Source organism: Gymnogyps californianus, chromosome 2 (assembly GCF_018139145.2).
Source record: "Gymnogyps californianus isolate 813 chromosome 2, ASM1813914v2, whole genome shotgun sequence".
NCBI classification, from domain to species: Eukaryota; Metazoa; Chordata; class Aves; order Accipitriformes; family Cathartidae; genus Gymnogyps; species Gymnogyps californianus.
This window is the reverse complement of record NC_059472.1, coordinates 10,889,511-11,031,333: the sequence shown is the minus strand read 5'-3', so window position 1 is coordinate 11,031,333 and position 141,823 is coordinate 10,889,511. Positions and strand designations below refer to the sequence as shown.

Here is a 141,823-nt window from a genome sequence, read left to right as displayed (position 1 = left end):
CTCCTCGGGGGGGACATGGTCAACCAGAGCTTCATCTGCGACCCGGACGACGAGTCCTTCGTCAAGTCCATCATCATCCAGGACTGCATGTGGAGCGGCTTCTCCGCCGCCGCCAAGTTGGAGAAGGTGGTCTCCGAGAAGCTGGCCTCCTACCAGGCGGCCCGCCGGGAGGGGGCCCCGCCGCCCGCCCCGGCCCGCCGCCCGCCGGGCCGCCGCCGCCCGGCCTCGCCGCCTCCCCCGCCGCCTCGGCCGGCCTCTACCTGCACGACCTGGGCGCCGCCGCCGCCGACTGCATCGACCCCTCGGTGGTCTTCCCCTACCCGCTCAGCGAGCGGGCCCCGCGGGCCGGGCCGCCCGGCGCCAGCCCCGCGTCCCTGCTGGGCGACGACACGCCGCCCACGACCAGCAGCGACTCGGGTGAGTGGGGCCCACGCGTGCTCCGGGGGGGGGGGGAGGACGTGGAAACCCGCGCCGCGCCAAGTGCGCCCAGGGGCTCCGCCGGGGGAGCGGGGCGACAGCCCCCCCCCCCCCGCCTCCCTCCTCACCCCCCTCTCGCCCCCTCCCCGCGTGGGCTTTTTTTTAAATGCCACGTTAGCGAGGCACGGAGAGACTCCCAACGAATTTATTTCCTGGAAAACCAGCCCAGTGTTCCCTCCAGGGGTGGAGGGAGGAAAGAGGGGGGGGAAAGGAGGGAGGAGGGAGGGAGAAACTTGCATAACGGGGTCAGAGTCGGTCTCCAACGCGGTGTCCCGGTGAAGCTGGCTCCCGGTGCCACCCGTGGGCCGGGAAGGAGTTAACTCCCGCCCGAGAGCCGCGGGGGGAATGTGCAGTCAGGGAGGTGCTAGTGAAAGTGACTGCAGAGGAGTGAATGGGGCTGGGAAAGTTTTAGAAATGCTTCCTTAGGTATTTGACAGCGTGTTCCGCTCCCTCATAAATTTGGTTTAAAAGTGAGTTTCTACTCAAAGCGCTACAGCCTCCCCTTCCCCCCCCCCCTTCGATTTTCCACAAATTAGCAGATCAAGAGAGATTCAGAAAATGTCTCTGAATACACATGTGTGTTAAGTAAGCTTTCTTTTGAGGCGTGGCCAAAGCCTTGTAAATCCTTAATTAAGGGCAGCTTGAGTCTGGGAGCTTTATTGCGCTGTACTGCTGACAACCGAGGTTAAACTTCCCTGCTATCTTTCGTGCGCTCCTCGGAATTACGCAAGATCTCTCCAACTTTTGAAATCAGGGATTTGGAGCACGGTCCGTGTGTCATATTGCACTGGAAGCGTTGCTTCCTTAAAGGAAAGGCTCTTGGGGAAAGCGGAGTCCAGCAGCATCAAACGGGTTTAAGAAGGGTTTGTCAATGGGTTCTTCGCTGTGCAGCTCAGAGTAACCTTCCCTTATAAATACAGCAGTCTTGAGAGTATTTGCACAGATCCGCTTATGAACCTTTTTTTTTTTTTTCCTTTCCCCTTGCAGAAGAAGAACAAGAGGAAGATGAGGAAATTGATGTTGTTACATTAGCTGAAGCGAATGAATCCGAATCCAGCACAGAGTCCAGCACAGACACATCAGAAGAGCACAGTAAGCCCCACCACAGCCCGCTGGTTCTCAAACGGTGTCACGTCAATATCCATCAGCACAATTATGCCGCTCCTCCCTCCACCAAGGTTGAATACCCAGCTGCAAAAAGGCTAAAGTTGGACAGTGGCAGAGTTCTCAAACAGATCAGCAACAACCGAAAATGCTCGAGTCCCCGCACGTCAGATTCGGAAGAGAACGACAAGAGGCGAACGCACAATGTCTTGGAGCGCCAGAGGAGAAACGAGCTGAAGCTGAGTTTCTTTGCCTTGCGTGACCAGATACCCGAGGTGGCCAACAATGAAAAGGCGCCCAAGGTTGTCATCCTGAAAAAAGCAACGGAGTACGTTCTTTCCATCCAGTCGGACGAACACAGACTGATCGCAGAGAAAGAGCAGTTGAGGCGGAGGAGAGAACAGTTGAAACACAAACTCGAGCAGCTAAGGAACTCTTGTGCATAGGAACTCTTGGACATCGCTTAGAATAACCCAAACCAGACTGAAACTATGATAAAATATTAATGTTTCTAATATCGCTCATGAACTACACCAGTCCATCGAGTATGGAACTATTGCAACTGCATGCTGTGCGATTTAACTTGAGACTACACAACCTTGGCTGAATCTCCCAAGGGTTTGGCCAGAACCTCAAAACTGCCTCATAATTGATACTTTGGGCATAAGGGATGATGGGACATTCTTCATGCGTGGGGATGAACTGTTCAACTTTTTTTCTTTTAAAATTTTGTATTTAAGGCATTTTTTCATATGAGAATCCCAAAAAAAAGTTGTCCCCAGATTGCTGTATATATTTACACATCTTATTGCCATGTAAATACCTTTAATAAAGCCTTTATAGAAAAATGTGCAACATTAATACACAACAGTTGTGGCAACTGGATTTATACTTGTCTTGAACTTCTGTGCCATAACATTTCACAATTTTGTTTTTTATTTAAATACATTTTTTCTTTAAAAATGATTTTTATTTTGTTTTTAGATAAATAAATATTTGCCCAAAATATAATTAGCTAAATCCTGTGTAAAGACTTTGCTTTGTCTCCCACTGTTGTCATTAGATGCTTATTTCCATGACATCCCCTCTCCCTGTCATCATGGCAGAGGCCTGACGGAAGTCAAAGGGGAGTTAGGTGAGAGGAAACGATGACAGTTTTGCAGCTTAGCAGGGAGTTGAGTTGCTTCCTTCTCCGCCTTCTATTAATTCAAGTAGGTAAAGTTGTTGGTCTAGTGTGCTTTGTCAGTTCAACCAGTGTTGCTACCAGTGCCTCCATGAAGGTGGTAGTAGCAATGTCCGTCTTGGCCATGGTCATCTGCCGGCTGAAAGTAAAGTTGAGGTGGTGTATTTTCACACCCGTCACTGCAGCGTATGGGCTCTGCATTCCTTCCAAATACATGTGATTACATTTTCGGGGCATGACTTTTGTTCTGCGCTAGGGACCCAGCTACGTATTTTGAGGGCTGCTTTGTAGTAGGCTCACCTTAATTGCTTCCTGTTTGATTTTGAACAGAAGTTAAATGGCATAAGAAAATAAACTGAGATGGTGAGTGTTGAAGTGGTTAAAACAACAGAGCGGTTTCCCTTTTTAAGTGCTGAAATCAGCAGAGCCGATCTTCCTGGTCAAACACCTTAACACTTTATTAACGTGAATAGTTACTTGGGATTTCAAGGAATACAAAGTTCAAGGACACACAAAAGGGAACAAAGGAAAAGAAGAGCTATTTCTCACTTGGGGAATATGCTCGGACAGATTCCTAACATTTGCCAGACATATTAAATCATATTTACATTCAGGAATTGTCTCATGATCAACTCTGGATGGGCCATAAAGTACTTGCTTGACACAGCTTCTAAGATTAGATTTGTTCCTTTTCTCCCCTCCTTTCACCCACTTAGCTCCACTTCAGTCAGAACTTCAGCAAGAAATCAATGAGCCCTTTGATGTGGGGGAAGAAGGTGCTTTTCAAAAAGTTGAACCTTGTACTTTTTGATTTTCATAATTCCTGTTAAATACATATTTGCTTGCCTTCTAACGATTTGAGGAGCAGTGCTGCCAGATAACACCAGTGCCAGCAACCGAACCGGGACTGAGGGTTCAGGTTTTCTATGGCTTTTGAGTTCGAAGCGGGAAGAAGGGTTGAGTGTGGGTGTATATGGGATGGGGGGAGGTAGCATTTTATAGACAGGGTAGATGCCAAAGGTCTCTGCCCTGCCAAGCTTAGGGTAACCATCCCAACAATTTTGCACATGGGGCTTCCAAAAGAAGGTAAGTGTCTAAGTCCTATTTGATGAAGTGCTTTAGGTGCTGGGCTGAAGGTTTCTCAGGGAAAAAATCATTCTGTTAGAAAAACAGGAGAAAGCAAGGCTTTTTTCTGCAATTTGTCTGCACCACCTGCGTGTAACTGGATTTATAGAAGTGGTCTGCAGTTGCTTTTTTCAGCGTATGATTCAGATATTCACTTATGAGGAAAAAGAATGATGTGAAATGAAACCGTTAATTGTATCTGAACTGTACATCAGGACATCTTCCAGCTCTGAATAACAGACCTTTTATTAGACAGGATAACTTATTTTAAAAGAACATGAATTTCACTTGCCTTTTGGCATCCACCCTATTTTAGATACTGCTTCAGAACAGAAGCAAGCTGTTGTTCAAGAATTTCTAACTACATCCCTATCCTCTGAAACAAACTGAGAGGTGTAGATCCATCCACGAACTATGAAAAATGTCTGTCACCTTTGGGTCCCAGTTTCATGCGTTAGCAAAACCCCCTCACTTCTTCCCGTTAAATGAGGTTAGACCACAGTGATTAATAAACCTCTCCTTATTTGTCGGCTTCTTAAATCATTTGGAGAATAGTTTTGGTTTTTTCTTTTATCTGCAGAAGGTCCTCAGTCTTTTGATGAATAGGATACTTGCAGTTATTTAATTTCTTACTCTCATCTTTTAATTGAGCATCAGTTCTGCTTGCCACTTTCCTACTGGAAGAGCACACCAGATCATGAACATGATCCCAAATTGCCACTCTAAAAGAGTATTTTATGGGATGACACTTCATATTTACAACATTTCTTACTTTGTTGATAGGCTGCAAAGTACCTAAATAATGTAGTAAAAAATAAATAAATTTAAAACAGGCTATGGGTGCAGGGGTAGGAAACCTCTCCTGGTCATTAAACTGCTGCTACAAAAAGAAGAAGGTGGCTTCCACTTTCCAACTCAGCACGAGAGGTTAGGACGTTCGGAAGACACAGACATCCCACCAGAGTTTCCGGGCTGGATTCAGTTAGTAACGCATTGTATATGGATAGGAATGTGTTGGGTTTTGCTGCTGTTTTGGAGCAGTAGAGGAGATAAGCTTATAAAAGAAGCCTCTGAGCCTTGAAATAAAATGCAGTAAGTATTTACAATGCTTGCCAAACAGCTGTACCAAAACACTACTTGAAATACAAGGAGCATTTTTAACTTCATCTCTCTGTTCCTTTACTTTCATAGGAGATTTCAAGCTACTTCTCTTCCAGAAAAACATTAGACAAAATACGGCATCAAAGGAAACTAGAAACAAACCATCATGGTGAAAATAGAATTGCCTTTATCCTATACCCACATTGTTTCATTTAATAATACTGATTTTTAGGGCTCCAGCTTAATTTTTTTTTCTTGTGTATAAGTTCTGTCTTTCCAACCAACTAATAATCTAAATGACTTTAATGTATCAATACAGAATATGCTGGGGGAGCATTGGGATGTATAAAAGCACCCGTGTCTGCTTAATTCAGCTCCCATTGGAGCCTCTGGAAATTCCACGTTTCTTCCAGGGAAACAGATTTGTGCCAGTGCAGAATGCTCTTGAAAATTTTATCATTGCCTATAAAGAAATCACTTTACTTGCCCCTGTCATAACCACTCTTGCTCCTGTAGCACTTTGCAACCATTGCAGGCAGTTGAGAGATGACAAACATTTAATCAGAGTTGTATTAAAAGGAGAATTTCAGGTAAAAGTGGAATAGAATTACTGTAAACAGGAAATAAGCCAGGCCACTTCAGTTAAAATCTGAATCTATTCAAAACGGAAGGTAGAGGTGGTTGTTTCATCTACAGAGATGAACCATCTTCTAATACGCTGGATTTTTTTTTTTTGATTGATCTGTGTTAGAGTCATCTGCCAATGAATTATCAGAAAAATAAAACTGAACAATAGGGGATCCTAACACAATCAGGCAGCTTGGGAAGAGACTCAGGATTTACTTCCCAGCTTATGGGTTTGCTATTTCCTCATTTTAAAAGGACATCTATGGCAGCTTCTGAAAAAAGGCTCTGCTGACTGAAAACTAACCCCTGGTTTCCCCTTGAGGTTTCCACGCAGACGAGGCCTGAACCTACCTAGAAAAAAAAAAAAAATCATCAAGAAATGAGATAGATGAGCCACAGAAGACAGATTTCATTTCCAGTACAAAACGTTTGACGTTCAGCAGGTTTTACCTACCTTCGTGCCATTTACTCATCTCAGGCATAGCTGTAGAGTCAGTGGGGACAGGCAACGGCAAGAACGTTATCCAAGATTCAAAATAACAGCGAGGAAGTCAAAGGGGTTTTTTTCCTAATTCTGCCATTCACCTTCTACAGAGATCTTGAGTGAAGGGAGGGTGCAAGTGTTTGGAGCATCTTGCTGATGGCAGTGGACTCAGCGGCATGAGTAATGCACATCATGGAAGAGTTGCAGTTACCGTGCATCCAGGTGGGAACAGGGTTGGGTGAGACACTGGCCAGGCAGTGACAATACCACCTCTTAATCGGTTCTTGACTATATGACAGGGTATTTTTTCACATCTCTACACGAGCAAAGCAGCTTGTCTCTAAGTGCGTCCAGACTCCATCTTCCTTGGAAATGAGATAAGTTAGTATTTCTGATAATAAAGAGTATGACTTTTGGTGCTGAAAATTAGTGCATATGAAAAAGTTCTATTTGCCACTTGCCAAAACTATTTAGTATTTGTAGTTACTGAGCAAACCTTGCTTCAAGTTGCCACCAATGCATGGGAGCCCGAGCTAGGAGGCACATCTGCATGGTTGTGCTTGAAGCTCTGAGACACGAGGGAGAAGTCGTTGGCTGAGAGTGGAGCTGCACGACTCTGGCTGACTTTGATGGCGAAGTATCTTATTCCCACAAGCACTGTTTCCAGTTTCCAGCTTGATATATGAATTGTGGAGCTATTCCTTGTTCTACACAAGTCTGGGAGAAAGCAGCTAGGTAGGTTAGTTCCTGACATTATGTATGATGGTGATTACATTTTCTTGCTAAATTCACCCTTCATGTGTGTCTCTCTACAGATCTTGCCATGGCTACTGTTCTGTTGAATACATTTCCATTCAAGGCAAAACCTTTCTTGCAACCATGTGTAATTTCCATTGCAGGCTTCTATGTCCCAATTATGTGGAGTTATGTTTTCCCTATAGGATCAAAAAGAAAAAAAAAAGAAATAAAGGATTAGGTGCTATGAATGACGAGGTTTTAAAATATCAGCTGCAAAAATGGAGCAGTCTGACTGGGTAACAAAGAGTTCCAAGCAGAGAATTTAACACTGCTTGGAAGTAATTAGCCCCATCAGCTTCCTTCATGCTAATTTATCCACGATGAAAGAGGTCAGAAATAGCAGGAGGAAAAAAAAAAAATTCAGGAATTGTACATACAACTACTAGGAGTAGGCAAACCCCCCAAAATTCTGCAGGCTAAAGTGTGAGCATGCATGATCAAATGCAAAGCCTTGCTCCCACAGCCACGTCCCTTCGGACATCCCCCTGGATCGCTGCAGGTTGCAGTTGCACAGCAGCGCTCCTGTTTCCCAGCACATTTTTCTTCAGGCGCCACGCGTGTGCAAGGGGCTGCTCGTAGGGATGCAGCTGCCGGAGCAAGAGCTTCTTTCCACTCCTTTTTCTCCCATTAATCTGCTCCGTGATGACAGCAGAACCAAACAAAGCCTCTCGGTGCAGGTAGTTCCTGTGTTCTAGCGCCTGGCTGAGTGTCTGACAAAGCCCTTTTTGGCTTGTGACCAAGGCTGTGCTGTGCTGTGGATGAATTAGGGGAAGAGGGATCAACTCTGCAACTGTGTAGACACAGCAAAAGTGAGCTAAAGGTTCGCACGCTTCCCCACGGTACAACAATATCGCCGCTCTCCCTCCCCTGCAGAAAAGTGGTGTCTGCAATACCAGGTGGGCTCCTAGCCCAGCGCTGGACAGACCCCACATTGCTCAGCTTCCAGATTTGTTCTGTCTGATTTATGTAGTTTATTTAGGTTTATTCAGGCTGATATGGGCAATGCTGTTTCCTACAATTCTTTGGGTTTTCATTTGACTGCACTACAATCACTCCTTAAATAATTTGGTTTTATTCATGTCATAGGTCTCCCAAGAAAGAAAACCTGCTCTGTAATTACTGCTACCAGAACAAGGCTTTCCAACAAGAGTGCTTTTGGGAAGCTGGTGTTGAAGTGTCTAAAAACAGGTAAAAATGTAGAAAATATAGTGAGGATACTGGATCAGACAGCAAAGAGGACCTCTCCACCCCCAGTTTCTATCAGGGTTTTTTCACTATTCCACACTTTACTAATTTACTTTTAGGTTACATGTTAAAATCAGGAATAGATTTGTAACCTAAATCTAAATTAAAAGGATGTAACAAGGTATATTGCAAGCATTATGCTATAATCCATGTTCCATGCACATACAAGTTTCAGAGAGAAATCAAATATGATCCATTAGTTTCTGAGGAACCTGAACAAAGATACTGCTGCCTTGGACTGGGCTGGGTTTTCAACAGTAAACACCATCGCTCTATAACAGCTGCAACATAGCTTTCAAATATTAGGCTTTTTATATTGTATAAATGTGATGGACAGGAGAGGAAAAGGGAGGTTTGGGTTTTTTTTTTTACTTTTATCAACAAAGTATTTTTCATAGACAGAGATTTTACAAAAAAAATCCATCAGACTAATAGCTCACCATGTATTGGCTGCAGACATTGTGATTCGCAATGGATTCAGAGAAGAAAAGCCATATTATTTTGATAAATTGTACTGTTTTATAATATTAATTTGATCTGCAAAATTCCTCTCATCTGGGGTAAAGCAGATTTTTCTTTGGGCACATGTAAAATCTTATTATGTGTTCTCATTATCGTTCATCATTACGGTGAAGAGTAAGATAATATTGTATTGTGCCTAGATTTCCACACTTTGAAGGAATGTAAAAGGCTATATGAATATCTTATGAAGTGATTGCAAAATATAATTGACATCAAAGTGATTCAACTATGTAACATATTATTCCCTCCCTGTAAAATTGGATTCTTACTGAAAAACGCTTTCCTCCTTTTGCATTTGTGAAAGAGAAAAAATGATGAGTCTCCTGCCCTTATGGAACAATACAGCATTTTCCCATGTTTTACAAGGGCAAAAGTATGCATCAGCATCTGTACTTTTATTCAAAATTTAATTTTTGATGCTTGATTAAAATGAATCCACCCCTTCCCCATTCATTTCAGCATGCCCCCCTAAAACTGAGACCTGAGTGTGATACCCAAAACAGTGAACACAAACTGCGAAAGCATTAATGGGGCTCCAGGGGCCAAAATAATCACCAGGTATTTATGACCTGCTTAGCAGCTGGAGCAAAATATCTGGGCAGCGAGGTGACTGCCGTGGAGGTCTGTGCAGTCGCACCGTGTTGCCTGGCCATGGGGGTTCCCCATCCCTCTAACTCCTTTTCAAACTCCTTTTTCTTGAAATCGGTGGCCAAATTCCCATTAATGTCATGCACTCCTGTTCGGGAATGCTACATGCCAGAAGATTTTAAGCTCAGTTGATGTTTCCATGAGGTTCCTCTGTAAATGTGCCTGTGGCTGGCCCTTGGGGAGCTTGCTTAGAGGAACAGTAAATCCCACCGAAGAGTGCCGGCTCCTGGAACAGACACACTGCGTCCACACAATGCAAAGTGCCGATCCGGTATGAACTCACTTTGCCCGTTCAAACCTGTTTAAAATGCTTTGAATGGAAAGCTTTGTCCTGCCAGACGTTATGGCAAATCTAGTATCCTACCACAGCCGCTCTAAAGTCATCATGAACACCCCATAGTGTGCAGATCAGTGATGACATTGATACAAATCATATTTATCCTGCTGGATAGTCCAGCCATGCACGGTTTTGATTTTGTGACTATGAGGCCACCACAACTTATTTATTCCCTAATTTAGTTGGCTTTATGTAAATTAGCTTCCAATTCATACCTTCCTTTGTCTTGGTATGCATTAGGAGCAAAATCTCGGCCTCTTCACGAAGCACCACACAAACCACAAAACACTTATTGACTCCAGCAGGGGTAGGATTACAACCTTAATTTTGCAATCTTTCTTTAATCTTCTCTTAATTAATTTAATTCTGATATCATTATCTAGGTTGCCCCATTCATTTAGCATCACAGCATCTATCTCTTCATTCTCACTGGAAGCCTTTGGTAACTTTGCAAACATTGCAGCTCTATCTCCCATTCCTACCTTTTGATCTTTACTAACAACCTTCCTTTAATGTCTGCTGAGCTCAGCCTTTTATCAGGCAAAGCACTCCACCCTCCCTGGTAGAAGGGGCGCTGCTCTGATCAACGTAGGCATGAGGAGCTGAATTTCTACCGTGTACCTCTCGAGGTGATCCTGCTGGCCCGTCCTGGCTCTCCAGCCAGTTTTAAAACCGGTTCAGCCAAATCCAATTTAAAACTGAAGGGCAGACAGGATTTCATAAAGTTTTACAGCCCATTCCAATTTTAACTGATTTCAGGACCTGCATTGCCTCTGCTGGGGGTTTTCTTCTGGTAACCACCACGGGTGGACAATTCTGGTGTGGGTGGGAAAACGCAGTAACCCACAGCTTGCAGTGGGCAGTTCAGGCTGAAAAGTATATAATCCATACTGTGCTGTTGTGCCATTTACTTTGGTTTATGAAATGAGCTCAGTTGATGCCTTATTTTTTTTGCCCAGCCACACAAAAATACCATGCTGCTGCCATACGTACAGTTAATCTTAATGGCACCACCTAAGTGTAGACAAGCTGCCCCTCTTCTCCTTGGCCTCAGTGTGACTGGGGCTCAGCTAGTGTGAAGCAGGGACCCAGCGAAGAGGACAGGCATTGCAGCCGGGTCAGGGTGAGAGAAGCGCAGGGGTCAGGGTGCAGACTGGCAGGACTCGCACCAGGACCCCCCACTGGCCCCCAATCCATCCTGTACCACTGCAATAAAAATGCTTATTCTGGTATAATCTCTTCCTAGGTGGAAAAAATTTATATTAGCATGACTATGCCCATACCACATGGCTGTAACTCACTGGAGTTTTTAAAATGTATAAATCTTGGGATAACAAGCTCACAAAAATGCCGAGGCAAGTTAGGCTGTGGAGTTACACAGTAATTTCCACTGTGCCACGCACAATCCAGCCCTTTGGTCCCCGCAGTAAGCGCTTGGTGATTTATCTCTATATTGAGCTACCTCCTACTGACAGTGGACCATGATGAAATAGCTGGCATGCTGGATATCCTCATGCCCTTCATCACAGACTCATGGATGGGTTGATGTTGGAAGGGACCTCTGGAGGTCATCTTGTCCACCCCTTCTGCTCAAGCAGGGCCACCTTGAGCAGGCTGCCCAGGACCATGACCTTTTGACTATGACCATGGCTTCTGAATATCTCCAAGGATGGAGACTCCACAACCTCCCTGAGCAACCTGTGCCAGTGCTCAGTGATCAACATCCTGGTCAGGACTGCTTTGCAGGGTGGGTCTTGTTGTTACACATGATTTAACACAGAGTATGTAAATTTTCAGAGTTGCTGAGTAGGTCCCACTGTCTCCAGCCACAGTTGGGGATGCTCATTGCTTTTAAAGATCAGGGAAAAAAACTGCTGCGGTTTTCCTCTCCTGAAGCAGTAATGATTTCTGGATGAAAAGATAGCAGAGAAAGGATAAATCTGGGGTACAGACAGATACAAGTGCACTGCCTGCCCTCTGCCATTTTTTTCTGGGTAACTTTAAACTCTGGTGCACTCTGGCTCTCAGGCGAGGCACATTTTCAGAAGCTCTCAGATGTCAGTGGATGCAAAGCTCAGCTGAAACTGAGCACAAATGGAAAATCCTGTCCTTCAGTCTCTCCTGGCACGTCAAGGAATTGCTTTGACCTCTTTAAAACTTACCTCCTCTGCCCTCATTTTCTCACTTCCATTCACTTGTACCTACCGGGATCATTTGGCTATAAGACAAACTATCCAAACAGATTGGCATGGCTTCACTGTCATGAGCTGAGAAAAAAAAATAACATCCCTAAATCCTGAGAGCAGAGACTGCACACTGGCAGGAAGGCAAATAACAGCACGCAGAATCTGTGTGGTGCTGGTTTTCTGGAGCGATAGTCTATTTATGTGATGTTTTTCATACAACACATGCTTTCTCTACCCATCATCACCGAGGTGAAGCTATGCAGCATGACAACAAAATAAGCTGCTCTGCCTAGTAGTGGAAAGGTCCTTTCCCAGCTCATACTACAGTTTGCTTAGATGGGTGGCTAAAAATGGTGTGTTGATTTTAACAAAGATTGATAGTCAACATGAACATGCCGCCTGCCTCGCTTCTCTGCTGGACGCTCAGCAGAGAGCCTGGCAAACCTTAAACAATGGGATCGCCTGTTGATTTGGGGATTAAAAGCTGTCTGTGGAAGAGCACACTGAGAAAATGTGCTGAGAGCTTCTGCTGAAGGGGCTAATTCATAGTCTAGTCAAGTAGCTTCATAACCATGTCTATCATGAAAATTTGTTATCAGCATACTGTTTGAATCACAGATCAATGCACACTGATTTTGGCAAATCTAATTAGATTTGATGGGGAAGAACATGTTTGCATTTTTTAGGCTCTGTAGTTCCCATCTCTTTACGTGTAATTTCATTTATAATTTGTTTAACAGCGATTGAGTGTTGTGAATCATGATACTGCGGAGATGTCAGCCATGGTTATCCCACTCCCTAAGCCGACCCCGTTGGTCACCCCATGCTGAGAACGGGAGACTGGGAGTCAGGACTCCAGTGCCTCCCAGTTACACCAGCCAGAAGTCAATGTGCGCTCCCTGTATGGCCACAGGCAAGATATTTTACATATCTGCACCTCAGTTTACATATCTGTGAACTTGGATATAGCATACATATGCATCTTAGGGGCATTATAAGACTTCATTGATCACTACTGCTTCTAAACTCTTTCCATTTCTTTTCCTTCCATGGCACAACACAAAATTAATTAGCATCATTTGAGATGTGGAAGGGGCACAGCCTGGTGATTATCTACCTTTGTGAGTACTGTGGCTGCTCTGATCCCAATTTTTGCCTGTAATATGCAATTGCTTAAATCTCTTCTTGGCACAGCGAGGATACCAGCTACACGGGTGTCCCTCACCAGGTTAGGGCTTAAATGGGACACTCTTTGGGACTAAACCAGTGAGCTAGTGAGCAGCTTACAACAGATGTCCACACCAGATACTTCTCCCTCCCTCCTTAGGTCTTTTTTCCAGTGTCTGTGGAGTTTATTTCGTGGCTGTTAACCAGTTTGCCTATACTCATATTCCCATCCCAGGCGGAATCCTGTGCCCTGTAGTGTAGGAGGAGCAGCATCGTGGCTATGAAACGGGCTTCCAACTCCCAGGACAGTGTCCTGCTCCAGTGCACGCCTTTACCTCTGACACAGGAGGTGGGAAGAAAGGGGCCAGCACAGGCCAAAGGCATTGCACCCGGGGTGCAGCCACTCTCCGGGCGGCAAAGAGATGCAAAGGAGGGTGTTGAACCAGGTCTCCCACTTCTTAGGGAGGTGCTGGATCGTTATATGAAATGTGGACAGTGGTGCCACCGTCACCAGCTGTGCTAAAAAGAGCACAAGTCTCCCAGCTGCCTCCGAGGAAGATCCCAGCCCTGCAGCCACAAACCAGCCTGCCCAAGCCCCCAGAGGACCCAGCCCCAACGCCTGCCCCACGGCTGCGCCCGTGCAGGGAGTGTGGGGCACATCCATAAACAAGTACTTTGGGAAGGTTAAACTTTAAACGTGAGAGTGTAGACAGCAACTGGGCTTGAGAGGAGAGGGACACCAGGTCCAGCATGGGTTTCACACACTGTCCCTGACTCCTGCTCCCATCCTGCTGCTGGAGGAGCACTGTGCATCGCCCCCGAGCACAAACTGTGGCTTGGCTTTGTCAACACGCCTGTCGTGACACTTCATGGGCTGCCAGTGTCACTCTCCCTTGAAAATCGCTTACATGGATGTTGTATATTTGTTATAGATGGAGAGATTACTGTAAAGGCTAAAAAAAGAAAGTAAACAGAAAGGGAAGGACCCTGGGGATACCGCGGTGGTGTATGCCAGCTTGGCTGGTCCAACCTGTTTATAATGTCTAAAACACAGTCACAGGTGCCAAAGAATAACTGACAAGTTAAACAGTTTCCTCTTTGCGATTTAGCAACAGGATCGTTGTGTGAGGAGGGCAGGGCCCCTGCTGTTTTCCCAGGAGCCGAATCCTTCAGAAGCAGAGAAGCAGACATGAGGCTCTTCTCCAGAGGCTGGTGGTGTTTTGCCTGCTTTCTGTATCTTCTGCTGCTCTTGAGACATACAGTCCTCACGTGGGCACTGCCGGGTGCACAGGGCTCTCCTGGTCTCCTCCTCTCTTCATAGGGCCCAAGGAACCCAAATCAATGTGCCCTGGACCTCCGCATGCCCATCACTGGGTACCTCCAGTCACTTCTCAAGCTGAGCATCTCCTGGCAGATGACCCCTCAGTGTGCCACGCTCAGTGTGGGACATCTCCCTAATGCCGTAGCATCGGCTTCGGTGGGCTTGCGCTGTCTCCTGCGACCAGACCTACGACTCTTACCTCTCATCTGACGATGTCTTCACATCCTGGGTTTTCTATCCCTGCTGACCGCACCACTTTCCACTTCCTCTCCCAGGCTTGCAACTTCTGTCGTGATCTTTCACCCTTCACACAAACCAAACAAACTTGACTTCTTCCCCCCAAGGACTCAGTCAGTCCCTTTCTCAGGGGCTTCCTTGGGAAATCTGGCTGGGACTCGAATGCTGCCGCCTCTCTCTCTCTTGAATTCTCTCTTCTTTCACTCACAACATTTTTTTTTTTCACCACTGATGCTAAACCTCTGGATCACAGTTTTGTTAACTCTCCCCCAAACTCAAGCATGCTCATCTCTGGATCTACTTTCCATCCTGTCAGTCGAACACAAATTTAGTAATGCAGACATTTGGTTTCACTTTATTCCACTGCTTTCTTGTTTCTTAAATCACATTCAAGCTAGTCATCTTAAATGCTCTCCATAATCTCAAATGGAGTTTTTGCAGCTCTCGGCCCTACTAGTTCAGTCTTGCTGCACACTCAGAAGGGCATCACTTTAAAATGTCATATTTCTTTTTTTTTTTTAAATTCCACAAACTTGGGGAATATATGGAGCATCTGAGTCACATGCTCCCGTAGCTGGGGCATCAGTGACAAGCCCGTTATTTCTTTGCTTCATATTAACCCTGCATATCCTCTTTCTCTGCTCTGGAGTCACAGCTAAGCTACCCTGAATCAGAGCCTTAAGAAATCTCCCACTCCTTGGAACATGCTCCCAATTATTTGCCAAACATCTTCTCTGCAGTCTTGCAGAGAAAGATGCATCATGCAGCTTTGGGGTCCTAGCAAAACTGAGCCCAGCTTCATTAACATAGCTGTGTTACAAAATGGATCATCTGTTTCCTTTACCCATTATCTTTCTTTATGCTCAATATAGCCATCAAGAGAGGTGCCAGCCTACATTTATGGATAATCTGTATGAAGAAATGGACAAGTGGAAATCTAGTGACATAATTATATTGGAAAAAAAATTACATAAATTCTGGGGAGTAGCACTGGCAATGATGATGGTGTAATCTGCTCCCACAACTCTGGATGGGGATATTTCTTATACACCTGAGTCGCAACCGTACAATTCTAACACCTTCCCTCTCTCTATTTTTCAACTTACATTCAACACTGAGGGCACACGGGAGGCAGTGGAAGTCTTTCCAGCAGCTTCAGAAAGTTTCCAGTCTTTGCTTCTGCTCTATTACTGCCACCTGCGCCTGGCTCTTAGAGCTTTGTCCCCACGAAAAGCACAGGTGAGTCACCATCACCTAGAGATGGATCACTGTTTGGGGACAGGAATACATTTTCTTTAGATTAATACAAGTACTTAAATTAAAAGACTGGGGAGTAGAAATAAATTATGATAAGCACCGCTGCCTTATACCATTATTTTATCACAGAATGAACTTGACATTGGTAAATAACAGCAGGGAGGTATGTGTAAGGGTGAGGAGAAGAGCCGGTTGTGTCAAATAATACCTGCTGCAGAACAAATGGGTGTACACTGGCTTTGAATACATTCAGGATGGAAATTAGGTGGTTTCTAACCTTCAGAGAAAAAAAGTTCCAAGATAATATTCAAGAAGGTGAAGTGAGGACAAGACACTGATGCTTAACTTGATGCCTTCATGGGCAGACTGATGTGAAACGATGGCTTCTATTAGGAGAGGAGCAGATGCAACGACCCAGCCCTTTCTTCTGAGCGTCTGAGATGACTTAGGTTTTTGGACAGTTCCAGAATTAACCTGGAACAAGCTTAATCCCTGGATGAGGGAAGGTGTAATTACTGCTATGATTACACATTCTCAGCTGGTTTTTCTGCTGTGTCTCTCCATGACCCATGTTTGGGGGGAATGCGTGGTGGTTTGCCCCAGCCTCCCCTGCACCTACTTGCCCCGGCTGAGAACACTTCACTTCCATCTGCCTGTGGCCACCAGCTGGAGGCTGTCACCTCCGCGCTGTGCTAACCGCAAGGAGCACATCGCAGCTCTCGTTGGCTCTACTGGCGCTTCACCTAACTTGACCAGCTTTGCCTGACACGGATTAAGAAGCACTTGTGAGCCCTGCAGCCGGCAAAGCTGGTGGGGCCATGGACAGAGAAGCAATAGCAGAGCGCTGGAGGGCAGAAGCCTTCAGCTGGCACAGCCTTGTTGCAGCCTGACCCCTGATCTTTGCCTCAGATCTTCTTTTGGCCTCGAAAGAGCGTGCTGCATCACTTGGCCTTCACTTTGCTGTGCTTAACTTGCAGGGGTGAACTTAGAGCAATGCAATTGCTTTGTGGAAGTGTGCGAAGCTGTCGTAGAGATGATTATACTCAAGTGCTTTATTGACATGGACTGAGTATATTCAGGTCATAATGCTAGGTGATTTTTAGAGTACAACCACTAGAAAGGCTGCAGGGCTGATCAATACGAACACAAGACATATTCTACATGCTTGTGGAAAGAGGGTCTTTGTGTTACCTCCTGCAATGAGAGACCCCGGGTGTGAGGGAAATGGCGGGTCCCCCCGTGACCGCTGAGGCTCCAGCCATGCTGTCACAGGGGGAAACGCTTGGGGGTCACCTACCCCTCCCCCCCCCGCCAGCCTTCCCTGAAAGGGTTATGGTATAAAGGACGGTTTGTGCATTTTTATGGGGTCTGGAGCCTGACTTCCAAACCCTGGGGCTGCCTCGCGGTGGATGGGAGCAGCACGTCCTTCTGCCACAGGTTGCAGAGGTCCCTCCTGACGCCATATCTGGATAAGCTTGTGTGGTTGTGGTCCGACTTCTCTGTGTGTGAACAGGCAGGCAAACGCTTTCGCTCTCTTTTTCATGATGTTTTCCTGACTTTGTCATGCCGGGAACTGTACACGGGGATACCTATCTCTCATCACAGTGCACAGAGCTGTGTTCACGGCCACGCTGCTGGCGCTGTGGTGACACACAGGCGAGTTTGTGGCATTGGGAAAAACAGTATTAATTTGAGCTGATGTTTAACAGCAAATTCTGTGTTTTGCCAAGGAAGGGAGGGAGTCCTAGGGAGAGAGGAACAAAAACTCAATTTTCAGGGCTATTTGATACATATTTCTCTCCTGCTCTGGCAGCTGGGAGCTGTGAAGGAGCCATCAGGGCCCCATTTAAGGGCAATACCCATGCGAAGCCAGAGTAATAATAGCTTTATGCCACTGCTTCTCCCAAACTCTGGAGCGGCAACGGGCTCGGAGAAAAAAGTGTCAGGCTGCTCCAGCACTTGGGCTTTTTTCAGCTGACGAAATGAGCCTTTGGTCTCACGAGTAACTGTAGATTTTGGTCTTTCTCTGAAGTTCACTGACCTCAGGAGGTCATTTATTTAGGACTTGGTCTCCAGCCAGCTGTAGGTGTACAGCCCAACGCGATCTCCTCTACCCCTCTTCTGCTGCAGCAGGTTGCTGAAGGGTATGGCACAAAGACCTTCCATCTACCTGATCAGGAGAGCTCTCATCTCTTTTACCATGAGCATGCAAAGCCTCTTTTTCCAACCCAGTGTTGTATCTTGCTTAAACTGCAGGACCGCAGAATTGTGGTTTGGATAAAGCCACATTTTATACCATAATTTTGTACCTTTTGCGTTTGCTTCTCCTGTAATGACTGGGTTGTTCTTGCAGATCAGCTTTTTACTGAGATATTCAAAGCATTGTAGGGGAGTTGGGAGCATATTTACTAATTAAATGAAACAGCATGTGCTATCCACATGAAAATGTCACCATGCCGGATACAGACTTACTCCGTGCGGAGGCTGATTAGCCTTACGTGGCAGTGGCAGCTCCCAGCCTGGGCACCACAACCCATGCTGGTGCTAACAGGTACTCTCAGGTTGTACGCACCGCAGGAAAGAAACACTGCAGCTCCCGTGTCGTTGCAAAGGTGCCGGCACAGCAGGATTTTAGGTTCCCTCCTGGACAGAGCAAAAACAGTATGGGGGAAAAAATCACGTGGCATTGAAGCTTCTGCTTCGTTTCAGTTCCAAGCCTGGAATTGAGGAGGATACATTTCATTTTTTCTTAGTTTGTTTAAAAAGAAATAATAAAAAAGGAAAATAAAGCTTGTTTTGTCCATATACTGGAGATTTGCTTTTGTTTTACTGTTTCACCAGTCTGCAGCCTGTTCTGTATTTTTGATGTTGTTTTTTTTCCAGTACTTAGGGGACTGCAAAGCTACTTTCTCTACTTGTGTGTGGGATGCTTGTATCCTTCTCTCCTGTGATTACCTGGAGACATCCATGACATTTCAGCACTTGAACGCGGGGAGAATGGGATATTTTTTTAAATCTGTGGTTTCTATTAGCAAGGGAACTCGTGGAGTTCAGGAGAAATGGGACCGAAGGCATCTTTTAAGGTTAAAAGCAGCAGAAGACGAGCAGTAAAGGCTCCCATGCTTCCCATTCGCTCATGTTGAAGCTGAGATTCGTTCTTCCGCGGCGTGTGCCGGGCCGAGCGAGCCATCCCGCACGGGACGGGGCCCCGCAGCCGCCCCGCGCACGCTGCGCGCCTCAGCGCCGGCTGCCCCCGCACCCGCGGAGCGCCACCGCCGCCCGCGCGGTTTTATTTTTCTTATTTTTTCAATTTTTTTTATTTTTATTTTTTTTTTTTTAAATTTCGGGGTACGCCGAGGCGCGGCGCGGTGATGGCGGTGGGCGGCGGTGCGGGGCGGCGGGGGCCGCGGCGGCTCCGCGGGGCAGGAGCGCGGGGGCGGGCGCTGCGCGCTGCCCCGGGCTGCGGCCGCCGGCGGCGGGGGGCGGTGACGTCACAGAGCCGCTCGCCAGCACAACGTTCCATTGAGGCGAGCGCGTGCTCCGGCGAGCACATGGGCAGCGGGGCCCGCGCCGCTCCGCGCCGCTCCGCGCTCCTCCGCGCCGCCCGGCCCTGCCTCGGCCCCTGCCTCTGCCCCGCGGCCGGCCCGCCGGACCCCTTCCCGGGGAGGGGGGGCGCGGTGAGTACCGGGGCTGCAATTAACGGCGGTGGGGTGAGGGGAGGTTGTTTGCATGTTTGTGTGGTTTTTTTTTTTTAATTTATTTATTCTTTTTTTTTTTCCTCACCCCCTTGCTTTATTATTTGTGTCTCCCCGATGGGGCTTGCAGGTCGCGGCGGAGTTTACAGCTTAGGCGCGGGGGTTCGTGCAGATGGAGGGGGGAGGGGGATTGCATTTAATTTCATTTCATTTATTTATTTATTTTCAACGCGCTGGGTCGACGGTGGGCTAAAAATAGCAATTGCCAGCCGAAATCCGTGCGGATGGGGAGGCGAAGGGCTCGGGATGCCTTCCAACGTAAATAAATGGCCGCGATAAGGGCCGGCGGTGTTTGGGGTCTAGCTTTGCTCCGAAATGACACGGCTTGATGTGCTCATCCCCCTCGCAGCCCTCCCCCGCCACCGGGCCTGCCTCGGCGGCTCCTCCGGCCCCGGGGCGGCCGGCGGGGGGGAGAGGAGGAGGAGGAAATGGATGCCCACCCGCTCCTCCCTTGGCTTGGGGAGAGACTCGGGGCAGGGAGGTGATGGTGGGGTCCCCGCGGCTCGGGCCGCTGGTGTTTGTTTGCGCCCTCTGCAACTGCGCGGAAAATGCGCTCTGTGCGCTGGCCGGGGCGCGGAGGTGCGTGCGGAGCCGGCCTGCTGCTGCCTGCTCCTGCCTGCTGCTGCCTGCATGCGTTTGCGGGGTGAATTAAGCTTTTAATCTGCAGAGCTGAACTGTTTTGCTCGGGCCGTCGTTAATATGGGCAATCTAATTTTAAGCTGGGTAGCACGAGGGCCTGAGGAATAAAAAGGGAAGATTCTTTGCAGGCTCCAAAGACCATTTTTACAAAGGGTTTTTTAGGCCGTCTTTTCCTTAAAAAGCTGTGGATTTTCCAAGTACAACTTTAATAGGCCGCATTTTATTTTTATATATAAATAATATTGAAATGTTTTCATTGACAGGGTGCTTTAGGACTTCCATCTCGATCTATTAAACTGTTGGTTGCTGCATCTTAAAATATCGTGCGGAGAAATCCCAGCAGAACCGATAATTGTATCTGAAAGATGCTGGAGGCCTTCAGTGAGATCTTTTTAATCCCATTCACGTTGACAAGTTTAGACATGTTTGCCTGTCCACGTATCTGGTCAGACACAGTGAGTCGTGAACCCCACGCTACTTCCTTTTTACTAATATGTCAAAAAATACACATTATTTAAGTCATTGATTTGGAACAAAAGAGCTTTTCTGGGGGTATATTAGAATATATTAGCCGTTGCTAAATACAAAGAGCACAATATATTATGTACACGTTACATCTGTATGAAATGGGAATATTTATTTCTTCATCGAGCAGAAATACAATCTCGCTAATGTCAGCTTGTGCCAACTGGTCTGGATGGTTGTAAGAGCCCTTATATATGTTGCTGTAAAATATGAGGATATTAAAAAAAATCTAGCTCTGAAGTGTTGACATCACTGTAAGAAATAAGGATACAGTCTGATATTTAGTTGTGTCTCAAACATCCAGTTTCCTTTCTATTGTGATTTTTAAAATTATTTAATAAATCTGTATATTTTCCAAGCATGTGGACCAGTCAGATGCTCTTTTGTGCTAGGTGCTGTGTATCTCTGATAAATGCCAGTTCACACCCCAGGGAGTTTCAAGTGATCTTACACATACTTTGCATCATTTTAGAAATGTACCTCTAACTTTATTTTTTTCCCCTCTCTCTCTCTCTCTCCTCTGTCTCTTATAGCATTAAGTCATGAGTCTGGCTTACAGCTAGCTTAGCATTGTTATAATTCTGATCAATCTGACTGTGCCTTTGTGTATTTTAAGTTATATTAAGGTCATTAGTTGTACAGGTGCAGTTTGTCAGCCAATGGGAATGCCTCTATACCTGTTAGGAGTAAAATATAATGTACACCTATACCTCTGGCATCCCTGGGAGAGGGGCTGTGCCGGTCTCACTGCACGGGGACAGCAAGAGCAGTGCCAGCTCTCTGTCTCGGCAAGGCCTGAAGGATTTTGCATCCTTTGCATCTGCACGCTGATGTCCACGCAACGTCAGAGCAGTTCTGCAATAGCGAAAATAAGGAAGGGCTTAGGCCTGCCGCCGTTGAAAGGCCCATCTGTTGCAGAAACTAATTGTGTGTTTGAATTAGTTCATAAGATGGAATATTGGCTCGCTGGGTGAACGTGCATGCTTGGAATATAACTTTGGTGGGAGCTAACAGCTTTCAGGGACGACGGTGAGTTGTGTCTCCTGACGGCGCAGGGCGTTTGTGCAGCTCTGCAGTGTGTTCTCTCTCTGTGCCTCTGCCGAACCAAAGTGTAGATTTTGGTTTAATTAAGGACTTTGTCTGCTAAAATTGGAGCTTATGCTTAATTCTTTGCAAGATTCAAACCGTATCTTCCTGTTTTTAATCAGAATGTTTTACAAAGACAGCTTATGCTTCCTGGCTGTATATATTTCACTAACTTTTATACGAGGAATTACTGGCAGGGGAAGCGACCCATAGTGCCGATGTTGTGGAGCAAGGCTAGGGAAAAAAAATTGTATATCTGTATACTTTTAAGATATTGGTGCATCTTGTGTTTATTTGCCACCTTTCAGCTGAAGATGTTCAGTGGGTTATTATGCTATCACTATTTTTTCTACAGGCCTCTTTCTTCAGGTTTTTTCTGTAATTATGCTGGTGCAGCTCTACTAGGAATTGCAAGATAGCGCTTACAAGTATGACATCTTAATAACATTTTTTTTTTTTTTTTTTCCCCATTGGTCTATCCAAACAATAGCGCTGGCAGACCATGAGAAGGGGAAATACTGGTTTTTGTGACCTGGGAGGTGTTACTGCTGCTTGCAGGAATACTGGGGGTTCGTCTTTTGCTCCCAGTACATGGATTTAGCGAAGGCTGGTGTCAGGTACCTGTGGTGCTGTGCACTGCAGCTTGGAGCAGTGCACTGCAGCTGTAAATCCATCAGTTAAGCAATGCAAGTGGGTCTGTCAGAGCCTCGCTGGAGCCTCTGTCCTGATCTTCTCAGTGCATTACTGCTGGAGAGGCCGAGATGGTGGACATGTTGCCCCGACCCCTCGCTGCTGGCCAAGGGGACGGTGGCGTGGTCTGAAGTCCTGCTTTGTGAGCCAAGTAGGTTGCAGAGCTGCAGACGGAACTAGCGGAGAGGAAAATGCCTACCTGGTCAGGAAGCTTTTGCCTGTTTGCAGCAAGGTGATACAGATCTTCTTTTGAAGCACGGTGTATTATTTTCTGTCTCCTTGCTGGCTGGTGGCTTTAGTACTGAACACCTGCATAATTCCTGGTGAAAGTGAGGGGGGAAGAGTTCTTGAAGAGCGAGGAGGGAATAAAGACATAATCTGTCTCTTGGACCCATTAGCACTGCGTATGGGGCACGTTTTCCCTCGTCACAGCTGCATCTGTTCCTGAGCCAGTCCGTCTTTTTATGTAGCGAAGTGCTTAGTGTGCTGGCAAGTAATACTGCTGTACATCTGCACATGGTTTATTTATACCTGGAGATGCAGTGCCTGCTGTTTGCTTGCCTTGCTGGTACAGTTCAGTGGAGGACAGCATTTTTTGGAGTTATCAGTGTTGCGATAAAGCAGCGTTCCTGAGTCTTTCCTCAGTTCTCTCTCTGATCATTTAGGATGGGGCTCGCTGGTGGTGCTTTTTTCCCCGTCACTCCGAGGGCGACAGATGAGAAGCAGGGCGATGGTTACCTGGTGTGTCAGCTCCGCTCAGCTGAAGACAGCGGTCTGCAGGGTGACACAAACATGGGGACTGGCCGGGCATACAGAGCGATCAGGATAGTTTGCAAGCATCCAGATCTGTATGATCTAAATGCCTTTTAATGCATCCCTAGGTGGTATCATTCTTTACGTGAATTCAAGGTACAGATGTGAATATCGATGTGGAGCTGTATCCTGCAAATCAGGGGCTGGTTGAGTATCACCCAGGGTTTCCAGGCAGGTTTGTCCCACCCACTCTGATGCCTGTGCTGTCACATCTTCACTGCTGTTGGTATTTTATATTTGTCAGCAGATACTACGGTTGTATCCCCCATCACCTCAAAGGAAAAATGATCCATGAATTGCTGCTGATATAGTACATCAGGCAGTAAAGGGCTCTCAAATGCAGCAGTGACAGGCAGAGCTAGAACCAGTGCCTGGCAGATAATTCAAATTAGAAATTATGGCACAGGTCTTTAATGGCAAGGGTGATTAGCCACTGGAACAAATTGCCAAGAGAAGGGGCAGATTCTCTCTCTCAGTCATTTCTGCCTTAAAACCTGAGTCAGAAAAAGCAGTAGAAGAAGTTTTGTATAAAAATTATTGGGTAGGTTCCTGCAAATCAGCTCATTAGAAAGTCCCTTGATGGGAGAGGGGAGGTTTGACCATGCCTTCCCACTATGAGGTTGGGTTGTGTGGGTGCTGGGAGCCGACCTGCGCTGCTGGAGGGTGGGCTGAGCTGAGATGGGGCGTGCGGAGCACCCTGGTGAGAAATAGCAGCCTGAAGCCCTGGAAGGACTGTGTGTTTGCGCGGGAGAGTGTCATTGCCATGAGATGTTTTGGAAAACAGCGTTTTGTCACCTCTTTTCCGTGCCTCAGTCAGGAATACCCAGTGCCAAAACGTATCCATGGCCAAGAGCTGCAGGACTTTGAGAACTTCACGAGGGGGGAGGATGACATCACCGGGGTTCTCACCTACAAGCTGGGGGCTCGTCCAGGCATGGGACCCAGCTCATCTCCTGGGTGTAGGAATGAATGGCAGAGAAGCCTAAAGGAAGCCCCAAAAGGCTCTCCCTGTTTTGGGGAGAGGGGGTCCCTACTGCAAGAGCAGTGCCCAGAGCTGTAGACTGCTTCCTTAGGGGCAGGTAGAGACCAGAGGTGGGTGGGAGAGGCAAGACCACATCCTGTCACGTAGTTTATTGAGCAGCTTGTGGAGGCCCTCAGCACAACGTGGGTTGTGCTGGGAACCCCCAGGCTCTGAAGCAGGCCAGTGCAGGGATTTTAAGGTGGAAAACTCTGGCCTGTCCTCCTCACCACCCACCATCGTCTTCCCTCCATCCAGCCGGTACGGTCCCGTCCACTTCTCCCTGGCTTTCTCTGAACGCCCTTTCTGTGCTGCCTGGCTTCCCTGGATAACTGCTGGTTGGGTGCCTGGTCTGCACTTTAGCCTTACCAGTGGAGTTGAGCTGGTTAAGGGGTATGTCACGCCAGTAACGCCTTTGGTGTGGATGCGGCATCCCGATTCCTTGCACTGATAGAAGCCATCACATTAGTACTGCTGTAAGCTCTTCTGCATCAGGGGATTTTTGCAAGGTAGCAAACCCTACAGGTTCAAAGTCATCCAGAAGCGGGTATAGGCCAGCCCATCTGCTGCCCGCTTACGTACTGCTTGCCTTTGGTCTCAGGACATTTTGTGCCTTTCCTAAAGTCCCAGCAGCTGGATTTAACAGATTGCTTGCCTTGCTTTTTTCCTTCCAGTCAGGAGAACTAAAACTTTTGATCTCTTCACCGGTGCTGCAGGGGCAGCATCCTGTGAGGTCCTGTATAAATCTCAGCTGTGGTTGGGGAGCTATTGCCAGTAACTTAGAAAGGAGAAGAAAAATTCAGCTTAAGAGTATTTTTTTTTAAAAAAGCAACAACCTGTGACTCTTGATTAACACTTTGTATTTTGAGGCCTAGATTTGATCACATTGCAACCATCTCTTCTTGAAATGTTGGCTGAGCAAAATCCCAGCCAAAATAAAATGCATTGCCTTGCCTTGCGCAGTTCCCTGCCCAGGTAAGGAGTGAGCCCTGAATGCGCACATGGAAGGGGCTTGCAGGCTGTGCAAGGAACGAGTGGTGCAAGAGGCTGGAGCATTACTGCCTGTGTAGGTTTAGGAAAGGTGGCTTTTCCTGGCCAGCTTTCAGCCAGGTGCTGTGTCCTTGCAGCTTGGTGTCGGATCGGGTATCGCTGTTCCCGGCAGTGGTGCGTTGCTGACGTACATGTGATGTTGTGTGTGCTGGTTTACGCGGTGGAAACAGCAGCCGTGGGCTCGTGTCTGAGTGTGTGGGACGTGGAGCGATGGCCAAAGCCCAGGCTGTGCTCAAGCCCTTTACGTTACATCTCCTCTGCGTGGAAAAAAGTCTAGCATGGGTCTCTCATGGGTCTCTCTTTGCTAATATTAAAGTTTGGTGACATTATTATTATTATTATTCTCATCATCATCATCATTATCACTATCATTATTATTATTATTATATTAGCTGTGTTGCAGACATAAAGTTTATTATACGTTAATGTAGTCATGCTATAGCAGTCTCTAGACGTGATGTACCAAAACCCCTTTATGCTTCAGCTGATGTTGTAAATAAGTAGTCACACCTATCAGTGCAATGACCTGTAATTTAGCATGCAGAGCAAAAAGCTACCATACATCCTTTCGGAAATACTTAGTAATGTTTCCAGCCCTACTTAAATAATAAAGGGGTTGTTTATTTTTTTCCTCCTTCATAAGAGTAGGAAAGTCTGAAATACACTTTGCCAGAAATGATCATGGGGGGAGCAAAGGCCAAGAGCTTCGTGCTGCAGCACAGGCAATTGAGGTGCTGCTCAGGGGTTTTAGACGATCATGTTTGCTGTGTGAATTGCTGGATCATTTGATTTACAGGTATCTCACATCTGGCTCTGGTTCTTCTCAGTTTGCTTTTGGGGTAACAAAAAAGTATGCATGTTTGATGTTACAGAGGAAAATAATCAGCCTTGTTTATGAGCTGGGAGATTGGACTGGAGACCCCAGAGGGTTCTTCCCACCAGCACTTCTCTGTTTCTGTGGTAACCGAGGAAAAATTGAAAAGCTGAGCTTCAAGTCTCCGTTTGTGGAACATGATGGAAGGAGGCCCAGCTTTCATGAATGCACAAGATGATGAGTAAATAAATGTGATTAAGATGAGCAGGTTCAGAGGGGAAGGAAGATGCTGCTCTTTGCAGTCCAAGATGCTGAAGCAGTCAGGAGTTCGTCTTGAAACGTTGTCCTTATCTTGGGTAGTTAGTATTAAGACCCACCAGTCCGGCTTGTTACAAGTGGCTTGGAGAGACGATGGGTTTCCTGGTGCTCAGCCATGGGTAGGATTTGGGGGCTCTGCCCTTGGCAAACCATTTCTTCTCCTTCCCCTTCCACTCTTCCACTTGCCTCTTTCGTCTGCCAACGCGTCAGGGCAGATGCTGCCTTTCGTACGGTTGTTCACAGCATAGGACAGTAGAGCCCTGATGTCAGGTGGACCCTCAGAGCTTCACAGAAATGGTTGAGGTTCTGTACTTCTGCTTGACATGGTCGGAAATGGCAACCGTGACTTCCGTAGGCTGCTGTCTTTAATGGGGAGGTCTGATGGCTGCAACCAACACAACTAGACAGGAAAAAAGCTTTTGAAAACTTCTCACCAAGTATATGTTGCAAGTGCAAGTGTTGAAGGTCTGGAAACGAGACCTTCCTTAGCTCCTAGCTTAGTGTGACAGGTAAACATGAGTACTGGCTTTTCATCTTCCATAACACCGTCAATGGCCATTCTTCATATGGAGGAGGAAAAGGGGAAGTTTGCAGTAATTTTACAATTTTAATTTTAAAGGTAAGTGTATCAAGTACAATTTACGGGATACCAGGTGGTAACTTGGGTGCAACTATCTTTGAGACAGGTTGTAGCCTATTCAGAGCTCAGGATGTTGTCCATTAGCATAAGGTGTAACATTATATTGCCTGATGGTGTAGCCTGTACACCACTGTTGGTACCCGGTGTCCCTGTTTTCCTTATAAATCTTGATGACCTAAGAGACTTCTAGCAAAGACCTTATTTTGCAGAATGTTTTTAGTAACTTTTAGTATTTTTCTTGCATACTTTTGTGAGACAAATTACAATAAATAGGATTTCAATTGTGTACCTCCCTCTGTTAATGAACCGCTAACACCGCCTCACGGAGCAAGGCAGTATGGGAGGGGAATGTATGGGAGGGCTTAAACAGCCTGCGGTCACTTGTGCTGATCCACCATGACTGGGAGAGCTTACAGTTGGTCTTGCTAATGCATTTCACCTCCTTCTAATAATATTAGGAGTGCTAATATTCATAGTGACAAACACCTGTATCTTGTTCTGCTTAGAAAATCTGGATGCTGAGCAGGTAAAAATGCTGTTGTCTCCACTGTGGCAGCAGAAAGACAGCTAAAGCTCATGAAGGTATGAGATACCATCAGGGACGGGGCCGGCGTGTGGGATCCTGGGAGCCATGCTCTCTTGAAAGTCTTGAAGTCTAGGCTAAATCTGTTAAAGGCCTCCCTGAGGCATGACAAAGCCTGTAGACCCATGAAATACTGCTTGTAACATTAATATTTCGTTTGAAGATATTAAGGGATTTCTATGCCCATTAGAAGTTGGCAGGCATTAAGGCTGAGCTCATGCGGCTGTGGTTTCACTGGAGGCTTGGCTGGCAGAGCGGGTCTGCCCAGAGAAGCTCCTGACCTCCCTCCATAGTGGCAGGCCACAGTGGCTCCAGAAGAAGGAGCCTGAAGTCATGTCTGAGCCCTTTGGAGTGGCTGGTACCACAGGATAAGTGATGAGATTGCCTCCTCCCACCAGTCTTCACACTTGGAGCCCCACACTGCCTTGCAGTAGGTGAGCTGGTCGGGCAACCCAGGCTCAGGTGACCACGGCATGAAGATGATCCAGCTCTGTTTAACCTTCTTGCACCCAGCTGCTGCCAGGGAGCCACGTTCTTGGACATTGTTGGCTCATGGGTGAGGAGCAGCTCTCTGAGCTCCAGCAATGCAGAAGAGCACGAGGAAGGCGTTGAAGAGTCTGCTGCTGCCATACTGACTCTGTTGGCTGATGATACTTGTCCACAGCTGGTCAGTTGAGTTGGTGGGTTAGGAGTGCCCTTGAATTTCTTCTGGTGATAAGCTCTTCTCTAGCTCTTCTTCTGGTGTTTCTGTCATCTCTGGCTGATTAGGAGGTGCAGCCCCATCTTCCTGGGAAGAGTCCTGGTCTTGGCCTTGACCTCCATTGCTTCTTGGCTTGACAACAGCAATGACATACCTGTGTAGGGAGCCTGCAAGCAAAGGAAGCTCCAACCAAAGCGCACGTCCGCCACTGCGTGGGCAGCTTATGATGTCTTTCTACACTGGCTTCTGTTGGAAATACAGATAAAGTTTTGAGGTCTTTTGTTCTCTTTTTAGGGTGCTCCCTGTATTGCTCAGGTAGCAGAAAGACTGCTTAAAGCTTTGTTCCAAAGACCATAGGAGCTTTCTGCAAGGAAATGAAGCTCTGCTCTCTGAGGGTCGAGTTTCACATGGACTGGGCAACTGCAGGAGATAAGGACCACCACAAACCTCGTCATATTCTGCTCCAAGTGCAAGGTATGTTCAACTGAAGGTCCTTTTTCTAAATATATAGCAATGTTTTGTATAATGTTTAAAGGCAGTTAAGGAACACACAAGCAAAACAAGACCCTCCACCGCTGGGTTAGAGTAAAGAGGAGAAATAACGTTTCAAATGTTAGTTCATCACTTAATACAGTACCTGAAAGATAATCTGGTGATGACTGCAGTGTTTAAATTGAGCATTGAGGAAAATACATTTGACTGTAATTCCAGTTACCTGCAGTGATTTGAGCCTTTTCAGAATATAAAAAAAGTTAGGAAATAGCGAGATTGAGGTAAGTGCCCAGACATCCTTAACTCCGCCCTCCCTTTCCTCTCTTCACCCCTTTCAAACTAGGGTTAATTACCAGGAATTTTCTGCAGACACAAGACTAGTTTGTAACACCCTGTCGTATTAACAGGTCAAAGCAAGCTGTTTTATCTAGCAGATGTGTTAAATGTTAAATTATTATTTTTTTTAATTACATTGCCTCCTTTATCACCTTGTGAATGGGCTCATAGATTCTAAGTTAATTCATGTATGACTCTTGGTCTTCATCTGTTGTGTGTGTACCGAAATGTGATATTTAAACAAACCAGCAGTCGGAATAGGAATTGTGAAGTCAAGATCATGATGGACATTGTGGCCACGTTAGTTAGGGGTTGTTCTCTGTGTGATTTGATGGATGTGGTGGTTCTGATGTGGCATACTACTTACTACTGGTTGTTTCAGTAATGGGGGATCTTTATACCATCTCCATTAGTGGTTTAAGTGGGATTTCAGAGAACAGGGAATGGGTGGGTCTTTGCTAGCGCTCTGTTGTGGTTGACCCCTTCCCGGCTTCCTGTCTAAAGCAAGATTGTTAGATGTGCCCATCCAGGATTGCCATGTATGGTGAGGTGATGGTATCTCCTTTGGCATGTCTTTTGCTCCACTCTGGTCAGCCTGCCTTATTTGCTTGTACTTTCTATCTCTGTCTTGGTTTTACCCTAGGTCACTGGGTCTCTGGGACAAGAGACTGGCCTTTCTGTTCTATTTTTATATAATGTCCAGCACAGACGCATTTGGTGTCTCAAGCTCTTGGTGGTGCTATATGTAATACCAATAACTAATAGCACTGATATTTCTCCTGGGGATCTGTGGCTATCTGTGCACACGATGGAGACGTGATCGCCATAAATGTGCTACTGTAGTGTGCAATTTTCTTACATGGCAGTAAGAAAATCCAAATAGCAGTTGTCTGAATAGCAGTAAACATGGGAGCCAGCTCGGTACAAGAAGTGTGCAGAAAGCATCCCCGTGCAGGTGAAAACTAACTGTGCTGACCTGTCAGAGCCAGTGGCCGATGGTGAAGTCTTTGCTTTTATTCAAGGCAGTGTAGATAAAGCACGGCACAGTTTTTCTGCTTGTGTGTGTATGTATATATCTGTATGTATATATCTATATCCAAGTAACTTTTATGTGTATTTTTATATATATACACACATATGTGTGAAAGCATCATTGCCTGTTCAGCTCTAACTTTGCTTCCTCCTCCTAGTTGCCCTCTGCTTCTCTTTTTCTGTTCCACTTCATGTTTGAGTTTTATGCCTGTGGTGTTTTTCGTAGGCATAGTTCCCTTTTTTCCTTACCTTCTTTCCCCTTTCTTTCCTATTCTGGCTTTTCATTCTTTACCTTCTCATCCATGTGTTTCTGCTCCAAGCTGGTTTGTAATTTCTCTTCTGTGTGGCTCCTCCTTTCTCTCGCCGAGGCAGGTTGGCCAAGAACCGTTAGCGTCTCTGCACACTCCAAGAGCTTGTGGCCCGGGGAGCGGCCGCAGCTGTGCCCCTTATTTCTTGAAAAAAAGGAATAAGGGAGTCAGAGCTGCTCTCGTTTCCCTTCTCTCTAAATGTGTCTCAACCTGACAGTTTTGGCTTCCCTTGCCTGCTCCGGATTGCAGCTGGCGTGGCTGAGTAGATGTTTTTCAGATCTGATGGTTAAGAATAAAATTGGGGTTAATGGCCATAGTGCTTCTCCCCTGCACCCCGAGCTCAGTGATGCTCCTTCCTTGGTGATTGCAGTCTGCACTCCAAGCCCAGGCTCTGCGTTCCTGCTGTTACCTCTCTTATCTTTCTGCTGCTAATTTTAGTAGCCTTCTGGCTTGCTGCAAGCCCAGGGCTTTTCCACCTGGTTTCAGCCCTGTTTCTGCCCTCTGGAGGGATGTGGCCCCAGTTTGTGGTGGTCCTGCAAGGGCTACTGTGCCCTGATGGCAGAGGGCTTTCGGGTGCGTGAACAGTTGAGCAGGCGGGTTTGTGCATGCATCGGTGATGGCTCGATTTGAGCAATCCCCATCCCCATAAGAAAATGGTGCCTGGGGAAAGCAGGCAGGCAGCGCTGGGAGCAGGGGGGATTTTAAGTGGAGTTGGGGGCACATCCTGCACAGCGCTTCCCACTTCTCTGCAAGCAGTGAGCGCTGCGAAGCACAGTGTCTTTTAGGGGTTGACTCGTAGACTATAAAGCTGAATGTTTCGACTGCTTCCGATTATAGGAATAGAGGGATCTGAAATCAGGAAATGCTTTGATGTTGGCGATCTGAAGAACACGCTCAATATCACTTGACAGCAGACATTTTATTCTTGGCTCCATCAGCCTTGCGGCAAACGAGTTGGTTGGGTGGCTTTGCTTGCACAGCTGTTTATTTTTTCCCCAAAAAATCCCAGGACTCAGCACTGCATTTCCCATGCTGGAAAGCTGACACTTCCCAGCCTCAGTTTGCGGCGCTGGTTTCTTCGATGGGTGGCAATTCCTGAATGTGCCCAGCCTGCCCTCCGCCGAGGTCAGGTCAGGTGAGCTCTGCCGAGCATGGTTTAGGCAAGCAGATCTGCGGAGGCGGCTTTCCTTCAGATAGATGGAAAGATTATTATTTTTTTTTTCTTGGAAAAATGTAACCCGAGCAGAAAATTGTAAGGGATATCATCAAAGTGAATAAACAGAAATCAAACTCCAGACCGTCCCCTTCGTGTCGCTGATGATAATACGTGAGGCTTCTTAAGTGAAATGTGAACACTCAGTGTCATGTTTCATTCAGGATGACTCTTCATTTTTTTTTCTTCTTTTTTTTCCCCTCTGCAATGCAGACTGCTTTCACAAGTGGTGCAAGTGTCCCGTGCCATCCACCCCCACCCCTCAGCCCCCCTTGGACGAGGGGCCATTTCAGGCCATGTTTATAACCTGATCTTGCTGATGACCCTTGCACCCAAGGATCATTCAGTTAGGGTGCTTTGCTATTTTCAAGACACTCAGGCCTGATCCTATTTCCCTTGCACGCCCAAATGGGATTTTTTTGCCCTGGTTTAGTTTGGCTCAGGAGTGGGCTGTTTATCTACTCACAAGTTTGGTGCTGTCAGTCCACCGCACACAGCAATAGCACCTGAACTCCTGTAGTAGCTGCGGCCTTTGGGATGGGACACTGAATGACACTGGTTGACTTGGGGGATGCAGAGGACCTTGCCTTGGGAAGGACGAGGAGCAGGTCATGGCTGAGGTAGCCTGGCAGACAGCTGGGAAAAATTGTTTTTAAAAGCCAGGTCTACTTAATGCAGAGCTGTCACCGTGCAGGTTGTCCCAGGTTCGATGGTGACGCTTGCGATGCTGCTGGTCCTACATTTTTGGGCTCAAGTATGGTAGACTTGCTATACTGGGGCAGATGCTTGTGTTTTTCTTAGCCAGCATCCTGTCTGTGGCCCTGGTCAAAGGCAGATGTTTCAGAAAAAAAAAAAAAGTGGGTGAAAGTGAAATAGATGGCTAAAAAGTAGCCAGATCGTATGAGCAGTTTTCTACCAAAACATTTCAAGCTCAGGTTGGCTTGTGCCCAAGTCATGCCTGCCCACTGGAGGGCTTGGTGATGAGTTGTAGGTGGTAGATTTCAGCTAGCTTACGGCATCTAAACAAATAAATCTTTTTTCTTTCTTCCCCCCCAGTATCTAAGTGTGTGGCCTTTGCTAGTTGAGTGTCTCTTTTAAGCAGCTAAAAAGTTTTTCTAAGTAAAGTATGTTTCTGCGCTGCAGTTGAGAGATAAATATAGCTGGTGAATTGAAAGAAGGCCATAGTATGTGTTATGTTGCCTTACCCAGTATTTTTTTTTTTCTTTTTGTGGTGATTCTGTGCTAACTCAAGATGGAAAACCTCCTGAAAGATGTTATTTTTCCTGTTGAAAGAAATTACGTGCCAGAATGCCATTCACTGCTTTATGCTGCAACCAGTAGAGGATTAAACCCCCCACCCCTCCTCTTCAGCCCAGCGCCGTGTGTTTGCAAAGCGGGCGCGTTTGCAGCTGAGGCAGCTCTAATAATAATAATTCGCATTGAGAAGCGCAGAGCAGCCTGTGATTAGCAAGATAATTATTGCACAGCGTATAAATTGAGAGGTGGGTTTTTTGATACAGCGAGAGGAACGCACGCTGCAGCTGCCTGGGGAGGCAGTCAGCTCATGTCACCTTGTTGACGTTCCCCATGTAAAACTGGGTGCAGGAACTGCATGGAGCAAAACATGCTTGTAAAATGGTGATTGCTTTTGAGCTTTTCCAGTAAATTCTGCTGATGAAAGAGCAGCCAGAAAACTTGTAAATAAGAGTTTTACACTGTGCTCTGCTCCCCAAGGTAATTTTGTTTTTTTCAAAGTTTGGATGCAGTTGTTGGATATGTTCTCTCTGCTTGCCAGGAGGCCAAACTTTAACTAGATGTTGGCTCTAGGACCTAAAAAATGGGCTAGGAAACCTTCCAAAACTTCTCCTTCACGGGTGCCGGTTCAGATCCAGGTCAGCGGGATTGAGAGAGACGTCTCTATTATACGATGCTGCTCTGACATGTATAAAGCCAAGTTCGTAGGCTCATAGCTGATGACTCGTTGCCTTAAAATCTCATCTGCCCTGCTGCATAACAGTGAGCAGGGCATTTTACGCATGCTTTCCCCTCTGTGCTTCGTCAGCAAGGGCAGGGTTTCTCCCTGGCAGCAGGCAGGCGGCTGTGCCGGAGCTGCCTGCGCAGGGCGGGTTGGGAGGTGGCACCGTGCACACGGGTGCCGTCAGTCGTCACTGGTGCAAGGCTTCGGGGCAGAGCTCACCCCGGGGATGTGCACAGGCAGGCCCGGGATGAGGAGCTGTTGGAACTGATCCAGCCCAAAAAACTGAGCAGAGCTTGGGAAATGCCTCCTAGGGATGGTGCCGGCACAGGCATCCCCAGACCTGGGCTGTGGATGGGCCTCTGCCTTGGGCTGCTGCCCAGCCTATGTATCCTCCCCTTTTTCTAAATAATTTTATCTGCAAATAAATATTGTATCAATAGAAATAAGTCTTTAAAAAAATAGGTTTAAGCTAAAATGAATATAGGGTACTCTTATTGGTTTACATCAGTTTAACTGAAGCCTAGTAGACTGTAGATCCCTTCCAGAATGCCTTAAGTATTTGCATAGGACTCGTACAAATAGGGCCCTGATTTTCCCCCATGATGCTTGCTACTGTAATAGACAAATAATAATAATTAAAAAAAGTGCCTTAATTAGGCTTGTTTTACTTGAGGCAAGCAGGTGGAGTGCATCCTTTGATCCTTTCCAACGTTTGTTTTTTGTGATTTTGTGTTTTTCTTTCCTATATCTCTTTTGTTGACAATAATCAGAAGGATGTGTGTGTTCATGCATGTATGTGCATGTATGGATACACATACCACACATTCACACACACATAGCCGCTCTTTTTCTGTATTATAAAATACGTATATTTTTTTCCCTGTGTCAAAGACAACCGGTATCGCCTGCATGCAACTAAACAAGCTGTTGAGTTAATACCACTGTGTAAAGTTCAGGAAAACCTGGTGAACATTTTTCTAATAAGAGGATATTCTGGTCCTCTTGATAATCAGCCCCCCATTGTAAACTCATTTTGAGTCACAGGTTGAAATCTTTGTTCCAGTGGAAAAGATTTTTATGGGCAGCGCAAACAGGCATTAAATCCTGTTCTTTTTTTTTAGCAGAGTTGCTTAAAATAGTACAGATTCTGAGTCGGAAGAGTGACTCCAAGGGAAGACAGAAAACTTGAAACAATACAAATCATGGTTTGGTGGCACAAACGTTTTGTCCCACCCCAACCCCTGATAGAAATTTGGCAGAGGCAGCAGGCTGGGTTTCCTCATTGTGAGACACTGCATGCTTGCGATTGCTCTGTGCAGTTGGATTTCCATCTTCTCTGCTGGTGGTCACCCCACTTCTATTTTGGGGATGCTAGAATATGACTTTGGAAGTCAAAACTATGCCAGTTTTATGCAGATTTATTCCCCTGCTTCCTGCATCCCTCCTGTATTTGCAGGGAAAAGGCTTTTCTGGAAAATGTGCCAGCATGTTGGAGACATTGTGTCCCCATGATTTTGAGTTTTGACCTCTTTTTCCTTTCCCTTCTCCCATACTGCAAGTAGGACATCCCCAAACAGGACCGTAGCTCTTCCCACGGGTCCCACACAGCTTATCTGTTGCCTTCGTTTTCAGTGGCTGGGATTGCCATGGCAGCAGCGGCCTGTGGGATTATGATTTCGTCATGAAATCACGTCACAGAGCATCATGTTGAGACAGCCCGTGCCTCAGGGAGGGTGTGACTCGTGTGCTGACAAGATGGTGGGTGACTCAGCAGAGTCGGTGCCCAGGTCAAGATGAGCTGGGAAATCTGTCCCGATTTTCCGGTTCTGTAGAGGATGCTCCTGGATGCATGGTGGGTTTTGCAGGCAGCATTGCAGCAATGAAGCTCAAAGCTCTTAAATCTCCTTTTGCTCTTCATTCCTGAGAAATCCAGTATTGAAAGGCAGCATGCATCATTTTCTCCTTTTTCTTCTCGTCTGGATGCTGGTCTTAGTGCTGGCTATCGTGGTTTAACCCCAGCTGGCAACTAAGCCCCACCCAGCCACTCGCTCCCTCCCCTCACAGTGGGATGGGGGAGAGAATCGGAAGGGTAGAAGTAAGAAAACTCGTGGGTTGAGTTAAAGACGGTTTAATAGGTAAAGCAAAAGCCACACACGCAAGCAAAGCAAAACACGGAATTCTTTCACTACTTCCCATCAGCAGGCAGGTGTTCAGCCATCTCCAGGAAAGCAGGGCTCCATCACACATAATGGTTACTTGGGAAGACAAACGCCACCACTCCAAATGTCCCCCCTTCCTTCTTCTTCCCCCAGCTTTATATGCTAAGCATGACGTCTTATGGTATAGAATATCCCTTTGGTCAGCTGGGGTCAGCTGTCCCGCTGTGTCCCCTCCCAACTTCTTGTGCACCCCCAGCCTACTCGCTGGTGGGGCGGGGTGAGGAGTACAAAAGGCCTTGACTCTGTGTAAGCACTGCTCAGCAGTAAGGAAAACATCCCTGTATTATCAACACTGTTTCCAGCCCAAATCCAAACCGTAGCCCCATACCAGCTACTGTGAAGAAAATTAACTCTATCCCAGCCAAACCCAGCACACTGGTGTAGCACCTGGGTACCCCTCAGATGTGGCATGGCCCTTGCGCCTGCTGTGCTGCAGGTGATGGATGCGCTGCCTCCAGTGCCACCCCTTCCTTATCCTTATGTGTCCTTGGTGGGTGACCTTCTGCAGGTGGGCAGGGCTCTCCTCTTAACTGGCCCTAGCTATCTTGGTGCATACTGCTGCTTGTACGTACTTTGCCTGAGTAAAGAACTGCACTTTCATTGCTGCTTTATCGCACAGGAATGGCAGCTGTGGTGTAAAGAGCTTTTACACCACGCAGGGTCTGCATACGCTTGAATTGCCATTCCTCGGTCTCGAGTACTTCCTTCGTTCTCCCGACTCTGATACTGAAGCATCTTTCCAAAATTAAAAAGTGATGGCGATCTTAGTCTTTTCCTTAAAACAGTCCCTGAGCAGGGAGGAATGGTGAGGTTAGCATCTGGAGCTGACGTATTTATTATTAATGATGCCTTTAAATGATTAAACAAATTTTCCTTGCATTATTTAGGGGAATTATGATATTCATCATTAATGGAAAGATGTCTGGGGAAATGTGTGATTCATGCTCATAAATACCTTCTCTCCTCCTTTTGTTATTTGCTGCTTGTCTTCTCCCAGCTCTTGCTTGTCCTTTTGGAGTCAGTGTTCGTCCTTCTGTCAGTACCTCCTGCTGCCTTCCCCCTTGGTGTAGATGACGCGTGGCCGTGCAAGGGTGAGGTGTCTTTTCTTCTAGACAAGTAACTTAACTTGCAGTGTCACCAGCACTTACATAAGGGATGTGGTAATCCGGGTAAGGAAATAAGGTTTAGAAACTCTTAAGTACATTTGAGAGCTCTTTCTAGCAAATGTTATTCGGATTAACACTCTTTATTTTACTGTCAAGGGTAACTGGAAGCATGAACAACCCTGGCGTTAGGTGTGCTTGTCTCCCCACGATATGATGCAATATTGCAGCTGGGTTTTATTGCAAAATGAGGCAATGTTAACTGATAATTTGGTTGTGACAGGGTAGGCTTCCCTCTGCAGAAGATGAGAGTCCCTCTGCACCACTTAGTTTTACTGGATCCTTAAGTCATTGAAGCATATTTTTTTTCCATGCAGCAGAAACACTGTTTCCAGGGTGCAGTTTTAAACATGGAAATGTGTCTGTTAGCTTATCTGCTGCCCTACAGAACATCAACATCTGCCGGTGGAGCTTGGGTTGACCTCCATACAGTAAATTCAGTCTTTGAAGTTAGTTGTCTTAAATCATTAATCTAAAAGCTGTTTTTTAAAGAAGAGAGTATTTAAATGGAATCTTAATTGTTGATATTCATTCTTTTGGCTGAAACTATATATCTATCTCGTGCAGAGTCTGGCCCTGGGAGTTGAGGGGGGCAGGAGGAGTGTGAGGTGCCTCCATGCTAGGTCGGGAGATAGGAACCTCAGCTTCAAAGGAGTATGTGGAAAGGATGAAAACTGCACTTTGAGTCAGTGGCTTTCTCTGGAGCATGCAGAACAGAAATAGCCTTAAGTAAAAAAAATGAATCTAGATAAGAGATTCCTCTCCTTCAGTCTTCTTCCTGCCTTTACTAATGTTTGTTTCTGGCTTTCAGACTCAAAAATTCCTCCTGTAGGAGCCTGGAAAAGGGTTAATGCTTTTGTAACTTCTCCCCGTACAGCTGTATAAGGGAAAACAATTTCTTTGCTACTTCTTCACCCTGTTTTATTGACGCCCACTTGCTCAGCCTCTTGTGCTGGAGAAGGTGAGGTGCTTCTCACCTGGCATCTCAAGCTTGCTTGAGTGCGCTTACATGGTCTTTCTGGGAAGAGGGGGGTGCACGAGCAGGGACCTCACAGACGCATGGCAGCTTGGGAACATAGTGATTTTGGGAGTGGACCCGGAGGAAGGTCTCTCAGATATTTCTTTGGGCAAGCTGTTGAACCCCAATGCACTTGATTATGCAGGGCACCGTGGTGGTATTGGGGGAAAGGAGGCCCCGCTCCCTGGCTTTTGCTGCCAGTCAGTTCAAGTCCAAGGACATAAGGATTTATTGTTTTTCTTATTCCACCTAATCTCTCTACAGAGGCTCTGTTTAATATCTTACCCTTGTTTGAAATGTGGAATTTATCAGCTGCTATTATTATCCCGGTGCAAAGGGGCCACGAGACTTTTTGTTTGGTTCAGCCCAGCCCGGATCACTTTGTGCTAGGGATCCTGGCTGTGGGATGGGGCTGCCTAGGCCACGTCCTCTGCAAAATAATGTTTTTCCCCTTATTCGACAGCAGCCTGTCCTGCAGCTACAGCTCCTTTTCCTCTAAAAATTGCAGTGGGGTGGCAGGCTGCGCAGGGTGCTTCTGGAGGTTTCATTCCCTGCAACGAGGTATCCTTCATCACCAGCAATGCAGAGGAGGCAGAGGATGGTCTCCCTAGCTAGAAACCCCACGCAGCCCCACCGTCCTGCTTCTGAATTCCTTCCCAGCACACTCTAACCCATCCCGGGAGCTAAACTGGGTCCTTTCCAGATAGTTGCCACTGCTCCGTGGGATGCTTCTTGTCACTGGCAAATGACTGCCACCTCTCTGAAGTTGCCCCCCCCCCCGACCCGGTGTTTCCCTCCGCGCCTCCCAGGAAGCACTTCTCAGCCAGCCGTCCCTTGCGCCGTGGATAACATCCCATTTATCTCCCCTTTTGGGCTGCGCCTGCGCTCACGGCCGGTCACGCGGCTCCCACGGGACTGTGCCGGCTTTGCCGGCGCTGAGCATCTGCGTGGGCGCGTGGTCCTGGCGTGCGGCGCTCACCCCCTCCGGCCCCCGCTTCGGCGGGGAAAGAAGGAAAAAAAAAAAAACCCTGAATTCTTCACCACTGACTGCAAAAGGCAATTATTTAGTGGGATTTTGGGCAGAGGGAGCCCAAAACGGTGAGGCTGCTCTGAATCTGAGCTGTGAGGCTGCACCGGATGAATGATGGAAAAAAAATCTCTGAGTCATAATCCCTAATACTACAGAATGGATTTGCTTTGGGGTTTTTTTTGTGTGTTCCTGCCTGCTGACTAATGCGCAGAGAAGTGGCGAGAGCCCTTTCTCTGCTGTTTCATCCATGAAGAACGCAGCCCTGTCTCCCCACTCCTCGTCTCCACGGCTTAGCTGAGCATGACGTCCCCCCCCAACCTCCCAGCCGAGCCCTAGCCCTGCAAACCCCCCGCCGGCTGGCTGGGCACCGCTCTTCCTCCTCAAAACCCCCCAAATGCCAGCGCAGCAGGGTGGGCACCGGTGCTTTCCCGGCAGGACCACGTGCCAGCAGCTGTTTGTCCCCTGCGGCTCTGCCACCCCAGGGCAGCGGAGGGGATGCACTCTTGAAATACCTCTGTTTTGTGACCAGCACCTGCTCTTTGAGCATCTCAGAATGATTTACGAAGGAGGTTTAATATGGTGACAGCCACCCAGCACCCACAGCTTGGCAATATAAATACACTGAAGTGAACTAGCTGTCATCTCCCCGGAAATGTTCCTACAGCTACCTGAGCCTAAGACCCCGAGGAACTTGAAATCTATATATTTTTACAGTGCATCTGATTTTTGGCATTTTGTTCTGTCAGTCAGCTCTCATTGTGCTTTTAGATTCAGACTGCATGGTGATTCCTGCTCTGTTAAATTCCTTTTGATTAGATCTTCTTCCCCAAAAGACATACATAATATCAATACTCATTTAATAAAATATACCTGCCCCTGGCCCTGTGCTTGCACCGCAGTAGGGTCAGGGATGGAGTATCAAACCGAGTCCCCGGGAGTGGTCCCATTTGCAGAGGCAGCAGCGTTAAGAGGCAGCGGATGTCCCCAAAGATGTGGCCGAGAGACCGTGGTGGCCACAGGGGGTTAAGTTGTGGGTGGCAGAGCTGGTCCCCCCAGAAAGGGTAGCTTCTGCCTTGGGAGCCAAGTTTTGGCTGTCTTGTTATTCTAACTGATTAGATTAATTTCCTGGATGAAGTAACTAAGTGACATTATTTATGTTATATTACAAATATGAGCTGCTGGTTTAGACTCTGTATGTGTTTAAAAATATTTTTTAGTATTTCCTTTGCTTAAAGCATGCAGAATTGAAAACTTAATGCATGGATGCATACCCGTACTTGCACATGCACCGAAGAGAGGTGTGGATGATTTAAATTTCAGTGAGCAAGTGTTTTGTTGGGATATGAGACTGTTCTTTTTGCCTTACAGCATCCTCAATTAATTTTTCATTATTACAGGTATTGGTGATAGGATAAATATTCCTCCCCAGAGAAAAGCTGGTAGCATCCTGGTCCAGGAGTGGCAGCTTGGAGTTCCTGGTGCTGGATCTGAGTTTCACTGGCCCTTGGGTTTCCTACACGTAAAACCGCTTGGATGGAGCAACAATCCACACTATGAAGTTTATAGGTTGTTTTGGTTTTTTTTCCCCTTGTGTCAGGTTATTTTTCAGTTCCCTGATGACATTTGCTACCTCCCTGTAGGGAAAGAGGAGGCGATGTTTTGGGGCAGCAACGCACGTTGGGGCAATGCAGATGTCACCTATGGCAGGTGATGTTATCCACTCCCCTGCTGCTGCTGCATACAGCTCTTCAGCTGGGCAGCCAAAACCGGCTCCCAGAAGAAAAATAAGGTTCTTCAGCAAAAAAAAGGCGCTTTTCTAGTTTCCTTTCCCCTCTGCCTTCACAGAGCTATTTCTAAATCAATTGCATTTTGTCATCATAACTATACTGGTTGGGGCTGTGGGTGTATTCTGATTTTCTTTTAATTTTCTTTTCATCATTTTACCAGCTCTTGGCACACCTTAAGTTCAGATCAAGCCAAGGCAAATGTGAGATGCCTTGGTTTCTTGTCTGTGGAAAGGAGCTAATGTGCTTTTGGGTGTGAGGATGGGGAATTTGCAAGTCTCTGGATATGGATTATTTTTTTTCTTCCCCTGTGTGTATGAGATTTAAGGGGGAAAGGAAGTCTTTGGATAGTAAAGTGAAATTTGTATTTTTTAAATACTGAAGCATTTGCCTGTATGCAAAATCTTCACTGATTTGATATTTAATTCTTTATTTTTTTTAGCGACATTACCTATAGTGATGCAGATGTTGGAGTAAGTGCTCTTACTCTGCTTTGCTGACCTGGAATGCAGACAGACCTTTTCCCCATCAAATCCAGCACCTTAACATAGAATCACTCCCCCAACCTGCCTGATTGCTGCCTTCAGTCACTGTCTCAGCCAGCCTGCTTAGGCCAGCCTTGCCTGCTGAAGTGATGTGACCTGCGATGCAATGATGATAGCAACCCCTGGCATACAAACAGGCGAGGAGGGTGGTAATGTTTTAAATAAATATCCATCCAGCTGAGCCTGGCCAAGGGTCTGAAATGAGAAGTGGATTCCCTTTGCAAACATCCCCTCCCCTTATACTAAATCTAAATAAAATGGAGATACTAATTAAATTCATGCACTCCTGGCATGTAGAAGAGACTAAAGATGAGTGCATTAAAGCAGGTGACACGATCCCAGCAGCTTTACTGGGGGGGGAACGTATTACCGCTGTGAGGCTTTGATAGAATGAGGGCAAACTTGTATAAGACGCTGACGTTTCCTCTTTGCTTTGTATTTGCATAATTCCCCCTGCTTTCACAGGGCTCCTTGCTTGCAAATGGTTGTCCAAATGTTAAGTAATCCTCAGCAGCTTGAGGCTGTCGGTGGCTGTAGTTTCTTGTCTTGACGGGTGGGGAGGCTTCGTGCTAGATGAGGGTTTTGCTGAAGGTAGAGCTCCTCCAAGAGATTGGCAGCTGGCCACCAGCGCCTGGGACAACCCGGCCGTGCACAGCAAGACCTGTCTAAACTCAGGCTTGTTATATTCCAGAGTAAATTTGGGTACTACCTTAATGTGGATTAAAAGCAAAACTCCTGGTTATTCCTAAGCAGCTGCGACTGGAGCGTTTTAGGGGATGTACCCTGTGGTTTATTGTGCTGGGGTGGCTTTGGATTTGTCACCAGGTGGTTGCCCCCAAGCTTTATGGAGGCTGGAGAACCTGTGCTCAGGTTTTTCCCGGTGTCCTCAGTGCCAGTGAGATGTATTTTGGCTTAGGTAAAGCCCGTGCTGCAGCCGTGCCTGTATACAGCCGGGCTTTCCCGTTCGTGTGGCTGAGAGTTTGAAGGCAAACTCGGGGTCCCAAGTTCACTGTGCCCTGTGGAGCCTATGGGACCACTCAGCAGATATGCAAGTAGAGACCTCCCAGCCTCGTAGGGAGATGGGGGTGTCCTGGCTGGTACAAAGACACTGGTCTCATGAAAACCCTCGCAGCTCCCGAGTCAAACCTTACGTTAGAAGGCAGTGGAATACAAGAAATGAATCCATTCGTGTATCCTGGTAGTTGTATTGGAGCCACTGGGGATGTCCAGAAGGAAATGGTGTCACGCGTTGGCAAGGCAGCAGCCGCATTTACTGGCTTAACTGAGATTTGGTCATTGAAAATCTGCAGCTGAAAGGCTAAACTATGAATCTTGGACTTGAAAGTAATTTGTATCTAAACATGTGGATCTGAAAGCTGGAAACCTATCAAAGGTACAGGCAAAGTATCTGAGTGCCTTTGAAAACAAATGGCTTAGAAGAACACTGGGCAGTAATCTCTGAAGACATCCCCAAAAAGTGATGGAAGTATTTGGGGGATAAGAAACCGGAGTGTCTGCTGTAGCAGCAGGGCTGCTGGGCAGTGGGATGGAGACACACTGGGAGGTGGTAGGGACAACCCCTCTCTTAAAACAGTCAGATGGAGAAGATTATATGGGCTTTATTGTAGCACGCACATGAAGAGTTTTCAGTGGTAGACAAGGGTGGTGGAGCCTTGCTTGTCATTTAAGTGTTGGCCAAGGGAACAAAAATCGGGCAGAGCAAACTCAATTGAAAGCTTTGTGAGTTCTTGTCCTTGGAGGAGTGGGGTGATCCCTATGCTATATGGCACTCTGTCATGGTATAGTTTTGTCCTTGCTGGTCGTTTGGGCTTGATGTGTAATTCATGTTGGTGATACATAGCCCAGTGCCGAGAAGTGGTTCGCTGTGGTGTGGAAGCAGATTCCTCCTGTCCTCGTTGCTGCACCTGTAAAATGGGGTAAATAATACTTCTTTTCTCTGCAGTAGGCTTTTAAACCTCTGGGTTTCCAGAGCGTCCTGTTACATGTCCAGAATGAGTTCCCATCAGAGGGGATGGTTGTAAGAGTTGGTGTCTAGGTGGTAGAGGATAAGCAGCAGCCAATTAAGAAATGCTGCTAATGAGAGGAGGAACACAAGAGTGCGTAACGCCGCTGGGATCACGAAGGTCTCTTCCTTACCCTCACGAGCAGCCAAGGGGTATAATCTCATTAATAAATTTATCAAGCTGCATCTTAAGACTGATTGGGCTGCCTGCCCTGCGACTGCTGGAAGGCATCCAGAGCTGAGCATGGCTAGGGACCTTCTTGCTGCAGCCTGAAGTCATTCACAGCCAGCTGATACTCATTTGTTCTTGTGCCAGTGTTGTCCTTCAGCTTAAATCACTCTTTGCGTGATGCAGACAGCAGTCTCGTACCCTCTGAGCCGTGCAGGTCCAACACAGGCAGCTCGCTCTGTCCTCTCATCTAAGAGGGGCTCGTGATTCCCCTCCTGCTCCTGGCAGGTTGATCCTCTGTCGAGCTCCGTTCAAACGCATCCTTCTTGAATGTAAGCTCCCAGGTGGGACATAGCATCTTGGAGGCAGGGTATCCTGCTGTTACTGGTGTAGCCTTACATCTTCTTTAGATCTACGAAATACTTTGCTCTCCGGCATTCTCCAGAGTTGCGTTGCCCTTGAAGCCCTGCCTCGCTGACATCCCCAGCTCACCTGCACTCACCTGCAGAGAGAGGTGAAATTTCTAGCGGGACCAGCCTTAACTAAAACCAACCTTCGCCCAACTCCGGCACCAAGCCCCAAGCTTGGCGTTGCTGCGGAAGAGTGCAGTACTTAGAAGGAGCAACAACGAAAACTGTTTATTTTTCATGATTGGATCTTCTTTACCAGGATTGTTTGGCAATGTGGGGTATAAAAAGTTCATGTAATATGATGGCATATTTATTTTTGGTTATAATTGTGGCAGTGATGACTAAGAAGATACAGTTGTAATTCTGTGCTGGTTTTGTTCATAATAGACTTTCTGCTGCTAAGATGAAATTTCTACTTCCAATTTTCTGCAGACTTTGGGTGCTTCAGTTCTTTGTTTAAACTATTTGCATCTTTTTAAATGGGGGTCACAGGAGCTGAAGTGAAACACCAAAGCTTTTAGGCAGTGCCATGGTTCACCTGGCTTTCAAGAGGTCCTCCTTTGCGCTGTGGATTTATTGCAACTCCAGCTACTCATGCAGTGAAGTCAGGACGAGCCCGTGCTGTAGATGGACAAAGATGCTTTTTGCAGCAGTGCCATTTGAAGTAGACGTGTACTCTGCTGTAAATAAGGGTTTTATCTCTGGGAGAGGTTTATCTGTCCAGTTGTACTTGTTGTGATTGTAATTTGAGGTCCATCTCCCTGGCTGGCCCTTAGGAATGAACAGTCAGTGCAGAACAGATGCTGACAGGGCCCTTGCTTCCCATGCTTCTTTTCATTTGTGTGGAAGGGAAGGGAAAAAAAAGAGAAAAGCCAGTAAAAACAAAAGCAGAATTTCTGCTGCAGCTGTTTGAAACAATAAATGAACCACAATGTGATGTTGTGGGTGTTTGTTTTATTTTTCCCTCATTTCCTCATCCAACTTTTATTATTTCTCAGTTTTGGCAGTGGGAAGGAGCCATTCTCAAGAGCTGGTGCCTTGCCTCGGTGACTCCCTGAAACCAGATGTACCCCCATTTACTAGAGGCAGAATCTGCTTGTGCTCACCGCTTCCCAGCCCGCCGGGAAGGCTCTGCCTTTATGAAGGGTTATTGGTGCAAGATGGTCATGGGAACTCATCGCTGTAGAGCCCGTACCTGAGCTACCAAACTGGGGAGTGGAGGTCAGGATGCCACATAACCACAGTGACATAATACACGAGGTTTTGACTTGCAGGAGGTTCAGCTGGGGTGGCTGAAGCACTTGCAGACCCACACCACTTCTCTGGAGTTTGTTTGGGGAGACGTGGGAATGGAGACCACCACACGAAGCAGCTCAAGCATTGTCATGCCTTGTAACCTGGCACGTTGAAGTCACCTGAAATGCGTTGCTGTTGGTGCTCTGGGCTCTCCTCCTGTAGGAGGAGGAGTGAATGGACGGTGCTGGGTGGCAAATGCCTGAGCTGTCCTCACTTCGACTCACCTGGGCTAGGGAGTCAGCACCCTCCTCTACTGCCAGACATGGTTATACCCTAGTGAGATTCAGAATAGGTTTGATGGGGCAAAAACACAAGAAGCAAGCTATCTGAGATAAAAAAATATGTATCTACATGAAAGTACATGGTTGGTTTAAACAGTGACCCTGTGGTTAAATGCAACTCTAGGGGTTGTGGCAGGTGGTCTCCCAGCGATGCAACCACCGTGGTAGATGTTGTCGTCTCTGTCAGCTGTCTGCTCTGCTTCCTGGAGGCTGCCATGCTTGCCATGGGTGGCAGAAGGGGAACTGTGTCAGCTCCTCAGCTGCTGCCAGTTGCAGCTCAGGAATTAGTTTCAACTGTTGATTTAATTAAGCTGGACAATGCAGCAAGTTGTTTGTGCATGCTGGTGGTGGGTGCTGGCGGGAGCATCCTCTCATGCCTGCCAGCTGCGTGGGTCTGCTCTCCAAAATGTCTGAGGTTGGAGACGGGATGCTGAGCAAGAGTGGTGGTTGGTTTTGATCCTGTCTGGTGATTCCTGTGTCACTATGTTTAAAAGCCATCCCTTTCACTGGAAGGCTCATCACGTGGTCTTTGGAGGGTTCACGTTCTTCAGAGTTATTCCTGGTCCCTTTAGATATGCAGGGCTGTGATCTTTAGGTATTATGGCCTAACATGCTTCAGGACATCTTAATGAATAGGACTTCATTAATGCAACTGAACCACTTAAAATAATACACAATAAACTACTGCGGGCTTCCGGGTTGTGTGCATCCATGGGGATTCTTGAGGGTTTGGATTTAGAAGACAGTTTCACAGAGGTCCCTTTCTAGGGGGGCACACGGAGGAGGAGGGTGGCAGGAAGTAGTGATGTCAAAGCAGTTGAGGATCACAAGGTCTCTCATCCCCTGGTGTTCCACAAGTGGGGCTATTTACACTGCTCTGTTACGCTGCGTTAGGGTCGGAGAATGGACTCCCACCATCCCTCTCAGTCCCACGTGTGGTCTTCATGGCTTTATGCTGTGGTGAACTCTCATGGGAAGACAGGAAGATAGGATGTCCTCATATTGGCTTGGGTGCATTCATGCAGACCCCAAAGTGACTGTTTTGATTCAAGGAAAACCAGCGATTTCCCTTGGTTTTGGGTCCTGACTGGTGGTGGTGAAGGTACATGAACTGCATGGGGAACCGTGTGGCAGCTGTTCATGTTCCTAAACCTGGCTGAGACTGCACGGACCTCCTCAAATAAAGTAAAAACATGCTCAAAGTTGCTGCACATACTTACGTCTTGCTTGCAGCAAGCCCTTTGCATCCAACTTGAGTAGCCAGGTGGACCAAGGTTGGCAGCTGTGAGAAAATACTGCCATGAGAGAGTGAGTTCTTCCACAGATTTGGCTTGTGTCAGTGAGAATAACAGTTACCAGCTAAACTGGGCGTTGTCAACTCAAGGCCAGAACTTTGGTGTAGCTGTGGAAAGAGCAGGCTGGCTTTGGCATGTCTGGATATTGACATGATGCATTTCCTGGTGGTAGGTGGTGGGAAAGCCCACATCTGCTGTGAAATGAACACAGCTTCCCTTGGAAAAGTACTTACCTAGATAGCGATGACGGACAAGTCTCGCTTGATAAATGTGACTTCACAGATCGTGTTTTCAGCCTCATGGAAAATGTATCTAACGTGTCAAACTATTTAAAGGACAGATCTGGAGGTATGAAGGTAATGCATTCTAAAAATAAACATTAAAACTGATTCTTGAGCTTGGGCCGGGTTATTTTGAGATCAAAATCAAGGCCAAGGCACTCCAGTATAGGTTTCCAGGTCATTTTTATTGGCTTTGTTAATCTGTGCTGCTTTTGAGGTAGGAAAAAATGGTAGTGTCTACCAGGATCTTTCCACTCTCTTCATGAAAGTGTGTTCCTAAGGAGTCCTGACTCTTCTGCTAGTCTTCTGTTTGCAGCCCTGTTGCTGTGTTGTGTGAGGCTCTTTTCCTTTGATATATCAGTTTACCCATCAGGAAAAAAACTTGTTTTCGTGCTTTTTGTATAATCAAGACTCTGGTAATTTTTTTCTGGGGTATGGTGATGTGTATGTAATGACAGCATGTGAATGACTTGCAAGGGGTATAGAAGGACTTTAAAAAGGTAATACCAAAATAAATAAATAAATAAAAAATTGCCGTCAATGTGAACCCAGATAGGCAGACCAAAAACGTAGCGGCTAACAGCTAACATCACTTCTTCTTGAGTTTTCTGATGTCTCACTGGCTGCCTTCAGCACTTGTGATAGCTGAGAAGTCCGTCCTGTGAGCACATCAGCTTAGCTGGAAAGAGACGGACTTGTCTGCCTAGCTGGAATCACCCTTGCGGTGCCCACGATGCCCAGGATGCTGCACGCGGGAGCAGAGGAGCCGGGCACCAGAGCCGGCTGGGCACTGGGGAGGACATGGAGGAGAGCGAAGCCGAGTTATGACCAGGCATGAACAGCCTGGTCCAGCACGGGAGGCAGCGAGAGTGTTTTGATGGAACCAACATCAGATGAGGATCTAAACATCCTCTTGATGGTAGTTTCTGGCATGTTTCTGTGGGTCTGATGCACTTCTGGTATGTTTTTCCTCTGTGAGTCTCCTACGTTGGATCTCCCAGATCTCTATTGCTGGCTCTCAGGTCCCGAGTCCGTTGTGTTTTGCTGCCAGGCCAGAGAGCCAGAGGGATGGAGCTGGAAAGGCCATTGGGGCTGCGCTGTTTCCTGGTGGCCCTTTTCGGGAAGGGGGCATCAGTCTTCTGCCTTGAAGCAGGGGTTTTCCCCTCTTCCGACCCAAACTATTCTATGATTCTATGATTATACTGCAGCGTGGGGGCAGCCTCTGCGGAGGGACGGAGCGGGGCTGAGCCCTGGCAGGGGCTGCTGGGGAAAGAAACGGGCTTTGGAATGGGCTCCCTTTTCCTGCAGCAGACTGTTCTGATCCCCCTGACCTGGGGGACGGCTTTGGGCACAGTGCCCCCCCCGCCCTGCCCTTAGCTTGCCGTGTCCTACGAGGACATAACTCTGATCCCAGGACCTGTTGGAGCAAGCAGCTGTGACAGGGCTTGTTTTTCCAAGATAATCTTTTATTGGGAAAGCGGCGTGGCAGATGTAGGTGAAAGGTGATGCTGGCCTGCTGCCGGCGCAGGTTGGCCGCCGCTTTCCCGGCTGCGTCCTCGGCTTTTTATAGCCTTGCTGCATCACGCCGCAGCTGCCACCCACCTCCCGGCGGCTGCGGGATCACGGGGCAGCGTTGGGACTGCGTGTGCCGTGTCGGCTGCAGGAGCACGCGCCGGCGGCTGAGTACGCCGCAGTGTTAGGTTTGCTGGGTTGCATCAGCTACAAATGCGTCTAATCCGATAGCCCGACTCCCAAAGAAGCAGTGTCGGATGGGTCAGAGGAGGGCAGGAGGTGTCATCTTCTTGAGAAAAAGCTGATTAAGTTTAATCTCCTATAATAAATTCTTTTAGAAAAATTTTTTTTTTTTGCTGTTTGTTAGCCCTGAATCACGAAGTTCAGTTGTTAGTATGCCACTTACTGTGGTATTCTTGATGCGTTCAAGTGTCCCCTCCTTCCTTCTTCTCTTTTTCTTTAACCTTGGGAGCTTCCTTCACCAAATATATCTCGCAGTCTGATTGTGTACCATGTGTATCAGCTTTGCATTCGCTATCTTAAGTAAATAGGGAAAGCGATCTGGAAAGGCCACGGACTTCCACTCCAGCATCATCCCCAAGAGAAATGCGTTCAGCCTAGGAAGGAGATTGGCAAAAAGGGTGTCTTGATGAGCAGTCTTCAGAAGGAAGTTATTTCAGGTATTTCAGCCAAATAGCCCTGAGAACTTAAGGACTGGGGCTAACATTGCTTCACTTAAGGAAAGATAGTATCACCTGCAGTAATCTCCCTCCATTCTTTGTGGTAAAGGATGTGCATCTACATGAAAACAGATCTTCTGTTCCTGTGTCCCTGGAGCAGATTATGACCATGAGAGAGAAATCCTGACTCCATTGAAATTAATGGAGAAGCTGAAGTGAGACTGTTTGCTCCTGCCAAGGGTAAGTCAGATGCTTAAGAAAGGCTGATCATCTTCTTAAGCAGCTCTTGCGAAGGAGAGGAGCGGAGCTGGGAGCGCAGGCAGCAGCTTTGCGGCAGGCCCAACTCGGGTGCTTCAGGCCGTGGTGACAGATGGATCTGCTTTTGGTGTTAATGTATTTGCATAGTAGGTAAGAGACATCTCTGACTTTACGTGTGGGTTTGGTAGACTTGCTGGTGGGCCTTTCTCCTGCTGAGAAGCCTGTGTGGAGGTTTTAGCTGAGCCTGGGGCAGGGGAGCCATGGAGGCGGAGGATGGTCAGTGCTGCAGGAGCAGTTGTACAGGCTCCACGCATTTTCAAAGCTCAAACTGATGTTTAAACAGATTCATCCGACCCTACCTTTTCTTTTTTTCTTTTTTTTTTTTTTCCCCTTCCCCTGGAGCAAATCAAAGAATACTCACCTGCATCGCTGTCTTGGCACAGCGGCAGAGGCAGTGCTTCCAGTAACGGGGCCGTGGCAAAGAGCAATGGGGGCAGTAATGCCTAACCATGAGATGCGTTGGCAGGGTGAACCCTGCACTGTGCATGGCAGCGTCATCCCTGCAAAAGAAAAGGGACCTTTTGAACTGGAAACATTGAAGGTCAGGTTGGACGGGGCTCTGAGCAACCTGATCTAGTTGAAGACGTCCCTGCTCATTGCAGGGGGGTTGGACTAGATGACCTTTAAAGGTCCCTTCCCACCCAAACCAGTCTATGATTCTGTGATTCTGTGACTGTAAGTTCTGCTGAGACTCATGGAGCAGGCCTTGTATGTAAATACAGTATTTAACTGCATTCACATACAGCAAGCAGTATGTGACTAGGAATTCCTTTGATGCCTTTAGATGCTAATGTAGTGATAAAATAATTCCCTTTTTCCTTTTTTTTCTCACAGCATGCAAGCTCTTCAGAAAACCTGGTTATTAAGCATTTAAGAGCCTGGACATGACTAAAATAAAAATATTAGTAGCAATAAAGGAGTGAGAAGAGGTGCAATACATTGTCAGTGTTGGAATAAAAATTAAAAAATTGCCTCTCTGGGTTGCAGGAAGGTTAGCTGGTTTTGTGTGCACATTCAGGCACCAAAATGATGGGGATGCCAACCTGGGGAGGTCATCCATCCACCCAGCTGAGGTGGAGCCTGGCTGCTGCCCTGTTTGTGTGGTGCAGGGTTGGTGGGAGGCAGCTCTGGGGATGAGGAGCAAGCAGCTGGTTCCCTGCAGCTCCCTACCACCGTTAGGCTGTATATTTTGCAAACACAGAGAGGGTTATACAGGAGCCAGATGTGTTTCAGGGGTCCTGTTTTTTGTGTTTCTGTTTTTATCCTCTTGATGTGGCTGCAGTAATCTTCACAAAGGATGGAGATGATGTAGGTGAAAGCAGAGTGATGGGAACAGAGACTTGGTAGGACTGACTTGGTTTTGGTGAGGAGGATTAAAACTGTGGTGCACGGTAGGGAGTGCTCTGCAAGTATGAGACAGTGAGCAAAACATCCTTTCACAAATCCATGGGACGGGGCAGGTAGAGATGGAGCCCAGTCCTTGATGGGAATCTTTGCATCAGCAGAAAAGGGATTCGCTCTTGGATATCAGCAGAAAAATGAGTCCTGGGCTGTAACTTCATAATGTAATTATATGATGCAATAAATAAAACTTTTTCATTCTGGATTTAGTTAAACCAATGCAACATCTATGTTTGGATGAAGCCTAATCCTCTGCTGTTATGAAATCTTTCCTAATATCAATATTTTCTTTCACTCAAGAAGGTCCTGAGCTCGTGCCCGTTGTCTTCGCTGAGCTGCACATTAAACCTCCCTGTAACAGTGGGGCAGGCATTTGTTTGGATTTGCCGGCTGAAATGAGTCAAATTATTCCATGGGCTTCGGTTTAATGGCAAACACTTTTTGTTATTATTTACGGAATATTGAACATGTGCCCTTAACAAGTGGGAGCTTTAAAAAAAGTAACAGGAAGACAGAGCTTAATCTGCCAAAATGTCTCTGCGCTGCTATTCCCAGAGATGTTTTGAAATCTTCACCTCAGTTGCCTTTGCGGAGCTGTGTGCCAGCCCTGGAGCACGTGGGGTTTCTCCTGGGCTCCGCGGGGATGCTCGGACGTCAAGCCAAGTGTGACAGTGCACAGGGAAAGTCATTACCACTGGGCTCCTGTCCGGTTCTTGGAGGAGGAGGCAGCCACTGAGAATTCAGCTTTAAAAGGAGCCAAGTATTAAGCTTGAAACATGTCAGCTGTGCGAGGGGTGATTTATGCTCATTAAAAAATGGCTTTTTCCTTCTTGGCCCTTACCCCTTTGCTGCTTCTCTACTAGCTTTGGGCTGGTTTGCTTTACCCGCAAAAAACACTCCCAGCAAAAGCAGTGTGTGGTTTCCTTTGGGTTGATGAGTTGAGCTGGTCCGGAGGAGCATGGAGAGGAGCAGCAGGCTCAGAAATGTTCCCTTTTGGCCTCGTTGGACCAGCAAATCAGTTTGGTGTTTGCGGGGCTGGAGCTGCGTTGGTTCAATGCCGCAGTGATCGAACTTCGCCAGCACTGGGGTCTTCTGCTGAGCCTTTATCCCACCGGTGCCTTCACAGGGCCAACTCTACCGTCCCAACTCCGGTGGCTGGCACATCTCTACCTTCTTGGACTTGGAAGCAGTGTCAGTATGGATGGTTTAACAGGGAGAATTGCAAATCCAGTTTAATAGAGGGATTTCAGGAGGCTGCAATGGTGGGGGGTTGATGAAAGCAAACATCAACTGTGAAGGAGATGCCTCCAGTTGGTTGATTTTATCTTTGAAAAGTAAGGGGCTGGTGTTTTCTGCCTTTTTTTTAATAGCATCTAATTAATCTCTCTGTTAGCCACTTTTATAATTTTAGCACAACTCCTTTGTTGCTGGAGTGGTGTAGTCTTGTGAGAATTTCAGCATTTGTTTGACTATAAAGCATGTTTTTAGCCTTCATGGTGACAGCCTAGATCCTGAAGGCTTAAAGAATAGGTCTAAGATAAAGAAGCAAAAATGTAACGAGCAGGAGGATTATTTTTGTAGCTGGCTTAGTGATTTTTTTTCCCTTTTATTGTAAGCTAGTAACTAATGCTGTAGACTAAAAATCATAAATAAAAGGCAGCAAAAAGTGACTGCAAGCTTCAGACTGAGCCCTGCTCGGGGAAGCCAGGATGGTTCACTATGACCAAGCCAGGTGTGGGAAGCCATGGTTCATTTTGGCCAAGGCAAGAAGCGAGTTTGCAGTGAAGTTTCCCAATTTCCCGGGAGTCCCGTGGCGGTGCCCAGCGAGGGAGCCCGGCACTGGGCTGCACATTGGGATGCAGCTGAGCAGCTCTGGAGATGGAGCAGCAACTCCATCTCGTACCTGTGAGAGCTCTTGCAGGTCTTTGGGGCTAGACATGGGCTGGTGGGAGAGCTAATGGTTTCCTTGCTGCCACGTGCCTGCATACGAGACTCAAGGAAAGAAAGAGGCCTTTGTTTGAGCCTGCTGGCAGCACGGGAGGTGAAATGGTGCCCACTTGGGTGTGAAGAGTGGGGTGGAAACCTGGGTGAGCGCCAGTTTCCAGTGGATGGGCAAATACCAAATGTCTGTTTTCTAAGGAAATAAAAGAATTAAAGAATTTTAAAAAATGTGTACTAATTAGGCTCCCAGTCAGGCTTATCTGCAGCTTCTCCTCTCCGGCGGACGGGACTGTAATCACCACATGGTTTGTGTGCCCTTGTTACAAGCTTTGCTGGGTATACGCAAAGCTCCAAAGTGGTTGCATCCCCACCAGGTATAACAAGTGCCTGTTGTTTCTTTTGGAAGAGAAGAAACCAGCTGGTTGGGAGGGCTCTCCCCTAGCAGTGTTCACGCAAAAATGGCTTTTCTGTGCGGCTGAGCTCTTTTATCATCTCTAATCTCCCATTTGGGTCTTTGTCGTGGGTAGTGGTTGCCTCCTGCACGCTTGTAGCAGCTGTGGAGTCACCAAGGGCTTTTCAGAAGTCGTGCAGGACTCTCGTGGGTTCCCAGCCGCCTTTCTTCTGCATTTGTAAGAGGCGATGCGACATTTTGGTCCAGCTATTGAATGTTCAGACCCAGGCAGCTTTGTCCCCTTGTCCTGAGGAGATTGCTGCTGCAGGTGTGGAGGTAGATATTTAAATGGTTCAGTAGCTTGAACTATTATAAGTGGACTTTTTTTTTTATTACATTTGATGTCAGAAATGGAAGAAGTACTGGTAGCACTTCATAAAATCTTTACAAACATGAACCCCCTCTGATTCCTTTTGATGGGGAGAACCACTACTGTGTTATCCCTGTATGTTGGTGACCAGGTAGCGATGATCTGTATCTGCTGTGGGCATCTCCTGGTTCAGTTGTTGAGGGATTACCAAGAAAAACACAAACTTGGTGATTTTACACCTATCATGTAACTCTGTTTTATAGCAGTGTAGGTCATGGGAGACTTTGCCCCCATAAGACAGAGCTGAACCCCCTCCAGCAACAAGGTTAGCAGCAGAGAGCTCATGGCTCCCGGTTACTTCCTTCAGCCCAGCATGTTGCCAGAAGGACTTTGCTCACAGATCTGTACCCACAAAGACTTCTGGAGGTTTGTCTTGCAATGAGGAAAATAGTGCTTTTGCCCAATTATGCTTGAAAAAATGTCCTGAAAGGAAGGGTGGGCCAATAAAAGCCCAAGCATAGCCCCAGGGGTGCTGTTGGGGACGCATTTTTGCCACTGCTGTGCGTTCTGCTTGTTGAGCTGTGTGAAGCATCCTCTCTGTGACGAGTCTGTCCGTCAGGTCTCTGGTGCTCTTGGTGGGATGAGATGCTTCTTCACACTTTTGACTGGTGAAAGCCTGCAAGAGGTCCAGCTGTGTCGGTAACTAGTTGGAGCTGGGTCAAGATACAGACCCAGCCCTCAAGCATGGTTGTCCTCAGATGTGGTTTCCCCTGTGTGCATGTAAGACCAAAATGAGTTGGAAGAGCAGAAGAAAAGGTAGAGGTGAAGCGTGAGGCTGTACACGCTGGAGTCCTGGAGGATGAGGACTAACGTACCACAAAGTATTGCAGTCCTTGTCCCTGCTCCACCTGTGGCGGGCACTGCTCTCCCTGGTGGGTTTTCAGAGGAGTGTTGCAAAAAGCATGTACTGACTCTCACTCCTCCTAGAACTAAATGGGATGGGATGAGTTGTGCGAGGCACCCTTGCATGGCCTTTTCCACTGCCTCCATCCCGCAGCACCGCACAACCCGCAACAGGTTATGAGCCCTCCTGCATTTCTCAAGGCCCATGGGAAGCAGAGAAGGTTAGATAGATGTAGCTTGGACCAGTGTGGCCCTGCTTCTGGCAGGGTGGTGACCTATCTGTACCTCCTTCCCGGCTGGTGCAGAGGGGCAGGAGAGCCCCCAATAAGTGTGACATATCTCATTTGCTGAAGAGAGAGCTGAAGGATCTGCAATTGCTCTTGCAGTGTGGCCAGGTACCACGTTGGGGTGGTGACATTGGTCCTCCCTGGGCTGACTGATGTGCTTCACTTAACAAAACTGTCAGAAAGGTCCCTTCCTCCACCCAGGTGTGGGAACCTGCCTTTCATTTTGATGCACAGATCTTGACTTTTCTTTTGATAGTTGAAGTTGATGAGTAGAGATTATGGATTTAAATGAGACTCTATTTAAAAAAAGCAAGCAAACAAGCGAAAGAAAAATCCATTTCCTCCTGCACTTGAAGGGGCACAGCTTATCTCTGCGAGCTTAGCCTGAGGGCCAGCATTTCTGTAAAACAGCTTTGAAGCCGGAATCCACAGTCCTGGGAGAGCAGGAGGCATGAAGTGCTGTCCCTTGCTTTACATCCCTCTGCATCGGATCTGCAAGTCTGATTTTCCCCTCATGCGCATCCCATGCCAGCAATATTTAGGAACTGAGATCAGCAATGGGTACCCCACCCTGCAGTGCCCTGTGCTGCGGCGTGGTGGGAATGGGGAGCTGGAGGGAGAGTGCAGGGGTTACAGCTCCTCTGGTCTCACCCGCACCCAGCTAAAGTTATAATTGCAAGGCAGGGGCAGTTTGTGCTGGGGTCTTGCACAGATGTTCTGAAATGAAAGAAGAAAAAAAAAAAAAGGCTAGGCTTTTTTTAATGAGTCAGCTTGTTATTGAGTGACCCACGCTCTTGGAGCATCACTGGGCGGTCAAGTGAATGTTCCTCCTACCCAAGAAGCCTGATTGCATCTTAGAGGGAGCGTAGCCGTTGTCTGAGCTGGAAGTGGTTCAGGGCTGAAATGGTCATTCTTGATAGACTTGGTTTTTCTGTGACCTTTCAATTTTTCCAGGTGAGGCAACTCAGTATCTCTTGAGAATGACACTTTAATTCATTGTAAGACATCTTTTGCAAAGAGGAGGATGTATGGAATGCTCTTTTCCATATTAGAGGTGATTTCAATAGCATGAAATAAAATGATTTTTCTGGGTACTATCACCTACTAAGTTGGGGAACATTCCTGTCTTGAATACTATAAAAAAGCTAGTTAATATTTACCTTACAGTTTGTTCCTTTGGTATTTTCTATGCAACAGTCTTCCGTTTATTAGGAGAATGTCTCCCCCCACTCCTCATTAGGGAACATTTTAAAGTTCTTTTCTTTTAGTATGACTATGCCAGCTGGTGCAGGTGGAGCATAAGGTTATTAAATCTTACTTTGAAAATGGTCCAAGGTGACATTAGGTGCTTAAAATGTCAGATTGTGGGACATTCGCTTAAAATTTTTCTTTTTGTCTTCAAAACAAAAAGGGTTAGAAGAACAGGGTTCGTTGTAAGGCATCTCAGCCGTGTTTTAAATAATAGCATCCCTACTTGTGATCCTCATTTGGAATCATTTTGTGAAGACAAAATAGTATAGTCATGACCTCCATTTTGTGTGAGAACTTGAGCCGTAAAAATGCAGCACCTTGGTCTCTTGGGTGTTGGTTCAGGTTGGTTGGCAGATCCATACTGAGTGTGGGTGAAGAGTCCTGGATGGATGCAAGGGAGAAGAATTTGTGTGATGATACCTTCAATGGAATATCTAGGCTTACATTTTAAAAAGTGCACTTTCTTGTGGAACTATTACAAGAGTCAGTAGTTCTTGGAAGCATTTTTATGTTGAAATTTATGCGTTATCAAATGGCTCATCTTTGGGCGGAGCATAGGCTGCCGTTCCCAATCTACCGGGCAATCCTTCCATGCTTGTCTTTCTCCTTCAAACATCTTTTGGTTGGAGTTTGCAGGAAGGAATTGACTCTTAGGATGAAAAATGGTAGGGTGGGACGTGAGAAATGGTTCTTGCCTCTACCTTGTTTTCCTAAAATACTTTGTCATACAAACAGTGGGTTGTATTACAGAGGGTAGCTCAGACTGGTGCAAGTTTACCAACTCTTGAGGGTTAATGAGCAAACTGTAATGGTCTGCTCGTGATTTGCACTGCTAATTGGGTGTGCATGTGTCTTTGCTTGGTCACAGACTGGTGGAGCATCTGTGAAGTGCCCCCCCTGACCCCCCCCCCCCCCCCCCCCCCCCCCCCCCCCCCCCCCCCCCCCCCCAATTAGTCATGTCCCAGCCATAGCTGCTTTTTCTGATCTAGGAGGAAAAGCCCTAGCTCTAGAGACTGCCTGGGATGCAGCTGTTGGCCAAGCTTGTGAAGCCCTCAAAAGCAGTCAGGCTACTCCAAGAACTTGGTGTTGCTGAGTGAGGCGGAAAAGGAGAAGCAGCCTTTACTTTTTTTTTTGGGGGTGGAGGGGGGGAGTATAATTTGTTTTTAGGGTTTTGTTTATTTCTCTGTTATAAGGACATAAATATTATAGGCACATGATAGAAGAGACTGTTACTGGTGTCCTTCCATAACTCCATAAAGTAAACAAGTTCATGTTTCCTCACTGATAAACACAAGTGCTGTTGACCTGAAAACCCCTGATTTTGCCACTTTCACTGCTATGCCATGTTGAGTCTATAGCTCTTTTAAAATTACATGCCTAAGAACAGGGAGGTAACAGCTAAGGAGAGGTTTCGGAGATGACTTGAGCTGAGTCACTAGCTGGATGTTATTGCAGGGGATAGTCTGGGCTTGATCCTGCCCTCTTCCTTCCACCTGCGCTGGTACTGAGCCTGCTTTTGCTCACTAAACCAGGAGAAAACCATTCCCTCGTGGTAGCTGGGATACCCACTATAGTGAACTGCTGCCTTTCAGCAAATACACCTGTAACCATTTGCTTAAAACAAGCTGGAGAATTTATAGAAAAATAGAAAAGTTGGGGGTTTTTCTTATTTTTTTTTTTCCTCTGCTGAGTAGCATTGGCTTTGATAAGCAGTCTCTGCACCTGGAAATGTTCTTCTGCATGGGGATGTAACGAACCATTTTGGGATGTTGACCTTGTGTTTAGGAGGGGATTTCAGTGTTGGCGAACTGAGCGCATGCTGCCTGTGGTGCCCGGTGGATGAAGCAGTGGAGGCGAATGCCGGTTGCATTCTTGCCCATCATAAAGTCGCTGTTGGAGCTTACTACAGCAGATCATGAGGTTTAACAGGTCCCTTACTGCACTTAACTCACATGGCTGGGTTGTAATGAACATACTGAAGTGGAAAAACAGCCCTTTCCTTAAAACAAAAAACACAGGCACAGAAAACACCCTTTGTTTTTTAGAATGAGCCGTTGCACTTGGGACTCTATAATGGTCAAAATTTAACAGGTGGAACTCCTTATTCTTCTCTCTTTCCCCCCGTATTTCTTAACTTATTAGCAATGAGTCTCTTAACTTTTTTCATGTGGCTATTAATCATTCAGGGGCTCTGTGTAGCAGGGCATGCTTTGCTCGCTGCTGGTTTCCTTCAGCCCATGTTGACTTGTTCTGGCTGCCTTGGAGAGGAGCCATGGGCTCAGAGTGCTCCTCTCCGTGTTGAGGCTGATGCCTTATTTGCTCAGAGCTGGACGCATGCTCAGCGCATCGTATTTTTTCATGTGGGTGATTGAACTCTTGTGTACGAGTAACGGAGTTAATCCTCGTCAAGGGATGGGGAGGATGAATGTGTTTTTCAAGGGATGGGGAGGATAAATGTGTTTTTCAAGTGCTGGCCCATGACTTGCAAAATCTGGATGTTCTTCAGGGCTTTGCTGCCAACCTACCGCATGAACTTCAGTAAGTTATTTAGGGCAAGACCTAAACTGTTGGTGTTAGGCAATACTTATAGGCAGTCTGCAAGGAAGACCCTCCGATTTGAGCGGGAAGCAGAAGGCTGCTGAGAGCCTGGAGTGCAGTGAGCTGGAGATGGATCTTCATAACAGGCAGAGTGCTTAGCCTTAACGACCTGGCGCATTTTAAGGGTAGAGTCCAAGGAACTGGAAAGTTGACTTTTCAGGCATCTCTCCTGGGCACAAGAGTTTAAACTTCATCTGCATCCCAAACTGGGAAGCACTGAGACAGTATCTTCTCCTTACATCCAGGGGTGGAAGGTGCTGAGGATCCTCCATACCGTGAAGGAAGATGCTTAAAATGAACGTTAATCATCTGTCATTGGTGTATCAGTTGTCCCAACCCTTATAACCTGGCTAGAAAAGACCATATGTTTATGTAAAAACACGACATGTGCAAGATGCTGGTCACTGAGCTATTCCACAGCCTTTGGGTCCCGCTGCCATCCCGCTGGGCTTGAAGGCAGATGATGGGAGTGATGTGAGTGGTGTGGTGTATGTGAGGTGGGGGGAGAAATAAAAGGAAGAAAACAAGAAAATGATGTTTTTGCTCATTGGACAGTGAGGACCGTTGGGCTTGTCTCCCAGGAGAAGCGAGCAAAGTACATATTGACACATCCGTGGTGGAGACGGGACAAAAAGCCCTGCTGCTGCTCCGGGCACAGCACGACAAGGGGCTGGGTCTACGGGGCAAGTCTCATTTCTCTGGTGACAGAGCTTTATCTCTGTTTGCATGCTCATATTTTACAGGTAATTGGTTTATAGAGAAAACCGTTGGCTCAAGGATTTTAGGCAGGTGTTCTTGCAGTAGAGAAGTAGGTTTTACAGGCATTTTGAGTGCCATATAGTCATCAAAGTGGCTGAGGTTTGCTGTGTAATTGGTGGGATGGGAGTTATTTTGGGGGATTCAAGTCCTTTTCCAAAATGTTTTCATCAGCTCAGGGGTTTGGGTCAGACCGTCTTCAGCTTCAGTTCATTTAACGGGGGGGAGGTTAGGGAATGTTTAATTTCCTAACTCTTCCTATCACTGGAAAAAAAACTAGAAGCAAAGGCAAGGCAATTCAGATTTCTTTTTCCATGAATTAGCAGACTTCAACTGCAACTTCATCTGCGAGCCTGTCTACAGACTTCCAATTGCCTTGTACTGACTTGCGTGCTGGGTTTTGTAGTTAACAACTCAAACACGTTGCAAAGACACTGGATTTTCATGGGTTACGGTGTCGTCCAGTCCCGTTGGTGGCATCACGACCCAGGTTAGCTTGGGTTGCGGTAAGGCTGCATCTTTACTGCAGAGAAGGCAATTTTTGTTGTTTTCCTTAGGGAGGAAGAAGTTTTGATTCAAAGCAGGTTTCTTACTTGAGGTGATATAAACATGATCAAAATCAGTGGAATTTTATTTAAAGTAAACACATGATTCTCCTAATCAACCCTTTAAAGAGAGCATCTGGGGAAAAAGTGATGAGGTTTTGTGCATTTAATTATTCACTTGATTTTTTTTTTTATATCTGATGACATTTCCACTGTTTGAGGATAGATAAGACACTATTGACACAATTAGAGAAACAAATGATTATCACACCTTTTATTTAACCCTGTGCTATTTGATCTATTTGCTTGCACTTTCATTACTCCTTTGCTTGGTTACATTACACAATGATATCACCTTCCTGTGCTGCTGCAGCTAAAACAAAGCAGAAAAAAACCCCTTTTGGCTCTCAGCTGCTCTCTGCTGTTTTTATTACAGATGAACTAGAAAACAGTGTCGGGCAAAGAGTTATTTGAGTTTCCTTTCAGTGCTTGCTAAGCATTATTTCCGGGCCTGGCAATCGCCTGTGTTTGTGCGACAGTTTTTGTATCTTAAAATAACAAACAAAAATCCCAACAACTCTATTCCCAGCATAATTAGTAAAATCAGATTTAAAAAAAAAAAAACAAAACAAAAACAACCCCCCCCACCCCCCACATTATGATGGCTTTATATACGTCAAATCCTAGAATCTTTATGACTAATTCCCTGGGTATTTTGAGCCACTTTGCTGGAATGTGTTTATTTTCTTTGCACGTAGAGGTGGGAAGCGTAACTCTGCCTGGTAGGAGGTCAAAGAGGGTTGTTGTACTCAAGAGCTACGTGTTTCTGAGATGTGGGGGGTAGGAGCCCGCTGATGGATTGGGCCAGACCTCAGCACGGACTCCTGACGGTGTGATGCTCCTGACGGTGGATGGACATTTTCCTCTGAACTCAGGAAGGCAGGTGGTCCTGCTGACCTGCTGCCTTACAACCCTTTCCGTCCCTCTCTTCCTTGGTGGAGAAAACACCTCATTAGTTTTAGAAGGGGTGGGGAAAAAGGAGAGGGGAGGAAAACTGTCTCCTTTCCTCTGACAAAAAAAAAGAAAGAGCTGTCGTGTAACAGCCTGTCCCTTTCCTCTCTCTGAAGGTCCCAGCCCCATGCTTCCCACTGGTCCGGAGTAACGTTTGGAGGAGCCCAGCAGCGTGGTCCTTTTGGTAGCTCCCAAGGATTTTTAGGATCGCAGGATGTATGGACCCCCAAAACTCTCTGGAGAACATTGGCTGCGGATAAAAGCATCTGGAAGTTCCCACCGTCTTTTTACGCTGTTTTTTCCTGGGTCACCTCATGTCATTTGGGAAGGAAGCCTCTCTGTCCTGAGGATTATAGCAAACCGGTCACTTACTGGAATACCTCCCCTTGCGTTTTCTCAAGATGGAGCCATTGCTTTACCCAGCAGAAGGATATTTTTTCTTCTCCCAGAGCTTTTCCAGTGCAGCTGCGCTCATGTCCAGCAGGTATGTAGATGGTTTTCTCATTCACTAGCCAGTTTGCTTGCCTGATCTTTAGGCGTTCAATCATTTTGTTTCCTTACTAGCTTCTGCTAAAGGTAAGACCTTCCAAAGTCCTTGGTGCCTTGCTCTGGAGGTGGCTTTTCCTCGTTAGGATGCAGACCCAATTTGAGATATAGGTTTGTGTGGAGTGGTGGGGTCAGCTTCTCCTGAAGGTTTTGATGCCCAACCTGAGCCTCGCATCTGAGGAGGGGGATGGAGGTGCTCATATTTGCTGCTCCTTATTCCTCCTCGTGGATTGCCCCGGACTCTCAGGCAGCTGCCTGCTGTGTTTGTAACCCACAGCTGGCACCAGCCACGTGTGGATCAGCTTATCAGGCTTCGTTGTCTGGTTTCAAAGGAGGTGACATGAGTGTTTAATCCATTTTCCTCTTCTTAATTTAACAGTATTTCTGCTGAAGAATGTCATTTTGAGGATGATTTATCACATAAAAAAGGAGAAGGCTTTAAATTTTGAAATTAAAACTATTCCTATTCAATATAGACATGGATAACTCAATAGCTGTAGTGATAACAACCAAATTTGCATTTTTATAGTCATTTACAATGAGTTAGATGTTTTTGTGAAGGTGACAAGCTTTTTTTCCATTTTCTCTAAAACCAGAACCGGATCATTGTGTTGGTCTCTGTGGGTAGCAATGTGCTGCGAAAATCATCCTTTTTGGCAGTTGTGCTGGTTTGGGTTGAATCTGCTCATGTGTGCTGGCGAACAGATAGCCCCTTCTACAGGGTAGAGAAGAAGTTAGTTATTTGAATCTAGCTTAACTTATTTATTATTACTGTATTGTCCTGGTTTTGGCTGGGATAGAGTTAATTTTCTCCCTAGTAGCTGGTATAGTGCTGTGTTTTGGATTTAGCAGGAAAATAATGTTGATAACACACTGATGTTTTTAGTTGTTGCTAAGTAGTGTTTATACTAAGTCAAGGATTTTTCAGCTTCTCATGCCCAGCCAGCAAGAAGGCTGGAGGGGCACAAGAAGCTGGGAGGGGACACAGCCAGGACAGCTGGCCCAAACTGGCCAAAGGGATATTCCCTACCATATGACGTCATGCCCAGTATATAAACAGGGGGGAGCTGGCTGGGAGGGGTGGATCGCTGCTCGGGAACTAACTGGGCATCGGTCAGTGAGTGGTGAGCAATTGCATTGTGCATCACTTGTTTTGTAAATTCTAATTCTTTTAGTAGTATTATTGTCATTTTATTATTATTATTATTATCATTATCCTTATTTTCCTTCCTTTCTGTCCTATTAAACTGTCTTTATCTCAATGCACGAGGTTGTTGGTTTTTTTTTCCTTTCGATTCTCTCCCCCATCCCACTGGGTGGGGGGAGTAAGCGAGCTGCTGCATGGTGCTTAGTTGCTGGCTGGGGTTAAACCACAACATATACAAAGAGGAGGTGCTGAAGGAAAAGGGCTGAAAATGCTTTGCTATACATTTATTCTGCATTCCCATCAGCATTTGTGAGGCATTAAAAATTTCATCTTCTTGCTTCGTAAGCGCAATTTCGCATCAGATTAAAGGAAGGAAATGGGGGGGTAGAGCGTGTGCGGGGGGGAAGCAAAATTGGTCGCCTCGCGCTTGAATTTGACTGCAACCCGTAGGCCAAATGGAGATCGTAGACAAAGATTGAGGATAAAAAGGTTCTTTGCTTTAACTAGCAGGAAAGTCAAGTGCTTGCTGTGCCTGTAAGAGAGGCTAGAATTAACCACGGGGATTTGGATGTGGTAGGTGAAAAGCAGCATCATGCCAGGTTGGTGGGGATGGTCGGTGGTAAATCCCCTTGTGACACGGTCATGTGCCAAGACAGGACCTTCTCCAGGAGGACTGCCTGGAGGCTCAGCCCAGCAGCGTCTGCAGGATCCCACCCCTCAGGGAGGATGGAGACCCCCGGCGTTGCTTGCATGGGCTTTGTGCTCTGCTGCAGAGGCATCCCCTGGGACCAGGACATTCAGTGTTTGACTTCCCCCTGCTGACCTGTGCTCCTGCTTTGCTCGCTCAGCATGTTGTAGTCCAGCTCAAATGACATAGAAAATGCACTGAAAAATGATTGTGTTTCTTCTGCATGATGCCTCTTCTGTGCGTCTGAAGGCTTTCTCTGATGGCCAAGAGAGAGAAGAAGGGCAGTTAAGAAATCTATATTCTGCAGCTGACTCCTCCAGTGACTCCATCTGTACCTCTGGTGAAGTCACCAAATAATTTTATTTGTTTGCCTGGGTCCTATTTGTTTTGTTTGTTTGCCTGTCACCCTGTGAAGGGTGATAACATTATGTATAGTGGTATTTAGGTTTTCTCTTCTCCCCTAGCTTTTTGTCCTTCAATGCACAGAAACAATTTACTAAACCTAAATAAACGCTGCTGAGATTCACCTGGGCTCACCAAGCCAAACTCCACTCTCATTTAGATCTGCTGCAAAATGCTGGTTTGCAACTCAGGTTTGGTACGTTGCTGCGTGTTGGGCAGCAGAGCTGCAGTCACCCACTGAGGTGCCCCTGGCTGGGCTTTCTCATAGCTTGGGCATCCCGGCATCCCACTGTCCTCCCAGCCCTGCTAGGTCTTCTGCTGGTGGAGCCAGAGGGAAGGCATGGCCGGTCTGTGCAGGATCTGGCCCCGGGTGAGCGGAGCGGTGGATACCACCGTAGAGCAGCCCCGGCGAGGGCTTTGCTCAGAGCCTTCTGATCCTGTGCACCAAATTAAGAAACGACTAAAAATTGGGCAGGCCCCACTGTGTGGGTTGATCAGGAAAGTTGTTCAGCCCATTTTTCTCTCTCAGGAATACAGAACACAGCTTTCCCATCACCGAAATGTCTGGTGTTTTATTAACTAGCTCCTAACAACTTCTAAGGCACCTAAGAAAGAAGGATCACTGGCAGTGCAAGCTTTTTATCTACAATTAAAGCAAACACCATTGATATCTGTAGTCCTTTATTTTTTTGTGGCCAGTTGTTTGATAAAGACGTGGCAAACCAGATCTCCACTTGTTCCTGTAAGATGTGAAAAGGTCCTTTGTCAGCAGTGCATTGCGGTGGAATGAGCTTTATCTTCTGTATGTAACTAGGAGCTTGGGCTTTCCTCCTTGCAGGCAAAGAAAAAACTAGTTAGAGCCCTGAACACCTCTAGAAGACTTGGAACATACGTGCAAAATGTGTTTATTGGTCTCCTCCTGGCCCTTGTTGCTCAACCTGTTAGGAAGAGCATCTCTATAATTTGATGCGAGGGAGTTCCTTGGGTTTCCTCTTGTTTGGAGAGCCAGAAGGGGTGTAATCACCACTTGTACACAGATTTCTTCTTGAGGATGAGAAGAAGCTTTGGCCACAGTTCTGGAGTACAAGCAGTGCTCAAGGTCACCCCAGAAAATGGGGTAATAGTTGCTCTGCTGCAGTGGTGCAGTCGCTTTGGTGCTTCTGGAGATGCCTGTTTGGAGACTGCACAAAACCTGCCCATTACCTGGGTAACCCAGAGCAGCCCCAGCAGTGCTTGTCCTCTGCGTTGCATGGGTCTGCGCTGACACCGAGCAAGGAGAAAAACCATGGTAGATGTACCCTGAATCTTGCATTCTGCATTGTCCCTTGCAAAGGGAGTCACACAAGGCCTTGCAGGCACCTGAGAGCCTGCCAGTACCTGGGGGTGGCCTGAGAATTAGAGCTTGGCGAAGAACGATGTTTGGGTTGCAAATTTACAGCTGTCTTTTACGGGGAAGAAAAATCATCTCAGGTTTTGTTCAGAGCCGGTCTCATCCTGCACAGACGAGGGGCAGCTTCAAAGGGAGTGTAATTTAAGGGCTTTCCCCTCGGTCAGCACGAGCACCTGGGCTGGGGGGCTTCCAGGTGCATCCCTGGGCGCTAGTTAAAAGATGAACTCCATCAGCATTTAAAATGCTTGCTGGTAAAACAGCAAAGCCTTTCAGTCAGCAGGCAGAGCGTTGGGTCAAAATGTCCTTTAAGGGGTAGGTCTAGGGACAGATGCCTGTTATCAATTAAAAAAAAAAAAAATACAAAAAGCTTCAGTTTGGCTGCTTGTGAGGGTAATATATTCGGGTGTGTGTTTCAAAAGCACATAACTGATTATAAAAATCACGGACGGGCTAAGTCGGTATTAATGATGGTTGGATGACAGTGAAAAGCAGCCCTGGCATATTGCAGGGATGTTCTTGTCATGACTAACCCCTCTCACTCTCACTTGAGAGGAATTTTTTAGTGCCCAGCACAGACAAGCACTGAAATTGCAGATTTGCAGAAGTTGTCAAATCTTTCCCCAGCTGGCAGCAAATAAAGGAATTGCAAGTATTTATTGGTTTAGGGGAAAAAAAAAAAAACCTCAAAGCTATAAAATAAATTTGACAATGAAGCTTTTTTTAGGGAGTCTTACTTTCTTTGTGGTTTTGTGACTCGAATGTATCGAAGCCTGGCAAAGGAAGAGGATTTAATCTACAGATGCTGTCTCTTGCTTGATGGTTTCCTGCTTCTAAAATTACTCCCAATTCTCTGGAATTGGGGCTGAAACTAGTTTCAGCTTTCAGTTTGTGGGCAACCTACCTTACCACTTCAGCAGGCTGGATTTGCAAGGGTTGGGGGCAGCAAATGCAAGTAAGTGCTTTTAAAGATTCATAGCTTGTCTGCCAAAAGTCCATTTGCCACTTTAAAAATATTTACAGCTGAATCTTTGGATTTGCTTCTTCCTCTGCTTGGGGAAAATGCTGTAGCTGCTGATGCTGAAATTTTGCTTCGATCTTTTGTTCCCTGTCCTGCCTGGGGGGGTTTGGAGGAGAGGGTGCCCAGGGTGAGCGATGCTGATGGACCTCTGCTCATCCTGCTGCTGTTGACCTCAGGATCATGGTTTGGAGGATGTTGGCTTTTGCTCGCCACGCAGCGGCAAGAGCCAACCCAAGCAAAGCAAATTAATTGTGGATCTCAGTCCTTAGGTTGTGCTAAAACCTTCAACCCCTTTTGCAGCACGCGTTTTCGCTCCTTAGGTCTGCCCTTCTCTTGGGGTGCTTGCTGACAGCATCTCGGCGTGTGCCATTCGTGCCCAAACTTCGTGCCCTCATTGCGGGGCATCTAATTGGGGGTACACAATGCTGTAGTTCTATTTATTTCTATTTCTATAAGTAAATATTTATTTTTAAAGGTCTGGAATAATCCTGCTAGTATGTGTTGAATGGTCCTCTATTTATTGCTTTGAGATGTTGCTCGTTGCTTTATATTGACTAAAGCATCACAGTCATTACTTTTAGAATAAAGATCTTTCTTAATGTGTGATCTTTGCTTTTTCCATGAGCGCCTGCATCTGCAGGTGCTGACTTACTATGCACAGTAAATACTTAACTATCTGCTGACTTACTGTGCTGCTTCAGGTTGCAAAGAAGCAATGAACTATTACCACAAGATGTATCATTGCTAAAGCCAGCAAAGCAAGAGTATCTGCTCGGCTCCTGAATCCTTTGCATTGCTTTGAGGGGCTCTGCAGAGCCGAAGGTGTCGACAGGCTGTTTTCTTGGGCTCCCATCTGCTGAGCAGCATTATGTGGATTAATATTGAGGAACTCGTAGTGAAATTTGTCTCATGCCACGAAAATGTAAAGACTCCAAAGCTGGCTGGCATCCCAAGGCTGCGAGAGGCCCTTGGAGGGGCCGTTGGTGAAGGTGGCAGGATTTGCACCGTCCCAAAGCTGCGAATGGGACATGATCTGAAGAGTTTGTAATTAAGTTTTAATCATCTCCAAGCTGGTCTGGTTGCTGATTTTGGGTGGCAGACAAAAACTGCCAAGCAGGAATGGCTGCCATGGGGCCAGCCTGCCACCAAGGGAGGGCATCTCTCCAACCTTCTGGTCCTATGGCGTGGAACCCAGTTCAGAAACACAAAATACTGTTTTGGGCAATTTTTTATTCTGAGGGTGTTTCTTGAGCTGGAAGCAAATCTCGCACTCAGCCTCCTGGTTTTTCCCTGGCAATGTTTTGGGGATCCTGTGGTTTCGCCAGCTCTGCTTTTGCAGGAAACCATTGTTGCGCTGCCTGCTTTTTACCTTTGCAGTGTCAAAGCCAGGAGGTCGAATTAGAGACCCAGGGCTCCAGAAGCTAAAAGGGGACCTGAGCGTGTGCTCTGCTGCTGTGCAATAAGAAAACTATATATTTTTATATAGTTTATGGTAGACAAGTTGGGGGATGAGGCAGAGATGCATCCCAGCCCTGGTGCCTCTGGAAGGTGGACCCCTGCCCACCATCCAGGTGAGAGTCCCGCTCCAGCGTGGGCTCAACACCCCAGTTTGCCTGGTCAAAAAGGAGTGCTGGGGGCCTTCACTGGGGTGCTGAGCGATGCTGGGACCCCCACACTGCCCCGGCTCCCTGTGGGCTACAAGGGCTTTTGCTGCCTTTCGGCTCAGCCACCTCCACAGCATGGATGTGCCCTCCTGCCCCCTGACAGCATCCTTGTAGCAAATGGATGCTGAAGTGCCATCACCCTCCCCACTGGAACCATTGCTTGGTTTTCCTTAAGCTTTTTGCAAGGAGCAGCTCTTTCTGCTGGGATCCCTGTGCAGTTTTATCCAGGGCTGCATTTACATCAGCATCAGGTGGTTTTCATTTGACCTTTGCCCTGCTTAAAAATTAAATACCGAGGTATTAGGAAGAGAAGTAATCTCCCAGATAAGCATTTTTTCCCTGCTCTTCTGTAATTCACGGGGGAGCTGGCTTACTCTGCCTGTGGATGACTAAGGAGGAAATTCTTTTTTGGTTAGGATAATGCTGAAAGTTCACTGGAATTTTTTTTATCATGGGTTTATCACTTCCTCCCTTCAAATTCCTAACTCTTACTGTGCAAGGCAGGAAAAAAGTAATGGTGACCACAAGTTATGGAATTTGCCTTCTGTGGAAAAGATGCTGAACAGCTAAATGGTGCTGTCAGGTTTGCCATGGTTTGCATGGGGGATTTGCTCCATATCCAGTTATATAAACAGGCTGGGAAAGAGTCATGAATATTCTAGCAGCTACCATCTTTCAAATGTGGTTTTTTTAATGTTGGAGTTAATTAATGCTCATATCTCTTGAATATAGGTGAGTGTAAGCCCGCTCATTGTACAGATGGGGAGGAGGTTTGGATTTATCGCAGGTCTCTGAGAGACGGCAAGGTCAAAGTCAAGTTTATATGTAAAGAGTTTCTGGTTCATCTTGTTAATCTCCATACCTCCCTTTTTTATAGAGGGGATCTGGATATGTGTCTCTAGAGAACACAGATGGAGTTCGGCCAGAGAGACCCTGCCTTTCGGTTAAACGCCTGTTTATTCTCGCAGTGTTTGCTTCCCGGTGGTGTTACGGTGATTGCACTGTCGATCCTTCTGCAAAGGCTTGACAGTGCTGCTGAAAAGCTTTGACACTGCAAAGCATTGTTTACTTGTGAAAGTATTATTATAGTTTGAATATCTATTATTCATCTCTTGTGCTAAAAGTGACATTATATCATAAAATTGCTCTTAGATTTCAGAGCTTTGAGGAAAAGCTGTTTTTTGTCCCTGGCTCCCTGTCACAGTGCTGGGAAGTGCTTTACCCTTTGTATCTCTGTAGTCCCCTTTTATGAATTGTGAGTGACAGCAGGAAAGTATAAAAGAGCGCAGAGGAGCTGGTTTTGATGTTCATAAAAGGCTTTGATAAAAGATGCAGCACATAGACTTGATATGATTTCCTATTTTTAACTTCTTAAGAGCAAAAAGCGCTCAGATCCAGTATTTATGTAAAAGGGGAAAGAGGGGGGCTGTATTTCTTCTTTTTTTTTTTTCTTTATTTTTCTTTTTTAGGACCAGGTGAATTAAAATAGTAAAGTGTCTCTCTTCTGTGCCCCAGTAAAATTTTGCTTTCTTCCATGAAGCGTCTATGTCTGTTTTCCGTGATGCATTGGTAAAGCCAACCCCGTGGTGTTAACGGTGGGGATGATGCTGGAGGAGACCAGCTATGGTTTCGAAGGCTCCTTGGTTGTAGGCTTGTGCCTTCAACCTCCTGGTTACGGCTGGCTCCAGTGGACCCACCAGCCATGGTGATGTGTGTGGCGAGGCATGCGCTTCCAATAATGGGTCTCTCCCCTGAGACCTGAAGAAATAAAACATGGGAAAGCCAGGGCAGCTCCTCTCCTTTCTCTAAAAGTCACAGATCACAGTAAAGGCATCTCTGTAATAAGTAGCTTTGCTTGCTCCATAGAGATGAGAGGCTGTGTGCAGCCTGGGTAATTGGGGTTTTACTGATGAAAGTGCTTGTCATTATTTCCAGCCTCCGTGTTGCAGTCTCCTCTTTAATTTTGTCTGCAAGCATGGCTTCCTTGTGGTGGGCCTGTGTACTCATGCATATTCATGTGCATGTACATATGAGCACATCCATAAAACTTCATCAGGTGCTTGCCTGTGTGCGTGTGCATAGGCATGCCCAGATAGAAAATATGTGTGAGAAGTGCGGGTAGCGCATGCATGGCATTGGTGCAGTCATTTGCATGATTAGGTTCTTCATCCATGCAAGGGCCTTCACGCTGGATATCAAGACTCCTAATGATGGCAATGTGCAGACCTGACCTTGAGGTCCACCTGATGACAAAAGTCATCCTCTTGCTCAACACCACATTTTCTATTTTATTGGGGTGAAATGCCTTGAAACACCCTGTGCAGGGGAGAACGGGTCCTGTTAGCACCTGGAGAACCCCAGGACAGAGCAACATTGCTGAGTCTCACCTTGCTGCGGTGCTGATAAAGAGTTATCTGGATGGGATGAGCACAACAATAGCTGTCAGTAGGGGTTTTGAGTTCTTCAGCAACATGCACTCATCCAAGGGGCCGTTCAAGTAAGGTGCTGGGTTTGAAGTAGCTGGTCTCGGGCAAAGACATCCCAACCTCTCACCCATCTGAGGTGAATAAGCACCTTCTGCTCAGTTCCTCACGCAGGAACTTTTATGTGAAACCATAAAAATGAAGGGAATTGCCAGCCTTGGGTGGTCATTGGAAGATGCTGAAAAGTGTGTTTGCTTGCGTGGTGTCTCCCTGCCTCTGCTGCTCCTCTGTGAGCTTGCAAAGCTGGATGCTGAGCATCTACAGGGTGAGATGCTCCTTTGGGATGTGTTGGCATAGCATTATGCCTACTTGATAGCCTCGCCTCTCATGTGCACCTTTGTCGTGGTGAGTCCCCAGTTATATCCCAAATGGAAGACTCCAGGAGTGTTTAACTGGGCCCACACGTGACTTTATGGGATGAATAAATTGAAATCACCATGTCTGAAGCACAGTCTTAAATTTTTTCTTGGCCCGCCTGTGAAACCATGTAACACCAAGTGCAAGAAGGTGCTGTCATCCTCTGCCACATGACTTGTTGGACTCGGCTAGCTTATAGCAGAAGCGTGTCAGCACATACAGGTCTCTTTTCAACTTCTGACAGGTTGTCCAGTTAGCCAAAAAATTTGGGTATCCTCACTTATTCTGTGAGGTACGGGAGGACTTTGTTGTGCTGTTAGATTGGTTACTATGGTAAATTGGAAAAGCTGTTGCTGAATCCCGGAGAGACAGAAGGGACAGGTCAGGGTAGGACTTGTTGAGCCGAAGTGACACCGTGCCATGCCCTGCCTGCGGCAGGTTGGTTGCATGGGCTCAGACACCCAGAGGTGTTTGCACCCTGCCGTGGTGCACGCTGTGCAGCAGCTCAGGTGCTTCAGTTGCATTTCCAGAAGCAATCCAACCGCCTCGCTGCGAGTTGGGGAGGAGCGGGCTCCAGAGCACACCAGGGGCTCCCCAAAACCTGGGGCTCTGTGGCATTGAGCAGAGCTGTGCCAAAGCATCTGATGAAATGTGGACCTTGGCTGGCAGGAGCTACGGTTTTCCTTCTTTTGAAAGAAGCTAGGAAAGGTGCCCCAAAACAACCACCAGAGAAAGTGTCCAGATGAAAGGTCTGGTAAGCGTCTGGGTCCCCTCTGCCGCGTTTTCAGGCTCTTCTGTAATCAGCTGTCATTTCGGGATCTGGGCATATTGGACCTCAGCGAGTATGGATTGAAACTTAAACAAACAGTGACTCTTCTATAAATATTTAGCTCACACTGTTTAGGAGCTTCTGGGAGCAGGAGACAAATTTAAAGTTCATGACTGTCTAAAAAAGCTATCGGAGGATGGCACTCGGTCACCAGATTGTCTGGCACGCAGGCGTTGAATAGCTATTCCTCCTTTTTCTTTTTTCCTGAAGAAAAGAATGTATTTAAGCATCCTTCACAGAGACATGAGGTTGCACTCTTCCAGTGTTTACACAGCTGCATTGGAGATTCGAATCAATGCAAAGGTCGTCTTCAGCTTGGCTGGTTGAGCTGGGTGCCCAAGAGGAGCCATGGTAAGGAGTAAATAGATGATGTTTCCTGGCCCTACGCCTCTTTCTTTGCAAATTTGGACTAGTCATCTGAAGTACGTACATCTGCGTGGAAGAGGGGGATGTGTCTCTGAGTGCTTGCTTTTATCTCGCCACCTCAATACCAGGACAGCAGCTTGCGCCCGGGCTGGCTGCTGATGAAGGAGCTGGGGTCCCTGGTGGGGCTTGTGTAGGCAGCGCTGAATCTTGGGTTGCCACATTGTTCCTGCTCTTGCAAAAGCCTTGATAGCGAGGTAGACCTATCCCTATCAGCTTTTTTTGCCTTTTAAATATGAAGATAATATCCTTTTTTTCTTTGCAGAGTTCTTGCAAGTATGGGAAAGAATGAAACATGCTGATAAGAAACGGTATCAGTAGCCGAGACGGGCAGAGGCACACATACTTTGAATAAGCAGGGAACTTCACCGTGCACAAGAGTCTGGGATTATTGATTAAAAAGAAGAAAAAAGATCAATAATTGATTATTTTCTTTCTTTCTCCCTTTGCTCTTCTAATACAAAGTACTTGCAGTTGGACTAGATGATGGTTGTAGGTCCCTTCCAACTGAACTATCCTAGCCTAGCCTAGCCTGCTAATATAACAATAAACCCGAAATATTTGGCATGCCCTGTGAGATGCTTTGCAACTGCTCGCACCACCCCTGCTCCTGGTTGCAGCATCCTGGGGCTTTCTGTACCAGGATGCTCGGCATGCCCTGTCCCTGTGGTCGACTGCTTTGCCTGGAAGACTAATGGCAGAGGAGCAAATGCAGGGGAAGGACGGGTAAGAAAAAGGTAAATTCCTCATTTGCCAGCTCCTTGAAACCACTTTTGGGGTTTGAGAGAAAATGTCAGTGTTTGAGTTGGAGGTGGTGGCGAGCTTGATGGTTTTTCTCTTTCAATAGTTTCTTTTAGCGCCCTTCCTAATTTAAAAGGAGGGGTTTAAATTATTAATGTTTTACCTCCAAAGCAGAGGGATTCCAAAGCCTTTGGCAAATCTCTGCTAAAGCATCTAACGTAAGAAAGAGCCTCATGCTTTTTCCCAAGTCCGTCTTTGACAGAAGCCCCTCCTTGTGTCTATGAGAAGCACTAAATCTCCAGAGGTGGACAAAGAGCTTGATTTATGTAGAAGGTAATTTTCTCCAATGGTGTTTGGCCAGAAAACATAAAGATGATAATGATTTTTATTTTTTGGCATAGCCTTTGCAGATCTCTGTGTTTCTGCCTGTTGCTGAAGCAACGCACTACCGCGAGTGAGTGCCAGCGCTCGGTCCGGGATGCTCGGGTGCTGCCTGCGAGGGATGGGTGCCCTTACCTGGTCGTTTTGGCCCCAGTCCCTGCAGCATCCTGGAGGTGAGAGGCAGCTGAGGCTTCACCAAAGTTGTAGTTAGAGCTCAAGCGTCCCATTAGATTTACGACACATTTGCCCGCTAAATCTCCCCATTCACTTTGGGTATTTGTCCTGATTTTGTACCAAATCTCCTTCTTGCTACTTGAACTGAAGAATAAAGTATTATAACTTTGACTCGGGGCAGCTGTCCAAGGAATATATTGGGATACACTTGGCCTTTGAAAAGAAGGACTTTAGTCTCCAGCCCTGTCAGTCCCTCTGGCTCCTGGAAGTTTTCCTTCCAAATGGTTACTTCAAACCTCAGAGAAGAAGTTTGTGTTTTTTCAGAGCTATGATTAATACCATTTTTACGCTTCGTTGCAAAATGCCGCACAATGAATGAGACCAGCAGGGTGGTGGTTTATGGGTGGGAGGAAAAAAAATGATCAAACAAGCGCTTTCAGATGCTGTTTTGGAAGAGTGATGTGTGTGTGTGTTATATAATCTCCTGCAAACTGTGGGGTTGCGTTCCTATTAAAAGGAAGGGGAAAAAAAAGGCTTAAACCTCATCTATGGAAAGAATGTCAGAAATAGTTGAGAAGTTGAATAATTACAGTCTTTTTTGCACCAGGTCAGTGAAAGCTAATTTAATGTGCAGGGTTGCAATGCAGTATGTCTTTGCAATTACAGAATCACAGGGTGATTGAAGCTGGAAGGGACCTCTGGAGGTCACCTGGTCCAGCCTCCCAGCCCAAGCAGGGCTACCTACAGCCGGTTGCCCAGGACCACGTCCAGATGGCTTTGGAATATCTCCACAGATGGAGACTCCACAACCTCCCTGGGCAAGCTGTGCCAGTGCTCCGTCACCCTCACAGTAAAATCAGGCATAGTGTGTTGTATTTCAGCGAGTTGGTCGTAGGTTCCTGCTCGTTCCTGGTGCAGCTTGGAAAGTTTGAGGGTGTGTGTGTGGTTTTGGGTTGGAGTTGGCTTGAGTGTGTGGGGGACGTGGGTCTGCAGCTGAACCCTGTGGCTCGGGCTCGGTAGTGCTTGGTTGGGGCTTGGGAGCCGGTTGGGCTTGGAGCAAGGTGCCAAAAACGGTCCCCTCGCCGGTGTGCAAGGAGGCTTGCTGCATGATGAGAGCTTGTGGTCCCTCTGATTTGGTTTGGAGGCTGTGCCTGTAGCTGAGCCTCCAGCTAACTCTGCTGACTTTGCTTCCCTTCCCTTGACACTGTGTGCCTGTTCCCAGTCGGCAAGTCACTTTGCCACAGGAATCTGGGACTCATTTATCAGCATAAAATGAGGTTAATTACACCTTTGAAGTGCTCAGCATCAGCGGAGCTGCAGCATCAGGTGCTTCCCCAGAAAGCCCTGTCTTGGTGGCAGACCCTGGGGAAAAGAGGCCAAGGGGTTTACTGTGGCTGCGTTCCCAACGTGTCCCCATCTTGGGGACACAGAGGATGCTAGTGCACATGGGAGGTCACCTAAACCGCTATGGGGACATTGGGGTCAGCACAGATTTGCTTCCTGGTGGCTTCATGTGCATCCCTCACACGTGGAAAACAAAAGCAAAGCCTAAGACTATGCTCGGGATCTGGTTCCTCCGCTTGGTCTCTAGTGTTGTCCTCCCTCCATGGAAAACAGTAGCCCTTGTTTGTTGTCCTGGGTGCATTTTTTTTTTCTCTAAGCCGCTTTCTTTTTGTGCCAGTTTGGTTGCTGATTAGTGATGGGAATGGCAGGAATGAGATGATGGCTTCCAGTGAATGCTCCCGCTGTCCACAGACGTGACCCATCAGCATGTTCAGCCCTCGTGCCAGTGACAGGGGTGTTTTCTCATTAAAAATAGACCACAGACAATGCCACTTCCCGAGGACTGTGATTTATCATTTAATAACAAGTGGTTACTCATTTCCTTCGGAAAACTTTCTGGAAGTGTTATTTTGCTTTCTCCCATTGCTTCCTTTTTTTTAAATTTCCTTCAAAGCCCTGCATTACCCTTCAGAGCCACTGTGTCTGTTAAATGAAGTGTTCCCTTTTCAAGTGGAAATCATATTATGATTTAAAGATCATTAAAAAAACAAGTCTTAACCCTTTGGGCTTGAGCTTTTCTTTGTAAGCTCCTGCAGCCCTGAAGTCCTAGCTCAGCCAAGGGAAATAGCAATGGAGAGAGAGCTGGGTAGGTGAGACTTGAAAAAAAAGGTTGATGCTGATCCTGAATGTGGAATGGATGATCTGCTTGATCTGACTTTAAAGAAAATTTCAAATAACTGCAGAACTCGTATTGTCTGAGTTGCCAGCTCTTAACTGTGATACCTCCTGGTGTAGCAAGTTCTCCTGAAAGATGGAGGGCTTGCAGAAGTACTAGGCAAACTCATACCAAGTCTGGTATTTTAGTGACTTTACCAAAAAAAGTGCTGAAAGCTGTTGAGTAGTTCTTGAGGAAATCCTGACAGCTCAATAAACAAACTCGGGAAATGTGCTGAAGATGAAATCATCATAAGTGGGTACTTACAAAGCTAAAAGAAATGGTTTGCTGTTGGATCAGGAAGGCATTTTGGGGGTCAGTAGCAGATTAGATGGTAGACTGCAGAGGATACAGAAGATGAAATGCAACCAGAGATATCACAGGTACTTTGGGTGATAGCATCTTCTCTTACAGTTGTCTTACTGAGCTGCAGCTGTGGTTTGAAGACAAGAAAAATAAATTCCATACAGACAAGTGCAAAAAAGTGCTCTTGGAAATTGGATGCACATACCCAAAATGAGCAGTAACAGGTTAACTGCAGAAAGGGATCTGGGAGCTGCAGTGAATCACAAGCTGATTGTGAATCAACAGTCGGATGCTGTTACAAGAAAGGCAGATCTTGAATAGCCCACAGAAAAATGGCAAAGGTAATAATTCAATCTTGGTTGTCATATAAAGCCTCGCTTGAAATACAGCATCCAGTCTCAGCCCCTCTATTTTTAATATGAAAGCAGGCAGCTTGGGAAGATGAAGCTTCTGTTTGGGAAACTTTACTTATGAGAAATAGCTGGAAGATTTGCATATGTTAAACCTAGGAAAAAAATACAACCCACAGGTGTCAGGCCATGGTTTGATGGGATGCTGTCTTCAGCAGTAATTTTGGAGCCAGGTATCTCTGCTCTCCTGGTGTTGGCTGTACTGTGGCTCATCATGTGGTCAGTTGTGTAGCCACAACCTTTATGTCCACCCTGTGAGCTGGGACAAGGAACTTTTGGTAGTATAGAAAAAGCTGAAAAGTGTCCCCAAAATTATTTCTAAGTATGGCTACGCAGTTTTGCCTGGACAACAGATGGCATGCAGAAGGAAGGAAGGAGGGCAGGGGGAGGAGAGGTGGTTGAGCACCTGGTAGAGTTGAGATTTGAAGGGAACAGCAGTTTTGAGGCTTCCAGGAAGGTGGTGCGAGGAGTGCAGCACCCGATGTGTCTCCATGTCTGAGGACGGGACTAGAAGAAAATTGCATACAGAGAAGTGCTTCTCTGGACGCTGTCTTCCAGTGCATCATCTCTGTCGTGCCTGGTAGCAGCGGGGTAGGCTGGCATTTCTCAAAGCGTAGGTTCCAGCTCCTGGTGGTGGTGGTGAAGGAGAATGAGTGATGCTGGAGCTGGCCCAAAAAGCATTAGAAACCTTTGTCAGCAGCACAGCAGCCCTTCCCGGATGGTGGGGCGAGCGGTGCTTGTCGCTGGGAACTGCAGCCCAGTCCTGCTTCCTTCTTGGCAGAGCTGTGCCGGTGTTGCCTTGGAGAGCGGCATGAAGACAAACAGGCCAAGAGAGGGTTCGGGGCTGGGTGGCTGTTTGATGTCCCTTTTGGCCCAGCGTTTCTGCAGTCCTTGCATCCAGATTTTGGCACGGCTTCTGCCCATGTCGGTCCTGCTGAGGCCAAGCATCCCAACACCTCCTGATGTTCTGAATCCAAATTTCTGGCGTTACTGCATTGCACTTGGTTTTTCGGCTCTTGGGAGTAGTTTGGTTGACCACAAATTGGTCACTGTGCTGTGATGCAAGCTGATGATTTCCTCCCCTGCGGATGCTAAACCAAATGCCCCTGCAACTGCCGTCTGACGGTGATGTTACTCGGCTGGTGTTTGCAGCCGGTAGGAATGTTCTGGAGACATGCAAGCCTAGATGATTCAAGCTGATACTTACGCTTATGATTAAATGCTAAATGCCTGGTCTGTTCTGTCCTACCAGCTGTACCCTCTAGGGAAAAGAGGGGTTTTACTGCAAGAAGAAAGGATATTCTGGTATGGGTTGGTTGATAATGAGAACGCGTAGCATCAAAGCTGTAACAGTGTGTGCTGGGTTTTAAAATCACAGGAGGATATAAAAGTGCCTTGAAGAGGAAGATCATAGATAGGCGGACCTACTGGATACGCCTGGTCTTTTTTTGTAGGCTGCAGAGCTTTCCCCTGTGGTTTGCACAGTTCCCTCGCCTTGCTGCATCCCTGCACAGCGCAGAGCACAGCATCTGTGCCTGCTGTCTTGGAGGATGTAGATGTGAGCCTTGCTAGGAAGATCTAGGCTTCATTTCTAGCTTAGTTGATGCTAAAATTCCCCGGGGGCGGGGGGGAATGCTTGCTTGTGACATGTGACATGCTGGTGCTGAATCTGACTTGTGTTGATCTAGGTTGCTTAAAAAATAAAAGAAGTGTGGTAATTTGTCTTAAAAAGGGTACAGAGAAAGTGAAGAAAAGAACAAACAATTTGCTATTCGTTGCCTTTTCAAGGCTAACAGGCTGAGGCTTACACTGGGAAGAAGTCAAATGCTCGGGCAGTTCCTACACACCACATAACGTCAAAAGGAATGACCACCAAATGAAGTTTGCTGGATGGCAAGCTTATGGCAGGGCTGGTGTGGCAGGACTGCTGATAGCGGAGCTTCGGAGCTCTTCAATACAGCCAGTCAAGTTGTAGCGGCATCTCGGGGACGTGTCTTTGGGCACGCAGAAAACCCATCTTCTGCAAAACGCAGTGGGTGGTTTGGGCGATGCTGAAGGTCTTTATTTTCTCGAATGCTCAGAAGGGGCAGCCTGAGCCTTGAGCATTGGGGGTGAGCTTTTTTTTTGTTTTCCCATGGCTCCTTCCAAGTTTGCACTTCTGGAGCACACAGAATGATGTCTCTGGGCTTGCTGTGTTTCTTCCTCGGTTTGCTTCTGCTCGCTTTCCTTTGGCTGCTCGCTTCCCCAGGCGCCTGATGGATTAGGACTAGGATTACCTTCTGCTCCTTTTCCCACCTGTTACCTTCCTCAGTGCTCTGTTACTTCCCAAAAATGAGAGTGAAGAAGAATAAGCACCCAGAGGGTGCTGAGCCTGGCTCCGAGGTGGTGATGGGGGGCTGGAGGGGAGCGCACTGGTCTTGAGATGCAGGGCAGGCTCACTGCTTGCAGAGCTGCTATGGAGAGCCTGTATCCCGCTGGTCACTCTTTTCATGCACAGGCATGCTATTGGCTAGCGTCACCCTTGCCCTGCATTTTCTGGGTGTTTCTCTGTGCAATAACATGTGTGTCATATTAAAAAAAAAAAGAAATAAAATGGCACTAGCAGGAGCTGTGAGGCTTCTGGGTTAGGTTGCATCACCCACTGCCTCTGCCCAGCCAGCATGGGAAGGAGGAACTCCTCTTGCAGAGCTGCAGCGACTGAGTTCTCCGGCAAACAACGCTGCCTGCATGCAGCTGGCCAGGGCGCCTCGGGGCGACACCAGCTCCGGGTCTGCACCGAACCTTGCTCTGCCTAATGCACCGTTGCAGCTGCGAGTCCTGCTCCTGGTGCTCACGTGGGAACCTCGCTTGGGAACATCTCTGGAAGGATGGGGTCGTGACACGCTGGCACACCGCTGTGCTTGTATTGATGAGTCCATGGGGGTAGTCCTGGTGGCTGTATCTACTGAAATCTCTGGCCACACGCAGCCCTTTTGCCCGGCTCTTGCAAGTGTCAGGGTTGTCGCTGGCTCCTCTAACCTGTCGATGTGTTTTGGCTCCTCTCTGGTGCTCCCTGTGTTTTGGCTCCTTCATTCTGTAGATTTGCACCCCTAAATCATTATTATCAGCATGTTTTAGCAGGGCTCCTGCTGGCATGTGCGCTCTTCCTCTCTCTGCTTGGGCTTGAAAAGCCACATGGAAGAGTCTGCTTGTGCTTGGTCCAGGGGAGACCCCATGTCTGCATCTGTCCTTCTACCCACCCATGTCTAATGGGCAGAGGGATGTGTCGGAGGAGAAGAGGTGGGTGCGAGCAGGTCCCTGGGTTTCCCTCTCACATCGCCCTCCGCCTGCACTGCAGATGGAGAAGAGCTGTTACGGTTTCGCTGCCGGCCAGCCCCGGGCCGATGGCAGCAGTGGTGGTGGGGCACACGAGCCTGAGAAAGCACCCGTCCTTGGAGCCACCACAGCTGAGGAGCCCTCAAGCTGTTCGGGAGAGACTGGTGGTTAAAGCAACATTTTGTGCTTCGATACAGGTGAAAGAGAGGGTCTCGTGTTAACCGATGAAAGGTTCACTTTGGGAGTGCGGAGGTGGAAGGAGCTGGTGGTGGTCCAAGCTACGTGTTTCACAGACCCTATCAGCGGATACCAGGTAGGTTTCCCCTGATCCAGGCTGGAAAGCTGCTCATCTGGGGGCAGCATCCATCCTGCTTCACCACCATCCATCTCGCCTCTGCCTACCTGCTCCAAAAATCATTACTGGAGGCCGACCTGGAAGAATAGCGATGGCAGGATGAGTAGGATGCAGGACCCCAGACTGGGACTTGGCTGGTACCTGTGAGGAGATGTTTAATGTTGTTCTTCCCTTGATGTGTTTGTCCCAGGGCTGTTGGTGCTGCAGGGCGTGCTGAGCAGGTGGATACCAAACAGTGTTTGTACCCAAGTGGTTCATCCATCCTCTGGTCGGTTCTCCTGTGAAAGCATCTCTCGTGCGAGTTCAGCGTCTCGCCTAGGTGGTACCCGTGTGGGGCATCCCCACTGCGGAGAGCTCTGTGTCATCCTCCTGGGATGGATGCTTGTGTGTGCAGGTCTGCCGTGGCTTTGCTTTCACCTGCTCATCTCCCGGCACGCTTGCTCGGGGCAAGGCATCGGTGTGGTGAAAGCAGGGAGCCTCTGCCGGCGACCACCGAACAATGATGGACTGGGCACTGCCCCCCACACCGGCTCTCTCTCCCCGTTCCTGTCCCCAATTTTCCGCTTGCCTCCCTCCAGCTCCGTGGCTGGGGGCTGCTGGTGACCGTCCCCACGGTGAAGCCTTGCCCCGGCACCTTCCTCTGCTTTTCCACCCTGCTTTTCCCTCTCTCTGGCTGCCGGGTTGCTCTAATCGACTTTGGCTCCTGTCCCAGAAACAGCCTCTCAACACACACAAACCAGGAAGGCTAAAATAACACTTTAAAATTGTTAAATAAATAGTGATCGGGCTCTGCTTAAATGGAAAACGCAGCTTAATTTGTTAAAGGTTTTTTTGTCCTCCCTCAGACGGGGGATTCGGCCGGGTGTGTGTGTGTGAAGCGTTTCTTGTAGCTTGTAATCTGCGTGTCGTGGCCCCAAGTGGGCAGAGAAGGGTTATGTGACTCTGAGTTACTAAACACTTACAGTAAAAGTGTAGTCATCCTGAAACTCATCCAAAGAGCTTTAGGTTTTGGGTTTGGGTTTTTTTTTTTTGTTAGTTGATTTTTTTTTTTTTTTTTTTTTTCTTTTTTCCCTCTCTCCTGGCAGGATGCTGCTGCGTCACTTGCATTCTTCATCCCGGCCGCCTTGTTGGGAAGGCAGAAATCCTCCAAGCCCAGTGGTAACTCTTTCCAGGCTGCCAGCAGTGGTCCGGGCGCTTACATCCTGCTCCATTCCCTCTCCAAGAGCTTTGTGCACAGGGCAAGTGCATCCCCTCTCCCCCAGCAAAGGAGCGGCTGCCCGCACAGGCAGAGGTGCCCATCTTCCTGAAACCCGAAAAACACTCTTTTCTCTCTTGCACCTTTTCAGATCTTGAGCAAAAGTAGAATAGCAGTTTTTTTCGTGTGAGAGAGTGAGGATGGGAACCTCTGGATAACCATTTGGAAAATACCCAGGGAAAACGACAGCTGGCAAAGGCTCTGCTGAGTGGGAGTGAGGGTTGACTTGGGTACCAAAATGCATGTGTCAGGGTGACAAATGCATTTCTCAGGAAGGACACGGGGAACTGGCCACTTCCCAGCACACACCTCCCTCCTGGGGCTCATCCTGTGGGAGCCCGGAGAGGTGGCACTGGGGCTGGTTGTCTTCTGCGCCTTGGTGCTGAACGGGCTGTCCTTGCCAGTTCCTGCTTTTTATTCTTTCTGTCATCTCTCAGAAGATGCTTGCCTGCCCGCCTGCCTATCCAGCCGGGTTCAGTGCATGTCGCCCCGCTGGCCACATGCGGAATACATTAGTGTGTCTTTCCCAGGCAGCTCCGAAGGTATCCCGAAGCTCGGTCCGTTGGAAAGCAAGATGCTCTCCGAGACTGTGCTGGCAGTCGCCTCTCTTAAGCACCCAAAGGCGCCCTGGTACATTGTTTTAGCAAGGGAGGGATACAGAAATTGCTGTCGCAGCTGGGGCAGCGGGGCTTTGCGCTGGGGAAGGCTGGGCAGGCGTGTGAGCAGCGAAGCATCTGCACCCTGCAGAGTGGTGCACCGATTTTTACTTGCTGCTCTTTGCAAGTAAAAAAAGAGTAACAGCAAGTGGGTTTCTTTATAGGTCATTAATTGTACAGTCAGCTCTCCCCTGACTTTCAGAGGGACTGTTCCTGGCGAGGAGTGGTTTCCGTGCCAGCTCTGTGGAGGTGCCGGGGCTCCGTAGCGCAGGAGCGAGCTGCGGTCCTGCCGGGTACCAGGGCATCCGCACCATCTGTACAGAGCTGCAAGGATCCAGCGTTTTGGTTTTTCTGGGTTACACCTTTCCCCCTGCCCTCTCTCACTCACGGTGGGGCGCATGGACCACACCTGGGCTCACCTTTCTCCATCGCTCCTCGCTGCAGCACCACGCGTTTGGGCGAGTGATACAGGAGATGCACCGCTACACTGGGACCTGCTGCTCTTTCAGACTCCTCTCCATTTTGTTTTTTTTAACACATGGATTATCCCAGTCCACTGTTCTGAATAGTAGAAACTTGTCTGTGTTTTGGGAGACAGTTGTTTCTTATTAACTAGCTGAATGGGGAAAAAATAACCTTTGCTCCCTGTAGTGTGAATTGCACGAGTCAAAATTTTACATTTCCTTCTTCAGATCCCCAAAGCCATTCATGTAAGGATGAGTTGTGGGTCCGAGAGGGGCTTTGCCCTCCTGCCATGCTAGCTGTGAAGGTTGCAAGGGCTGTCTGTCTGTCTGAATGCGTGATGAGAGCAGAGTAAAACTGCAGTCATGGCCTGAGTGGGGATACCCAAAATTAACATCAAAAGGAAAGGAAGGAGTTGTCTGAATACAACCTGCAAACCTTTAATTCTTTGTGATAGCGATACCGTGAGCCTGGTTATCTCGAGCATCAGTGTTCCTGCAGTGATGGAAGCAGCTGATTCTATACAGAAAGAGGAAGGTTTGATAGAAGGTATAATAATCTCTCTTAGATGTTTTAATTTTCCCCTTTTCATCCCAAACTGTAAGTAAGTGCAGAGTTTCCTCCACTTTAAATGGGTCTTTTTATGTTGGCCTGCCTTTCAGATTGGGTAGAAACATGTTTCTTCAATATATAAAATGAATCTGGCAGTCTGGTTTTGTACTTCAGCCTCCCAAAGAGACAAGCAAGCATAAAGCAAGAAGATTCACTGCGTACTAAAATGCTCCACTTATGAAAAAAAAATATAATAAAATCCTCTGTGAACATCGTGTTTCAACTCAGCAATAAAACTCACCGGTCAGTAAACGGTGGATCTCCTGTTCCCATGGAGAAAGGCAGTTGCAGACATAAGAGGTTGCTGTGGGAAAGGGGAGAAAAAAAATAATCAAAAAGATCCACTCTTGGTCTTGCAAACAAAGGTTGCCTTGGATTGCGGTCACATGTTGCAGTTCAGCTGATCTCGCTCATGCCAAAAGGGGAAAGATTTCTAGTACTTGCCTGAAGCCCACTGAACTGGTTTAGGGAATTAATTAGAAGAAAATTATTCACCTTTTTTTTTTTTCCTAGCTAGTTTTCTCTTAGATCCGATTGCTCTGCATTAACTCGCCAGGTCAGGGGAGCCAGAGGGAGCTGGGACAGGACCACTTCTTTGATGATATATTGCCGTTGTGTAAATTTAACTGTGATTTAAAATTGCACCATCGACAAATATCTTCCAACTTTTCCCTGTTGAGGATGAAGGAGTCTCTCAGGTACCCAAATCTGGGATGCTGCCGAGCTTTAAATCATAACCAGTGGCCGAGTTGCATCAAGAATATTGAGGCAGTAGCACCTGAAAGAACATTTGGGGGTTAATTGCAACCCCCAGGCACATCAGATGAACTGATAAGCTGGTGTTGGTGGAAACCTCACTGTGCTCAGAGTGCATGCGTCTGTGCTCAGTAAATACTGTTCAGTAAATACCTAAGCTCTTTCCCTTGGGTACACCTCTCTGTCCGCTCTGGGGGGAGATGTTCAGGAGACCCTCATATGGCTGGACATCATGTGAAATTACATAAAATCCACTGCTTTGGCTTCACAGAGTTGATAATTAGGCAGGTATGTACGTTACATGCATTATACATGGCTTTTTGGGGCAAAGCCAGCGTAACAGGTTTAGCTCTCTTCCGGGGCAGTTTTCTCAGGGCTTAGGACTTACTTCTGATCTTTATAAAGTGTATCAAGTCCCTGGGTTTCAGAGGGTACTTTCTCTGAGGGGTACAGTCTCAGCAGAGCCAGGTATTGAAGTGTTTTCCAGGATTTTGTCACCTTGCCCATGTGTGTGCTGGATCTGGCTGGGTTCGGAGAGCTGCCAGGCTCGCAGTCCCCGGCAGCGCCACCACCTCTGCGGTACCCCATGCATCTTTAGTTATTGTGGGAAAAAGTCAAGTACTCGTAAGACCCCCATACCTGTTCGTTTTGAATGGGCTGGCGGTTATTTTCCTTTTTTTTTCTTTCTTTTTTTAACCCCCAAACATTATGGATTAGCGCTGCTGAATTAAAAAGGAGGAGTGAAAATCAAATTTTTTTCTTCAATTTTACAGTGAAAAATCATATCTCTGTTTCTTGGTGAGGCAGAATGAAATACTTGCCACTTCCCAACTTTCCTGTGCTCCCTTGTGGCATTGTGCGCTTTGTTCACAGCACACCGTGTTGGAGATGAAAAGCTTTGGTGCGTGCTCCCTTCGGGGCAATGTGGATTTCTCCTCAAAAACCTCAGTTCTAGCGACCGGTTTTATAACTGCCTAAAAAATGAGGCTTGTACCTTATCTCTTGGGAGATCGTTGATGGATCCATTTCTCAGAAAGATATTTTATTCAGTCCTTTAATGCCATGCCACTCCCTTCATTCAGATGCCTGGAGTCTTTTATCACGTCTCTTACTCATTGCTTAGCCAAGTTGGGCACATTTAGTTCTTTTAATCTTTCCTAGTAACTCAACTGTCTTTAATCATCCTTCTTGATGTCAGAGCGTTTGATGCCCACTTTTACGGAAAACAAGCCTAGTTTTTTATTTGCTGTGCGTGTGAATCGCTTGGGAAAGGTCCCAGGAGAGCAGCCATAGCTCTGCGGCCGGTTGCCTAGGCTCATGCCTGGATTCCTCAAAAGCTCCCTCGAATGTCTCAGTGTGGGCGCCAGGGAAGATTTCTGGCTCACCTTGTACGCCATCGGACTTGGCACCCTCTGGGATTAATTAACGTGTTTATTTGTTGGGTGTGGGCAGCAACACCCCCCCAAGACGTTTCATGGGTTGGGTTTCCAGGGGCAGATTTCTCTGGGCATCTGCAGGAGGGTGCAGGCACTGATGGTTTTTATGGAAAACGGGCCCAGAAAGGTTACGGTAACCTGCATTTCCTTCCTGTACCTGCCAGCAACAAGAATGAGAGGTTTAATTTGCTTCTGTGATCTCAAAAGCAAAGCCTGGTGATCAGGTGTTTTTAGGTGCCTGTGCTGTAGGTCAGGGCAATGTTTCTAGGTGCTGCCAGGGATGGTGGCCCCTTCTTGCTGCAGGTATTGATGCTGTCTTTCCTGAGTAGTTAATCTGTTTTGCACCCAAAAATAGCTATTCACAGCTTCTTAAATCGGTTTGAATGTAAGGATTGCTGCTAGCTGTTACCAAGCTAAGCACTGCATCCCTTCAGGGCAGGGTCTTCAAACTTGGCTATCTGAAGTTGAGTGTCTCCTTTCCTGCATGGAGATGTCCCAAATTCCCCCCACATACCTCCTGGAAACCTGTTATTTCAGTGGGAGCTGTTTCAGAAAGCCTGACTCAATCATTTTCGTAAAATAGCCAAGCTCAGATGCTGACTCGAATGGGTTAAGGCGCCGGATCTCCAGGTTTGCTGGGTCTGGGCCATTGCTGTGCAGCTTGGAGTGGCATCCCTGACATGGACTTTGAATTACAGAGCACTTGGCAGGGAGTTAAAGGAGGCCAAAAGCCTGCCTGTCCCTCCCCCACCTCCCGTTCTGAGGGAATGCTTCTCATACTCTCCCAAATTTAGCAGTGCAAATGTGGCTGGGTTAAGTAGGCTGAGTGATGAGGCTGTTCTGATGGTAATAAAGGTCCCCTTACCCTGCTCTGCCTCAAGCTCACGCTGCCAGAGCGGCTGTGTGATATATGGCTGTGTGATATATGGCTGCCCTGACAAGGGGTCCTGTGGCCTGAGAGGAAAGAGAGGATGGGGACCGAGATGGTGGGAGAAAACAGACCGCCAGGACCACCACCCAGCATGGCACTGGGGACCTGAGCAACAGCCTGATGTCTGTCTGGCTGTCCTGTGCAACCCTTGGGCTGTAACGTGGGGCGTCAGCAAGGCCTGGAGGTCACCGCGAGGAAAAGCCCATGGTGGTGCTGCTGGGATGCTCTGGGTCATGGAGCAGGAGTCTGCCGCCTCCACCCCTTTTCCTCGCAGCTCTTGGCCAGCCCTGGGCGAGCACCACAAGAAGGACATTTCTTCATCATCCCAGGCTCCCTGGCACTCCTGGCTGTGTTTCCTCCCATTACTCTTTAGGAACGTTTCAGAGATTGCTTTAGAGCTGACAGTGAACATCTCAGGAGGACCTCGTCATGCTTGCTTTGGTGCCCCATTGCTGGGTCATCGTAGGTGTTTGTCATGGGACAGGCTGTGGGGCTCCATCCCTGATGCCGGTCCGTTTGCTGCCACCTCGGCCACTCATGGAGGGCTTCTGTCCCTTCCCCAATTTATATACCTATTTAAATAGATAATATAGATATTAAATAAATAAATAAATATAAAATATTTAAATAGATGTATAAGCTGCAGCTTATATGTAATTGCTTTCCAGTGCAGCCTTATTTTGAAGAACTGAGGAAATGAAGCTTTTCGGTTGGAGGGAGGGGACAAGATTGGGCTTGCTGACATCTCTTTTGTTGTAATGTCGTATAGGTCTCAGTTGACTGCAAAAAGGAGAGAGGAGGAGCGTGTGGAAGGGAAGTCAGATCCTGCCAGGGTTTCCTGGGAAATGAGGTGAGTGGTGATGGCTTTCAGCACTCGTAAGCCTGGAGATACAAGCCGTCCTGGGCTTCCCTGCACCCTTTGGGTGAGGCCTCTTCTGTTGAACCTCCAGATTTCATTTTTGTTACAGGTTTCCCTGTATTTTGCCTCTTCAGGGCTGATGGGAGGATTATAGACTGCTGATGTGCTTGGGGGGTCTCAGAAGGGCTGGAGACTATCTTGAATATGTTGAGGTCTGTGCATCACACAGACCTTTTGTCTGGCTGTATTGGGGCTTCACAGCAGGGGACTTTGCTCCTCTAGATTTAGAGACCTCTGCTGCAACTACATGCCACTGAACCAGTCCCCCCCGAGCCTCCTTTTACAGTCACGGAGGGAAATGGATATTTTTAGGAAGCGCCTGACCCTGACCTGCTGTAGGCATCTGCATGGGATGAATCATTCCCTACAATACCTGCTTCTCCGCACTGTCAGCGCAGCCGGGATGGCTTGTTTGGATGTTGGGTCTGCAAGGCATGTGTAATGTCTGCACCCTGCGTAGGACTGGAGTTCAGTTGCTTGTGACTTGGGGTGTCCAAACCCACTGCATGAAAGCTTGGGCCTCTCCTAAGCTGCCATGAAATTTTCTTCAAGGTTTGGACACAGCTTAAATCTGTAAGCCACTTGTCTGAGCCTGCTCTCAGCGTTTATACACCCTGACTGGCAGCATAAGTACGTTCCTGAAGGATAGGGTATGATGACTGAGGAGGTTTCAGTCCAACTGGGTCAGCTCATGCTGGCTGTTGCAGTCCCAGTGGGGACCAGCAAGGTGACTCCAGCCCCAGGAGATGACTCCAGCCCCAGAAGCCGCTGCACTGAGATCGGGTGAGGCTGCTGGGGCTGCCCACGAACCTCCTGGGAACCAGCCCTGGAGCTGCTCTGCCCTCTGGCTTTTCAAGTAATGCGGCTTGTGGCTTTTCAGCCACGGGAAGGTTTGGAGCGATGCTTACCCTGTCCCTATGGGAGCCTGAGACCTGTAGCGGGAACATCCACATCCTGGTAACTCGGGTACGCTGCAGCAGCCCGCAGGTGCAGTAATGTGAAGAGCTGAGACCTGCATGTCAGGGCTCTGCTGGTTAGCATCTCCCTCAAGAGCTTTTGTGCCCTTCACTGCATCTCCCGTGCAGGGGAGATTCCCCCCCAGATACCCATCTGCCTTTGCTGGGCCATCTCCTCCACTTCATCTCCTCACTGTAAGCTTTTTTTTTGAGGGACAGGAACGTTGTTTTCTGCATGTGTTTGCAGAGCGCTCAGCCCGCGCTGGCTAGTCCATAGTGCAGTGTGGATAAATGTCAAGTAGAAAAGATTAAAATTGAGATGTACAAGCTGTTTTACCTAAGCAGGTGTAACTCTGGAAGATTTTTGGTATGCTTTTACTTATGCTGATGCTCGCAATATGTTCTCAGAGGTGCAGCCCATTGAGAAAGAGGGTTTGATGTTGATGGTCTATCATCAAGATGTCACCTTAAATCAAGGAACAAATACAATTTGCTGTAGTACATCACTCTTGTTTAGTTTTAAGTGGGCAAAGAGAATGTGTGTGTGTTTTTCTTATATAGAGAGTTTCTTCTGCAATTTACTGTTAGCTTTTCTGTGTTACTAGTCATTGAAGTATTTTCACTGCAGTCCTGGAGGGAGGAAATGCTCCCTTTTATAGTGAGGGAAACACCATCACAGTGAAATTGTGTGGTCACTGCCCTTTGCCTGAGCCCTGGCCATGTCCAAGTGGGGGACACATACATCTTCTGCCTTCCATCTGTCTACCTTGGGGACCAGAAGATGTTGCAGGGACTCATGGTGCCCTTGGGTTCAACGCTTGCTTCTGCCACTGGTCTCTTTGCTCTCAGGTCGTGCCTCAGTTCTCCATCCAGAGAATAGAGGTAAACTGAGTGGAGCTGTGATGAGACTTACGTTAAGGACAAGTGATGTAACAGAAGATCCTGGTGCCGTGTCTAAGCAGGGGTTATGCTTCCTGCACTATCAGTGGTTCCCAGCTGTCTTGGTTTTGGCTGGGACAGAGTTAACTCTCTTCTTAGTAGCTGGTACAGTGCTGTGTTTTGGATTTAGTGTGAGCATACTGTTGATAACACGCTGATGTTTTAGTTGTTGCTAAGTAGCGCTTATCTTAAGCCAAGGACTTTTCAGTTTCCATGCTCTGCCAGCAAGCAGGTGTGCAAGAAGCTGGGAGGGAGCAGAGCCGGGGCAGCTGACCTGAACTAGCCAAAGGGGTATTCCATACCATGGAACGTCATGCCCAGTATATAAACTGGGGGGAGTTGGCTGGGAGGGGTGGATCGCTGCTTGGGCATCGGTCAGCAGGTGGTCAGCAATTGCATTGTGCATCACTTGTCTTTTCTTGGGTGTTATTTCTTTTTTTTGTTGTATTCTTTTTCATTACAATTATTATTATTCTTAGTTAGTAGTGTATTTTTATTTTTACTTTAGTTATTAAACTGTTCTTATCTCAACCCGTGAGTTTTACTTTTTTTCCTTTCCTCCTCCCCACCCCACTGGGAGGGGAGAGGGGGAAGCGGCTGCGTGGTGCTGAGTTGCTGGCCGGGGTTAAACCACCAGCGAAGAGCCTCATTTTTACTTGGCTACTGGCCGTCTGACTGGCTTTTCCACGATAAAGTTCACTCCAGCTGGCTTCCCTTCTCCATCCGTCCTTTTTTGGAAGCATCTTTGTGCCAGGCTGACACCTCGGACATCAGCAAGAGCATTTGGGGCTCAGAGATGTGGAGGCACCAAGCCCGTGACCTGGCGTGAGGCTCTCCGCTTTCCTTGAGTTTGGTTTGCTGGGATGCTTTGGGATTCTGGGATATGGTAAGCGGGAGAATGTGCTTGTCTCCATCTTCACCAAGATAAAATGAGCAGCCTGCCTGAAGTGAGGAGGGTTTTGCAAGTCTCAGTGACACCAGCTAAATATTCGGAAGGGTTGTGAATTGAGGGTGGGTGGAGAGGAGGTTTGTTGTCTGCTTCCCAGCAGCTAAAAGCAGATGTTCAGTCAACCGGGAGTTGCCCTAAAGGCAGAGAATAAGGATGCAAATGACCTGTAAAACATAAAAGGAACCATCTGAAGTTTACCTCCGCCCTGGGTAATTTGCATGACTCAAGTTGATCAGCCCTGAGAAAAGGCAGTTGGGTCCAACATGACAAGATAACTCTGTCAAGCCTAAGGATCTTGCAAAGAGGCAAAAAATGGGGCGAAGTCCAGAGGCCAGGCCAGGAGATACAAAACATGAAAGGGTGGGCTGTGGCGATGCTCCCCCGTTGGGGAGCTGGGTCCTGGGGCGAGCGGCGTGCTCAAACGTGGGCAGCGTTTTCATCAGCAATTAATTTCTAACAGCGACTAGTTGGCCCTTGTGAGGTCCCTGCAACGAAGCTTCCTCCAGGTTTCGCAGTAGTTCAGGTAAATCAGTGCAGATCCCCAGTACAGGAGTGTGCGTAGCAGCTTAAAACCTTCTTTGATGAATGCAATCTGAGGAGTGTTGGGTGAGCAGAGCTTGCTGAGCTGCTGCCCATTAGACTGTTGCAAGTACGACATTAGATGGGTTAGTTTAAACCTACCTGGAAGGGCTTTTAGGCTGTGCTTTGCCTCGTGTTTGATGCGGTAGCAGTACATGAATCCAACCAGTTACCGCAGCTCAAGGGGTAACTGGTTAAGCGGTAACATCCCTTAGCTGGAAACCGCTGTGGATTCAGAACCCTTCTTGGCCAGCATGGTGATACCGAGTGTGGTGGGGAGCAGCGCTGAGCTTTCACTCTTCCTGTCCTGCCCCAATTCTTCTGTGGACGAATTTTACACCCAACCTGGGCTTACATCAACCAGGGCTTTTAATGAAGTTAATTTTTTTGCTGTGATTTGGACCTGCACACGTGTCCCGTCAGGCACTGTCGCCTCAGCCGTGGCTGCAGATGGCCGGTCTCCCCCATCTCTTGCCTGTGCTCTCCTGCGGCGCGACGTGTCCCGCTTCATTTCATTGATAGTTTCACTCATTTTTCCGATGTTAATGAGCACTTCCTCAGCCCCCCCAAAGCCAAGATACTGACTCTTTCACCATGAGGGTTAAATGCTTATTTATTTTGTGGGCTGCTCCTCCGCTTTTCTGATTTCACTTGATATGTGCAGGATGTGATGATAAAAATCCGTTTGAGCTGTCTCCTATTTCGGGCATTTTTACTTCTTTAAAGTAGCTTCGTGGGGTGATGAGTGTGTGCGTGGATGCCTGGATGGGGAGGTGGGGAGGGAGCAGCAGGCTGGGCAGCCGCACACTCTCTGTGGGCTCCATCTTTCCCCGTGTGGGCACCTAGACATTTGATCAAAGGTTTTGAGGCGTTATATCCTCTCAGAGCTGTTGCTATAAATCTGGAAAAAGTAAATGGTGACGTTGTTCAGTCTGGTCTTCCCTCAGCTCCTTGCATTTTCCTCTTCAGGATTCAGCTGCACCTCATCAGTGGCTCCCAGCATCGTCTGGGCCAGCCAGCAACTTGCCACATTCGGTGGTTACACGTGTCCGTGCCTAGAGAGAGCACGGTACAGATTAGTTCAATCTCCTTTGCAAATCGCATGGTGTGTATGGCCGTGTGGGTCTCGTGTGTTCATGGAGGGGATCCAGTAGCAGACTGCCTATATTTAGTTGAACCAGGTGTTTTCTGGTCTTTTTTTTTTTTTTTTTAGGTTTTGCATCAATGGGTTGTTCCATTCTGCTGCTTCCTATTAAAGTTAACGGTGTCTATGGATGGTTAAATCACATGCATATAAAAAGCTGCTCTCAAAGGTGGTTTGTATTGTCTGTATGTTTTTCTTGAGTGTCTTCTCAACCCCTCCATGCCTTTGCCTTCCTCACCATGCACAGAGCTGCCCTGACCTTGATGTCTCCCCAGGGGGTGCACTGCGTTTCCTGGGAAGCTTGAGAAGTAACAAGGGGAGTTAAGGAGATCATCCAGATGTGGTCCACGGTGGGGACCTGGGGGGAGCGAATCTGGGAGGGAGGCAGGGAAGTCCTGGGGGAGCAGCTAGGCCATTGGTGTCTCCTACAACACAGCAGGACCCAGGGGAGAGCCCCGAAAACGCTGACCGGGAGGGACCATGGGAGGTCTCTAGTGCCACCAGCACTGGAGGAGGGCAGCCAGCACCTCCAGGGACGGAGATGTCCCCACCTCTCCAGGTGACCCCTTTCAACACTGCACCACCTTGCTCATAAGAAAGCTTTCCACGTGTCCTACGTGGCCACAACTTGTGGATGTTGCCCTTCGTTATATGGTCTGTCTCAGCTGCGATGGGGTGGATGTTGAAGGGTTTGGGAGGAAGCAGGGAGAGGTCTTCTCTGGGCCACTTGCAGGCAACCAGTGATGGCACTGGTGGGCAGCCAGTGCATCTGCAGCGTGTTCTGCAGAGTTGTCTCCTTTGGGGAGATGTCCTTGTGTGGATGTTTTTCCTTAATAAATTTGACCCTTTTGAAGAAAACCATGTTCGTTTTCTGAGTTATGAAGTTACATATTGAAAACCAGTATGGAGTAAAGGGACCAAGGTCAAGAAGGATTAATTATGAAAACTGGGGCATATTCTGCTAACATCCAGGTGCTCTGAGGGTAATGGTTCTTAACCGTAACCCTGAGTCATAACTGCCCGCTCTATCACAACTTGCAACCAGACCAGTATCGCCTTGGAGAAGGTGGCACACAGGCTGGAACCAGGAGGCTTGAGGGGTCCATGTTGATGGGGCTGGTGGGTGCATGGTACCAAGGCACCTTCATGGAAGGGGGGATTAAAAATCAGACAGGAAATCACATGAACCAAACTGCCAAGTGGCTGCATGTGTTGGGTTTGCATTTTTTTTTCCTTTGTTCAGGTGTGTTTGCCTGAATTTGTCAACTGGATTCCCAAAAGAAGAGGACCTGAGAGGTCTTTAACAGCAATAGATGGAGCTCAGCTGTGGAGGAAAGGGTTGCCCTTGTGAGAGGGGGCTTTTTTTGCTCCAAGCAGGCATGCTGGGAGCTGCTGACTTGGAACGAGATGGGTGGTGGTTTTCCATCTTGTCGTTCCTTGTGGTCACAACAGGGAGAGCTGGAGTTCCTACAAATTGGCCATGTGTAGTGACATGCCAGGAATACCACCTTACCGGGTTGCATCCTTCCGTGGGAAGGCATTAGATATACGTTGTGATGGGGATTAACTCATTAGACCTTACCGTATAGATAACGCTTTACAAATGATCTTTTCCTGGGAAGATTTCCTATCTGAGCGTAGTCCCAAAGAGCATAAAGTGGATGGTTCTGGCTATTTTATGTTACTCCCAAATGCCTTGGTATTTTGGATAGACAGCTGAAGCTGCAACCCTTTCCCTGTGCTCTTGCCGGTGATGGTGCCACTGGTCTGGGCAGGGCTGCCAGACAGTTGAGCAGAACCAAGTGGGAATGGGGCAGAATGGGCAGTCCTCGCGTCTGACTGCTAGGGAGTTGCGTACCACATAGGTTATCTGGGAAGAGATGTCTTGGTGATGGGGGAAAATTGATTGTCTTGCCGAATTGAATTTTCATATTCCTATAACAGTTGTGCTAAAAAAAATGCAAATCTTGATGCTTCTTGGGATTAATTTCTGTGTGTTTTCTGAGAGCACAAATGAAGGCTTTTAAAGCAGTTTCATTTTCCAAAAGGAGGAAGAGCCGAAGCTTGAGCGTGGGGCACCCTGGTCCTGGTGTTGCCACATACTTCCCATGTGACCTCAGACAGGTCACACAGCTGGACCAAAAGTGTCCAGAAGTGTGACTTGGCAGCCAAAATGGTGGCCTACTTGGAGATGCTGTACCAGCATGACTGTGCCAGTTGGAGCTGGTGTTTGGTGGACTTCACTGCTCCTGAATGGCTGTGGTTAGGAGTCAGGTGAGGTTAAGTGTGAAATCTAAAAAACATGGTTTGGTTTTTTTTCAATGTAAGCTCCACTTACATTCAGTGGGAAGAGGGGGAACAAATGATGCTTTGGAGCAGACTGTTCCTCCATGGACCATGGAAAGCTTCCAGACAGTTGGCTTATGTTAGATGCCTAACTTCTAGACAGCTGAGATTAGGGAGAGAGCAGTCCCACCTTTCAATTTCTTGATGTCTCTGTTGCTTGTATGTAAAATGAGTTTAATATTAAGTCCTTGTTTCCCTGAAACAGAGGATAAATATATAATTTGGAGCTGCTGCCTGGCTACAGCAGCAGATGGGTGGTTGCATTTGGGATAACAGGCTGATCTTGGGCATAAGCAGCATCTTTGAAACTGCCGGCATACCAGGAGTTAATGAACACGCCTTGGTTTCTCCTGATGAACCAATGCGTTAAGGCTTTGAAAGCTATTTTACTGCTGCACGCCACCACAAACCTTTTTATTTAAGATGTTCCTTTCATGAAGCTTCAAATAGCACCCACATTGGACTGAAATCAAAATCTCCAGGAGAGATTAGGACAATTTTGCTTGAGGTTTCTGTTGTGGTCTCTTGCAGGAGAAAAAAAAGAGGGTAAGATAACCAAGGTCAGCACCTCACTTCAGGCTGCCAGTAGAGCTCCTCCGGGGGAGAGAGGGATTGAGTTACCCCGCGCCTGTAATTCATCCCTTGTGCCCACAACCAAATAATCCAGCAAAACAGCGGCGAAAAGGATGGGAAAGTTAGGAAAACTTTTTGCTGTAAGCTGAGCTGGGCAAACGATGCTCAGAGCCACGTTGGTGTCTCGGGTACAGATTTCTCTTCGGAAAGCGCTGGGGAGGCATTTTACCCAAGGTTTTGCAATAAAAGTCCTGATGTCCCTAAAGTGTAGAGCAGAGCGTGCCTCTTCAGATGTACCATGCTTGCCCCTGTCTTGGTGGTAGGTCTTAGTTTTTGGGTGCAGTGATGCTGATTATGTTTTGCACTTATTACTGCTCAATGTAAGTATTGCCTTTATTTGAATTTGATTAATTATTGTTTAATATTATAGTAGTCATTATTACAGATTAATACTACCTTGTATTTATCAGTCTTACCTTTCTCGAGGCGTTGTTAAATGCTTCCCAGCCCTGGGATGCTCGTGTGCCCCCTTCAATGCCCTTGGGCACATTATCCAATTGTGATGAAAACTCTCCGACCCATTTTCATTCATTTTCAGTCTCATTTTGCACTGTAACTTGATTATTATGAAGTCATTGAGCTAACTACAGTGTTAGTCTATTCTAATTTATATGCATTTGACATTATTGACATTTTTGCCTTATCTGGGTTAAGCCTCAAGGATGACATCCTGGCATTCCCTGCCAACATTACTTTTTGTCTAGTTAATGTTGGACTAGCCTTCAAGGAATGGATTTTAAAAAGTTATTTCTGAGGTTCTGCTGATTTTTGCCATGTCAGGGCTGTGTGATTTTAAGGAAATCGCATTTCAGCAGCAGGCTGGCCTAGACAGCACGCTGGTGCACTCTGTGATGCCAAGGAAATAATTTGCTGCAGCGCCGTAACACATGTAATCCTTGTTTTTCCTGGGATATCTCCCATGGACCTTCTGGCTGATTTTTCTCTCGTGAGATCTGACTTGATCGTTGTCTGTTGTGGTATGTAGGGCTCCAAGCCAAGAATATCCACTATTTCTGAAATGTGATCGTTACTGTTCAAAACAGGCTTTTTTCCCATGATCTTATAAGATTTTGCCACTTCTCTAATAAGCTAATTTTATCCCTGCTTTGGCATCCGTACTCCTTGGTGTTATTTCGGTGTGTACTTTATATATATCTTATATATAGCTCTGTGCCTGTATGCGTTACTGTATGTGATTTATACACAGCCTGTCTTGCCTGCGCTGTCATGAGGAAATCATTCTCACTTTTGTGGTGGGATCTCGGGTTGGATGTGTCGGGTCCAGCCAGTCCATTACGAGACCTCTCTGTGACCTGTTGCAGTTCGCTTCCCTTCATCCCCAAATAAGACCATTGCTCCACCTGGGCAAGAGAAGACATGGACCATCCAGCACCTTTTCAGTTGCCTGTAGGTGAGAGGTGCATGGGCTTTGTAGCTGCTGGGTGGAAATCTCTAAATCTCTGAGTTACAGATGCTCGTTGGCTGCGTGTGTGCAAACGGGCATGGGTCCACAAATGTGGTCAAAGCATATATGGGGAAAATGGCTTTTAAAATGGGGATAAAACTGCCCTGAAAGAGGAGGGGAAACGTACTGGACTGTGACTAGGGTGTCACGGGCATGGATGAAGGCTGGAGACAGCAGCTGGGGCAGAGGTGGAGTGCGTGGTGGTGGGTGGAGGAGAAGATCGGTGGGAGGAACTCTGCACTGGATGGCAAACTTGGAAGAAAAATTCTGATTTGGATATGGAGATCATTAATTGCAGCAAGCTGGTTCCCCTGTTGTTTCTTACACACCTTACTTTGCTACTTTGCTTACTTTGCTTTCCTAGTGTGCCTGCTAGGCTTATGTGCATGGACTTAATAACTGGGTAGAAGGACTCCGACAGTGCCAACTTGCTTTTGGGGCAGAAAAGGAGCCAAAGTTAACCACGAGGCCAAGTCATGGAGGAAAACTCATGGTCAACTCCAACCTGAAGGAACCTGTGGAGGCAAATGCCCCCTTAATGTGCCCATCTTTTGGTCCCACTTGGAAGAGGACGTTCTCATTGCACGGACATTCATGGCCTTTGTTAGGATGGCATCTCTTTAAGGCCTCTGCATAGTCATGATGGTATCTACCAAGGAGACAGAGACCTGGTCTGTTGTGACTTTGTCAGTTTTACATATTTGCCTAATGTAAATCACAGTCCAGCTGAATTGTGATGGGCTGTGTTGTAGGCAAGTAAAGTTTTCCAAGAAGCTCTGGAGTTTCTAGATTGATGACCTGAAAACAGGCGCATAAAACGTGTGAGGTGTAGAGTGGGGAGGATGACTTGTTCCTTTGAGACAGTTGGGTTTTTACTAGGAGGAGGATGCAAGGCTGAAATTATTACAGGTAAATGCGCTGTGTACCTTGACTGCCAGTTTTGAGGTCATCAGCTGAGGCAGGCGTTACGCCAGAGCAGGATATTGCCACCTCGGACAAGGGTCTTGGTGGGTCTGGTATGACAGGGCAGACTGTAAACTGGATTTCAGCTCGATTTTACATCAGGTTGCTGGACTGAAGGAAGAGGCAGCTCTTGGTCTAAGGAGCACTGCAGCTTGCCACCGAGAGGGCTGTGACTGATCAGCGCTGGTGGTCCTCCATCCTCTCTGCTGGGGTTGTCACTGGTGGTGGGAGCAAAAATACCATTTTCCTGCAAAGGAGGAGACCTTACAGTGTGATAGAGACCACAAAGATGTTAAAACATTGAGCCTAAGTTTTGTCACTAAATGTCACCATCAATCAGCAAGAGCTTTGAAGACGGAAAGGTTTCGGCAGTGTGAAGTTACTGAAGGAGGGAAGACACTCAACATGATTAGCTTAATATTCACTCAAGCCATAGGGAGTTTAGGATGGATCGGTGAGTGTGTGGGCATGAGGAAGCCTCCCAAAATCGGTGTGGGTCGTATCAGCCAAAGGGGGATTTTCCCAGGTTGGTCCTTACGTTCTCCAAGCGAAGCAGGTTGAATGTCATCATGGCTGACTCTGCAGGAAGGCTCTGGCTGACACTGTGGCAACAACACTCAAAATTATGTATTATTCCCTTTACAGACGAAGCTAGAACAAGAAAAATGTCTTGTATCAACCTGGCCTTTGAAATACAAATGAGTAAGACCAGCCTCACTTGTAAATGTCATGGTGTGCTTTGTGTGCTTGCTTCATAATATGGTTGCTTTTCTTTCCTGATTAATGCATTTTCAGGCTTTTGCTTCAAGTGATGCTTTGACAAAAGGGAAAGGAGAAGAGAAGAGAGTCACCGTGCTGCGTGTGGAGTCCCGCAGGGCCGTTTCCCCACTGGGGAGCTGCACTGACCGTGGGTCAACTTGAAACTATCGTCATGGGCACTGTGCTCCTGTGAAAGCCCAGCTGATGGTGGAAGTACCTGCAGCCTCATTTTCTTATGTTGTTAAATTTGGGGGAATGGTGCACGAACGGGCACTGCGCAGCTCTTCGGCTTGACAGCCTTGGCTTTTTCTATATGCTGTAAGTCCCAGTTAGGGTCTTTTTGTGTCCATCTGTCAGGTAGTGTGTGCTTACTTGCTGAAACCCATTCCTCCTGTCGTAAGGATGAGTTATCCTGTACTGGACCACCAGTGAGCGGCTGTGCCTGGCCAGCCGGGCAAGCTTGCTGCAAGCCAAAGCACCGTGCTTGCCGAATCACCTTTGGGGTCAGCTCTTTACTGCCTTCTGCATGATGCAGTTTTGGGGTTTGCACTAACCCATACAGTTTCTTCTTCCCCTCAAAACTGAATCACGAGGCACGTACAGAGCCAAGACTGGAATAGGATACATTGCTTCTGCAGAGAAGCCGGTTATGGAAACTAATTGTGTTATTTTGGGTTATACCATGATGGGCTGGCTGGTTTTGATGATGTTTCTGTTCTGTCTGTGATTAACCTGATGGTGACAGTAAAACAAAAAATAACATTAAAAGTGAATAAAAACCTCAGAATGATATTTTGGATGCCAGAGGATGCTCATCCTCAAAATGTAATTGTTTTAAACTAATTTGATGATTAGTTCAAGCCAGCTTTACAGACTCCTGTCTGAAGTGGACATTTCTGTGGAGTTAATCAGAAAGAACTGCAGTTTCTTTTACCATGAGTAAAAATAGCTCTCAGACTGAGGACAATGTGTAACAGCAATGACTGGATCTGTTGACTTAGCCAGAAATACACAGCCAGTAAAAAAAAAAGAAAAGAATAATCATCTGGAAATATCTCAGAGGCCTCTGAATCAGTGCTGAAAATCACTCTGGAGCTTTACTTGCAGTTGGTGAATAAAGTTGTTGAGAGGAGTAGCGGGAGTGCAGCAGTGCAGGAGATACTCTCTGGGTTCAGGTGGACTAGAGAAATGCTCGTCCTCCTCATCTCTCTCTCTGTGCCCATCTGCAACGGCTGAACTTAACCCCATGCCTTTTTGCTTCAGTCTGAGAGAGGAGGAAAGAAGCCTGTGGGCAAAAAGGAGAGTCCTGGACCAATTTTTGTCTGATGAGTTTTGCTAGATCAGAGCTGTTTTCTGAGCTTGATAGAGCCTAGAGAGGGCTCATCCATCCCAGCTTGGATGCTTCAGGGTTGCAGTTCGAACACCCATAGCCAGTGCTGCACAGTGGGTAAATGAAGCGACTCAGCTGGCACAGAGGTGCTTGGGTGCCCTAGTGAAGGGCTTCCCAGGATATCCCATCAAACCTGCATTATCCAGCGTTTGAGGTCAGGGAGATGGACTGTGCTTTCCCCAAATCCATGCCCATCTGATGACAGGCGAGGGCTGGGAGCTGGGATGCGCTTCCCCTTTTCTGCCGTGCTCAAGGGGAGCGCCGTGCCCCGCCTGCATCCCACATCAGGGCTGTTTCTCCAGAGGATGCATCGCTAATCCAAACCATGTGAGTTTGGCAGGATGTTGGGAGACTGTATGGTGTGGAGAGGGCAGCTATCATACGCATCCTTTCTGTCTGGTTAATATGCTAGCTTGCAGTGAATTTTTTCCCCCTCCCTCTGTTTTCAGCCTTTTAGTTAAAAACATAAACAGCCTGATGTTGTGTAACAGGCTGCCAGGGCTGTTGCTCATCCCCACGATGCTCAACCACGGAGGATACACACAGGAGCCGATGCTCCAGCCGTGTGCCCGGGTGTCTCCCTGTGCATGACTATGATTTAAAAAAACATCATGGGAGCCTTCCCCGACTGAAGCGGGCTTCGCCTTCCCTGGACGAGCTCAGGTTTTTTTACAACACTGCATATATGGGTGGATGTCTTTCCGGGAGCCTGGAGTCAGGATAGAGACCTACGGCCGGAGCATCTGCTGGAGCTCCCTGGATGAAGTGCTGAGCCTGCTGTTCCCTGGGCAGGAGCCTGCCAGGCAGTTTGCTCATAAACTGCTGGTATTTAGTATGGTAAAAGAGGGGTTTATAAAAAGGTTTAGCGATGGCAGGGCCGTGCCAGTTTGCTTGGTTGCGTTCATAAAATGAATAGTGTTGTTATTTCAAGGAAGGTGCTGAAATATTCCGCATAAGCCCTTGCAAACAGCTGGTGCAATCGGTGAAGATTTACTATCCCCTCTCTCCGTTTCTCTTTCTGTTTCCTGTCCATTTCTGTTGATAATTTTGAGTCTTTCTGCTTCATGTTTCTTTAGCTTTTTGTTCAGTTAAAAACTTCCAAGGCGTGCTGTTAACTTTATTGAGTTTAAATGCTTTTGCCTTTGCTGTGTTGAGTGGTGCATGCCAGCTGGATCATTGCTGTTATCTCAGGTTTCCCTGTGTCTTCCCACAGGCTGCTTTTGATTTCAAAGATATATTTGTTGAAAAAAGGAAGATTTCCACAAAAACGCCCATCGCACCTCCGATGCTTTCAAGCGCGACTCCTGTTGAGCATCTATCCTGTTTTACCTTAGCAGTTAAAAGCTGATTAAAGGAGCAGGAATCCTGATTTCAGCTATTTTTATTGCACTACTTTTGCAGTTGGATGTCCAGCAGACTGGTTGGTGATGGTTGCAGGCACTTTGGGGCATGCACACGAGCCCATGGCATCGCTACCTGTCACGGGCGCCGCAGCGGCGAGCATTGAAGCGGCCCCTCGGGGGATCAGCAGCAGTGGCTGGGGAGTTTGGGGAAGCTCTGCAAGGGAAACGTGTGCTTCGTCTGGCTGAGCCCCCTCCTTTGGAAACTGGGAATAGGTCCAAATTTACCACTCACTGTACCTTTCCTCCCCGTGCGATCTCTCCTCTCTTCTCCCAGATTGCTTTCCATTTCCCAGCCCTGCAGCTGACATGGTCTGGGTAGGAGCATCACGGGCTTCTGTGCAACACGTTGGCCTTGTGCTACCATGCTGACTTCCCTCGATGATGCCCCGAGGGATAGTGATAGCGATAGATACCCCCTCTCAGCCCAACCCTTCTTCACTGGGTGTGTTGCCTGCCCTGCATGGAGAGGGCCAGCAGAGTCCTTCGAAGCCCGAGCATCACCTCGTCCAGGTGGAACCTCTTTTGGATGTGAATTTGCACATGAAAGTTGGTTGAGGTTAGGTCCAAAGCTCTTCCAAATTATCGTGTTTGGAATACATTCCTGCTTTGTGGAAGCTGCAGGGAGTCACAGCTTGAAGGCTGCTGCTGTAGGCAAGGTCAACAAGTGTTGAGTGGGTGGTGTGTGGGGGCTGCCAGTGCTGCCGGCGGAGGCTCCCCTGCCGAAGTGTCACCCCGATGGTGGCTGGGGTGAGTCACCTCCAGCATCTCCTCCCTTACATGTTGGGGCTTGGTGGCTCTTCTCGTGCTGCTGTGTGAAATGCTCGGGACCGTGCTGGTGAGAGGGTCTCCAGAGATGCCCCATGTGCATCGTTGGGTTCAGAGAGGAGCAGTGCTTTTTCGGGTATGTGAAGCAGTAAACAGGCCAAATGTGACCCCACTGAAATAATTTCCGAAGAAAATTCTATTTTAACAAAAAAATAATAAAAAAAGAAAAATAAAAATCAAACATTGAAGTGTTTTGAGATCTCGCAGCTGCTCCTGACTCGGGATGAACCTCCAGCAGTTTGCAGTGCCTACGGGAAAGGCAGCTGGGGAGAGGAGGAGTTTGGATGGGTTCAAGTCCAGAGAAGGACACTGTGACAGAAGAGTTATCCTTGGGAAAGGTGGGTGTAAAGCCGTTTGGTGAAAGAGCAAGAGGAGGGAGTGGATTAGGTGGGTGCGTTGGTTCACGAAACGGTTTATTTCTTAGATTGCAGATGCTTCGTACTATTAGCATCCAGATGGCTCCAGCTGGTCTTTGGAGTCATCGTCTTGTTGACAAGCAAAGAGCAAAAGAGATGTGGGGAATACAGCGTTTCTTTTATTTTTTGGTTGCTGAATATATTTCTCCGCAAAGTTGAGTTAGCAGCAAGACTGTACATGGCTTATTTTGGGATCATTGTTTCTTTGAAACACAAGGCATTTATCATTTTTGCTGGTTTTTTTTCTTTGTTCTTTCTTAATACCCAAACTCGGTTTATGCAGAAAACAATAAAAAGCGACAAAACTGTAAGCTAATTTCTTTTACACCCGCCGGTCCCCAGTGCTCTGGATTGTAAACCAACAGCAGCAGCTACTGTCTTGTCTTGTTCCTCCTCTGTGTGAACCTGCTCTGGGGCAGCAAAACTGGATGCTGTGCTGTTTTCTGCTCCCGTGCTCTTCTCAGGCGCTGGTTTCATGACGGTTACAACCTGTTGCTGGCACCGTGGGGTGAGCCAGCAGCATGGCTTTGATCCAGATCAGCCCTGGCATTCAATTGCCTCTCTGTGGGACTGGGCTGAACTCACTATGTGAAGGTTACGTTGGCTTGCTGTGTTTGGGCTGGCTTCACGCCGGCTGCGGGAGGACAGATGATAGCAAATTGGGTGCAAAATTAGTGGGGCACATGGATGATGCCTGACGTGGCTTTACCCGGCACCATTTTTGAGCAGAGCTGGATGGGCCGAGCATCACCACATCGTGCCACCTCACAGAGGTCCTGCAGTGGCAGCAGGGGCTGCAGAGCCTGTGCCAGCATCCTGCTGAACTACGGCCTCAGGTCTTGTGTCAGCAACAGGTGACATTATTATACACAAATTACACAGTATTTTTTTTTTTTTTTTATTAAGTGACTGAGTGGATTTTACTGTGTCATTTACCGAGGTATTTTCATCCCAGCTCAGATCAATGAATTGTGGCTGCATGCTGCCTGATTTGCCCCTGTGGTACTTGCTTTATCTGCCTTCCCCCGTCTTTGTAACATCCCCACACCGCAATGAGGCTCCTTCATACCCTTCCTATTTATCCCTGTGTTTTAATTCTTGCCGCTCTTACACCTTTTATAGGATTCTGCCATCCTCGCTCTATTTTCTGATTGTTTGGAAACTTAATTTGCCTTTTTTTTTTACTGCTTGGTTTTCTGCAAGTCTCTTGTTCTGCAATGCTGCCTTCTGTGTTTGAAGCATCCTCTGCATACTCATAATATCTTGGAGTGAAGCCAAAATATAGAGGACCACCAAAACTTGCCTAGAAGAATGAGAGATCTGGCGATCTTTTCCACCAGAAATCTTGCGGAGTCTGCAGTGTCTGAATCCACGTGGTCCATGGGACAAAGATCTTGAGGGAGCAGGAGCTGCACGTGGGACGTGGCGGGGACATGGCTGGGCCATGAGGTTCTGTGAGCTGCAGGTTGGTGTATCCAGCTTTGCTTCCTGCACGGTGCTGGTGCTCGCCCACTGGTGACTTGTCCTCCCTCCGCCACTCAGGGCCACCGGCGTCCCGTGGGCAGGAGGAGCTGGCACAGCCCCTGCCGCCTCTCCTCCTGTCAGGCACCTGCCGTTTGCCTCCAGCCCCTCTGTCCTTCCCCTTAGTTCTGGCTCCTTGCCTGCACTGCCGCGGCACAGAGCTGTGTGCCAGCCCCTGCCCTGACTCAGCCCTGCTGAAACATCTCTGCTCCCTCGCCCGAGGCTGCGAATTTCTGGGTGCTCATTCGGGGCCATTTCCGATGCCCAGTGAAGCCTTTCCACCAAACTCATCGCTTCTGACTTGGTCCTTGCATCCCTGCACCCCACAACCTGACACGGAGCATGGTCTGCCTGTGCCATCGCTGGTACTGTCTGTGCCCTACAGCTGCAGCCACCGCATTGTCCCTTTGAGCCTGGCCATGCAAGGGACACGTGGTCCAGCTTGACTCGGGGTGGAATGCACGGCACCATCGTGCCAGCTTTACAGGCGATGGCTGACCTGGAATAAAGCCTGGTCATACAGAGTGGGTTTTTTGTGCAAATGCATGTTACTGCTGATAGACAAGTTGTGATGAATTCAGTTCAAGTAAAAGCGACCTTAATGAAATGATATATATTAAAAAAAAAAATAAAGTAAGATCATCTGTTGGAGAAGGTGGCTCACGGAGCTGGGTCGTGGCCATGCTGCTCACGGGCAGCAGCACTGGTGTGGGAGGCAAAGCGTGGCCCAGAGGGCAGCATCCCTAATTCGGATCGACGAAGCGGCAGCGGAGCCACACCTCAAATCTATCGGAGCCCTTTCTGGCAAACCACTTCAAAAAGGGCGTTTCAGTGTGGTTTAATGAAAAGGAGAGAAAGCCCAGCGTGGGGCATGCACAGGTTGCAAGGCAGGAATTACCAGCTGCCGGCATCTGTAGGAGCGATCAGAGCTTCATGCTCCCATACCCAGTACTATGACATGAAGGGCACCAGGGGCGAGAGCAACTTTCCTGTGTGCTCACTTGCTTTTCTTTCCCACTTGAGTGTTTTGTGCAATTTTCAAAGCATCGTGTGCATATTCTGTTTCTCTTCTCCTGGACTTAGCAGTCGTCGTCTCCTTTTTCTTAGCTGGTTTCTTCACGCAGAGGTAGGGAGTGGCAAAATATTTTTTCAGAGATAAATGTGTTTGTCTGGTCAGGGAATCTGGGGATGGGTGATACCTGAGAATAGTTTTTGCTCTTTGAAGCAGCTTGGAATTCTTAAGGAAAATCAGAGGTATTTCTCTTAGGATGAGCTACTTGCAAGTGTCCTGCAAGGCTGAGAAACCCCAGGCAAAACCAAAACAGAACCCAGCACCGTTCTCTTCAGCTGCCAAATTTGCATCTGATTTGGGGTTTTAATTATAGGCAGTTTCCCAAAACCAAAATGAGCCTTTTATATATTATTGTCTTCCCTTCCTCCTCCTCCTCGTTGTCCACCTCTCCCTTCTGCTGTTCGTTGGTGGTGTGATGGGCTGTTCTGGGAGGTGCTGGGCTGTCACCATTCCTGCCACTGGAGGGGATGGTACCACTGACTTCTTGAGCCCTCCTCAGCCCTTGTGCTGGCTCCGGCACTGATCCAGCCACAGCTAGCTGTGCTGTTAGAAAGTGAGCTTGTGTCCATGCTGGGTGAGCTTTCTGCTGGTCGGTGAGCTGCGTCAGCTTCTGGAGAGGTTTGGTGAGCACCGGGGCCAGCCGTGGCTCTGGGGAGGTGGGGAAAGGGTACCTGGTTTTTGGCAGTGAAGAGGTGTTGGAGTTGCACCACGTTGTGGAGCTGAACAGTGAGTTTCAGCCCAGTCCACCTCCCCCTTTGAGGTTGCATCCACATGATTTATAAGATGAAAAAGTTTTGCGTTTTTTTTTTTTTCTCTCCAAAAAGGTCAACTGCTTCAAGAGTCCTGAAAGCAGCGAGGTGTAGAAGGTCATTGATTTTTTCTCTCTAAACTATCTTGAAACTAATCCAAGTCCTCCATAGATAAACACAGCATAGGGTATAATTTTATTTCAACAGAAGGGATAAGTGTAGTACACTATCAACTCCTTTTATTTCAGTATATGGTTCTCTTGTCACCCACGTACATCTAGAAATATGCTTTCTTCTTATGTGTTTACTGAGGCATTCAAGCTAAACGTGATTGAGCCTGGTGGCTGCTTGGATGGTTCATTGGGCACTTCAGGTGCCATCTGTACACAAGGACGTTGGTGATGCACCAGACGGCTATTTTCCCACCTTTAAGGGACACATGTTATTGGAGGTGCTTTTTGATGATCACTCAGGATCTTAAAGCCTTTCTTTGTACATTCACACTTATCTTTGTATTGACTAAATTTCAACTCCCTTTATTCTCTGTGAACCATTTCCTTTTTGTTGAATAAACTGTTTCTCACAAACCATAGCAATGAAGTCACTGCTGTTGTGGGGTTTTTGTTTGGCTGGGTTGGGTTCTTAGCAGCTGTTTCCACCCAAGGGTGGATTTCCCTTCGTTATGCACCTTCTAACTGGTTCTCCAAACCTTTCTCACCTTGTGAGTTCCTAAATATTTTTTTTTGATGGAGGTGTGGGATACTTTCAAGGAAATTTAAGTCTTCTGACAGTAGAGTTGCATTTCTTGTATTGTTTTCCACAGACCCGTACAATATGGTACATGGTTCCCCAAGGACCAAATGGCTTGAAAGCCACTGTCCTGGTTTCGGCTGGGATAGTTAATTTTCTTCTTAGTAGCTGGTACAGTGCTGTGGTTTGGATTTAGTGTGAGAATACTGTTGATAACACGCTGATGTTTTAGTTGTTGCTAAGTAGTGCTTATCTTAAGCCAAGGACTTTTCAGTTTCCCATGCTCTGCCAGCAAGCAGGTGTGCAAGAAGCTGGGAGGGAGCAGAGCCGGGGCAGCTGACCCGAACTAGCCAAAGGGGTATGCCATACCATGGAACGTCATGCCTGGTATATAAACAGGGGGGAGTTGGCCGGGAGGGGTGGATCGCTGCTTGGGCATCGGTCAGCGGGTGGTGAGCAATTGCATTGTGCATCACTTGTCTTTTCTTGGGTGTTATTTCTTTTTTTTTGTTGTATTCTTTTTCATTACAATTATTATAATATTATTATTATTAGTTAGTGTTATATTTTATTTTACTTTAGTTATTAAACTGTTCTTATCTCAACCCACGAGTTTTACTTTTTTTTCCTCCTCCCCACCCCACTGGGAGGGGGGAGCGGGGAGTGGCTGCGTGGTGCTTAGTTGCTGGCTGGGGTTAAACCACGACAGCCACCATTCAAACAGGGCAGAGTAGTACACTTGTTCACTTAAATCTGTTCTTTTTGATAGTTAATAGTTATGGTTATTAGGAATTTTCTGGGTCGTTGGTGATCTGTAACCCTTCCATTCTCATGTAACTGTTGTGGAGGACAAAATCAAAGGTCTGGTTGGCATTTGCCCAGGGCACCCACTTTGGGCATATGAGCTTGGGCAGAGTGCTGTACTAATGCGGCTCCATGGCTTTTTTCTTAAGCTGGATTGAGTCCCAGTCGGCTTTGGGCACAAGCGGAGCAAGCCCAGGTCTGTCTGCACATGTCTAGGTAGACACATCCCACTTGGATCATGTGAAATCCCTGCTCATCGGAGCCTTAGAGGGACCTTATTGCCTTTGGCTGTACCTGTGAACTGTGTAGCACTGGATGTACAAAATAATCAAAGTGAGCCTGAAAATGCCTGTAATGTGAAACTGTTATGTTAGTAAAAACAAAGGGAGTTGTTTGTGTTCAGCCAATCTTGCTGTGTCTCAGAGAACAGTGTTTTCAGCCTTGCACTCCTTGGAGAAACCCTGATCAAAAATGCTGGTAGCTGACCTACAGGATAGGTGATTGCAAGGTGATAGGTGCAAGCTCTTGCCCAAGAAACATTTTCATGTGCGTATGTGCAAAATGTCTGGTGTGAGCCATGGGAAATGCTTCTGACTGGAGAAGGCAGAGTGTGCCTCCTGCAGTGCAGATGCCATGGGGTCCCTCTGCGTGGGGCAAACGGATCCTGAATCTGCGGAGATGCGGCTCAGCCCCAGCAAGAAGCACTAAAAGAGATAGGAGAGCTCTCGCTTTCTGTCTAAGGTCTATAAGGCCTGTGGTTTATGCCTGGCTTCTCTCATTACAGCATCACTTCAGGCCAAGTTCAACTAAAGGATGAGTGAGAAAGGGGGGAAAAACACCCAACCCAGCTCTGTGTGCATCTCCTTTTTGTGCTGCAATGCACAGGTCTCATGTGGCTATTCAGTTCTCATCAGTCAGCAAGCCGGCGGCGCCGTGCTGCACGGGGCTGCCGGCACCGGTGGCGGAACGGGGCAGGCTCAGCCTTGCCCGCGGCATGGCCAGTCCTGGAGCCTGGTGGAAGAACTTGCCTTGCAAGCCCTTTCTGGACAGCAGAGGGAAAGTCATCTCCGCATGGGCTTGCTTTTTTTTTTTCAATGTCTTTCAATCTGCTGGTAGCATCCACAGAGCCATGCAAAGCTGTGACTGTGTCAGAGCTGCCCAGGGTGTGAGCTGTGATACTCATGGGTTGTGTTCCTGGCTGGTTGGGTATCTCCTTGATTTGATAGCAGAGATGCCAGTACACATGTGGGGCCAGAGCTATGGGCAAAGTTTGGACCAGAGCACTCTGAGGTCTTGCTCAGGGCTGCCCCTGCTCCTGGGGCTGAACGGCAGCAGGGGCTGCTTGGAGGTGGTCATCTTTGGATGACAAAAGTGGAGGGATGGCAAAGATTCAGAGATCAGACCAGCTCATCTGGTCCCCAGGAGCACAGTGACACTGATAAGGACAGGCTGAGACAGTTGGGGTTGTTCAGCCTGGAGAAGAGGAGGTTCTGGGTAGACCTTACCTCAGCCTTTCAATACTTAAAAGGTGCTTATAAGAAAGACGGGAACAGACTTTTTAGTAGGGCCTGTTGTGGCAGGACAAGGGGTAATAGTTTTAAACTAAAAGAGGGTAGATTGAGACTAGATATAAGGAAGAAATTTTTTACAATGAGGGTGGTGAAACACTGGCGCAGGTTGCCCAGAGAGGTGCTAGATGCCCCATCCCTGGAAACATTCAAGGTCAGGTTGGACGGGGCTCTGAGCAACCTGATCTAGTTGAAGATGTCTGTGCTCATTGCAAGGGGCTTGGACTAGAGGACCTTTAAAGGTCCCTTCAAACCCAAACTATTCTGTGATTCTATGATTTCCAGTCTAGTAGAGAGAACATCACTGAAGTGCAGTCATGGTTGAGCAGTCATGGTCGAGTAGTCAGTGTGGAGCTTGTGCTTGCAAGCAAGGGTAACACTGTGTTCTTCGACACAAAATCGTCATGGGATGCCTTCTGTGCTACCGAGAGTGATGTGTCAAGAGATGCTGGTAGTGACCAGTGGGAACGCTTTGTGCTGTGATATGTTTGGGAACAAATAGGATGTTGTTGTAACTAGATGCAACAACAGGGCACTTGGATCTCGGTGCTCTGTGAAGTGTCCTTGGGTAACTTGTGGCTTCCTGGCAACATTATGTGAGTGGACTTCTTGGCCATGTTCTCTACTGTAAACGTGGGGATCATACCTACTGCAAGCAGATGTCTTGACCTTGATGGGTGTTTAAACGTGTTATTTACACCACTGTGACAATAGGAGGACTAACTGTGCCCGAGAGCCTATCATTCTTTATACAAATGTTGAATCAAAGGCTGCCCATCCCCCAAGGAGCTTACAGTCTGGATCAATGATGGAAGGTTGTGGTTGGATACGTGCAGATGGAGGAGTAAAATAAAAATGCCAGGACACTATTGATCATCTTGACAGACGTGTCTCAGAACACCAGCAGCCTTGCAGTTATTGAGTTTTCTTGTAAATGTCACAGCAAAGGAGAGTTTTGATGAAGTCGATGAGGTGGTTTGGCAGACATTAGAGAGGAATTCCTACCAGACAAGAAAGGGGCAGGAAAGGAGAAAATACCATTCAATATCAAAGATGTTTTCCACTGACTGGCCCAGGAGACCAGCTTCCTAAGTAGAAGTCAACATTGTAAGAGTCAACAGCAGATAGTGGGTACTGTAGGGCATGGGATAAACCGTGAAAGTTTAGAGAGCTCTTATGTGATGAGATAGGGAAAGGGGGGGAGCCTTGAGAAGGTGAAGTGGGATAGAAAACATGACCTATGTGGTGGCATACTTCTTGGTCAGGAGAAATTAGGTTTCTCAGGGAAGGGTAGTTGTGTTGGCTGTGATGTGGGAAAGTAAGAGCTTTGATGACAACAGCAGATTTGGATGCTGGATGAAAGAGCGTCCAAAAGATGTCCTGAGACTTAATTTTGAACATAAGACCAATCTGAGTAGTAAGGAGAGTCTGTGTGGAGGAGGGCTGGATGTGTGTTTCTGGTGAAGGTGAAGGGGAGGTAGAGAAAGATGGGACCATGGCTGGAGCCACAGGGCCCATGGGAGGGAAGCCTGAAGTTGAACTGGAGGATGATGAAGAGGTAGGAAGGGAGAGACGAGAGATGGTGCTGTCAGGGGCAGGTTTGAAGAGCCAGGGCCAACCAGAGGGACATGTGGATTCTGACCTTTGGCTAAGGAGCCACTAAATTTTTCAGTAAAATCATGAGTAAGTAATAGTATTGCTTCCAGACCCAGACAGGATCCTCTGCAGATAAACCAGTGCAGATAATGAAAAGCTTTGGATGTAACATCATCCTGGGGTGCATCAAACACCGTATAACCAGACGGTCAAAAGAGGTGATTATCCCGCTGTATTCAGCGTTGGTGCGGCCTCACCTTGAGTACTGTGTGTAGTTCTGGGCCCCACAATTTAAGAAGGATGTGAAGGTCCTTGAATGCGTCCAGAGGAGGGTAACAAAGGTGATGAAAGGGCTGGAAGGCATGTCCTATGAGGAGCAGCTAAGGACTTTGGGCTTGTCTGGTTTGGAGAAAAGGAGGCTGAGGGGTGACCTCATTGCTCTCTACAGCTTCCTGAGGAGGGGAAGTGGAGAGGGAGGTGCTGATCTCTTCTCCCTGGGATCCAGTGATAGCATATGTGGGAATGGTACAAAGCTGCACCAGGGGAGGTTTAGACTGGACGTTAGGAAGCATTTCTGTACCGAGAGGGTGGTCAAACCCTGGAACAGGCTTCCTGGAGAGGTGGTCGATGCCCCAAGCCTGTCAGTGTTCAAGAGGCATTTGGACAATGCCCTTAAGAACATGCTTTAACTTTTGGTGAGCCCTGAAGTGGTCAGGCAGTTGGACTAGATGATTGTTGTAGGTCCCTTCCAACTGAAATACTCCATTCCGTTCCATTCCATTCCATTCCATTCCATTCTATTGTATCATCAGAAGTGGCTTTGTGTGTGTGCTTTGGTCAGGGACCCGTGCTGCACCCCTGCCCAGCCAGGTGTCTGCCTGGCTCCGCGCGCTTTCTATCCCATCTCTGCACACTCGTGGTGGGGATGCTATTCCCATAAAACAGGCATGTGCTGACGTCTCCGCCTGGTTACACAAGCCGGCTCTGGAAAACCTCAGCTCCTAGATTACAAACATAGCAGGGCTCTGTCTGCAAAGGTGTAAGGTTACAAAACACACACTCACACGCTTGCATGGCTTAACCAAAACCACCTCTTTTTTAGCAGTTTGTGAGGGTTTATTCATTACACTGCGGCAGAGGAATGCAGGAATGTGAGCAGCATTAAACCTATTCATTTGGCGGGGCGGGGGGGAGCGGGCACCTCTTCTCCCCTGCTCCAGCCTGCTTGGCTTTAATGATAATTGCACCTCTTGAGTTGTTGAGTTGGCTCTCCGCCACGCCAGCCCTCCCTGCGCAGATGTGTGTGGCACAGCGCTGGGAAGGAAGGCTGGAGCCGGGAAAGAGCTTAGGTTGATACTTTGGAGCAAGGCTGTCCTTCCCGCTGGGATGCAACCCACATCTCGCCCTGCATCCCGCCCCACTCACACCTCTTCCCAGGCTCCTCTGCCGTGGGCAGCTGCCTGCTTCCAAAAAGGCTTTTGTGCTCCTCCTCGTACTTGCTCTGCCAGGGAAGGAAAACCTGCTGGCGCCTCCTCCCCGGCAAGCCCTCAGCCCTGCAAATGGCCTCAGCTGAGGTTTGAATGGCTCCTACCTTCTTCCCAAAGAGCCTGTCCTGCCAGTCCTGGGCCACCCTGCCTGTATAGCACTGCCCCAGTGCCAGCATGGGCAGCGAGCCTTGTGAATGCTCTTTTGCTCTTAAGTCTGGGCAGTGAGGAGGAGGACAGTCACTCCCTAACTCTTGTGTATCCTGCTGGGGAATTTATTTTGCCTTTTTTATTATTATTGTTATTTCTTTAGTGCCTCTGATTAACCATCCCCAGATGCATCTAACAGTGTCCTGGCATTTAAAAATTAACTATTGATTTTAAAAGCCTTGTCACTTTAAAAATGGGAAATAAAAAAAAAAAAGGCAGCAGTAATTTTTGTTGGCTTGTTAAGAATTTGAAAGATGCAATAAAATCGGATTTTAGGTTTATTCGCGCTGCCCGTTCCCAGGGGAGGAATGCAGTGCTCTGCACGACCTGGCTGCTTGCGGCAGCTGCTGCCATCGCCGCTCTCAGCTCCGCTGCTGGAGTTTCACATAAAGGGCCTGGGAAGTTGGGGAAACTGGTAACGCTGGATCCGTAATGTGAAGATGAGTATTACGTGTTAGCTGCAGATGCACAGGCTGGGTAGCTGGAGAGTTTGCCGGCAGAAGTGAGCGGCGCGGGTACAATAGCACTGTCAAGCTAATAGAAGCTGGTGCAGTTGAATTTGAGCCACAGAGACACGTAGAAGGTTTTATTGAAGGTAGCGTTAAGGTCTGTGTTTAAAGGACACTGTTCTGAAGGGTCTGTAATGAGAATGGAAGCAGCCTAATTCAGTCAGTTAGCTGGGGAGTAGCCATTAGCTGGGGACCCCAAAGTTTCTCGTCCTGCACAGCGCCGAAGAGGAGACAGCCTGTGCCTAAAATAATTAGTCGTGCTTCAACAGCTGGGATGCATTTGGACAGAGTCTATCAATTGCACTTGTACTGTGAAATTTTAGTTAAACCCTCTTTCCCAGCAGGACTGGGTGATGGAGAGTTGAGTGGTGAAGAGGTTTCTGTAGCAGCCCCATGTTTGGGGTGCTCAGGTGCAGTGCTTTGGTACCCAACTTCTGGATTTTAGGCCAAGCCACAAAGCTGCTTTGTGCCCATGGTCCATAGCTGTACAGCAAGAGCTAGGGCAGAGGTGGTCTTCCATGCTCTCTGTCAGGCTCATTTTTGGTCATGGGTATCGCTGGTAGATAGTTCCTGTCCAGTTTCCTCTTGGTCAAGTTGGTGGACTTCTCTGGAGGTATGACCTTGGGACACATCATCCGTAGTCGCTATGATGATAATCCTTTAATTGTTCATTCGTATGGTAATTTAAGAGGTTACGAGAAGGCTAAGTGAATTAATATGAGGAAGGTAAGGGGATGGGTTGGACAAGATGGGGTCACTAGAGTAAGTGGAGGAATTAAAGAAGAGCAAATAAGTCTGTGACGAGGTGAGAGACTTTTCTGGCTGCTGTCTCCACCTGACCCATTCACTGCCCTGGACTGAGAAGAAGCAGTTGCTTGACAGCATGCTGGAAAATTCATATGGCAAATAGAAGTACTTTGCTTCATCTTATATCTTAGTGGTCCTCCAGTCAGGGTGGACCTGCTGACCATGGGGTGTTCTCCATGGTCACCTGTACCAGTGGCTCAAAAAGTCAAGTACCGTGACAGCCGCAGCCCCTGGCTTTGTGTCTGCTGCTGCTGGACGGATCCAGCTTTGCAACCTTTGGGCAACTCTGAGGTCCTGTTTGCTTTGACAGGGACTCTGTACGGTGAGGTCCACTCCGCACCACGTATCTCCTGTTACTCTGAAATGCCCTCTCCCGGTCACCATGGTGCATAGTTGTTTAACCCGGACCTTGGACACAGAGGGTTTAGGACTGGGCGATGGTAACAGAACAGAAATCCTCAGCACTTTTTGGTGTTTTTTTGCTTGCAAACACCTGCAGGCATCGATCTTATTTAATGGATGGGGAAACTGAGGCACGCCTGCCACCTCCTCTGACAGCCCTTGCTCTCTCTAGAAAGTCAGCATTCCTAAGCTTTAAAAATAGCTCATATCTGATGGGGAAAAAAAAAAGAAAAGAAACAAGTGATGTCTTTTGGACTATCCTCTTAGCAGGGAGGGTGGCCACTGCTTTCCACCCCATGTGATGGTGGGGCACGCCCCACCCTGGGAAATACAGCGGTGCTGTGTAACCGCCCCGGCTCGCCTGCTGGTAACTTGTACCCTGCGGCAAGGCAGCGCGGTGGGATGGATAGACTTGTGCTAAACCAGTCCTGCCTTCTCCTCTCCCAGCGGGTTGTTGGGCAACGTTGGATGGGTTGCTCAACCTTTCCGAATTGCAGTTTCTCCATCAGGATGACGATGCTAACAGCACTTAAGTAGTCTTTTAAGTGCTTTGAGATCTATGGAAGCGAATTAAAAGAGATACGAGAGGGGGTTGGGGAAGGGATGCAAGTGTCAGGAATTTAATTGGGAAATCTTTTTCATCGTATCACCTTTGTATTTATTCTGATCCCGTTGCTGCTGTTGGCTTTCTAGAGCTAGATCAAGACTGCAGTTAATGCAAGGCCCTGAACCTTGCTGTTGCTGCTGGGTGATGTTTGACATCATTACTGTGCTAAGAGCAGCAGCAAAGCTGATAAAAAATATTTGAGGCTCCTGGAACGTAACCTCTTCGGGATGAGAAGAGGTCCTGGCACTGTGCTCTGCCCAGATTTAGCTGCAGATAATGGAGTTTTTCCTACCAACATCTTAGGCTGATGCACAGTCGTATGACACTGTCCTCTCATAGCATCCTTGCCATGCCAGCCCTCCTCCACGGGCTTTCTTGTCCCGGGACGGGTGATCGGCTGCCGTTTCGAGGCTCGAGCCATGCCAGCCGTGCGTTGCCCAGTCAGGCAGGGCACAGCTGGTGACTCTGCACTTGCTCAGCAGTTGTTGCATCCCTCTCCCGGGATCTCCGGCTGAGCTCAGCCCCACATGTATGCACATGCAGGGGAGTGGGGCGAGCACTGGCAATCCTTCCTCCTCCTCCCCGGTGCCGGGGCTGGCTGGCGAGCCGGCATCAAAGCAAAATTTCCAACTTGTGTCTCTTTTCTTGGAGGCTGCCTGGCTCCGGCGTTGGCTCTCGGTGGCGTTGAAGCCTGCCTGGGAATGGGCGCGACTCCCGCATAGCTCCTGGGTCGACTCTCATTAGGAAGGGCGTATGCTTCGGCAAGGGTGAGCTGCGCCTCTCATTTTGTTTCGCCGCGTAGCAGCCGGGCTGCAAAGCCAGGACACAGAGCTGAGTTTCTTGCCCAGGGCTTGTTCTCACCGGCGCTCACCCTGGCTGGCAGCCCTGGGTGGCGCGGAGCGGTGATTAACGCCGGCACGGCAGCAATGCCCTGGATGGCTAAGCCCTTCCTGCGCGCGCTGGGCTGTTCTGCTGGACCCCTGGGTGGGTGCCCCATCGGAGCCGCTCTGTGCTTTGGGGTGGGGGTCTCACCCCTTGCCCCAGGTTTCCCCATGTACTCTGTGGTGATGAAAGACATGTCCAGGGCAGAAGTCACGGCTCCCAGTTCTGGTGCTGCTGTCCTCCAGGGTCCTGCAGAGCTGGTGGCCCCAGGGTAGCTCAAAACCAACAAATGGGTACTTTGCTAGAAAAAGAGGGGCGGTGATGAGTGCCAGAGCCGAGGAGTGAGTTGTTCTGCCCTCTCCAAACCAAGTGGAGAGAGCCAGAAGCTCTCTTCAGGCTGCTAGGCTAGGCTTCAGAAGCTACCCGGGGATGGTTCCCAACTTGGCTGTGCCCAGCGTTACTGGGGCTACTGGGTGAAACACCACAGTCCTGTCCCCACATCTTCCCACTGACCTGCGTCATCATCACTCATGCCTTTGGGTCCATCAGAGTGCAGCAACTGGAGCAGCTTGGGTGCTTTTAGGAGGTAGGGTGTGTGCGTTACTCGTCTTCTTCAAGGAGGAGGAGGAGCAGGTTGGCCAGAGAGGCTGTAGATGCCCCGTCCCTGGAAACATTCAAGGTCAGGTTGGACGGGGCTCTGAGCGTCCTGATCTAGTTGAATATCTCTGTGTTCATTGCAGGGGAGTTGGACTAGATGACCTTTAAAGGTCTCTTCCAGCCCAAACCATTCTATGATTCTGTGAGGGCAACCCCCAGCCTGGCTAACCCAGAGGGGCAAATGGGGTGCAGGGCATCCCCCTGGCCTCGGCACGGAGCGGCAGGAGCTGTGGGAGCAGAGGACAGAGGCTGACCCAGCACGTGATGGCGTGGGCAGCAAAGGGATGGTTGTGTGCGTGGAGGGGAGGTCTGAGCACTCATGTCGCTCGGTTACAAATTCCTCCCAAAATGGATGGCTCAGGGCCTTTTTAAAGGCCATCGCTTGTTAATGCAGACCCTGCCTGTGCCTGTTCTTCGATAGCAGGATGCATCAGCCGGCTGCAGAGGCAAAGCATGGGGTTTTTTTTGCATCTTCCCACAGGACATGCCTTTCTGGGCACCAAAGGACATTTTTGCATTTTTTGGGACATAACTTGAATACTTTCAGCAAATAATAAAATAAATACGCATATCTGTCCCACATGAGTGTGCGGCCACAAGGCCGTACAAGATAACTGCACTTGAAGGGATCAGCGTCTTGTTACTCCTGCACTGCTTGTTGGTCAGGGAAACTGGTGAAGTCGTGGTGTCCTTTGACGGTGTTTTAGCTCGTGGCTGCGTTGTCCCTGGTATATACCTAGCTTCAGCTGTGGGTTTCACTCTTTAGCACCTAGTCAGAAATAGCTTGCCTTGGGTTTGCAGCCGATATTTCTAGCTGGTTCCTCCAGTGCTGCGGGATCGTACGGTAAGCCAGTCAGCTGAGAAATGGGATCACTTAGCCGAATTCAGTCCAGTTTTTGGATAGCGCACATAAATACAGCTAGTCACTAAAAGTAAAAGCCCGTGGCCATGTTGGGTGGCTCATCCCTTCAGCAGCCGAGCAGCATTACCGTGAAATCCATGCATCCTTCTGCACTGCTGCACCCGAAACCATTTCAGGCTGCCGACAGCGAAGGATGTCGCTGAACCTACTTGCAACGGGGAACACATCCAGCTGACGTGACTCTTATTTTTTCTCTCCCCCAGGTTGTTATTCTGTAGATTTGGTTCCCCTATCCAGTTCGTGGTCTTACATGGCAAACCGGCATGTGCTGGCACGGCTGAGAGGGAGGAACAAATGGAAACAATATCATGGATTGGTCCCGGTGCCAAAAAGCTTGTGGGGGAGAGTCACAGGCGTAATCACATCGAAACCTTGGGAGTTGCAGCTGAACCGGGAACCTCCTCAGGCTTTCTGCCTCTCCACTCTGCCCTGCTCCCTGGGGCGGTTTGGTTGATGACGATAAATGGAAAAGTCTCCACACCCAAGTACCTGCACACGCAGTTTGTTTTTTTGCACTCTTGCTTTTAGAGTTAACAGCACAAAGTGGTGGAGATTGGGAGAGTTTTCGATATTTCTTTTCACATCCTTGTCTTTTTCTGTATTTGCATCCCATCCTCATATTCTGTATCAGCTTCAGTCCCGAGCAAGACCACCCCTGGAAGGTGTGAGGTTGGGAAGAGCTGGGCCAAGTGCCAGGCTCGGAGCTGGATGCCCACACTGGCCTTTTTTGTCCTTCTTGCCCCATATGAGGCAAGATCCCCCTCCCAGCAACCGTGTTTCTGTATGGCTTGTGTGGAGCTGGGTTTTGAACCTTTTGCTGGCTGTTTTCTCAGCAGTGGGTTGCTTGCCAGCATCCTCACTGCAGCGTGGAGATGGAGCCACTGATGTCCCTGCTCATTGCAGGGGGTTTGGACTAGATGACCTTTAAAGGTTGCTTCCAACCCAAACCGTTCCACGTTTCTATGATTCTGTGATCCCCAATACTGTGGTCCAGCAGGTGATTATTTCTAACAAGCCTGAGGGAGCCCCTTTTGGAAAAGAGGAGAGGGGTCACATCCTTCCCCGCTGCAGCCTTCTTCCAGCTCATGGCATTTCTGAGATGCACCATTTCCCCCGGCGCAGTGTGCAGTAACACCAAACCTTCTCTTTGCTTTGATCCAGGGCTTTTAATGGAGCAGCGTGATGCTCCTGCGCTAGCCAAACGGCTTTGATTCTGCCGTACAATGTGGTATGCATGTGTCCACATTGACAGGGGTTATAAACACCCATTTCCTTGCAAAGTTTCCCTTGCAGAAGTTGAGAGTAAATGAAACCAAAGCTCACTATTGCAGTTTGTTGGTTTTTTTTAAATTTTTCCTAATGGCCCATGTGTTTTTAGCACTTATTACTGAATGCAAGAGGGTGCTGCATCAGTGTGTACCGGCTGTGTCCCTTGCTAGCTCACAGCTCTCATCCCAGGTGGAAGAGAGGATGCTAAGAACACCTAGGTTGCAAAAAGGTGTTTTCCTGTAAATCCTGGAGACGAATCGCTCTAATGGGAGGTGACTCGCTGCAAACTTGTGGCCAGAGGAGGACGGATGGTTTTGAGCAGGGGTGTTGTGACCCGAAACTTAAGCCTGTGGCTGGGTCACTGCCCTTCTTTCAAGTTGTTTTCACTGGGCTGGAAGCTTTCTTGTTACGCATGGAGTTGCATCCAGGGAGGATCTGAAAGGTCGCTTAACCCTTTGCCGTGCAGTGAAAGCAGAAAGGAATGATAATACAATAAATCCAGAGCAAGCTAACCATCCCCCAAAAAAGACCCTGAAAGGCTGAAAAAACCCACAAAGGAGGACGCTGGGTTTGTATTGCCTGTTCAGCAAACAGCCCGCATCTGGGTTGGGATTGCACCAAAGGTTTATACAGAAATTCAATGTCCTTTGAGATGTAACGCAGGTAACAGCACTTTTTTCCTCTCCTCTCTCCTCCCTTCATCTTTGCTCTAATGCGTTTGACCGAATTACAGTGCAAATCCGTGGCTGTATAAATACCAAGTGGGGGAAAAAAAAAAAACCCAGCAGAAACCACAGGCATTGTTTAGGCTGTTCTTTGATGTAGTTCACCCATGAATATAAACTCTGTGAGCCTTGTGGGATGGTTTTGGGCTAAAAGGAGCTTGAGACTGGTTTGTTGGGTGCCTTCACAGACGTTTCCCATCCCATCCTTTCTCTCTTAATGCGTGTGCCTTGCAGAACAGGCACTTGTACTCTCAGCTCCCAAGATTAAGCCCCTTTTACTGCACGAATACTGCTTGGGATCCACAATTTGTACATACATTGAACACCTTGAAGGAGATAAGTCCGGGTTCAGGCACTGCTGAGCCCATCTTCTACGTTAGCATCTTGGCTTTTGCCGGGCTTGTCGGGAACGACGTATCGCTTGGGGCAGATCCTGCAGCCGGTGTTGGAGTCAGGAGTGGGACCACGCTGGCAGCACTGGGTCTGCAGCGAGGAAGGAAAGGATGGGGCGATTTGGCAGCTGGGCTGTTTATTTGTTTGGGAGTGCATGGGGAGGACTAGTCCATGATGCTTGGGAATAAATTTGGCCTGATACTTAAGTAGCAGCTCCCAGGAAATTGCCATCAGAGTAATTAGCATGCGCTGACTTATTTGTACAGTGATAACAGCAGGAAAGTATTGAAGCAGGAAAAACAAACACATTATTCATCTGAACCTTCAATCCGCAGCCTTTACCTGACAGTTCACTATTTGCGATACGCAGGTCTATTTTTAGGCTTCCAAGTCAGGCAGGCTCTTTTTTCTTTGTTTGTTTTGCGTTTTGGTTTTTATTTTGCTGACATAAATTGGAAATGAATCTGTGCTTAGAGATAAACAAATGCATTTTTAAAATAAACCTTTTTGAATACCAAAGAATATCTTCTGTGGAAGTGCTGAAGCGTCGGTACAAAGCTCTTGAAATTTGTGCCCTTACCAGTGGGATGAAGATGCTGCAGGCGGCAGCCGGGCTTGGCAGGAGGAGCTCGCTGTGCGGATGCGGCTCTGGATGCTGGAATGAGATCCCTGTTTCTGTCGGAAGTATGTGGTGTGACCATGAGCATCTTCTTTCACCCAGGTTTCCCTGCTCAGTGGCGAGCGCTGCTTAGCCAGCCAGGTTAGAATTGCCCTTTGAGATGTGAGCACCGAGGAGAAGGTTTAGTAACTTGGGTAATAATTATTACTAATGAGAGGCTGTGGGAGAATGGCACGGGGTCACAGGAGTTTGTGGTCGTGAGGCATCCGAGGAGGATGTTTGGGGAAGGGCATCCTTGTATGTGTAAGTATATGGAAGAGCTGGTAGAGAGCAGGAGGTGTTTGGAAACTGGGGAAAAAAGTGGGTGTGGAGAAACGCATGGATTCACCTTGGAATGGAAACAATGGGGATGGAAGTGTTTGCTCTACCCTGCCTTTCCATTCCTCCCCTCTCCTTCTCACAGCAGTGTCACCCCCAGCCACCCGCAGCAGTGATTCCCTGCCAGGCACTTGTGTTAAATGCTTTGAAAGCTCTTCTTCTCCTTTGGCGATTAGAAATAAATAAAAAGGGTGGGGGCAGAAGACAGGCTGTCTGCAGGGGAAGAGAGCTGAGGGGCCCCAGGGTTTCTTCTGGAGATGGATTTTGTCAACAGTTGAGGAAATCACCAGGCAAAGCACCTCCCACAGCCAGCAGCTGTATCACAGGCACCCCTAGCCACAAATGCAATGCAGATAAATCAGAGTTAAAGTGCCTTTTTTAAATACCAAAGGCTTTTAAGTATTCGAGCCAGCCATCAAAAAGGTGAGTTACCATCTCCATATCTTGAGATCTTTGCATGGAGCCTGCATGCCTCCCTGGAAGGTGGGGCTTAGGCAAACACTAGCAATCCAGCTCAAATCAAAGGTAAATGAGTGAAACTTGTGACCTCCCTTACACAAGATTCAGCCTGGGTGACCCAATGGTCCTTAAAGTCTTAGGAAGTGAGTCCCATGCTTTGCAGCCCCAAAAGTTCATCCCCATCCCTAGCTCCCCGTGTATTTTCCAGCCACCACGTGCAGGTCTGGGGCTGGAGGATGCTGGATTTTGACTGCAGCCTCCAGGTTTCTTAGGGAGCGATAGCAGCTCCTTGATTTTTTGTGCCACAGGTCAGTTCACTTTCTTAATCCTATCACTGTCACAGTGGGGCCGCACATTTTAAGCTCTGAAGGAAGAAGAGACAGGGATGAAGGAACGTATTGCAAATGCACAACCATGAACCAGCACCATGATGAAGAAAGCTTCATGCATACCAGCCAGGAGCTGGTATTTGCTTTCTGTTTGCAGGAAGAGCTGGACCAGGGCATTTACATCCTTAGGGCTTTTCAGCTCTCTAAGAGAGGGTGCAGTGAGGGACCACATCCTGGGACACGCTTTTGAGGCTTAGAGGAACCCAGCAGATGTGAAAATCCTGGAGTCGAGAAGCACAAAGGGAACGTGGAAGCCGAAATATGATTAACGTCAATGTGCATTTCGGAGCGTCAGAGTTGGGAGCTTCATTCCTTTAGCTCAAGTGCCTTTAGTCTGTGGCCATGGAGCTCTTTATGCTCATTCAGCCTGTGTGAACAGAGAAATTAAGGTGTGACAGTAATAGAAGCAAAGCAAAATCATTAACAAGGTATAAAAAGACAACAGATTTAAAGTGTGTGTGTTTGCATAATATGCATATACATGTGTACATAAAACTAGATATTTAACACCACTTTTACATATCTGTGACTTTTAAATATTTTTTGTGGTTTATTAACACTTTCCAATCTATAAAATTTAGATAGTCTCTCCCTTGTTTAGAAAGAAAGGCAAAATTTTGATGTTTATATTTTCACATGACTCCAGAAGCTACAGCTTTTGAGAAGTGCACCAAATCTTGAGCGACTGGGTGTCTTGAGAGACAGTGTGAGTCTGGATGAAGTTGCATGGTGTTATTTGATGAGGTTCACATTGAAAGACAGAAAGAAACCCAAGACAACACAGTCCTCTCCACCAGCAGAGCTGGTGAAGCTGTATGTGCTATGCATCGTGCTAACAACTTTTTAAGTAGAGCTGTGTCCTCTCTTCGTGGGAGAGTAGGTTCTTTTCCTCCTCCAAAACATTCGTGGGGGGATCAGGTCAACGCGATCATCTGCATTGTTCAGATCCCAACCTGACCTCCCGCCAGCCTTATCACAACATTAATGGGGATTGTGGTGGTTTGCCTTTTGATGATGATGATGATGATGATGGTGATGATGATGATGATGATGATGATGATGATGATGTGTCATTATTGCTGCTGCTGGAGACAGTTTTGGCAGGCCTCCATTCCTGGTATAGGTTAATTAGCCCTTCCACTTCCACCTTCCCCACGCTTTTCCTAAGCCATTAAGACCAAGTGTGGTCCGAAGTAAATCTCCTTATTAAAATATTTAGAGCCTTTCTAATGCCAGATGCCGGAGAAACAGTTCTGTAATCCTGTGGGCTTCACAGCATTTGAGCTGAGTGACTTCAAAACACCTGTATTAATGTAATGTAAAACTAGCTTGGAGGAACATAGATCAGCAGAAATTAATGGGTTTTCTTTAACAGCTGCTTTTACAAATGCACCCAGCTCTGATTCATATCTCAGTCATCGCTGGCACTGCTCCTCCAGCTTGCTCTGCTGACCCCTGATTTAGGCGCATCAGAGATGCCAATTTGGGATCCCCAAGCTATCCCCTTGCCATCTCTGAGTTTTAGGGAGCCACAGATTTGCTGAGGAGATGTGGTTCTGCTAACCAGTTTTTGAGCGATGGGCAGTCTGCCGTATTGCCTGTGCTCTTCTATATGATCCTCCTGAACATTGTCGCTAGCCCGGAGGCATGATTTGATATTTATCCTCATGGCCTCTATGTGAGAGAGCAAACCATTAGCAGGTGGGGCACTGAGGCACAGGCTAATTGAATTGCTACTGCCATAAGCCGGACCACAGGGAAGGAGAGAAAAAGGCTCCTGGTCCAGTGTGTCATACATTAGGTTGCGGTGCCAGTCTGCAGGAATCGCAGCTCTGGGCTAAATCACAGCCGTGTTTGGGAAAACACATTAGCTACATCCAAAGCGCAGAAGCCCAGCAGCCCTCAGGTAACTTGTCCAGAAAAACTACCAATAACTGGTGAAATCTCAAAAGCAGGAATTAAGGAAAGGTGTCAAAACACAGCTGGTCTCCACTGGTTTTAACTGCTGTTTTAACAAGCTCAGAAAGTCACCCTGCTCTGATAAATTACTGTCCTCTTGCCCGCTGCAGCGTGACACCTGCAGAGGTGTCCCTGGCTTGTTCCCGCTGCCCGGGATGGGAGGACCGTGCTCCATGACGAGGATTTCTGGTGTAAGCATCTGGGGAAAGTGATTCCTTTCTCAATTTTATTTCCATTTCCGCATCCACTGGTAAATCTGGCTGCCAAATGTCTGCGGCCAGCTCTGCCAGAAAGCTAATTGAAGGGACATCACTCCAAACGATGGCTGGCGCTGGAGAGCTGCGATTGTCCCATCTCCTCAGCTCCCGGGGAGGGAAGGGAATACATGTGCTAGGAAAGCACTTGAGAAGAAATCTTTCTGTCTGTGAAAGAGAATCTAAATCCCCTTCTCTTGGAGTTCAAAAAAAAAACCAAAAAACAGGAAAGTTTGGTGTGCCTTTTGTAGAGTCACAGACCAGCCCAGGTTGGAAGGGACCTTGAAAGATCATCTGGTCCAACCTTTCATGGGAAAGGGAGCCTAGATGAGATTATCTAGCACCTTGCCCAGTTGCATCTTGAAAACCTCCAGTGAAGGGGACTCCACCACATCCATGGGGAGGTTCTTCCAGTGAATGATTGTTCTCACTGTAAAAAACTTACATTGTGCTTTGTTTCTGCCCCGTCAGTGTAATTTTTTGACTTGCTTTTGTCTGATTGTGATTTTTCCCAGTTCCTTAGCTGGAAAAAAAAAAATCAGTGTGGGTTTCTTGGTTTAACAGCATCTTGCTTTGCTGCTTATGGTGGGGATCTGGCACTTCTGCTGCTCTTCGGCAAAATCCACGTCTTGGTAGTGATGAGGTGCCGAGGACCTGTGGATGGGGCAGGGATCTCTGGGGCTGGAGGGACCCAACCACCGATAATTGGGCCTCTTGTTCTTTGTACCTCATTGACTTCTAGGTTTTAAGGTCATGGTGCTTGTTTAGTCTGACCTGCTGTATAACAGCAGAGATTCCTTGAATTTGTTTCCACTCTGGGTTCAGCAGTTGTGGGTGGAGCAAGTTATGGGGGAGCAAGAGAGGCAAGGTGGAATCCCATCTTATTTTAAAAATTGCCAGTGCTGGATCATTGGCCATGCCATTTGGAGGACTTCTCCCTCTGCTAATTACCTGCAGTGTTGAAAAATGGTATCTTTGTTTCTGGTTTGTTTTCTGTCGAGCTTCAACTTTCAACCTTTGGTCTTGTTATGCCTTTGTCTGGTAGACTGAAGAGCACTCTTCCTGACAGGTACTTACAGGCTGCGAGGTAACTTTTAACTTTCTCTTTGATTGACTTCCTTGAGCTCCTTGGTACAAGCCTGGTTTTGTTCTTGCGGCTGTCCTCTGAACTCTCTCCAGTTTTACCAGCATTATTCTTGGAGTGTGGGTACAAGTATTAAACCTCGCACTCCCGTCGACTGTGCCAACCCGAAGCCCAAAGATAACAGGGCCTCTCTGCTGGTGTGTGACATCCCTCATTTGTGCATCCAAGCGTTGTGGACCTGCCTTGCGAGCTCACGTTGGGCTAATTATGCCTCTTACCTCAGCCAGTCCTGTAGGTCTCGTGTGTTTGAAAAGTTTCCATGAAGCCATTTCTTTAATACACCAAGCATCTCATTAGTCTTTTTGATGTATTTTTTTCTTGGTTTGTATTCTGAAAGGAGTTTTAGTCCAACCTTTCTCACTGTATGAGCCACATGTCAAAAATCTTTATATGGCTCAGAGCTGCTAGGAAAGTATTTTACAGAGCTGGGGGAAGGAAAATGGTTCACAAGAGGGAAATAACACTGAGATGTATCTCCAGTGCGTGGTGGGACAGGACAGACTGTGTGCCACTGGGCTCCAGAGTCCTGCAATTTTTTTTTGACCTCTTCAGGTCTTGATGGATTGCTTTCTCCCATGGAGATTAACCATGGAGACGGTTAACCTGCAAGCCCTGTGCCAGCCAAACCTGTCGTTGCTGGCTACGGAGTGTAGCACCAAGCTCCTTGCTTGGGAGCCATGGGTTGGCTGCCCCCATTGAGGGTTTGGGTCAGTGCTGGCATATTTCTAGACATTAGACACAGAGGGCTGACTGTATTTCCAATTGGGGCACTTTTATTATCAGTTTTATGTTGTTTCTTACGTATAATGACTCAGAGGAAACAGAGGTGTTGATCTGATGGGGAACCTAGAAAGCCTTTTGGTAATAACATCCAGATGTTTCCTTAGCACATCTGCTTAAGCCACTGTTGAAGTCAGTGCCTTCAGCAGCCCTGCTGGTGCATTTTACTGCCTGCTGCTATGTGTGATGCTAATTTATTAGTAATGCAGGAATGGAGGAGGGGGAAATTTAGACAGCAGCAGAAGCAGAGACAACCAGCTGCCGAGGAAGCGTGGGAGAGGAAGGCAGTCCAGACCGTAACCCAAATTATTCTTGCTTTTACCGTTCGGGTAGGGTGTGTGGAGGTAGTCTTGCATGTAATTGTTGTAAGTACTATGCCCCAGGTTTGCCTGGTTACAGGTCACTGTGTACCTGTGCTGTTGGAGCTCAGCCATATGGGCAAGACAATTGTATGTCTGAACGTTCACTTCAGCCGAGAACAGGGAAAGCTCCGCTTGTGAACTGACCGATGTGTGAAAAGATATTCCTGCCTGTCCCCTTATTTGTGGGAAGCTGTTTCGCTCCCTGGTTGTATCTGTCTGTAGCACTTCAACACTGCCTTGCTAATCCCCGTGCCAGTATTGTCAGCATGTGGTGTTCCTCCCGGGAAGGGTCAGCTTTGGGACAGCTCAGCTGCCTCGTGCCAGGGCTTCAGGCAGCCGGGATGCTACTGGAAGCTGGGCTTTGAATGTCACTGTGTCAGCGTCATGCCCTGCCCAGGGGAATATCGCTGGCAGCCTGAGGATAATGCTCCGTAATTCCAGATGCCCTGAGCCATGCAGTCTCTTTCTAGGCTGCACATTGCAAACCCTCGATTTACGGTCACAGCCCTTCCCATACGTACCCAGCCCTAGTGTGCGCTGGAGCTCCTCACACCACACTGCTCTTTCTCCTTCTTCCTCAATGACTTCTGCTGGTGGCTAATTTTCAACGTCACAGAGAGCATGTCTTCAGAGCAGACCAGTTTGTGGTGCTCCTTGGAAAGCACTGACGTGGGCACCCGGTCTTGAAAGGTGCTGAACAGCCACAAGGTCTTTAAATAAAAAAAGAATCTCATCGCCCAAAATTAGGGCTAGTGTGTCACCTCCTTCCAGGGGTGATGAGGTGACGTTGGAGGTTGTGCAGGTTAAAATGGGGGAAGAAGGTGGAAGCGTGTGGTTAAGGTGTGGCAAAGCACTCCAGTGGGGAGGAGACATTGATGTGGTAGGTGTGTGTGAGGTGGGTGGCCCAAACGCGTAGATCTCATCCTATTCGTGTTTCTTCCTCTCTAATGCGTAACACAGCATAGTGACCTGGCCAAGGATGGGCCATCAGGTGTGTTTGGTTACACAGCAGGGAGCAGCAGGCCTGGCCCAGTGATTCACGGGATGGAGATGGACGCGATGAACAGCATTGTACAACCCAAGAGGAGCCTGCAGTGGCTTGGTATGTGTGTGGGGGGGGCCTTTAGAGAGCCAGGCCCCCAAAACAGCGCAGCAGGTCTTGGAGCAAGAGAGACAGTGTGGCATGTAAATGCTTGAGACGTAAAGACAGAAAGCAGCAAGAGATGGTCAGAGACACCCATCTCTGGAGTTGTGGATGGTACTGCCACTCTCATGGCTTGCGCTCTGTTTCCAGTTCCCGTCTTCCTAGCTGTCCTTCCCATGCTCCCAGGGAGTGCCAGAGCCATTTGCTTCCACCACACCAGTTATGATCTTGTTTTCTCTGGCAATGAGGTGATCCACCCCTCTCAGCTTCTCTAGCAAAAATGTGTTTGAGCTTCAGTGGCTTTGTATCTCCTGTGCCACATCCTGTGCCCAAAGGAGGGGTTTCTTCAGCAGTGTAGACCAGCCCTCCTGCTTCTCCTGCCAGCCTGTCACTTCACTGTGGGTCTCTGTAACTAAGAACATTAAAGCTGGGTAAGACCAAACATCCATTGATAAAAGAGATCTCTTCTTTTATGAGGCTAAATTACAAGTTATTCCCAGCTACCTTCTAAACCTGAACTAGTTTCTGTGTCACCTACCCTGGCAGTCCTCCTTGGTTGCTGGGTTGGAGTTTGTTTGCAGTTCGTTCCTGATGAGATGGGGCTGCCAGTTCCTTCTTCTGCAGCTCTTGCCATCCAAAGAAGCCTTGTAGACATCTCCATCGTGTTGATTCTCCATCTCTTTCAAATGTTTCCTGAAAGCAGATGAAGGGTTGTTATTTCTTTCTCAGGACCATTACATTGGACTGCTTGCATCTGGCCAGTGTCCACGGGAGAAGCTCCTGGACATTCTGAAAATCTTTAGTTCCTGATACTGTGTTTCTGTTTCTCTCTGTACAGAAAAAACTGCTATTTTTGACAAAACTTAGAATTTAATCTAGATCTGATTTTTGGAGTTTTTCCTGCCTCCTCATTGGGCCAGTATTTTATACCCAGTGGAGCAATGTCTGCATTAGTATTAATCAACATGCAATGTAGTCATTTTGCTGGTCTATGTGGATCTGTAGTTGAGCACTGAAATTGTTTTAGGATCGAATTTTCATGTAAAACTAACTGTATTGCATTGTGTATTAAAATCCATTTAATTTGATTAAAATAGCTTGATGTTTCCTTTGTCAGCATTTGAGCTGACTGGGAATTTTTCACTAATATGCCACCGTGTTGAAGTTGAATGCACCCTCAGGAGAGAAAAGGCTTCAATAAATCCTCCTTTTTGGGAAAAGTATAGTAAAATTTTGGAGAAGGTTGGCTACTGACAGTACATCTAAACTTTCTGCCTGTGTTTGTATTTTGGTTTGTATTTGAAATGACTCTTTGTTTCTAATGGAAATTACAATGAAAAGTGTAAAAGTTTATGACACCAAAGGGAAATTTTCCAACTGTTGAAATAAAAAGTGCTTCAAATCAAAATGAGTTTGAATTTAGCAACATTCAAAATTTCAAGGTGTTTATCTTTTTTTTTCCCCCCCCCACTCATTTAGAATGGGTAAAAAAACTAATCAACATCTTGAAACCCTCCAAGGATGATAGAATTGGGTTTTTTCAGCTTTCTTTGACATCCTTTGTTCATCTCTGTTTGAGTAGTACCTTCTGTTGGCTGAATTTGCAGGCAAGAACAAGGTGTTCTTCCATCAGTACTGCAAGGTCAGGGTACCCCTTGAAGGGTGAACCAAACATTACTCTCTTTTAATACTAACAGAAATCATGTATAAAACCTGAAAGTTTGTCAGTCTGTCCCAATCCAGATATTAAAATTGTGTTTTCTTTATAGGTGCCTCCACTGTTTGGATGATGAAGATTGACGAGCTGCGATTTGGCTTGGATTACAATATTTCAAAAGACTTTCTGAACTCGCCAGGCGACCCTCCCCCTAGACTTCGCAGACAGGGGGGCTTAAGTTTATATCTCCAATATCACACAAGGAGAAAGAATGGAATTGGCTGCTTTGCACGAATAACTAAAATCAATGCTGTGTTGCTGTTGCGAGTGCTCAAAAGGAGAAAAGCCTGGAGTATAGCTCTTGTTTTAGAGATGGATTTTGCCCAGGAGGAGGGTGCACAAGGGAAGAAGATACAGGAGGAAGGAGGAGAGGTGATGCTACAAGCCAGCTTCCTGACCTCCAGAGTGGGACTGAAGCTTCATAACAAGGTAAAAAAAAACCCCAAACCAGCCAAACAATTTCCCTTCTTCCCACCTCACTCAAATGTCCATCAGACAAGAAGTGGGATAAGTCCAGGCATTGATTTTTGATTGAGTAGTTTTTCCTACTGCCCCCAACCTCCCTCCCTTGCCCACTTCCCATGTCCTGTGTCACCCGTGCCTGCCTCTGCAGAGCACATCGCAGAGGCCAGCAGACACTTGAGTAGGCTTCATGTAAAAATGATCAGCAAATCTCTACGATCTTACTTGCCCACATATCTAAGGCTTAATTTTTCAAACATCTCTGCTCACACACACACACATTAAATATATCGCTTCTGGAGGAAGCTTTGTGCTTTTACTTTATGCCAGAGGAACTTGCTGCTTTATTTTTGGAAGTGAGGATGACAAGTCCCTCACACTCATCTGCACTGTTTGCAGCTCCAGCTCCAGAGCACAGCAGTGATGTATTTTCCAAACTAATGAGCTACAAAGAGAGCTGAAATAGATGGGCTTATCGCATTGCCTCATCCAAAGCCACAAGAGGAGAAAGGCAGGAGCTGGAAAAAACAGAGCACAATTACCTGTTTTGATTTACCGTCTTTGGAGAACTGAAAAAAGTTGGTTGCAGAAAAGAAAGTTGAAGCTTGATGTATTTTTTAGCTTCTCTCCTGCTGCAAACGTTTTTCCTCATAAACATGTGTCTCCTCACTTGTTGTGCCGTAGGCTCTGGAGTGCTCAAAGCATTCCTCGGAGGAGAAGGCTGGCCAGGATGGCAGAGAGGTGTCTTAAGCTTGGTCTGTTCTAGCGATAGAACTCAACGGGCGTGAGGGACACGTGGCTTTCCTCTGCTGCACTTTGTGCAGTCCGGCTGGTTCGTGTGTAGGCCGTGTGGTGGTGAGAGTGGAAAGGGTACATCAAACGACTCCTCTGAGGTTGCTATGTGTGATGTTGCCATGAAGGCCATGCCAGCATGTGCATGTAGACCTGTATCATCATCATTAGGGAGCGTTAACAGTTTCCCTAATAAATTTGGCAATGATGAAAAATGCTGAATTGAACTCCATTGAGATTAAAATCCCTTGTTTTTTGCAGATCAGAGGTTTCCCCGCTCCCACTCACCCCCATGTCTCAGCTGGAAGGACCATCTCTTAGTATTAGCGAGAAGTTTTTAATCTCTGTGACTCATTCAGTCGTTGGTTTAGCTGCTGATATTTCCAGTGAGAATGCCAATGACATGGGTAGATCTGGTGATAGGAAGATACCACTGACCAGGAAGCAACATTGATTTCACATCAATGAAGAGACTATCTGTGACCAAGTGTGTAGCTACTATGTTTCTACAGCGGGAGTGAATCAGAGAGAGGAAGGACAATTTCGAAGTCTGGGTCTGGCCCAGTTCCTTGGAAGCACCAAATTGAAATATTTACAAGTTAAGCATGAGTTTCTGTTTCAGAGTGGACGTTCAGATGTTAATCTTCAGTTTGAGAGTGAAATTCCCCCATGTAAAGGTGATGGTGGGGGAGTGTGTGATACACGTTGAACAGTAGCCATGCTGTTGAAGACGAGAGGGAATAGAAGGGCTGTACAGAGAGAGACCATCTAGTTTGATATCTCCCTTGATGATAACCAAGAGAGGAAAGAGTGTAAGAAAGAGCTGTCTAGGGGTGAGCCTTCCTCAGCAGATTCTCCCAGCAGCCAGTGGTCAAATGTGCTTAGTGCTTCTTGGGAATGTCATTGAGTTGTCCCCATGGATCAGATGCTCCTGTCGCAGCTCGGGTTAGGGTGTTCATTACTCTGAGCAACCCAAGCTGTGCAACATCTGGCCCAATATCATGTTTATACAGATTGGCCCAGGTCACCTAAATCAGAGGTGCTAAGCTGGACTTGGCAGGGGAACGTTGCAGCACTGAGTGGACCGATGGTCCTGCTCTAACGACTAGGGCTTATCTCAGGAGACTGGAGTTCAGCCCTCGGTCCTGTGTAATTCTGTCACTTAACCCCTCCACTTCCTCCCCTGGAAAGCATCTACCGGCAATTCATACAGAGCACCGGTCATATCTGTGGGTGTAAGTTCCTGTGTAACGAGTAGGATTTAACGAGAGGAACAGACCTTAGAAAATCCCGCGCAGCCCCGTCTTCATTAGTCGTGTAGTACTGTTGTCTCCTCAGTGCCTTAATGCTCAGAGGAGAGAGATACAACCCTTTGTATCTTGCAGGAGCCTCTTACAGGTCTCCAAAGAAGAACTGAGTGTAATTTGGCACTTATTATTTCATTGCATCAGCTTTTCTGAGTCTGGGAGTGCTCTTAGCACAAGCAAATAAATTACCTGTCTCATTTTGCTGCGTGCTCTGTAGCCAGCCATATGTTTGAGCCTGATAGAGATTCTTATCTCGCGGGCTAAAATTACTCAATGGAGGATGACATTTCTTATCAAGGGCTTTGCTGAATCAGAGAGGTCCCTGGCACCCAGCTCTGAGACACCGCTCCTCTTTGTCCAGCCTCCCGGCCCTGCGATAAATGGATTTGTGTCTGTAGGTCAGAGGCGCTTGCATCAAGGTTTTGTTGCAGATCCGAGGATTGTCCGTGTGCCCGGGAGGACGTGGGATTGAGGAGGGGAAGCGAGGCTGTTCATTTAACTGAAATGGAGGGGCCTACAGCTGTGCAAACACATCTTCGCTTGGAAGGTCCTTGTATGCACGGCTGATAACTTCAGGCTTCACAGCCAGTAGGAGCCGGGGACCCTCTTCTCCCACTGTGCGTGAAGGCTTTGCTTCAAATTAGGTGGTGTAAATAACCATCCCCTCCTACCGGCAGCCCTAGCTTTTCTACAGACTTACTCACAGCTTGCATAAAGCTTCATCTCTCTATCCTCCCGCCTCTTTAACGGACAGGTTATTTTCCTTCCTCTCTTTCCCTTTCTCTCTTGCGTGCTTTGGAGTTTATCTGGTAGCTGCCGACGATTCAAGCTGTTCTCTGGGTGTTTAGCAGGTAGGAGAGAGCCAGGGAGAAACAACTGGTCTTCCTTATAGCTGCTTCTGGCACAGCATCTTCCCTTTGCCTTCTGTTTGCCTCTTCGCGGTGCAGAACCAACAGCATGGGGCATTCAGCTTCTACAATGCATCCAGGCAAAGCTCTTGACACAGAGTGGAGGGACCTGTTGGGTGGATTGTCCTTTCCTCTAGCTGGGCTCTGTCCATGAAGACAGATTTGTCCCTAGGAGCCCTCCTGGGCAGAAAGCAAGACCAGCCAGCCACCCAGGCGTCGTCAAACTCTGTGTAAAAGGTTCCTGGAAAAGGCAGCTCTGAATTAGAATCTTTGCTTTCTCCTCGCAGGAGGGTGTCTTTGCCAGGTCAATACTCTCTTACAGTGTTGTACTAAGGACAGGGCAGGGTCATCTCTCAGCATCTGGTAAAATGCCCTCTTCCACGGATGTGCACCATGGGTTTCTTCTGCTAAATGGTCTCATGTGAGTTTTTCAGTTTTTCTGTGACTGTAGCAAGTTAATTCACTCACCCTTTAATTACAAGTATCTCTAAGCTGGCCTGTGGCAGCCACGTCATGCACAGCAGGAGGTCAAGTCCCAAGTGTCCAGCAAAAGACATTCTTTAGGTCGGTATAAGGTTGACAGCCACTCCGGGTACGGTGAGGACATTGCGGCTGAAGGTCCCACCATGAACACCCTTGCTGGCTCAGCCCTGGCATGCTCTCGGGAGCATGGGACGGGTCTCAAAGCGATGTTGCCCGGAGAGGACCGCTTGGTTTCAAAGAGCCAAACCACCGCCACCGCTTTCTGCAGCACCCCATGAGATGCCTGGAGATAACAGCCCTCCATGGTGTGGTGGTGGGCCAAGACCGTGCCGTGAGTCACTCCTCGGGGAGGCTCTTCTGCCATTTGCAGCAGCCGTCCTCTTTGGCAGCCTGCAAGAAATGCTGGGGCTGATGTGTGCAGCGTTCCCAGGGAGCCCTGTCCCCGGGACAGGGCGGCGGGGGTCAGAGAGCAGGACAGTGCCACCCTCCTCGTGGGTGGAACCGTCCCTGGGGACGTGCAGCCTCCCTCCTTCTCCTGAAACAGTGTCCGCAGCCTGATTTTGAGGTTTTTCCGTGTCCTGCCTCCTGCTTTCTGTCACGCAGCCCAGCACCCATCACAGCTCACAGCATGGGGGTCCCAGGTGCCTCAGGGTGCCATTACGTGTGAGCTGGGTCCTCCTTCTTCAGACTTTCTCTCTTCATCATTTTCCTCCCTGAATCATGCTGAGTCACCCCGGCCTCGCCGCAGCGACCTCGGGCCAGCCCGTCAGCCCCTGGCCCTGCACCACCGCAGCTGCCCAAATGCCAGTGTCCTGAGGTCATGCTGGGATGGAGGTCTCCGGGGTGGTGGATGACCAGCCGGCCCTTGGGCTTCGCTCCCCAGCTGGGTCCACACAACATTGCACCACAGTCAGGTTTTTCCCCGTTACCTAGCTCCTGCTGAGGTATCTGTTTATCAGCGGTTTGCTTTTGGGTGCAGCACTGTCCCATCCTGTGGAAATGGGTGGTTGCCTCGGGGGGATTGCGGGTGGTCGTGGGGAAGCGCTGTGCTCGGGCTGGTGGCCAGCTGGGGCGACCAGCCGGTGTAGCCAGCTCACTCCCAGCTGAGTCAGCTTGGCTTGTCCTGCCGGGCTCCTGCTCTTCATCCTAATGCAGGATCATGTTGGATTTGTTAAAAGAAAGAGGAGAGGGGTTTCCCTCTAACTGCCGACCGTGTGCTCTGTCTGTCCGTCGTCTCAGGCATTGAGTCCTGCTGTGGCTTCTGAATTGTTGCGGATAACATTGGCTGAGTTGAACTCAGGCAGCGTACCCACAGTGTGCACCCCGCATACCTGTGGTGTGCACCCTGCATACCCATGGTGTGCACCCTATATACTCACAGCGTGCACCCTACATACGCATAGCAAGCATCCTGCATACCCACGGCATGCAACCCACACACCCATGGCATCATGGCATGTACCCCACATACCCACGGCATGCACCCAGCGTACCCATAGCATGCGCATCTCAAGCATGTCAAGATTACGTGCCAGGTAGCGGTGCTTGAGGTGACAAGGAGAGCTCATGTCTTTGCTTTCGGTTCCCAGACTGAGTTTGCAGTTGGAAAAAAAACCCCAAACCTGTCATTTTATTTGTCAGCTGAGGTAATTTTTCTCTAGAAGCCACCAGGGTACAGTCAACCTGGAACCCACAATGCTCTTGCTAGAAACCATTTTCTGGGTTAGGCTTGCATGCTCATAGGGGGAGGTTGAAGTGATTCCAGCGTGTGGCCGGGACGTTGTCAGTGCCCAGTTTTGGTCCTGCTCTGGCGCAGCCTGGCGTGATGTTGCAGCAGAGAGCTGTGGAGCAACCTGCTGGGGCTGTGGTTGACTGTGGCTGGTAGCCATCCCATGTATATCTCTCACAGTACGGGAATGGGGACTGGAAGGGCTGAACTACCAAATATTCCCAAATACTTGAATCCTCAAATCTGTTCAGCACAGCTGCTGCCAGCCAGGTAGGAGTCATTGAGTCTAGAAGAGCCTCCAAAACATCTGTTCCATGCTCAGGGCTTCCCAGTACCAGCATAGGCTCATGCATGCGAAGCAGGACAAGCCAGCAGAAATGCATTACACCATGGGGAAGAAGCGGACAAGCTCAGTCCCTCTCATTTTGAGCAGGTTGGAAAACATCCATTAGAAGGGGAATCTTCAGTAGAAATTAACTGGGAATCTCTCCTCTATAGCTTTGGTGTCTTGAAAACACAGAACCTGTTTTCAAAGGTGCTGTGGACAAGCGCTGTGTCCTGCACCCTATGTTTGCTCGGCCACACTCTCAGTGCTGGCTTTTCCCCATCCAATTTCTGTCCTCACTTCCAAACTGTGCTTGATCATCTTCCCACCTGATTTGTTATGAGTGACAAACAGCTCATTTAGGTAATTGCCATCTAGCTTTAATTAAGATTCTCAATGCCTTTTTATCCCAAAGAAAAAAAAAAGGGTTTAATCTTGAGTGCTTTGGAGTATGGGAGCGTGCAACCATACTTGACTTCGGCAGTGATTTAAGCGCACGCGTAAGTGCTTTCCTGATCTGAAGCAAAATTACAGTAAATCTTGACGACTCGCAGCGGGAGTCTTTCATCTGCACGAAGCTCTGTGTAAGTGAAGGAAGCATTGACAACTCTTGGAGCCAACAGAAAGAATGTGCAAATCCTGGCAAGGAGGTGAATTACCGTGGAGTTCAAAGCATGACACGCTCCTTTATGTACTCTATCTCAGTTGTCAGGAGGGAGTTAGCTCTTAAAATGTGATGCTAGGGATGGGGACAGGGTTGTTATGTGCCTTCTGAACTTTGCCAAGCGTTCAGGAGGGTGAGTGCTGCCCTGTCCCATAAAATCCAGCTGGCTGAGCATTGCGGGATGCAGAATGAAGCTGCGCTGGAGTCACTCGTTTCCTTTAGTGCTGCAGGAGTAACTTTACAAAGCAGTTGGTCTGTAGCTCAGGAAATATTTTTCTGCTGACCACATCCCTAGCTAGCAATTGCCCTCCCCCTTTGGGAGGCGAAGGCAGGAAGAGTGAAGTTCTAGCTGAAGGTCCTCGGTTTTCAAAATCGGTCTGATTTTACTTTTTTTTTTTTTTTTTAAATTCTCGATCTCTGGATTATTCTCTAAGGTATCTTTCACTGGAGTTTGCAGAATGATTCATTTCTTTTGAAAATTTTGAAGAGGGAAGTGTCCCAGTGATGCTGCACAACTCCAGAGGACTGCATGGGATACAGGCAGGTGGTAATGCCAGGAGGAAGGGATTAGAAGTCAAAACAAATGCAATTTATGCCAAGATATTATGAAGAAATTCAGCCTGGTGAGGGCACTGAGCAGCAAAACACCTTCCGAAGGAGAGACAGAGCATCCCTGCTTCGCTCGTGTGACACAGGGAAGGATCCAGCTCTCTTCCCCAGGGGATGGGCTGGTGCGTCTTTTCCATCTCTGATGTCTCCGCTTCCTCATATCTGATGTAAATAATTTATAAGGATCGAAACATGATCATGGGGCCGTCTGTGCAGGAGGAAGGCTAAAGCCCAGGGCCAGGCAGCGTGCAGGGGACCTGGTACCTAATGCAGTGCCTGTTCTTCGTGGGCAGTATGCCAGGTGAGCAAGTGCTGGATTGGTGCCTGAGCCCTACTAAAGTCACCCCACCCGGCCATTTTGTTCTTTCTATCCTTTTCTCCATGTCTCGTGTGTCCCCCCCCCCCCCCCCTTATTTTCCTTTTTCGCCTCCTTTTTTTGCATCCCTCCTCCCTTTTTTTGCCCTTCTGTTTTTCCCTTTTCTCCACTGTTTGCCTCTATATTCTGCATGTGAAAAATTGGCAGCTCTTTTTGCTGGGCAGTAGGAGTTTTCAACTGTAATTGAGCTGCGGGTATTTTGGCCGCCTAAGAACTAAACAAAGGGGCTGTCACTTCTGTACAGGTCTGGCTTGAACTTGCGGATGAAAAATCACCTGTCGATGCAGAAGGGAAGTCTGCAGAAAGCTGTGCTGGCAGCAGGGTGAGAGATGGCTTGAGGTGCCAGTAGGTAGGAAGATTTTTCTCCGTCTTTAAATTCAGTGTATGTAAGTAGCCAGTGAATGTAAAACCCATGAGGCATGGTGTAGTGTGAACACCTGCGGTGCAGCTGCAGCAGAGTTTAACTGCCAGGTCCCAGGACAGTTGCACGGGTGCTTCAAGCATTCTGGAAAGCAGCACAAAGTAGAGCCAAATCTTGCTAGTTGTGCTGCTCCCTCACTTGGCAGACTTGCTCCTCACCTGGAGCTCCAGAGATTGGGGGGAAGATGATGCAGAGTCCTTTTGCCATTCAGAAGGGTGGGTTAGCAAGCGCAGCAGCCAAAGGTGTTTGTCAGATAGATAAAATAAATAGACCCCAAACTCCAGCGGTGGGCTCACCTTCAGGAGAGCTTCCTTTATGTACCTCCGTGTCCCGATGGAACACCTCTCCTATGAGGAAAGGCTGAGAGAGTTGGGGTTGTTCAGCCTGGAGGAGAGAAGGCTCTGAGGAGACCTTATTGCAGGCTTTCAATACTTAAAGGGGGCTTATAAGAAAGACAGAGAGACTTTTTAGCAGGGCCTGTAGTGGCGGGGCAGTGGTTTTAAACTGAAAGGGGGTAGGTTTAGATTGGAGATAAGGAAGCAACTGTTTATGATGAGGGTGGTGGCAACACTGGAAGAGGTTGCCCAGAGAAGTTGTGGATGCCCCATCCCTGGAAGTGTTCAAGGCCAGGTTGGACGGGGCTTAGAGCAACCTGATCTAGTGGAAGGTGCCCCTGCCCACAGCAGGGGGGTTGGACTAGATGATCTTTGAAGGTCCCTTCCAACCCAAACCATTCTGTGACTCTCTGATTCTTCAAATCCTGCAAGTTGTGCTCCCCTATTGCAATTAATCAATTTGCATTAACTGAGAGGGAAGGAACATGGCATTTTCAGTCCATTCAGCAGCAGAGACATGCTCGTGCCAAGAAACCGCTGGCAGCTGCTGCAACTCGGAGGTAGCAGGTTCAGCAGAAAGGTGGAGGAGCGGATGAGCCTAGAGCGTGAGCATCCCTTCAGCTGCACGGGTGAGCTGGGTCAAAGCACCATAAAAGACCATGGACAAATGTCTGTGAACCTACAGAAATATTCTCTTGGAATATCACTCCTCTCCGGGTCTCCGGGGAAACAGGTCGGCCCACCAAATGGGACGGGAGTCGAGCATAATTACATTGAAAAGTAGCATTTGCTGGCTTATCTCTCCACGGGCTTTCTCTTGGCATCTCTTGCTCTGGTTGTTGAGAGCTCATTTAAATGGGCGATTGCTTGTCCCTGTGCCTGGGTGGCTGGTCTTGTCAGTCTTCCCGGCATCACTCATGGAAATAAATTGTAAATATATATATTTTTAAACTTAGGGCTTTCATTACATCAGACACAGCGACACGGTCTCCTTTTTGTGCTGTCTCAAATTTATCCTTCAAACAACACGCTTAATCTTTCAGCACCATTTCAAAATACTGCAATAATATTATTGTAGACTCAAGTATTATAGTTATTTATAAGAGCAGGATGCTCACGGTTTCCTGGGACTCTACGGTATTTTCGGTTTTTTGGCTTCTCTTTGAGACTCATGTAAACCACTCTTTATTTTCAGCAAAGCATCTGTTTTAGCTTCACGATTACTTTGTCTTTTAGACTAAAAGGGGCCTCAGAGTGTTTTAACCTCCTGCTTCCCCTGCCTTGTAATCTCCCCAGGGTTTGCCAGGCTCCTTCCCAACATGAATGGGGGGCCGGAGGGGGAGGAGGGAAAGGGGGGGGGATTTGCTTCCGATGAAGTCAGCCGAACTCCGTCCTGCAGCGGGCAAGCCGGGAAGGACCCGCCGCATCCGCCGCTCACGATGCTGCCAGCGCCGGATTAGGCAGCGCAGCCCTGGGCTGGGAAGCTGGTGGTGGCTGCGCTCCCCTGCCGACGACCTTCCCACGGGAAGCTTTTCCCAACAGGAAGATGCATGAAGTTGTTAAATACTTCCCAATGTCTTGCTAAAGTTTCCCTTTTCTTAATTTAATTTCTCTTTGCTTATGAGTTAGGTGATTATTTAAAAAAATGAAAAAAAAATCACTTTTTTTGACAGTGTATGTATTTTTTTCACTTTGAAGTGTCTTGTTCTACCTTCAAGTAGATAAAAATCCTCTAGTCCATTAGAGGTGCAGTGGATATTGGCTGTGGAGAGCACCTCCATCTCAACAAATTGCTTTATCCCGACATAAGGGATATTTTAGAAGAATTTAGGTCATAGGTTTGAAAATGTTCCATCTGCTTGAAAAAGAAGAAAGCGTGCACCAGACATGTCCCTTCTTTCTTCCCAGGGTCGTAACTTGGTGCCGCTTTCTTTTCGCGTTCCCATTGATGGTTTGCAGAGTACCACCCCTGAGTCCCAGTCAACAGCAAAGACCTGCTGTGCTGCGCAGTCCCCATGCATCTGCCAAGGTCCTGGGCTGCAGCGGTCCTACAGCTGAATTACTGTGATGAGCAAATTACAGAAGAGAGGGGTCATCCCCGTTTCTGCTGCAGAGTCCTATGGGAGATCAAACATCTCACCCAAACTGAAGGAGGATTACTGCACGGTAAAGCTGGGACTTGAAGCACTGCCAACCGAGGATGTCCCAGCATCTCAGTCTTGAGCTAGGTCTTCTCCTGGGACCGCTGGAGCTCAGTGAGGAACTTGGGCTGCCTTGGGCCACCCTTGGTTCTTGAAGCAACTTTGGGTTTCTCTGAGCGCCTGCTCCTGATGGTGGTAAAGGACTTGATGTCCACTAGAAAACATGGCGGGCGGCAGAAGCCTTGAGTAATTTGGTACCATGAGAGCGGAAAGGAAGGGAAACATGGAGAAGGAAGGAGACTGCTCCTCCTTCCCGTGTCTCTTCCTTCCCCCCTCCATCCTTCCTCTTCCCACTCAGCGCTCTGCCTCTGGGACTCAGTCTCCACTTCGGCGGGGTCCCACCACCCCTCCTGGTTAGGAAGCCAGTTGTGCAGCTGATTGATGCTGACTTTTTGAAGCCCTGCTAGGTGTTTTTGTTTGCTCATCTTAGAGATTAAGCATGGGAACAGTTGCAGCCTGAGATGACAGTAGCTGATGGTTGCATCTAACACGTATTTCAATTTTTGTTACCTTCCTGCAGCTATTTTCACAATACTCATATGAAAGGTCTGCTTATCTCACTTCTGCCACGGTAGAAATGGCTAAAGAAAACATCCCTGTTTGTTTGTGTTGAAACTGGTATGGTTTGTGGCTTTTACAGCTTTTATGTTTTTTTGCTGTTTTTTTTTTTTTTTTTTATCATCTTGAACTCTTGAGCAGAAGGTAACCAAACACTGAAGGGCAGAGTCTTATCTCTTCTACATCAGTGCAAAGGTAGAATAACTACTATCATTTACCATGGGATTGCATTGTCTCATTTTCAGATTCAGGCTCTCTCTTTTTTAAATAAATAGATTAAGTCTTCTGCAAATGCTGGAGCACATTAATTTTCCACTCCCTTTTCTTACTCATTAAGGTATGTTGCATTATAGTTATTAGGAGGCAGGTCTTCTATAGCACAGTAGTTGCGTCGTCATTAAAGACAATTTTTTAAATTCTTCTGTACAAACGGCTACATCAGAGGGATAGATGCAGAGGGGTTATTTGGCATCCTGGGGCAATGCCAGGATTGCGTCCACGCAACTGCAGCTTGTACGGGTGGACCAGAGGTTGCACACATCTGGCTACCCTGCACGTAGCCATCAGCGCTGTGAAGTTTCAAAACTAGCCTGGAAGCCAAGGAGATGACAGCCTGAGTGGTGAAAGGGTGCCTTGGTACCCCTGCCAGGCTGGTCAGGGTTTGGGCACTGGAGCTTCTCTGGGACATCAGGGATTTGGGAGAGGAGCTGTGGGTCCTCCTGTCTTTTCCTTCTTCTGGTGGCTGGTGTGGTCTCCTACTGGCAGGCCAACGTTCAGGAGATGTCCTCTAGCACGGCAGTGGTATTTGTCCGGCCTGGAAGGGTAGTCAGGGGCTTGTTTGCTTTCGTAATTAGTTTGACTGAGAGATTGCAGATCGGGGGAAGGAAGGGCTTGATTTCTCATGTCTGCTCTCAGGTGCTGGGCTGAGACCGTGCTTGTCTGGTGGGGAGGCAGAGGGTTTTATAATGTCTTTACAAGTCTTTGTGTCTCTGGTCATTAGCTAGATGCAAATCATAAGATTTTTAAATTGGCTAATGTTTGCATGGAGTAAATGAGTCAGACGTTTCCCCCTTCACCATGGTCTTCCTGCCTGCAGATCAGTGCTGGGCGCGAGCCGGTGCGCTGAGGGCTTCGCTTGCTGCTCTGCTCCAGCAGCTCCGGGTCAACTGGAAACCATTTCCAAAGCCTGCGTTCCTTTGATCACCGATTAGTGAACTCAGCTATTTAAGGTAAATGTTACAGCTTTCTGGGAAGTGTCACCTGAGTTGCCACATAAATGGCGTGAAATTATTGTCAGGGAGCCAGTCTGGCTGACACGGGCATGTTTTCCACTTGCGTGGAGATACAGGAGAGGACCTCTCGGTGCTCCCGGACATTGAGGAATTCAGCTTTGCAGCCTTTCTGAGAAATGATTTTTCTGCCTGCTTTGTAAACTGTGAAAACGAAACACGCAGATGAAGAGATTTACACGAGATGGTGTAGGATGTTGCCGTGCTTGAGATCAGAATCTTCATCTTCCGTGTCCCAGTTTTGCACTCCATCTATTAATACACTGACGCTATTTTTAGCCTTCTTAAGTAGCCACATTGTTTGTAATTAGCTTCACTAATAACTGCTCTTCCATACACTGTGGGTCCCACCAGCGGAGCAGCACGCTCTTCCGAGCAAAGCTAAATACAAGGGTGGCTAATAAAAGGCATCCGTATTTTGAGTTGGTTATTGTTGAGCAGACACGTGTCCTTGTAGCTCTTGTGATCAGGCAGCTGCCTAAATACAGCTCCTGTACCTTGGTTAAGGACGAGGTGTTACTACTCGGGGTTTCCGGGGCGTTACCTTGCTGACCTTTGAAGAAAGTGAAGAAGCACGGTCTCTCCCTCTCCACTGTATGCTGAGTCAAGGCTGCTGCTTTCGAAGAGAGATAGCATCTCTCATTACCTAGAGCCGGAAATTTAATTAATGGCTGCAAACATCTTAGATGACTGCTGTATTTACACCCCGGTGTACAACGAAAATTAGTAGTTACTGTAGGGATTGGGAGGTGCACTTGGAGCAGCTGGATGAAGCTGAGTGACGAAACCAGATGCAAATCCAGAAATAGATTGACTGTAGAGGAGGTGACGTTGAGCTGCAGTTCTCTTACATGCCACCGGTGGCTGTGATTTTGCTCCATAAAAAGCACAAACGCTTCACCAATTCCAGGGTAAAGGTGCTATCTAAGCAAACGGACACATTAGTGGTTAAGAGGAACAAACTATTTTCACACATTTTCTTAAGATTCCAGTCTCCAAACTTCCAAGCCTAACATAAGGGACCCAAAAATGTTCTCCAGCTTGTAGAAAACGAGGAGCTGGATGACCGCAGTGCTGTCACCTCATTGCGTGCTCGCTATGTGACTTTTGCACCAACGGTGTGTAGAACAGAAGTTGTAGGGGCAGCCAAATGAGCTCACCTTTCAGAAGATGCCCACGTCAGAGGGGTTATCAACTCCAGAGCTGTGACCTCTTGTGAGAGCACCACTTGGTTGCCTCCGGATCTGCAAGATCTGTGCGAACGTCACCATGTTTTGCATGCAAGGTTTTTTTTCTCTCTCTCT

General features: G+C 47.7%; 2 protein-coding genes across 2 annotated transcripts in view; both read left to right on the top strand.

Annotated features, from left to right (window-relative positions):
- MYC (MYC proto-oncogene, bHLH transcription factor) overlaps nt 1-2,592 on the top strand; it is a 3,981-nt gene extending 1,389 nt beyond the window's left edge. The window contains exons 2-4 of the mRNA XM_050891569.1: nt 1-170; nt 203-417; nt 1,465-2,592. The exon at nt 1-170 is cut by the window's left edge and continues 285 nt beyond it. Coding sequence (XP_050747526.1) covers nt 1-170; nt 203-417; nt 1,465-2,027 — 948 coding nt within the window. The 3' untranslated portion in view covers nt 2,028-2,592. The remainder of the gene's footprint in view (nt 171-202; nt 418-1,464) is intronic.
- A 26,239-nt stretch (nt 2,593-28,831) lies between these two features.
- On the top strand, nt 28,832-87,057 carry LOC127013456 (uncharacterized). Its single transcript, XM_050892340.1, has 4 exons — nt 28,832-28,924; nt 40,637-40,805; nt 61,404-61,771; nt 87,012-87,057. The coding sequence occupies exons 1-4, from the start codon at nt 28,858-28,860 to the stop codon at nt 87,020-87,022; spliced, it is 615 nt and encodes a 204-aa protein (XP_050748297.1). The 5' UTR covers nt 28,832-28,857; the 3' UTR covers nt 87,023-87,057.
- The last annotated feature ends 54,766 nt before the right edge of the window (nt 87,058-141,823 follow it).

Excerpts from the sequence above, each read along its gene's own strand:
- LOC127013456 (XM_050892340.1), top strand. The coding sequence starts at position 28,858 with ATGGACTGGGCAACTGCAGGAGATAAGGACCACCACAAACCTCGTCAT. Across the intron at positions 28,925-40,636 it reads TATTCTGCTCCAAGTGCAAG|GTATTGGTGATAGGATAAAT; the intron begins GTATGTTCAACT and ends TCATTATTACAG. Across the intron at positions 40,806-61,403 it reads CCACACTATGAAGTTTATAG|GTCCCAGCCCCATGCTTCCC; the intron begins GTTGTTTTGGTT and ends CTCTCTCTGAAG.